Source organism: Danio aesculapii, chromosome 6 (genome assembly GCF_903798145.1).
Source record: "Danio aesculapii chromosome 6, fDanAes4.1, whole genome shotgun sequence".
NCBI lineage: Eukaryota > Metazoa > Chordata > Actinopteri > Cypriniformes > Danionidae > Danio > Danio aesculapii.
Genome location: NC_079440.1, coordinates 16,442,897 through 16,577,522, shown reverse-complemented (window position 1 = coordinate 16,577,522; position 134,626 = coordinate 16,442,897). Strand labels below are relative to the sequence as shown.

Sequence of the window (134,626 nt, the reverse complement as noted above, 5' to 3'; positions counted from 1 at the left end):
AGTTTGATAAAACTCCTTTTATTAAAGTCTTGTCTTTCTCCCAGGGCAAACTTGGGATGGATTAAGACACCATTTATGGCCAATGATGCTTTCTTGTTTTATCTTTTTCTTTTTTAAATTACGTAATATTTTAGTAACTGGCAGTCTTTGGAGTTCTCAATATACACAATATACAAAAAAAAAAAAAAAAAAAAAAAAAAAAAAAAAAAATATATATATATATATATATATATATATATATATATATATATATATATATATATATATATATATATATATATATATATATCTCAACTCTGATTGGCTGATAGCTGTGCAATATTCTGCGATAACAGCACTCATACAGCCTCCTCACTCTTCTGTATTACTAATAAACTCACTACAGTTTGACAAATTGCAGCTGTTGGACAACATAATGTACTTTTGAGGCTTGTAGTTGTTTAGATTGCAACTATGCAGTTTATTTAAGGATAGTGTCTATTTTAAATATTTATAATTTTGGAGATAAAGCACGTCGGTATCATACTGAGCAGAGTCTGCTGTTCTGACGCTCAGTTGCAGATGAATAGCGGAAGAAAGTAGTTCTTCATACAAAAGGGTTTTTAGACTCTCCGTGTTTGATTTTCTTTTTAATATATAAAAAGAAACCATTGTATTAATACAATATTACACTCGTGGCAGTAAGATATGGCTGTATATCGTCACTAGTGGAACACTAAGGCACTTGGCCTGTGGCCTTGTGTCAACACACGCCACCCACCTGTGCCGATATACAGCCATATCGCACTACTCATGTGATATTGCTCATATTTGAATATGTGTATATATATATATATATATATATATATATATATATATATATATATATATATATATATATATATATATATATATATATATATATATATATATATATATACACACATATATATACATATATACATATTCTTTATTTTTAAATATATTCTCTTTCTATTTTTGAAAATGTTGGGTGGATAAAATATTTTATTTTTATTTCTTTTCTCTCTCTCTTTCTCTCTCTAAATTGGAACCTCCCAGCATCTCAGACTGAAAACCTAATATGTCTGGGAATTTAAATTGAGTATAGCTGAATTATTCGACAACAAATGGGGCATAAAACAACATACGCACATTTACAATAATCTATTGTCAAATTGTAAACAAAATTACACCAGTAGAAGTTAGAGCATGTTAGACTATATGTTTTTAGTTTTAAAGATATTTGACTGACTGAATATGTTTACTGAATTAATTATAGACTAATTGTTGAGTCAATAGAACAAATAAACTTAGATTTCTAAACATAGAAATATTTTTGCATATTTTCAGTAATAACCAACTTTATTGTTCATGGCAAAATATAGTTGCTTGTCAATTGAATCAAATTAAATTTACAAATATTACTTGCATAACATTACACTTAGCTTAAAATCATGCTAAATCATGTATAACAAAAATGTTAAAACTTGTTTTACTTGTATATAAAAATACATAAAGCAGGCTAACCAAAAAACATAACATGCATTTATTAAAAATCCTTTAACCCAATTTAATTACAACCTGTAACCTTCGATATACATCAGTTTAAATGGACCCAGTTTGCTCTTGGTATCATGACAGAAGCCCATAATAAAAAGCTCAATGTCAGTCTGGCTTTTTAACAAATTTGGGTGTGTTGAAGAGGCAGAAGAAGCTTGTGTGATCATGTGATCTGGGCTTTCTGAGGGAGGCGGTGCATAGTAGCATTATTTAGTAAACTCTTGCCATACATTCCTTGCGTTTATCCCCGAGACAGTAAACAGCCTCAGTGTTCAGATGAAAACTGGGAGCTGTGAATGAACAATGCCTGGCTCTGGGCCCCGAACATGATGATGGCAAACTGTGAATAACACAACTGTTGGCCTGGACGGTCATTTCTGTCCACCCGGAAAGCTCTTTGACCTCCGAATCTACCCTTATTTTTTCCACTGTATGTTTTTTTGTTTGGTGAAATGAATAAAAGTATCCTTTATGTTATTGGTCTACAATTTTTGAGTAGGTTCACTGCACCCTTAAATGTAATCTGGTGTAATATTTCAAATGAGTGTGTACTTCAAAGACATTTCCAGTGTCACATTATTGGTTTAATACAATACTGCAAAATATAAACACACTGTAAAAAAAAATCCTGGGTTCCACACAATTCGTACATGTTGTCCAATGTACCTACACAAATCAATTGTTAACCTAATTCTTTTTACAAATGTAAGTGAACATAAAGAAATCATGTTGCTTCAACTAGTTTTAAATAAGTAGTTTGCAGCAAAATACATCTTTACAAGGCGTAACACTCAATTATTACATCAAATGTAATTTCTGGGGTCATTTGAGTGCATTCAGGAGAATGAATTACTGCCATCTAGCGGATGTACAAAACTAACACATACTTCCAAGAAAATTCGTACATGTAATATACTGGATAGGTCAATTTTTACAGTTTTTCCCAATTGCTAAAACAATAAATGTTTTCAGTTGCCTGGCCTCATTTAGCTAATTGTGAAGTCAATGTTGTCAATACCTTAAACCATTTCACATGGTAAAACACAAATTGCAGATCTTACCTAGACTTTTCAGCAAAACTACAAACCCATTCTCATTCTCAAAACACAAGTAGCAACAATCAAATACAAATAGAGAAAAGATGTCATTGATTAAACACAACCACTCAAAATTGATGTCACGTTTGTCAAATTATGTGACATAACTCATATAAGAAAATAGGCTGTTGAAGGTGGGAAGGAGAGTGTCTAAGCATGATTAGAAGAGGGAATGAGTGCAATGGGCAATTTATGAACTTGCACCTCCCTCCATACTCACCTTTCCTGAATCCGATTGTGTACAATACAATCGGCTGATACTGTACAATAGTCAAATTGTATGGCCCTGAACATTAGAAATGTACTTCTCCCTGAGAACAATAAGTTTTGAACAATGTGTTTTTTGTTTATTGTTTACTGACTGCTTGATAGTGTATGTTATTTTGATCACTTGATGTTTACTATTTGAAAGCTGTGCTTGATTTTGAACACAGGTAAAACGGTTTTGAGGCGAACGTTTCATTTTGCAAGAGAAGTCAGAGATTTTGTTAATAGTGCTTGAAGATGAGGTTTTGTAAATGGAGCAAGGAACAAATGGAGCAAGGGTAATTCAAATATAATGTTTTAGCAATTGAGAATTGTAACACTGTCATAAGACTTCATACTTAAACAACAAAAACAACAACAACAACAACAACAACAACATTATGGGACCTTATATCTGTTCCATAAAGTGATATTAAAAATGTAACTTTTTTAATCTAAAGGGTTTTATTGTCTATAAGTATCTTAAAAGGTGCAAAAAACAGGTAGTTAACTGCATATACATGTTCTGTTATTATAAAGATTTATTTTATAAATATATAATAAATAAATATTTATTTATTTATTTTGTAGTTTAGCCTTGCATTCCCCCACAGTCCAAAGACATGCACTATAGGTGAATTGAATAAACTAAATTGTCCGTAGTGTATGGATAAGTTGGTGGTTCATTGCACTGTGGCAACCCCTAATTAATAAAGGGACTGAGCCAAAAAGAAAATGAATGAATAAATAAGCCTTTCATGGAGACTACAGTTAGCCACTATGTTTGTAATTGTAATTTGTAAAACTGTGGTTATAACCTACATATGGTAATCATTATATGCCCAAAAATATGGCCTTTTACACTTTTACTATAATAAAAGCACGCTAATTTTGTAATTATCATTATTAGATTAAAGGTATTACTAAAAAGACAAAGTTATAGGTTCACACACAGAATTACTTAAATTATAATGCTTCCAAAGTTATCAGAGGCACTTCAAAAACAATTATTATATTCCCAAAATAATAATTAGCCATGGGAGAAGACTTGGTCTGCTTCATCTAAAAACATACAAACCTTCTTTCAGAAAATTCACTGTTTTAAACCACACACAAAGATATTTTCCTATTCTTCTGTAACAGCCGAAGGACAGAAAGTGTCCAGCACAGCTCCTCAGAGATCTCCTTCAGCTGGAGCTGCCCACAGGCGTGTGCTATACAAGGAACAGATGTGATGCTCCGGGGAGAACAGAATGACAGTAAAAGACACATTTGAGCTGTGCTTTTGAGTATATTGCACCATATATGCGCACACTTAAAGTCTGAGAGTAGTATAGTTATTAACCTGTGCATAGATGATTTATGGATACAACTGCTGCGCATATCGCATAATTGACTTTGTGTGTATGTGTAAATCAATGCTTCCATGAAAAACCTTTAACGTGTGTAACTTTTTTATTACACAAAATGTCCATGATAGTTGGAAAAACATTATTTTTAAATGAAAATTTTCTTGATTCTTTGAGAAAATAAAAGGTTCTTTCAGTATAGTGTTCTTTGGGTAGCAAATAACTGTTTAATAATTTCTAGCACTGTAAAATATTGTCCCATTGTCATTCAGAGTGACAGTAATATTTATGTAAATATGAAACAACTTATTCTTATCTGTGCTAATTAAAGTGATCATAAAATATTGTATAATATTTTGACTATTAAACTATTCTGCTGACAAATGAGTGAATCTGATGGTAAATAAGTAAATAAATAAAAATGAAATAAATAATATAATAATAAGAAAAATAATAATAAAGTTGCACGGTGGCGCAGTGGGTAGCATGTTCGCCTCACAGCAAGAAGGTCGCTGGTTCGAGCCTTGGCTGAATCAGTTGGCGTTTCTGTGTGGAGTTTGCATGTTCTCCCCATGTTCGTGTGGGTTTCCTCCAGGTGCTCCAGTTTCCCCCACAAGTCTAAAGACATGTGGTACAGGTGAATTGGGTAAGCTAAATTGTCCGTAGTGTATGTGTTTGAATGAGTGTGTATGGATGTTTCCCTTTGGTGGGTTGCAGCTGGAAAGGCATCCGTTGTGTAAAACATATGCTGGATAAGTTGGTGGTTCATTCCGCTGAGGCGACCCGGATTAATAAAGGGACTAAGCTGAAAAGAAAATGTATGAATGAATATATCTTAAAGATGCTAAAATTATATTGCAATAAAGATAATAAAATAACTGCAAATGCCAACGTTTTGCACAATGTTTGAAGTGACCCCCCCCCCCCTCCCACACACACACACACACGCACACACACACACACACACACGCACACACACGCACACACACACACATGTGTTATTTGTTATTCTCTATAGTTTTTTTTTTTACTTATAATGATTCTTTTTACTGTTTTCTTTTCGGTTTTAGAATAATCTCCTTTATAAAATGAAACATTTTGTAAAGTGTGTCATTATTTCTACTTATTTTATTTTTCTGCTTTTTCTTGTTTTATGCTCCCACACACTCAATAAATACTTTGCTGTTCATTCAAACCACTTTAAAATGAGTTGAAACAACGCAATTCTTAATTTTTTAGGGGGGACAACTTAATAGTTTTATGTTCAAACTACTTAAATGTGTAAAAACAATTGAGTTAACCTAATATGTGCTGGAACAATATGTGGGAGTTGTGTGAAATCCAGCATTTTTACAGCGCATGCATAAATTCATAGCCTGAACCAGTAAGATTATGATCGCCCTCTAGTGAGACCCAAAAAGATCCTAAACTTTCCATGTCTAAAAGCGGTTTCCTCGCAATATCCAAGGGCAAACGACCAAATTCGCTTTTACCCCTAAATTACAGCTGCTGCAGTTAATGACAGGTTTGCTGCGGTCTCGCAGATGGCGCCTCCTCCCTCCAGTGCTCCAGCGAATGGCAGTAATCAGCGCTTCGGGATTTGCATTGACTGACGTCTGGTTTAGAGGAGAGGCGGAGTCTGGAGCGATGACACGTCAGAAGGCAACAGACAGTCACGTCTCGCTTTATAGATGTGAAGCGACGCGGTTCTGCTAACAGCGTCTCCCCATTGTTTATTGCCGGAGACTGGAAGTATGAGGATTTCAATGCTAGTGTCCCTCATCCGGCCGAGCGGGCCTATTATCGTGGGCATCTCTCTGGGATTCACCCTGAGCCTCCTGAGCGTCACCTGGGTGGATGAATCCTGCGACTCTGACTGGATGGGAGCCGCCGACGAGATGCTCATAGGGCAGCCTGGGAGCTCGAAAGGGGCCCGAAAACCCAGTTCCATATCGAGCGGCACCACAGACAATGGGAACGACAAGGAGGATTTTGAGCCCCGAATAGTGCCGTATAACAAGCCTGCCCAAGATGGTCCTCCCAAAAAAGTTTTCAGGTGGGTGTAGCTTCACTAAGGATTCTATTCAGAGAGCATCCCGACTTACTGTTGGCTCTAGGCTATTTAAAGCAAGCAAGAATGGTTGAGATTAATTTTCAAGAACTTTTATGAATAAAAAAACATATTAAATATATAAAACATATATAAAACATATAAAAAACGTATTCTCTTAGCCTATGTAATTTAGCTACTGAAAAGGGATAGTTCACACAATATTGAAAATTCTGTCATCATGTACTCACCCTTTACTTGTTTGAAACCTTTATGATTTTGTTTTTCATTTTGAACACACACACAAAACAATTGTAAAGAAAGCTGGGAACCTGCAAGCATTGGCTTATTTAATGTTTCCTATTTGAAAGTCAATGGTTACAGATTTTCATATTTCTTCAAAATATTTTCTTTTGTGTTCTTCAGTAGAAAGAAACCCACAAAGCTTTGAAAGCACACGAAGGTAAGTAAATGATGAGAAAAGTAAAATCTGAACAATCGCTTTAAGATAACGGTTCCATGAAGAACATCAATTTAACACCCATGGGAACTTTTGATAAATCGTTCTATAAATAACGAAAGTAGTCGTCACACTGCAGAAAAAAGATCTGTGAAAAAATGCATGCAAAAAATCACAGGTTCGATACCAGCTCAGACTGGGTTGGGGGCTCGTCCGGGAAGGGAGAGAGCTTTGGGGGGTTGAGTGTAACGGAGGCCAGCTAGCGAAGTTCTATGGAGGTAAACTTCACTCCTCTGACCTAAAGGTGCTCGAGTGACAGATACTAGACGACATGGTCTTTAACCTTATCATGCAAAGAATCGCTGGTTCAATCCCAGTTCAGAACGGGTTGCATGCAGTAGGTCGGTGGGTTACAAACCCAAATAGTTTCTTTTATGATATTAGAGTGAGGTTCTCCGTTTGACCCTATTTTTAAGAGAGCGTAATTCAGTCAGATAGAAACACTAACCTTTTAAAATAATAATAATAATAACAAAAGCATGTTGATCACACATATTCTCTTTGTCATTCTAAAACTTTACATATTTGTAAGCGGGGAAACTGGTGAACACTGGAATAAGACGCTGGCTATTTAAAGTGCAAATGCTCCTGATCTTGCCCCTTGGCCTCTTGAAGCTCATGCGGCCTAATGATGTCATCAGGTCACCTAAAGCTGGTTGTCAGTCATGGATCAGAGGTTCAGTAATCTACATTGACAGCCTTAACAAGTCAACAACATGCTTAAAGGGATAGTTCATGAAAAATTGATAAAGGGAAAAACACCAAAATAAGAAAGCTTAGTTTTTTGTTTTCATTGTAACTGAATTGTGGCCAATAGAACATTTACAAGAACATCCTCATTAGCATACTGTAAACACACACAGCCTACCACGGAAAAGATGTCTAATAATACTTTTATGGAAGCTGCTAAATACTGTACTTTCAGAGTAAAACGGGACAAATATTAAAATCTATTGACTCCAAAAATGTGGCTATGTAGTTTAGCATTGATTAAGTTGCTTATGTTATTATTGGGTTGTACTTTCGCCTGATTTCCATTGTGTTGCTTCCACATTAAAATACAGAAAAATCTGATATTTTCCTCACAACACTGAGAATGGCTATGGCAAATTTAAGATACAGCTGAGGTTTATCATTCCAATGTGTTGAATAATATAAATGTAATATAATATTACAGTTTACATTCATATACTGTACATTCATTATTAGCCTCTATTACAAATTTGTGACCCAAAGTTTCTATGAAGTTACTATAAATTTATATACTAAACTAAACAGGTGGGTTTTGTGTTAATGGATTTTCCAGTGCAAACACAAATAATATTTGGTCTCGTGCACAATGTGAGAATATTTTTAATATACTTAAATATAATTTTATGTAGACTATATCAGATAAAATCTGCCACCATCCATCCATTTTCCAAAACACTTGGCCTATGTAGTGTAGGGTCGTGGGAATGTCGAATTGTATCTCAGGGTCTCAGGCAATAAAAATACCTTGGACGGATGGCCAGTCCATCACAGGCATACAACATCTGCAGACTGTGAAAAGAACAGATATAGAATGACATCTGCAGTTGGAAAAGTTAAAGTACTCTAAAGTGGAAAAATCTCAGATTCCTCTTAATTTGTTTCACTTTCAACTAGGAATGGGTGATATTGCACAAATTTGCAAAAAAATAAAAAATAAAAAAATCACAATTTATTTTTTATATCATTCTGTATCGATAATTATTGATTATTTTTTAACAATACATTTAGGAATATTATGATTTTTTGTTATTTAACCACTGTATTTAATTTACAAACATTACTAATGCAAATAGTATTAATAGTCAAAAACAAAAATATTTAAACAAAATATCTGATCTCTTTATAATAAAAAAGTGGTAAAGAGACTCAAACTTGATAAATAAAATATTACAAAATATGCGCAATAGTAAAGGGAGATCAACATCTGTAAGGTGTGCATAATAATGATAGTCACCCTCAAAGTCTGTAAACAAAACCAATTATGATAATCAAATCTGAGCTTTCAGGTAAAGGAACCAACCATCATTATTCATATACATACTGCAACATTACAAATTGTGAAGTTGAATAACTACATTACCCACTATGCTAAAAAAAATTTCAGATGGGGTGCTAGTGGCTGGGATGCACAAGAAAAGAAACCAAAAAGCCACTCTGGCGGCATCCTCACATGTTTTTTTATTTACAATCTCCTCACTGCTGCTATATGGCACTCATTTTCACATGTGTTGTAATTCTGACCTGGAGTGACAAGCGTGGCGCGTGGATTCCTTGACCATTTTCTATGGCGTCTCTCGTAAGTAGATGACCATCCACCATTTTCTCAGAGGATGAGAAACGGACTAACCATTACTGCAGCTCTGATAGAAGTTTATGAAGAAAAGTAAAAAGCACTGCGGTGTTTGGATGTGCTGTGTTTGAAGTAATTAGTCTACCATTATTACTGAAATGTGTATATAAGTGTGAAGCAGATTTGTTAGTTCTCCGCTCGCCGTTCGGAAACTATAGGTGTACCTGGAAAATGCACTCATGTCATGTGTGCACCGCTTGCACACCATGTGCAAGCCGTGTAAGTCACGCGCCTCCATTAGAAATGACAAACTTACACTCTAAGCTTATTGGCATTCCTTCCAAGGTGCGCGCTCAGCAGCCACATTTAAATAAAGCTATAGCGCTTCATACTGAACCAATGGTATTCGGTCATTAAATACCGATACTGATTTATCGCCCAGCCCTACTTTCAACTTTGTCAATAGTTTGCTATCATTTTTATCTTAAGAGAATGAGAAAAAATTTAAATATTACAATTCAAATATTAATTAATTAATTAATTTTCCTTCAACTTAGTTCCTTTATTCATTAGGGGTCGCCACAGTGGAATAAACCACCAAATTTAAATAAAAAATTTGACAATTTAAATTAGCAATTTCTATATGTAATAAAAACTATGCTCCACGCCAACATGGGGAGAACATGCAAACTCCATACAGAAATGCTAACTGATCCAGCCGGGGCTCGAACCAGTGACCTTTTTGCTGTGAGGCGAATGTGCTACCCACTGTGCAACTGTGATGCCATAAAAATAATAAAATAATAAATAAAAAATTTATTAAATCTTTAACGTAATTTTTTGTACGTTTTAGCTTTCATAAAGATTTGAGCTCTTTAATACGCAGTTCCTGTTGATAATGTATTTTGTGTGCCATATGATCACATCTCTTTTTATAAATATGAAATATTATTTTAATAAATTAAAAGTGAATCCATACAACAGACAAAGTATTTCCTGTTATTTTCTGTCATTTTTTTGTCATTTGTTTTTACATAATTGCTTTCTGTAAGAAACAAGGAAAACAAGTTGTTATTGACTTACAATCTTCCTCTCCACCAAAGTTCACTGACACTAAAACATCTTTACTTTCTCAAATGCATTATAGATGTACACAGCATTCTTCAAGACAGTGAGATTAGAGAGCAGTAGAGCATTCACTTTCAGAAATATTTTGCTATGAACATGTCCATGTAATTTGGAAGGAGCTTTCCAAATAATATTGAAAGAGCTGCATAAAGTCTTTTGTCTGTTATGGAAAAATGTCATCAGACAAGTTTATAAAGACACATTGGTGAGTAAATGATGACACAACTGTTCCCCATTTTGGCCTTCTGTGTGTGGTATGTTATAAATGGTTTGGTTGGTTTATTTGACCACCTGACACACAGCAAACCCAGCTGTACAGGACTTGCGATATCCTAATATACAGTTGTGTTAAGAACAACATCAGTAAACTCTTGAACCAGTATTATTAACAATAGAGATATTTGCTAGTATGTTTATAGAATGAATTAGCATGCTGCTAGTATGATTGGTATGTCGTTAGTATGTTTCTAGTATGCATTAGTATAATGCTAGTATGGATTAGTATGTTGTTAGTATGTCCAATGTAAAGGCAATGTAAGTTTTATTTATAATGAAAGTCTATAGGACAGTTGCTAGGGTGCCGAAGTCTGTATGACAGTCTGGCGCAAAGTTATGAGGTCACAAAGTTTGGTCCAATGCTAAGTCAATAGGTCTTTTCCGAATTTTCCAGGTCAGTTTTTGGAAAACCGTTAGTCGGATCAGTTGGAAAAGATATAGCAACTTAATTGAGTACAGTTTGGAGGTTTGGAGTTGGTTTGGTGGTTGTAGTATAAAGGTCTAGGAGGAGATGCGTTCTTAAAATAGTCTAAGAAGAAGAAGAAGACGGAAGTATAAGAATATGTTTATGTAGTATAACAGTATTGGCTTTCTCAACCCACCATAATAATAAAATAGAATTAGGGATGCAGAATAAATCCTACTTTATAACTACTAATGAACAGTTAATATCTTTTTAATAATAGGCAGGTTATAAGCCAGTAGTTATTATCATGAATTGTGACCTAAACTAAAGTGTTACCGAAAACAAAACTAATTTGAACTAAAGTCTCTTTAGTTTTAAATTAATATTCAGATTATTATTCCGTTTATTTCCCCCTATCAAAAAAACACACACAAAAATCATAACATTTTCTTGGTATTTTGATTTAAAATGTGTAATTTTCCACTATATTTGATATATAGAAAATAAAAGCAATTTAAATGTATGTATTTTTTAAAGCACTGCTATTTATTGAACACAACTGCAATTCTGTATCTTTTTCTCTTTAGAGCCAAGTACGCCAGCACAGAGCTTGGAATTCGTGAACGTCTCTTTGTTGCAGTATTTACTTCCAAAACCACCCTGAACACCTTAGCTGTGGCCATCAACCGGACCCTCAACCACCACCTGGATGGTCATCTCATCTTCTTTACAGGCACTCGCAATCGTAAAACCCCAAATGGGATGTTTGTGGTTGCTCATGGGGATGAGCGTCCAGTCCCAAACATGTTCCAATCGGTCCGATACCTCCTTGATCATTACATTACTGAGTTCGATTGGTTCTACTTTGTCCAGGATGACACTTACACCCAGCCGGAAAGACTGAAGCGCTTAGTAAGTCATCTGAGCATGAATCTTCAGCTTTACATGGGCCATTCAGGAGAGTTCATAGGAGCTGAAACGCAAGGGAGGTACTGCTACGGAGGTCCAGGATTTCTGCTGTCCCGTGCACTGCTTCTAAAGCTCCAACCATTCTTGGAGCATTGCAGGACAGACATCATAAGTGTCAGACCTGACGAGTGGCTCGGTCGCTGTATCATTGATTACGCTGGCGTAAATTGTGTGGAGGAATATGAGGTAAGTGGTAATGATTAACTGGCAGATTTGAGCAATATTTTTTGAGGATTCAGAATTTAAAATTTGGTTAATCAATTGCTTAACCTTATGTTTTTCCATTTTTGTGGACCACAAAAGCAGATATTTTGAGTAGTTTTTTGTTGTAAAGTAGGTAAAAATGACTTCATATCTCCCAAAACACACTATTAATGTATAGCTGAGAAGTAAAAAAAGATATATAATTTGTATGGGTAAAATGTATATTTTTACTATAATTGATCTTTTTTTATACATATTTGTTTTATTTATTATATATATTTTTATTGGTATTTAACAAGACCATACCCAGTAGTATATAATACAGTATAAAAAAAATTACAGACTGTAATTTTCTCATAAATTTCTGATTTTCTCACCATACCCAATAAAATAAAATAAAATAAAATAAAATAAAATAAAATAAAATAAAATAAAATAAAATAAAATAAAATAAAATAAAATAAAATAAAATAAAATAAAATAAAATATATTAGTTAAAAACAAACATATCCTTTGGAAATTTTTTTTTTAAAAAGTTCATATTGACCCAAACTGTACAATTAGTAAACAGGAAAAAAAGAGTTTGAGGCTTAAGCAGTTTTTCTTTACATTGTGAAAGTCAGCAGTGTCCATAATATTAATCTTTTATGAATTAAATTAATATTAATTTAAATATAAATTATCATATTTATATTTATATTTGTATTAATAAGAACAAGTTTAGATTTGTCCATCTGTCAGGTTTTGGAGACGTCTGCATAAGAACAGGACGTGTGTTTAGATATAACTCCAATAAACTGAAAGTTTTTTCACCACATTGCATTATAATTGTTCATTTATTCGTTTGGTGGAAATTAGAACTGAATTTAGAAATAGTTTTGCGAAAAACAAATCTTTGCGCTTAACAAACAAAATGAAATATGTAGGCTAATGGATGTCTTCATTGGCGTGCGTACAATACCGTTTTCTTATCCATGAAAGTAAAGAGTAAAAGTAAAGTAAAAAGAAAGTAAAGAGGCCAAATGGAGGAGACTAGTTCTTTATTCTCGCGCTGTAGATGGTCTGTTTAACTGTTTTGTCGCTATGAAGTTTTTACATTCACTTTTTCTACTCACAAAGTCTGTCACGTAAATAGCAAATGCACCATGGCGTGACACAACTGACTTATAAAGGGAATGTAAGATGAGACTCTGATCGGTTTAATGTGCATTATGCTCAAAACACACCCATAACTCATTAACAGAATAAGCACAACCCACCCTGTTAGACCATGCGCCTGGGCTCAGAGCGTATTTTTTTCAACCTTAAAATAGCAAAGGTGGATTCGGATCCCTTAATGCTTTTGCACCATATGCTTTAGACTTTGCTTCTAGACCGTTCAAATAGAGCCGAATGAGAGTAAATGATTGCCATTTTTAGATTACCATACTTTTTCTAAATAAAGCTTTGAAAACAAAAATGGTGTCCAGATCAAAACATATCAAAATGCATTCTCTTTACACTGTTTGTTTCAGTTATGTTAATTCCTTTTACTCATTTTAGCAAAATACACCCATTCCAGTTTTTTTGACAACATCAGCTTCTTCCCTGTAATCGCTGAGGCAGTTTCATCTCTCGCATCATGAGATTCCAATTAGTCATGAACTAAAATAGCATCTATCCCAGGGCAAATGTTTCCTGAGAGAGCTGTGTGCTGAAATGAGCTGAAGGAGGAGGGGGGATTGAAGGCCTCAAAGCCTGAATGTACAGATCATCCTGGCAAACTCTAAAAACAGGCCTGTGTTGATAAAGTACACTTTTTTCATGTTGCTGGTTTCCCTTAGTTGGCAATGTTTGTGCTGGTCACAAATGACTACATTTTTCGCCCGGGGTCTCCAGTTTCGACAGGAAACCACTTTACCCAAGGGTCTGTGCTTTATTGAGAGGGTGCGCTGTTATATTTTGAGAGACTCAATGCAACTGGGATGCCAAATAGTCAAATCAATAGTTCACAGTATTTTTCAAATCCTGAGGCTGGTACGTTGATTTATTCACACAAGCTGGTAGTCATCGGAAAAGGGGTTTTGTATATGCTCCAAGCATGTATTTCATATAATCTGCACCAAAAGCAGTATAGAAGAGTGTATGCACTTTATATAATGTGAAGTGTGATTGGAAATGGCTTGTTAAAAGTGCAGTATGTAAGTTTGACACCCAGTGGTTAAACTAGGCATTGCATGCCTGATTCAAAACACACGCAAGCGCAGGTTGCCAGATTGATGACACCAACAGGAGCGAGCCTGACTATCGAGCCTAAAGGCTGATTTAAGTCGTGTTCTAAATAAAAGAAATGGCATGCGACGATAGAAGGAATATTTTCCATATTAAAAGGTGTTTTTGTCCTAAACAACAGCTGAAATTTATATTTTAGAAACTGCTTCTGTTTCTTGCAGCTGAACTACAGAAAACTGAAAATGACCACCTCAGGTACACCTCATGTGCTTTATTCAGTGTTAAATGCTAATAATGCGAGTTTGAATTTCATTTTACATGACATTTATTGCCAAACTACTGAAAGCGGCAGCAGATAGTTTATCTCAGTTTAGTTTAAAAAAAAACAGTTTGAAATTTAACTTTACTGTGACTTAGTGCAAGCCAACACATATCAGAGTTTCAGCATGTACACTTAATAATGTTAAAGAGGTTTATTAGATTATAAACCTTATCATTTTGTTGGAGTGCAGTGAGTGCACTATTCTGTGCTTTTGAATGGCTGTATTTAAATTTCTGTTGTGTTTCGTCTGGTGCAAACAGCCAAATTTCTCATCACTGCGTATGTTGTCACATAGCGTGTTGTTATTTGCTTATTAATAACCACCTCATGTGGGACTCGGAGTCTGCGTCTCATTTCAGAGGCTGTTCACTGTCCACTGAAGGTCGCATTTCAGTCACTGACGTGTAGCGGAGGCCAGTTAATGAAGTGCTTTGCAGGTACACGCTGCTCCTCTGACCTCTAAAAGGTGCTCAGCAACAGTTGCTAGACGCCATGACCTTTAGCCTTCTTGTCAGAGCAACTGTCTCCCATGCGGAAGGTTGCCGGTTCAATCCCAGCTCAGAGCGGCTTGGGTGGTATAGGACCGGCGAGGTTACATTGGTGCTGTTACGTCAAAAGGTGCTCTGGGGACAGACGCATGAGTCCATGGTCTTTATCCTCCTTGTTAGAGCAACCGATGCCCATGCGGAAGGTTGCTGGTTTGATCCCAGCTCGGAACGGGTTGGGAGGTGTAGAACCGGCGGGGTTACAGATGCATACTTGGAGAGTTCAGAACCTGGGGTGCTGCAATATAGTTGGCTAAAATGGCATCGGGTGGGCTAAAGGGACCAAAACAAAGACAGGTGTTCCGGCATGTAACGAACATTTTCAAAGCAAAATATCTGACTTAAGCATTGTTTTTCATATAAGCAAGAACTTTCATTTAGCTTGTTTCTTAAATATCTGCAAACATATTATGGTATTTTTATGCTTCAGAAGAGTCAAAAACTTACATACAGCACCCTGAAATTAGCATTGGTGTGTTAAATTGCATTGTACATTGGTGAGAGCACATTGCTTTTTACACTAGCATAGTTAAATTCGGGCTTAGTGAGTAAATTATTTATTAAAAAAAGTAAATTTGTTTTTTACATTGTAATAAAATTTCAAAAAAAAAATATTATAGTATTTATGCTGTATTTTGATCATATAAATGCATTCATGTTGAGCACAAAAGAATTAAAAATACGTTACAAATGAAATCCTCCAAACATTTGAACTTTATTACTCTGAACCACATGTCTCATGCATCTTTAACTCACTGGAAGATGATTTATGTTCACTTTATGAACACAATCCAAGCATGTATTTAATATAATATGCATCAAAAACAGTATAGAAGTGTATGGACTTCGTAAAGTGGGAAGTGTGGTTGGTAATGGCCTGTTAAATTAGGTATGTGTACATTGGTGTGTTAAATGGGATTGTACATGAGTGGTAGTTCTTTTCTTTTTACACGACCATAGTTAAATTTGGGCTTAGTGAGTAATTAATTAATTAATTAATTAAAAAAGCACACTTGATTTTAAATTGTAATAATATTTGAAAAAATTATATTAGAATATTAGAATATTTATGCTGTATTTTGATCAAATAACTGCTTTCACATTGAGCAATAAAGATTTAAAGAAATTACAAATAAAACATTTGGACTTTCATTACTCTGAACCACATGTCTCATACACCTTTAACTCATTGGAAGATGATTTATGTACACTTTATGAACACACTCCAAGCATGTATTTCATATAATATGCAACAAAATAATAGAACCATAGAATTTTGTGGAGGGGACTTTGTAAATTAGTATGTGTGGTTGTTAATGGTCTGTTAAATTAGCATTGGTCTGTTAAATGGGACTGTACATGGGTGGGAGTTGTTTTCTTTTTGCACTACCATAGTTAAAATTGGGCTTAGTGATTAAATAAATTGATTTTACATTGTAAAAATATTTTTTAAAATTATATTAGAATATTAGAATATTTATGCTGTATTTTGATCAAATAAATGCATATGCGATGAGTATGAAAGACTTAAAAAAAAAAACATCATATAATCATCCAACCATTTGAACTTTTAGTACTCTGAACCACATCTCATACACCTTTACATCATTGGAAGATGATTTATATTACTACTTAGTAAGTATATACTGTAGTTATTTAAACCTTTTGGACAATGACGTAAAAGCAGTGACCTGGATATAAAGCATTAGTAATTCTCTCAGACCTGAACATGCCGGCTGGATCCAACATGAAACAAGTGAACGTCCAGACACAGGGATTACTTTAATGGAATGATGTACTACTTCTGCCGCTGAGCTGCAAAGTAAATGGCTTCCTGTTCTCCGCAGGCCAACTGCAGACCTGCTGTGATTTTCGCAGTTAATTAGCATGGTTACAACAAGACATTAAACAGCATTACTGCAAATCGCAAAGGTCTGCTGACTAGAACTGGCCAGAGTTAACCTAGAGGTGCTGTCTATGAAGCCCTGAATGCATTCTTGTTGTAGTGCCAAATGCTAAAAACATAATTCATGTACAGTTGAAGTCAGAATTGTTAGCCCTCCTGAATTATTAACCCCCCTGTATATATTTTTCCCCAATTTCTGTTAAACGGAAAGAAGATTTTACATAATTTTTTACTAGAAAAAAATCTAGTTACTAGTATTTAGCTTAAAGTTCAATTTAAATGCTTAACTAGGGTAATTAGGCAAGTCATTGAATAACGATGGTTTGTTCTGTAGCAAATCAAAAAAAAAAAAAAAAATTGCTAAAAGGGGCTAATAATATTGACCTTAAAATTATTTTTAATAAATTAAAAACTGCTTTTATTGGAGCCGAAATAAAACAAGTAAGACTTTCTCCAGAAAAAAAAAAAATATAGTTCTGTTAAAAATAATTTGGGGGAAAAACATTCACAGGAGGGCTAATAATTTTGACTTCACCAGTACATGTAGTGGTCTGTATAATCATAAGATCTCATTTCAATCTTTCTTTACACAGGGGCTGAATTATAATTATTTTAGAATGGAAAACAAGATGGACTTTCCCAGAATGGAGAACGACGTATTCCAGAAAGCTCTCACTGTTCATCCTGTGAGCAGTGCAGATCTTATGTATCGACTGCACAAACATTTCACAGAAATTGAACTGCAGAGGACGTATGAGGAGATCGAAAAACTACAGGTTAGATGCTGCATTTCACCAAAATTTCATTCAGACAATAATATTGTTAGATTCATGTATGCATGACATGTTTTTCCCCTATATTATTTATTTTTTAATGCATACCAAGTTACATTTAGCATGTCAAATGAGCCTCAAAAGTACACCTTTATACTTTGGATTCTTTGCTGGATTTACTCAAAATCTCTTTTAGATCTTGGAATAACCAGAGAAGTTGCATATATTCACAACTTTTCTAGTTATTCCAAGCTCTAAAAGTTGTTGTCAGGTCGAGATTGTGAGTAAATCCGATTGAATAATAAGCCCTTCTGTGAGTGCTGTTCAATAGTGAGATTTTTTTCAACACATTTTTAAAGATGCGTTTTAAAGAGCCCCTATTATGCATTAAAAAAGGCCGTACTTTGGTTATGGGGGTTTCCAACAACAGGCTGATATGCATGATATCTGATATCAAAAAACACTTATTGTCTTAAAATATGCATTCAATTTTAGCTAATTATCCCAAGGACTCCCAAATGATGTGTTGAGTGATTCATTATGCGCTAATCCCTCTTTAGAGCAATACTAATCTTCGCTCATTGGTTCAATAACCCAGTCTGTTGCAATTGGATGACTGAGTTCAGCGCGAGACAGAGAGAAACACTCACAATGGCTTATCAACATTGTTGAAGTAGTCAGAGTGCAGAGTGTATGTGTGAGACCAATGCAGGAGTGCATTAAAGCAATGCAGTTAACAATGTGCAATGCACACCAGCATATTGCTCTATTTTTTAACCAATTTTCAATGTGGCTTTAGACGCGATATGAGAATATAAAGAGTTAACCAGATACAGTACAAGTCGCATGGAGCGATTACAAATGACAAAGCACAATTAAATACATATTTTGCAAGCTAGAGAAAACAAGGAGGCAACCATTTTAATCGCACATACTTACACTTTCGAAATGGACGAAGAAACTGATCCATGAACGGTGTACGGATAAAGTTCCTGTCAAGCTATGACAAAGTCCCATACATCAATAGTCTTTTCTGAGCCTTCATTTAACAAATGGCCATCAAATCCCACGTTGTAGGGTAGATTACTGCATTAATCTCCAGAACATTCACTCATCTTTAGTCATAATTGGTCCCACACAAACCTGCACTCTGCTAGTGTTTGAAGGGAAAGGCGCGTTCACGTTTTACCAGATCCTGTACTTCATATTTGGTATTGTTTTGTGTCGATGTCGATAAGAACAGGCAAAAAATGCGAATCAATAACGAATCATTTAAACGACTTTGAGTCAAACCTTTTATTAAAAAATCTATGTTTTTAAACAAGGTGTATTTTCAGATTTAAACCTCTCAGATTTAAACATTTAAGCTGGATTTCTTCATTCATTTAGAGCTGTGTTGCACACTGCATGACAGGTCATTTTCAAAAATCCATAAAAGGGGCTATTTAATAACTATTTTCTAATGTCTAGTATCTTTTGTGTTTGTCATGATCACAGTATATAATATTTTTTCTAGTATTTTGCAGATACTAGTATTGAGCTTAAAGTGCAAGCTTAACTGAGTTTATTTGGTTAACTAGGCAAGTGAGGTTAATTAGGCAAAGTATTCCATAACAGTGGTTTGTTCAGTAGCCAATCAAAAAATTATAATATTATAATGTAAAAACGTTTTTTATTCCAGCCAAACAAAAAGAAATACAAATTTCTCTAGAAGAAAAAATATTATAGGAAGTACTGTGAAAATAAATAAATTGAAAATTTCTCCATTAAACACACGTAAACGATAAAGAGGGCTAACAATTTAACTTTTTTAATAGATATAAAAATTAGGTTTATATGTGTATATATATATATATATATATATATATATATATATATATATATATATATATATATATATATATATATATATATATATATATATATATATACATATATATATACATATATATATATATATATATTAATTTAATTGGGGGAAAAAATAAAAAGGTGGCTAATAATTCTGACTTCAACTGTATGTATGTATATATCATATGTCAGATGAAGTCAGAATTATTAGCCCCGTTAATTTTTTCCCCAATTTCTGTTTAACGGAGAGATTTTTTCAACACATTTCTAAACATAAAAGTTTGTAAAACGATTGTATAATGATGGTTTGTTCTGTAGACTATCAAAAAAATTTGCTTAAAGGGGATAAAAATTTTGACCTTAAAATGTTTTTTGAAAAATTAAAAACTGCTTTTATTCTAGCTGAAATAAAACAAATAAGACTTTCTCCAGAAGAAAAAAAATCAAACATACTGTGAAAATTTTCTTGCTCTGTTAAACATCATTTAAGAAATAATTCAAAATGAAATAAATATATATATATATATATATATATATATATATATATATATATATATATATATATATATATATATATATATATATATATATATATATATATATATATATACATTTTTTTTTCTCATCCGTTTCCAATTTCCTCATCCGTAACAATATTCAAAGACCTCTAAACTTTTCCGGAGATTTACTTGCATTTTTTTGTTAAATTACTTGGATTAAAATTTTTTTTATTAATTTAATTAAATTTTTCAAGGTTAAATATTACGCTTCCTCGTATATCAAGGTTTTCCAATACTGTTAGTTTATTTGATTCCTTTTTTACGTTTTAAGAGCGCTCAGGCCCAATAATTAAGAAACCCCTGCTTTAAAAACTGCATATAACCATTATTCCAATTGATAGTATGTGTGTTCAACATGTGCACTAGAAAGGTGGATTGTTGTTTGATTAATCTCTTCCAAAGTTCAGTGATTACAAAATGTCTTTGTACCCACTACTTCTTTAACGATGCAGAAATGTATTTTAAAAGTTTCACATCACTTTTGACAACTTAACAAGAATCTTACTTTTTACCCTTAGTCTGAGATAAAGAACGTCAGTGAAGTAGCAGCGGATGGAAACAAGAGTGCTCTGTGGCCCGTCGGCATCACCCCTCCCTTTGAACCCAAAAGCCGGTTCGAGGTGCTGCGCTGGGACTACTTTACAGAAGAGAACCTTTTCTCCTGCTTGGACGATGCCCCCAAATGCACAATCAATGGTGCTGATCGTGTGGACGTGATTGATGTAATCAAGGTTGCTGCAGAAGAGCTCAATAAAAAATACAATCCCTTTGTACAGCTGAGCGAACCACATCTGGTGAACGGTTACAGGCGCTTGGACCATACTCGGGGTATGGAGTACACCTTGGACTTGCAATTCCAGGCTACCACAGAGTCTGGCCACCAGAAATTAATTACACGCCGTGTACACCTCGTGCGACCCCTCAGCCAGGTAGAGATCATCCCTATGCCCTATGTCACTGAGGCCACACGTATCAATATCCTTCTACCCATCAACAGTTATGAGTCTCATGCAGCTCTGCGTTTCCTAGATCACTGCTCCACAAACTTGTTTGAAACCAGTGAGAATGCACTACTAAACTTCTTGTTCACCTACGAACCTGCGGAAGCCCAAAAAGTGAGTACAAATGACGTCTTTAAAGAGGTCAAAGCTAAGATTACTGCCATCGAGAGCAGATATCCCAACGTCAAGGTCTCTTGGATCAGCATAAAGACAGAAAGTCCTGGCGTCCTGCGAATCCTGGACATTGTTTCTAGGAAGCACCCAGTGGAAACACTCTTCCTTCTGGCCACAGCGGACACCTTGTTCAACTCGGAGTTCTTGAATCGCTGCCGTATGAATGCCATCAATGGCTGGCAGGTTTTCTTTCCCATTCATTTCCAAGAATTTGACCCCACCGTGGCGTATCCCGACCAGGCGCCCCCTTCCTCACCAGACCTCCTCAGGGAAGCAGGTCACTTCGACCGCTACACCTTCGAGGAGGCGTGCTTCTATAACTCGGACTACATGGCCGCACGGACTCGGATGCCTGGGGATTTGCAGGAGAACGAGGAGCTGCTGGAGAGCCTGGATCTTTATGACGTGTTTGTGCAGTACTCGGGACTGCATGTGTTTCGCGCTGTGGAGCCTGCTTTACGTCAGGCTTACCGCAACCGGACTTGCGACCCTCGGCTGAGTGAGGACGTTTTCCATCGCTGCCTTCAGAGCTCTCTGGAGAGCCATGGGTCACGTTCGCAGCTCGCCATGCTAATATTTGAACAAGAGCAAGGCAACAGCACCTGAGGAGCATTCAGGGAAGCAACAGACTGGCTAACCGCTAGCAGCAATGCTTCTTGTTTTGACATCTCTCAAGCAGCAAACAACAGCAAACCTCTTTGATTATTACCGAATTCTTAAAGAAATATTCTGAGAGGAACATTTGGAAACATTTAACAAGAAGACCCTTGAGCACTTGACTCTTGTTTTTTAATGCACTACGAGAAAATGATACTGTTCTTTCACTGTGCTTTTTAAAATATCTTTTTACATTTTGTATCGCGGTTATGATGTTTGTTTGTTATGATGACTTTCTTAATGTTGATTTCCTAATTCAGTATGTATATGCAATTTACCCTACAGGCTGGTAGAATTACGCCCAAAGTATACTTTGCTTTTGACGCAGATGCTAGCCTACAGTATGCAGCCAACCAAACTCATATCCTGTGGATGAATATACCCTCTTCAATACTAAACAGCTGTGATAGCTAGTTTAGATTAAGTTTTAGTACCAGTATTGACACCTCTGGCCAGTCAACCTCCTGAATCTTACACTATTCTATGGGGCTACGGATGAGCATTAGGAATTGAAGCAACACAACTAACAACATACAGTAGGTCACACAAATTTCATACATTCTACACCCAATCATTCCATATAGAACATACATTTTACATACATTCAACTGCAGTATGTGATTTCAGACTGCAATAGCCTTTTAAAGGATCGTTAATTTAATTACATGCATAAACAGATTTCTGTTTGTCATGATCAGATCTATCCATGATATTCCTTAACATGATACATCTTAATTTGCATGGGTGTATTTTCAGGAATAGGTAACAGAATGATTTAAAACTAGCAACTTTTTTGTTTATGATAAAACCATTAGTATTTTAAAGTAAAGATCATGTTCCATCAAAACCTTTTGCAAACATCTCACTGTAAATATATCAAAATGTAACTTTTGATTAGTATTTTGCATTTCGAAGGATTTAAAGTGGACAAATTTAAAGGTGATTTTCTTGATATACACTACCTGAAAAAAGTCTTGCCGCCTATCTAAGTTTTAGAAACAACAAATAACAACTTGACTTCTAGTTGATCATTTGGAATGAGAAGTTACTTATATGAAAGGCAAAGGCTTCTAGATTACACTTATTTTGCCAAAATAAAATATGATCAAGCCTTGATTTTTAGTTATTTAATCAAGACAGTAAGGTCTGACTTAGCTTAGACAAAAGTCTTGAACAGTATAGAATATAAAGTCATGGTGCAGTGGAAAAAGAATTCATATTGTGTATGACTACATTGAGCTTGGATGACTGTATCCATTTTGGATTTTTTGGATTCATCTTCAGTGCCTCCTTCTTCATTTACCCCAGACATGCTCAATAATGTTCATGTCTGGTGACTGGGCTGGCCAATCCTGCAGCACCTTGACCTTCTTTGCTTTCAGGAACTTTGATGTGGAGGCTGATGTATGAGATGGAGTACTATCCTGCTGAAGAATTTCTCCTCTCCTGTGGATTGTAATGTAATGGGCAGCACAAATGTCTTGATACCTCAGGCTGTTGATGTTGCCATCCACTCAGCAGATCTCTCGCACACCCCATACTGAATGTAACCCAAACCATGATTTTTACTTCACTAAACTTTACTGATTTCTGTAACAATTTTGGGTCCATGTGGGTTCAATAGGTCTTCTGCAGTATTTGTGATGATTGGAATGCAGTTCAACAGATGACTCATCAGAAAAATCTAACTTCTGCCACTTTTCCAAATGATCAACTAGAAGTCAAGTTATTATTTGTTGCTCTTATACATGGGACGATGACTAGACTTTTGTCAGGTAGTGTATATCAATTTATTTAAGTTTCCGATTCCAGCTTTTCAAATAGTTGTATCTCGTCCAAATATTTACATATTAAACCTTGCATAAGTGCAAAGCTTTTTTTTTTTTATTCAGATGTGTTAATCTCAATTTCCAAACATTTACTCATAATGGATTTTGTGGTCCATGGTTATGCATAGTAAAAAATAATGGGTAATTGGAAAAATCCAAACATGTATGCAAACAAATAATAAATGTACATTAAACATATAAATTAATGTCCACTGTTCAAAACAATGATAAAAAGTTCATGACAAGATATCTTTTTACGTAACTTTTAGTAATTTAATCAGGTTTCAACTTAGTTTTTTTAGTTTAAACAAAATTTTACTTCATGTTTAAATCAGATTAATTGATTTAAGTTGAAATGACTTGTACATTTAAATTGGTTCAACTTAAAATGTTTATTTAATTAAATTTTTGGTGTGCTGCATTTGACTGCATCTGAGGATTGTTTTGCTGTTTTGTTTAAAGTGCATTCGGAAAGTATTCATAGCGCTTCACTTTTTTCACATTTTTTTATGTTACAGCCTTATTCCAAAATTATTAAATTCATTTATTTCCTCATAATTCTACACACAATACCCCATAATGACAATGTGAAAAAATATATTTTTTTAATTATTTAAAAAACCTCAAAAATCACATGTACAGAAGTATTCACAACCTTTGCCGTGAAGCTCTAAATGGAGCTCAGGTACATTTTGTTTCCACTGATCATTCTTGAGATGTTTCAGCAGCTTAATTGGAGTTCATCTGTAAATTCAGTTCATTGGACATGATTTGAAAAGGCATACACCTGTCTATATAAGGTCCCAGGGTTGACAGTGCAAGTCAAAGCACAAACCAAGCATGGAGACAAATCTGAAGACCTCCGAGACAGGATTGTCTGGAGGCACAAGGCTGGGGAAGGTTACAGAAACATTTCTGCTGCTCTGAAAGTTCCAATGAGCACAGTGGCCTCCATCATCCATAATTGGAAGATGTTTGGAACCACTAGGAATCATTCTAGAGCTGGCCGGCCATCTAAGCTGAGTCATCGGGGAAGAAGGGCCTTAGTCAGGGAGGTGATCTGAAAATGGCTGTTCACCTTCACTTCCTATCCAACCTGACAGACAAAGACAGGTGTGCCAAGCTTGTGGCATCATATTTAAAAAGTCTTGAGGCTGTAATTTCTGCCAAAGTTGCATCAACAACGTATTGAGCAAAGGCTGGGAATACTTCTGTACATGTGATTTTTCAGGTTTTTTTATTTTAAATAAATTTCAAAAACATTGTCACATTTTTTTTACATTGTCATTATGGGGTATTGTGTGTAGAATTTGAAGAAATGAATTTAATCAATTTTGGAATAAGGCTGTAACAAAAAAAAAATGTGGAAAAAGTGAAGCGTCTTCTAGACGATCTAAACACTGTATAAATATATCCATCAAGTATGAACTTTTCTACACTGAAAAAAATATTCATTGGATTTACATTTTTTTTAAGGCAAGTGCTTGCAAACAATTTATATTGGCTGAATTTAAACAAACTAATTAAGTTGAACATTACTAAATGTAATTTGTTTGTTTAAATTCAATCCATATAAGTTGTTTGCAACCACTAACCCTAAAAAAATGTAGTAAATGAATCATTTTTTTCAGCGTACTTCAGTGATTGTCTGATAGAGATGACCAATGATAATGAAACTGGCTGGTTTATGAAGCATCGCAACCAGAAAGGCTATAGCGTGAAAGCAGAAGTATACTTTGGGCTACTTTCAGAGCTGGTAAAGAGAATGTGAATATAATTATAATTTTTCTACAGTGAAAGAATTTGTTTTGCACATATTATGGTGCATGGCTGCAGCTGAGGGAAGAGATGAAGAATGTTTACAACGATAAACTGGACAGTTCAGAAAGGACGATTATATAAAACATTTTCCACAATGTATTTTGAATTATTCCCATTTTTTTGGTTGTTGTATCCACCCAAGTCAGAAACGCATTCCTGTATTCCACCCACACTTCCTTTTCCCGTTAGCTGTGGCTGTCTGGAGCAACCAAGCTATATTGTCCGCGTGAAAATCTGTGCCTTGAAACAATACAACCAACATATAAACACATTTTTAGTTTTGCACATGAACCATATATTTAAGGACTTTCTGTCCACATTGTCTTTATCAGAAAGATGTTTGAGTGCAGATACCAGGTGGAATTGACATACTGTAATGAGATAACAGAGTTAGTGCAGATGTTTACTGCGTGCTCCTAACAGAAATAGTCACAGATGAAAAGCTTAAGAGCCTCTAATTCTATTCGCTGAAAGTGTGTCAATACAGGTGAGGGAAAATTTGGACCACTGTTATTGTTACTGCATTGAAATCATTGGAGGATCTGTGTGAAGTCCTGTTACAAAACAACTTTTATTCACCAAATACTTCCACAGTAATTCGCAGAACTGCATGATGTCCACCATGATGGAGCCGCCAGACTTGAGCTGGTGTTACAAAGTTCATACAAAGTGACGTTGATGAAACATGAAAGGCGTTGATGCTTTAAGCCCACTAGATGGCGGTAAAAGCAGATCTATTTCCCCTTGAAGTGTCGTCTTGCTCTGTGGAATTTCTGCATATTCCATCTGAAGACTGCTTTCTTTGAAACATCATTTAAAGGGATAGTTCACTCAAAAATACAATTCTTTCATTGTTTAATCGCCCTTCACTTGATCAAAATTCATTTGAGTTTCTTTAATTTGTTGAACACAAAAGGAGATATTTGAAGAATGCCAGGCCCGTAGCCAACCTGGTGAAAGGGGTGGTTCTTTTTTAGTTTTTGCAGTTATTGGCCTCATTTTCTATTCACTTATCAGATTTAAATAGGACAATTTAGTGACATTTTAAGAATTTTTTAGCTGGATTAGCTTGTTGGGTGGTCATCATAATCACACTTTTTGATGTACTAAAAATGTAAATATTTTATAAATTAATATGAATAAATACATATTTTTTAAAACTCTAATTTATCACATTGTATATCTGAAAAAAAATCGCAATCTGTTAAAGTTTAAAATTAAAATCTGTAGTCGTTTGTATTTTATTAGGAAAATAAACTGGCCAGCACACTCAAATTTCTTAAGTCAGAATTTGGCCATTTGAATACACAATAACCACAACAACAGCAATAATAATAATAATGCTCACGATTTTTCTACCCTGATTTTTTTGTTAAAAAAGTACATTTTAAAATTCATGGATAACAATAGCCAAATTAATTAATTCATTCATTTACTTTTCGGCTTAGTCCCTTTATTAATCTGGGGTCACCACAGCAGAATGAACCGCCTAGCCAAATTAATATTCTAATTAATTTTAATATGGGCTGTTTTTGGTGCTTTATACCTTTTTATTGGTCATTTTTTTGCTTCAAAAGTTACTTGTATAATGTTTTCTCTATTTAACAACAATACAGTATGTCAGTAGTGAAAGATGACTTCACTTACGTCAGATTGTATGTTTTCCTGCACAGCTGGATGTTGGACTCATGAAAATATTTGTTAGCATTGGCCAAAACTGATTAGCTGAAGTCACACCGAAGCGGCAGCCAACAGAGGATTCTGCTTGGTCTTAAAGCCTTTTTTGATGGGTTAATTTCGCAACTTATAATGGCGTAGTAGTCTAAATACGTCAAATGAGCTCATTTATGGGACAAACTCTGGACCTTTGTCAGTGAGGGTGCATGGGCCTTCTAAACCACCCGGACCTCCCCTGGCTATGGGTCCGGATTGCTGGTTGCTGGCACCTACAGTATTGGCTTACATTGACTTCCATAACAAACAAATTGAATGTAGTTGTAGTCAACTTAATTTGTATGTTTAAATTCAGCCTATACATTGTTTGCAACCACTTACCTTAAAAAAAAAAAGTGTAAATCCAATGAATCTTTTTTTTTCAGTGCCTTTTTTGTCTTAGCTATGGATGTCAATGGGTCCCAGCAACCAACATTCTTCAAAATATCTTATTTTGTGTTCAAAAGAAGAAAGAAACTCAAAAAGGTGTAAAACCATACATTGTAAAATCGATTAGATTTTAGATATTTTAGTTTAATTTTACTTAAAAACATGAGTAAACTCATTGCCTTAAAGGGCACCCATTTTACCCCTTTTTCAGGATTTAAAATAAAAAACATTTTTTTGTCTCCAGAATGTGTCTGTAAAGTTTCAGCTCAGAACACCCATCAGATTATTTATTAGACGTTTCAGAATATTGGTATTTTCTGCTCTGAGCACAATGTAGCTGTTTTTGTTGCCTGTGCCTTTAATGCTATAGTTCTCCCCATCCACCGTTCTCACGTGTCTGTCAGAGTGTGCCTCAATCTCCGGCTGCATCAGATAAACAGCACAGTGACAGACATGAAGGAAGCAGATCTCACGTAACCTTTGTGTGAAATACTACACGCAATGTCACACACAATGTCGTTACAAAGTACATCACACACACAGAGCACGCGAGTTTAACATTGTACACGTGTTTTTGCACGCTAACATGACGGGATACACGTGAATATCCACTGCTGTATGGATAACCGTTATGTTAATGTACAAAATGCCAGATTTAACGTCCACAAACCGGGATTGAAGCGTCTTCTTTTATAAATGGACTAACATGCAACTGTGGTGATAAAGACGGTAAAATTGCTGTAATTCATTACAAACATGCACTGTTTAAAAAACGTTCACATTTGATGATGATTGATGATCACAGAGAGCTGAACAGATCTTTTTATCCCAGTTGCTTTGCGCACGTCCTGTCTTGTTGAAATGATTATATGCGTTACTACGGAGACATGTTAATATGCGGCTGTCTGTCAATTCAGTGGGTGGAGAAACCGCAATCCTACGTCACGTTGCGGTGGGCCTCAAAATGGGAGAGATTTGGATCCTATATTAACATCAGGAAATATAAAAAAAGAGACTCGTTGTGTTTCTATCCCCCAAATTGACTGTGGAAACACTCTACCTACACACAGCTCTGCCCAAACAGCTTCCAAAAGATGATTTTCATCATAGGTGCCCTTTAAAACAAATAAGTAAATGCATTATGCGCATAAATATAGAAATTAAGCTGTCAACTTCAAGTTACAATGGATTTACTCACTTTTTAAAGTAATGTCAAGTGGGTAAAAGCAATGGGTTTACTCACTTTTTAAAGTAATGTCAAGTGGGTAAAAGCAATGGGTTTACTCACTTTTTGTAACCAATTAAAGAGTTCAGATGCAAAAACCTCTAAGTGCCATCTGATATTTCAATAGAAAATGGCCATTATTCTCAGCCTCAATTGTTTATGTTGAGTTATTTTCAGGGCTTGACATTAACTTTTTTGTAGTTGTCCAACATTACTAGCCACTCTGCATTTTCACTGGCCACAATTTTGTTGTTGAGAAAATGTATTTTTTATGCATAAATATGACTTTAAAATGCTAAAATTACTTGATTTAGATGTTGTGTTATGTATACATGCCTCCTCATTCATTTCACTTTTTGTATATCTTGTATGACCTTGCTCAATGAGCATGACTTTTCAGAGCTCAAAATTAAGGATTTACCAAATTTATCTCTGACCACACCAAACATAAATAATTATTTCTTAGCCACACATTTTAGATGTGCCAAAACAAGCTAAATATTGCTGTATACTATACTTTTGATTTAACAAAACATTTCTTTTTTAAAAACAACAACAACAACAACAACAACAACAAAACAATTGATATTTAAAAAAGAACTATTGTCATGTATCTAAATTATGCACAGTAATCTGTCCTGACTAAAGGTCACCAGTTAAATACATATATATGTTATTGTAAAAAATGGTAATTAAACCATATTAACAAAAATAACTAAGCAAAAGAAAGCAGGTGAAAAACACACCATGTGCGATAATGAAAGGATGATCATGCGCACATATGTTCAAAGAATGTTTAAAGCGAAAGCAACAAAATCTGGAAAAACAAATCTGGAGCTCTTGAAAGCAAAAGTGCATGAGCATAACTTGTCTATTTGAAAGAGAACCGATCACATTAGTTTCTAGGCACGGTTTCTAGGCACGGTTGCTTCACGCAAGGAAACAGGAGCACGCACGCTTTTTAAACAGTCGCGCGCATCACCTCAGCTGTTATGATCATAACAGTGATCATCCTCTCATTTGGTATTCACCTGCTTTAGTTTGCACAATTATTTTTTTTAGTTGTGCTGCTTCTCAATTCTAAGATTGCATTTGCGCACATATTGGGCCGTCCTTATTGCCGAACACTGCTTTTAAGAAAACTACAATTTAAAATGTATTTTCAACCAGCCAAAGTGGCTAGTGAGAGTGTCTGTCTAACCTGCCACAGCTGAAATCTACCCGCTTTTGGCGGGTGTTAATGTCAAGCCCTGGTTATTTCACTTTGAAGACCATGAAAAGAACGAATTATTTGCCACAAAAGTGAAATTATTGAACCCACACAGGAGCCTAATAAAAAATGATCATTTTTAAAGAAAAATTCAGATGGTATTTAGAGATTTTTGCATCTGAACTCTTCAATTGCTTGTTTTTACATTGTTTGAGGGAATATTTTCATTTTTGAGTGAACTGTCCCTTTAAGAAGCAAACTTATATAAACAAGTAGAACTTGTGGTTTAAATGCTTTGTTTTGTTTAAGTGTTCTAGTGCTTTGTTTATGATCATATGGAAAAAAACTGTTATACCTTTAAATCGATCTATCGTAATCGAATGTTCTTGTATTTGAAAATAAATCTCTATCATATTTACTTTTCTTTTTTAATACAAAGGATATTATTTAGTGGTGTTGTTTTTATTTCATTAATATTATAATCTTTTTATTACTACAGATGATTTCAGAAAACCGTACTCTAGTTTTGTGTTTCAAATCTAGAGACAGACTGCTTCATTATAAGGACTTTCGCACAATGCAAAAGTTGCGTAAGACTGAAAAAGAACATAACACCTACTCACAGAGAGAGACGAGTGGTATATTTGAGCTTTTTCTCCTACTGAGAAGACTCATTATGTTATTAAGAAATGTGAACAGGTGAAATGGTGCAAGCTCTGTACATTAACAAAAGCAGAACTGCAGAGAAACCAATGTTTTCTGCACTTAACTTCGGCTCTCATTTTTTTTTTGGCCCATTTAGTTCCTGTTTGTCCAGGGTGAATTATATGCCAAATTTAAGTGGCGCCGTGGTCATTTTCTTTTATGAAATCCATGATATGTCCACCCAGAGAGAAAAAAACCCCGACAAAAACACGTGGTGACTAGCTTGAACCGGTTTCACATGAGGTCCTGGATTATGCTTTGGCTGTAGCTTTTATAAGTGAAAAAAGGAGAAAAGAAAAGCTGTACGGGATCCATCCAGGACCCCAATGTCAAGTTCTGTGATATGAAAAAAATGAACAGACAGAAGTCGTCCTTTAACAAGCAAAGTCCTGCTGTACGGCTGGTTGTGCATTGTGATGATTTGGTAGTATCGAAGTTGGATGTGCGCTGTGTGGTTGAGCCACATCATTAGCTGCCTGTTGACAAACAAATCACATCATTAATTATTAGGTGCAGTGTGTGTGTGTGTGTGTGTGTGTGTGTGTGTGTGTGTGTGTGTGTGTGCGTGTGCGTGTGTGTGTGTGTGTGTGCGTAGAATACACTTTATTTCCCAGACTCACCTTGACTTTGACTTCTTCAAACCTGACAGTAGCTATAGCTCCGGCAGTTAGCTGAGCTTTCAGGTTCTGCTCCCGAAGGTTCTTGGTTCTCTGGATCTGCTCTTGGATCAAGTTCCGTTGGTTCGTTTGTTTCTGGCTCTTCTTTGGTTTTAGAAGTTGCTTGACTTTGTTTTTGACTACCTATTTAGGCAAAGATTAAAATGTTGTGTATTTGTTTGTTTATTTGAATGTCACATGACCGTCTTTTCTCAATGAAGTGAAGGTACCTCATAGATGTAGTCGAGTATTTCCAGTATGGTAAGAATACTGGCTCCAATGAAGAGCCCCATCTGTCCACCAATGTCTCCTGAAAATGGAAACCACACACTAAAATGCACTAAAACAACTAAAAAGTCTCAAATCAAGTTCATTCATTCATTTTCCTTCAGTTTAGTCCCTTATGTATCAGGGGTCCCCACAGCGGAATGACCCACCAACTATTACAGCATATGTATTATGCAGCGGATGCTCTTCCAGCCGCAACTCAGTACTGAAAACATTCATACACACTCACATTCACATACACTATTGCCAATTCAGTTCATCCAATTCCCTTATACCGCATATCTTTGGACTGTGGGGCCCGACCGGGACTTGAACCAATGACCTTCTTGCTGTGAGGCGACAGTCCTAACCACTGAGCCACCGTGCCACCTCTAATCAAGCTGATGTACTATAATACTAGCAAAGACTGTCACTCAACAAACACTACCTTTTATTTTATTCTTTTTAAAGTCAACCATTTTTCAGAACACAGTTCTTCTTGCAGTTTGGCACAGCATTTTATTTTACATAGTTTCATTTTCATAGTCTCCAATTAACTCATTATTACATGACTTAAAGTAGTGGTTGTCACCCAGCAAACCTGTACGATGCTTTGTCAATCCAAAAATGACCTGAAACAGGTATGAAGTGATTTCTTTTATACATTTTTTTAAGTGACAAATTTCCTTATGATGAAAAGATCCTTATGATGTTAAAAATAATGTAATATTAATATAAGAATTTATTAATATAACAATTTATATATATCTATATAAGTCATAATTATTAAATCCCCTGAATTATTAGCCCCCGCTTTTTATTTTTTCCCCAATTTCTGTTTTATTGAGTGAAGATTTTTTTCAACACATTTCTAAACATAATAGTTTTATTATTATTTCTCATTTCTAATAACTGATTTATTTTATCTTTGCCATGATGACAGTAAATAATATTTTACTTGATATTTTTAAGACACTTCTATACAGCTTAAAGTGACATTTAAAGGCTTAACTAGATTAAATAAGTTAACTAGGCAGGTTAGGGTAATTAGGCAAGTTATTGTATACTGATGGTTTGTTCTGTAAACTATTAAAAAAATAGCTTAAAGGGGCTAACAATTTTGACCTTAAAATGGCTTTTAAAATTTTTTAAACTGCTGTTATTCTAGCCTAAATAAAACAAAAAAAATATTATCAGACATACTGTGAAAATAAATGTCCTTGCTCTCTTAAACATAATTTGGGAAATATATATAAAAAAAGAAATAAATCAAAGGGGGGCTATTAATTCTGACTTCAACTATATATATATATATATATATATATATATATATATATATATATATATATATATATATATATATATATATATATATATATATATAGAATAAATATTTCACCCAAAACAATTTATCACATTTTTTCCCTCAGCAGAACAAGAATACTTTTAGCTGAACCCTTCGTCTATCTATGGTGTTTTATAAAATTCAGATTAGCCAGTAAGTCATTTTTTTAATAAAATAAAAATACAGGCAAAACTAAATTAATACTAATAATGCTCATCTGCATTTTAGATAGCTTGAGGGTTAGTGGATTAACAATTTTATAACAATTAAGTTTATGTAATCAAATGTTATTGACTAATGCAATAGTTCAGTGTTTCTCAACCATGTTCCTAGAGGACCACCAGCTCTGCACCTTTCCAGTCTCCTTAACCAAATATATCTGATTCAGATCGTCAGCTCTTTAGTAGATTCTGAAAGACCTGTAATGGGTGTGACAGATAAAGGAGATATTCGAAATGTACTGTGTTAGTGGTCCTCCAGGAATGTGGTTGAGAAACACAGCAATAGTTCACTGAAAAATAAATACTGTCAATTTAGCAAATAGTGTAAAAAGCATAAATGGGCCATCCAAAGCAGCAGATTTAACAGCAATTCTATTCGGCAAACTTTTGGATTAGTGTCAAGAACACATAGTAGTATGTTCTTTTTTGAGCATGAAAAGTCAATTCCAAAGCAAAGTTTTTCTCTAGATCTGTAAGAACCGCTTTTGAACACCTCCAAAAGACCTCCATTACAAACAATTTTAAGCCAAATCATGGTTTAATTGTCTGTGTAACACTTGTGTGTTTTAGTACTATTGTGTTTCCAGCGTAAATCCTGCTTCACAGATCTAATATGCTGATACACATGGATTTTCTTCTCCAATTGTTAAATTCACAGACATAACCAACATTATATGAACTTATAGGATTTTTTTGTGTGTATTTGACATAACTTTGTGTGTATTTGACATATCGCAAAACAACATAGTTTAAACATTTTCTGGCAATCACAATTTTGTGTGAACTCTTAAAGGAATACACTGTAAAAAAATCCTTAAATGAACGGTTTTTCATATTTTGTAACTCATGATTACAAAATATTTTGTTTTTCCCCATTTATTTATCCTTCTGAGTTGCATTATGGGACCCTGATATTTCTTCCAACAACTTTGAACATTGAAAAGTTAAAAACGTGACTTTAATCAACATTTTTAATAGTTTAAGTAAATATATTTTCTGGGTCGGTGTTGTATATGATGGTACAAAAACCTTCTAATAAACTGCCAGTATACAATGTACATTTTCTGTTATTGTACAGACTTATTTCACTATATAATATTTATTATACATTATAATATTTAAAACTAATAAAATGTCAATAAAAGTCACTTTGTTAAACTGTAGAGTTGAATTTTTAACATCAAATTTTGACAGAGCAGAGTTCAACGTCCCATTAAGCAATTCACAACGACAATACTGTTAATTAACATACATTTTTTTCAGTGTAGTCACTTAAAAACAATATCAGAATTGATGCAGAATCAATTTCTTGAACAATTTTTCACCATTGCTTTAGAGCCGGGGTGTCCAAACTTGGTCCTGTAGAGTTTAGCTGCAAACCCTAATTACTAGATATACTAGAAATCTCCTGGCAGGGTGTTGAAGCAAGTTAGAGCTAAACTCAGCAGGACACTAGCCCTCTAGGACCAAGTTTGGACACCCCTGCTCTAAGCCCACTAATCATTTTTGAAAGGGGGTCGGGGGCAGCTGCTTATTTGCATTTAAAAAGACACACACAAACAGTAATTTTGGATTTCTCCCAAAAGGGGGCATCAGAAGAACTATAAATGAACAATAAATGAGACGCTTTTTTGAACTGAATCTTCCCAAACACATTCTGTAGGACCTAGGATTTGTATTGCATTGTGTAAAAAGCGCATAATAGGAGTCCTTTATTCGTTTTCTTGACAAGGTGGACAAGCTGCATCCCAAATAACTGTAATGTTTGTAGCATAGATGTTCATGTTAAGTTTGCAAACCTACCCAACAGACCAGCGATGTCGTATGCTTTCTTCTGCTCTATCGTTTCATAGTTAAGGGCCTCAAAGAAAATATCCAAGATGAGAAAGTTGTCTCTGCACAATGAAAAGTTTATTCAAATGATTAATTCCCTGCAGGGAAACAGTATACAGTAAGTCCATTATTAGCTGTGTTAAGGAAAGAAAAGGATTAGCACCAAAACGGTTAAAAACATAATAATTAGTGGAAACCTCAGAATTTCATTTCGCAGCAGTCTATAAAAATATTTTTTTTTTCTATTATTGAGCCAGTGAATGGAGGACCACAATTACATTTTTCATCCTATTATATAACTGACACAAGCGAGCCTGCAGTTTGAACAATAGCAATCCTGCTTTAGTTATTAGCAAAGTCTGAGAGAATTTGAAAAACAAGCATATTTTGCATAAATAAATACATAAATAAAAATGCCTGCATGTATACTTGCAGAAGCATATTTAGTTTGTTTGATCTGTTTGAGGCTCTTAACGATAATGCTGAAATATGTAATAGGTAAATATGTGGAATATGTATGTCAAGCAGCAGAATGAAAACTGCCCCTCAGACTGTATACTGTGGCGCCAACCTGATTTCACCAAGTAGGACATGTTCATGGATTTACATCTATGTTGATCCTGGAACAACATTTCAATCAGCCAGTAAGAATTAAGGGATACATTTACAGTTTACTGTATGTTAAGTTTAGGTTTACGGCTAGGTTTATGAACTTTTACATGATTGTTATCCAACTAATATTCCCCTCTGATTTAGGGAGTAGTTTACAGTTATGGTTGGGTTTAGGCGTAGGAAATAAACACGGATTACATTTTAAACAAACAAGATGTTCTAGGATCAACATAGATCATACTTGGCAAAATCATGACGTGTGTGTGGTCATTAGTCTTATGTTGCAATGGAATATATATTTTGCCAATAGATAAAAACCCATTTTATACTGTAAGTCTAAATTAACGATTTTTATTTTATTCCAAAAATCATGAAAAAGTTTAGTAGAAATTCCAATGCAATCTCATGGCAATTCATAACCTCTTGATTTAGTGGCTAATTCGTATGAAATCGTACAATCTCAATCATAAAGTTTGGTATGATTTGTTCATCCCCCAATGACGGTTGGGTTTAGGGGTGGGGTTTGGCACCATGCCTCTTTTTAAAAATTGTACATTTTCGTACAAGTGAACTTGTACGAATTCGTACAGTTAGCTACTAAACTGACAAAACGTAAAATTGCTACGTTTACTCAAGAAACCTAACTAGTTTACAAATTCAGTTATGTGTAATAAAATAAAATGACACAGAAAAAAAAGTATTGAATACATGAAAAAAGGGAGGTGTAGAAAGGCAGTGAAAGCCCAGACAGCAGCTGAAATCTCTTAGTAGTTCTCCAGCAACCCTCTGCTCTTCGTCACTGTATTTAGATTTTTTTTAGCCTTCAGATTAAAGATAATACTTTTTTTTATCTTCGACAAATATTGTCCAATTTCAACAAACCATACATCAATGGGAAGCTTATTTATTCAGCTTTTGTGTGATATATAAATTAAAAAAAAGGCAATTATGCCTGCATTTGTGGTCTATTTATGCATCAGACTCACCTGATGTACTCCTCCGACTTCTGGTACTTGCGGGAAAGGTAGCGAGCAGAGCCTCTGCTGGGGATTTTAACCATAGAGAGCTCTTTCCCATACCGGGTCAAATTACAGGGTGTCTCACAGGGACATGAGTCACCCGTGCTCTTCTGGAGTGAAGCTGCGGAAATGGACAAAGAATTTTAATGAATTACACTTGGTCGGACAAGAACTGCAATGAATGGTGATGTGGCTATCGTCCACAATCAAGCTCTGAGTGTTGTTCAATGGTTTAAAATGCACTGGGGTGTTTTAAACCCTTAATTAAGTCAAATCAATGGAGTCAATGATCACTGTTTGGGAAAACTCATCATTATGTATTCATTATTCATCATTTATTAGGGGTGTGAAAAGTACAGAGAACTGTAATCAAAGTGAGTACAGGTATCGTCAAAAATTGTAAGAATCCACGTACCTACAATCAAAACAATTCTGCTGATTTACCGGTTTTTAATGAAATACTTTTCTTTTTATATTGACTTTAAAAGTTTTTTTCTTCCATTTTAATATTTTAATGTTTAAAATAACAATAATTTTAAAAGTCAAAATCTATATTTTCTCATTGTTCAGACTGTAAAATCACATGTTTTATATCTTTCTTCTGCAGAAGCTACAAAATCATACAGTGGAACTTTATCTTTTTAAACATGTCGTGATAATCAGTCAGCATTTTTAAAGTATTTCATAGTGTGTTTAATGTGGAATTTCAGCCATTATTTGGTTGCCTGAGACAAATTTTGGAAATCCTTAAAGATTCCTACAATCATGAGCTGTTCAAGTCATGTGGGATAAATACCATTTTTGTGAATTGACTACACATAAATGCCATCACAAAGTCGTTATAACGATTGAGAAACTCAAAATTTTTCTTTAACCTTTGAGTGTCTGAGTTGGGGAGGCACCATTTTTATCAGAAAACATATTTCTAAAGGTTCAATGGCTTGAAATGTTCACTGGATTTTGGTCACAACCAAAGAAATACATGAATGAAAGAAAACAAAACTAGTTTACATGTGATGCTATACGTAATAAAATGAATGACACAGGGAAAAAAAGTATTGAACACATAAAGAAAGGGAGGTGTAGAAAGGCAGTACAAATCCAGACAGCAGCTCAAATCTCTCAGTAGTTCTTTAGCAACCCTCTGCTCTTTGTCATAGTAAATTAATATTAGCTGCTTGCCTGTTTCAGTCCAACTTCATTAACAGGATGATGTAGATGAAATCAGGGTGGACATTTCAGCAAGACAATGATCCAAAACACAGCCAGTGAAACTCTCAAATGCTTTTAGAGAAAGAAAATTAAGCTGTAGAATGGCCCAGCCAATCACCTGACTTGAATCCAATATATAGAATACAAAATAAAGATCACACCTGAGCAATTCATGTGACTTCATTGTCTATATGAGAGGCGTCTTTAAGCTGCCATCATTAAACAAATCCTTTTATATAAAGTATTAAATACATTTCTGTTGTTCAGTTCTTTTTCCTTGTGTCATTCCATTGTTGTTACACATAACTAGTATTTCAGATTTTTTTGTTTTGTTTTATTTTTATGTTTGTATTGTTTGGGTTTTTACCAAAATCTGCTTAAATTTTATGTCATCAGCTCCTTTAGCAATATTTTTCCTAAGAAAAAACATGACATGTTCAGTACATATTTCTACAACTGTGTCTATCAGTGATTTATATAAACTGACGATAGCGAATTATAAATTGTCTTCCATTATATATCTTTCTATATATGGACTAGTGGGTGGAATTCATGGACACAAAATCAACTCTTGTGGTTGTCCGGGACAAAACACAACAGAATTCTTGGTTCTTTATTTTCTAATTTCTAAAGCTAATAAATCCTGCTGTATTTTCTTGTAGTTTATCAAATTTTCTTGTAATTTATCAAATTTCATCTTGCCGACGACAAAAGTATCTTGAATGCATCTGATGTCGTTATTAAAACTTGTCAACTCGTAAGTTGGGATGTCCTATCAGAACTTGAGTAAAGCATCAAATCTATGGTCTTTGACTGCTTGTTTGACATGTTGAGCAATAGCTGATTAAGGGCCGTTGTGATCAAACATTTCCTCTGATGAAATTCTGTCAGTTTATAAAGATTTTAAACAATTGTGACTTCTCTGAGTATTAAACACAATCACAAGAAACAAAAATACCAATATAAACCTGACCACTACAGATTATTATGCTGCTTTTGATAAAGCCAACATATTGTTATACTACTCTGTCCTCAAAACCAAACAAATCTCCTCCTAGGCCGTTCATGCTACAAGGCCCAAATTTGGTCAAAATGTGCCTTCTGCATTCAAGATTGTTGCTATATCTCCTCGTGCCAATCGCACATATCAAAAACAGCAATATCTCTACATCAGAACATTGTAGGGACCTGGTGATTGGCTCGTTTGACTCATGCTAGCAAATTGGACTTCCTGTGTACTATGCATCAAAGTGCAATAACAAATGCTAGAAATGCCTACTAAGTATTAGCATTTGATCAAACATGTACACGAGCGTTGCCATTTAGCAACTGCTTAGTAACCACCTAGCAATGCCATAAATATTTTAACAACTGCCTAGCAATCACTTAGCAACCGCTGTGCTTCCTGCCAACTGCCATTCCCAGTCCTAATGCAGTCCCATTGGCTTTCTCAAACCAACATCAAAGTTCTTCAACGAATGTAAGTTTATCATTGTATTCAATACAGAAGGTCTCATCCCTGTGAGAGACCCTCTGAAGGGATTAGGGCGGCCATGATTGTTTTCACTCTAAAGTGATAAATTCCACTTCAAATGCACTATAATTTTGATGTTTAGTAAAGGTAAGCTACTGAACATGTCATGGATTGATGACATCAAACTGTCTTATATGTCCATGTTTAGCATGTCTTGATTGTCTTTCAGTCTGACATTATGACAACTGGGATTTTACAGTGTGACATGGGGATCATGTTTATGCAGTCTGTAAAGCTACAATCGGAAAGGATTATTCAAAATTGTGGAGTGCGTGAGCCGCGTTTAAGATGTGTCTGTGATGATCTTACCCAAAGCCTTGTCAACACACTTGATTTTACTGGGTGCACAGATATCAGCGTCACCTGTGAAGAGATATTTAAAAAATATGTATTAAACCAGAAGGAGAGTTTATAGATTATTTACAGAAATCTCCTCCATAAAGGATTAAATCAGTGCATTCCAACACTATCTTCAACACTATATTCTAATTTAGTGGCTAATTCGTATTAATTTGCATGATGAATTTTGTACATTTTAATATGATCTGCTCATCTCCCAATGAGGTGTAGGGTTAGAGGTGGGGTTTGCTTGATGTAGTTCTTCAGGAGATTGGTCTGTGCATTCACACAGTGTATGTTTTTAAAAATTTTTTATAAACTCTGTTGTGACTTCTGTGTTAGTGTGTGTGTTCACAGCTGTGGTTTGGTTTGTTTGTTTCGGACAAAAAAAGTTGCACTTATTAACACAGCAAATACCTCAGTGCTAAACAAACACTGCTCAGGTTTGTGTTGGTCTGAATAAATTAAAGTAGGTTAAACATAGGAATCTTTCTAGTCCAGACCAACTGATTTAAGAAAGACCAGATAAAAAATGTAAGCACGCTTTTAGAATGCTCAGTTCCACCTTATTTTCTGACAGTGAAACATGCAATGTTGGGATGCATCATCCAATCTGTCAGCAGCAATAAGATCAATTGTGTGGTGGCCTGAAAATGGTAAAGTCTAGAGAGGATACAACTGCGGCTGGAAGTTAATGAGAGGTATTTATATTGATAGAATTACTGTAATAGAATAATGACTGTTTTACATTACTGTGAGGGGTAGGTTAAGGGGTGATGTAGGGTTAGTAATAAAATACATATTAATAGATAATTTAATAAATAATAGACATAATTCTCATAATTACTGTTTTTACACTACTGTAAGGGGTAGAATTAGAGTTAGGTTAGGGGTAGATGTTAATAAAATACAATTAATGGGTAATTTAATTCATAATTCTCAAAATTACTTTGAGGGGTCGGTTTAGGATTGGGGTGGGGGTAGATGTTAATAAAATACAATTAATGGGTATTTTAATGAATAATATACATACTTCTCATTTTAATTACTGTTTTTACATTACTGTAAATGGTAGAATTATGGTTAGTGTTGGTCTAGATGTTAAGAAAATACAATTAATGGGTATTTTAATCAATAATATACATAATTCTCATTTTAATTACTCTTTTTACTTTACTGTAAAGGGTAGAATTACGGTTAGTGTTGGTGTAGATGTTAATAAAATACAATTAATGGGTATTTTAATCAATAATATACATAATTCTTATTTTAATTACTGTTTTTACATTACTGTAAATGGTAGAATAACGGTTAGTGTTGGTCTAGATGTTAAGAAAATACAATTAATGGGTATTTTAATCAATAATATACATAATTCTTGTTATAATTACAGTTTTTACATTACTGTGAGGGGGAGAATTAGCATTAGGCTAGGGGTAAATGTTAATAAAACACAATTAATGAGAATTTAATTATTAATGTACATAATTCTCATTATAATTACTGTTTTTACATTACTGCGAGGGGTAGAATTAAGGTTAGTGTAGGGGTAAATGTTAATAAAAAACAATTAATGGGTATTTAAATAATAAAAGACATAATTCTCATTATAATTACTGTTTTTACATTACTGTGAGTGGTCGGTTTAGGGTTGGCGTGGGGGTAGATGTTAATAAAATACAATTAATGGGTATTTTAATTAATAATATATGTAATTCTCATTATAATTACTGTTTTTACAGTACTATGAGGTTCGGTTTAGGGTTGGGGTAGAGGTAGACACTAATAAAATACAATTTTATTTTATAAAAAATTTAATAAATAAATAAATTTTATAAATAATATTTTAATTAATAATATACATAATTCTCTTTATAATTACTGTTTTTACTTTATTGTGAGGGGTAGGATTAGGATTAGGATATGGGTAGAAATACAATTAATGGGTAATTTAATAATACTATAAATAATTTATATTAATTTCCGGCCTCGGCTGTATCCCCTCTAAAAACAGCTTCACATTTGTTCTTACTGATACAGACACTTATTTTATTATGACAGCTCTCCCGCTCACATACTACAGCTCGCACCTGGCATATGCACCATCCTGCAGTTGCACTCTCTCTGCACCTGTGTGCTCTCACAGTGCAGTCTGCAAGCACTGACGCTGTAGGTGTCGTATCCTGGGATCACAGGCTCGGATGAAGCCCGACAGTTTCCCCACGGCTGTGGCAGGTACGTTAGCTAGAAAAACAGCAGACATTTAGAGAGAGAAAAACTGGCGTCTCTCTGCTTCTTTGTCTGCCTGAGTGCACCCTATGGCTGTGAAATAGCACATGCAGTCTCAATTAGAAAATATTCCAGTCAGCCTTGAAATCTGTTTGACATTTTGTAAATTAGCTCCTAATTTTAAATTTCTGAAATTCGAGAGTTGAGAACAGCCCGTTGTTGAATTCAGACGTAACAGCTTTACCAAGCAAAAAACAAGCAGGTTTTACCCCCAGTTTAAACATACCCTCTGTTCCTGGCAGGAAACAAATGTCTGAAATCCTGGTGAGACTCCGAAGCCCAGCTGGTGGATGTACGGCGGTTCATTCTGACTGTGTATCTGAACCCGAATACCTGCCTCCAGCGTGGTCTCGTCTGAAGATGGACAGATCATACTGTATTAGTAAAACTAACAGCTTGTGCAACACATTCAATATTCTATGTATAATGTTAAACAAATATTAATTAAAAATTTTAAGTTATTATTTTATATTAGTTTTTATTCAAAAGCTTGTGGTATTATTGTTTTTTTTAAGAAATCAATTGTTTTTATTTAGCAAAGACATGGTAAGTCAAATGTTACAGTAAAATTAATTTGTAACATCTGAAAAGATTTCAATTTGAAATAAATGATGATTTACAATTTGTACGTTGCGTGCATTAAAACATCCTAAAAATGTAATTATGTTACTGTTTTAAAAAATTTTAAGCAGCCTAGTTAAACAATTGTTGAACTAATTATGTACACTCACCGGCCACTTTATTAGGCTCACCTGTTCAACTGCTCGTTAATGCAAATTTCTAATCAGCCAATCACATGGCTGCAACTCAATGTATTTAGGCATGTACACATGGTCAAAATGATCTGCTGCAGTTCAAACCGAGCATCAGAATGGGGAAGAAAGATGATTTAAGTTACTTTGAACATGGAATGATTGTTCGTGCCTGATGGGCTTGTCTGAGTATTTCAGAAATTGCTGATCTATCACGCACAACCATATAGAAAATATCCAGTGAGCGGCAGTTCTGTGGGCCAGATTGGTTCCAGCTGATAGAAAGGAAACAGTAACTAAAAAAAATGTTGCCTGGTCTGATGACTTTCAAATTCTGCTGCAACAGTCGGATGGTAGGGTCAGAATTTGGCATCAACAACATGAAAGCATGGATCCATCCTGCCTTGTATCAACGGTTCAGGCTGGTGGTGGTGGTGTAATGGTGTAGGGGATATTTTCTTGGCACGCTTTGGGCCCAGTAGTACCAATTGAGCATCGTGTCAATGCCACAGCCAACCTAGTATTGTTGCTGACCATGTTCATCACTTTATGATCACAGTCTACCCATCTTCTGATGGCTACTTCCAGCAGGATAATGCGCCAGTCTGAGTAAAATCATCTCAGACTGGTTCCTTGAACATGACAATGAGTTCACTGTACTCAAATGGCCTCCACAGTCACCAGATCTCAATCCAATAGAGCACCTTTGGGATGTGGTGCAACGAGAGATGCGTCAGCAATCTCAAATCTGCAGCAACTGTGTGATCATGTCAATATGGACCAAAATCTCTGAGGAATATTTTCAGTACCTTGTTGAATCTATGTCATGAAGGATTAAGGCAGTTCTGAAGGCAAAAATGGGTCCAACCCGGTACTAGTAAAGTGTACCTAATAAAGTGGCTGGTGAGTGTATATTTCATGTGTTTTAAATTTTTACAGCCAATTTTATTTGTTTCGTTCTCAAAACATATTTATGGTTTAAATGTTAATTTTCGATCTAATTAATAAAAAAAAAACATATTTTACACACATCAGATTTATATGCATTAATTAAACACATCAAAATTTTCAAGTTATTCTAACTGGACCAAATTAAGTAGTTTCAAAGTCATTTTATTTGGTTTAATTAATTTAAATTCATGTATTTTATTGTGATGTTGATAAGTTGATGTTGATATGTAACAAATAATTCTGCTTATGTTTAGACATAATTATTAAACTTTACATTAAGTGTTCATTTCAGTTAATAATAATAATAATAATAATAATAATAATATTTTTTTATTTATATAGTGCCTTTCCAGAGTTCAAGGACACTTTACAATGAATGTAACAAAAAGAGATAGTACAAACAAACATTGAAAGAAACAATAGGTAGAGACAACATTAGGTTCACAAACATACAAGAAGTCAGACATTATTAACTGAACAGAAGTGAGCTCGGTAGAGAGTTCCAAAGTTTGGGTGCAATGATACTAAATGATCTGCACCCCATTGAAGAGAGACGGTATCGAGGGACAGCTAGAAGAACAGAGTCAGAGGAATGTAGTGAGTGAGTTGGGATGTAGGGGACAAGCATGTTGTAAAGATAAGAGGGAGCTAGGCCATTTAAGGATCTAAATGCAAGCAGGACAATTTTGAATTTAATACGGTATGCAACTGGGAGCCAATGGAGGTCATATGAGCAGGACATTTGGTATGAGTAAGTATTCTAGCCACAGAGTTTTGAATAATTTTATAATAAGTTAATGTTTAGAATGACTAATGTTAACTGGACTGTACTGGAAAAAAGTCCAGATTAGGAACAGAAGTGGTCACACTTTACTTTGATTGTCCGTTTGATGATTTTAAGCTACATTACATCTATATGCCAACTAATTCTCATTAAATTATAAGTAGACTGTTAGGTTGGGGTTAGGGTTAGTGTAAATTGACATGTACTTGTAAAGTTTCTTATAGTCAGTTAAATGTCTGTTGAAAGAGCATATCAACAGATATTAAGCAGACAGTCTACTGGACCATCAAAATAAAGTGTTACCAAAACAGTACATTTTTTTAATAATATTTTGAAGACCTGAATTGTATGAACATAAAGCAAATTTTGTAGAACTAAATACTTAATAACAATAAGCTGCTTGATTTTTTTTACAGTGTATCAAACTGTTAACAAGCACATGTTAAATCTTCAAGTCAGTACTTGAAGTGAAGCCGAAAAAACTACAAATCTTACCCACCCAACACTTTGATCACTTTATATTTTGAAATTGACATTATACAAAACAATCAAGCATATGAAAGTAAAATAATAAAATATTTCAAGGTCATTTGCGTTAGAATCAATATCTGAGATAAAAAATGGTATCAGTTCTACAAGTCACTCACTGGTTTCTCTCCAGATGGGCAGATACTCGTCTTGCTGAATATCCAGCATCATCTCCAGGCCGTTTCCTGTACCGCCTTGCCTTACACGCTTGGGTGACGTCTTGTTTCCATTAAACGTGTAACATTTCCCATATCGTGTGTAAACCTGTAGACCACAATCACAAACATAAATTAGAGATATTTGCACTGCTGAAAACACCTGCACTCCTCAGCCTAGTCCTCACACACACACACACACACACACACACACACACACACACACACACACACACACACACACACACACACACACACACATAAGGATCTTCATACAAAGGTGTTAGCGAAACGCACTTCACTCCTCTCAGACTTCCTAACCACACCAGCACCTTATAATGTATCCATTATCGAAACTGCAGATCTTTTTCTTATTTTGATTCCCTGTCTTTCTTCCAACAGGTAAGACTTGCTTACACATTACATTGAATAAAAGAGGGTATATTACATCTAAAAGTGACATTTGTGTTCCATAAAACTCCCCCAGTTTAGTCATTTCAAAACTTTTTCATCCACATTGAAACTCTTAAAAAAAACAAATATTAAATATAATCATACTGAACCTAAAAAAATGTCTGAAAGCATACTGAGATGATGTGAGGTATCAGTTGCTATTTAAAAGTCCCATGAAAATAAAATAAATTTTTTTAGATGTTAGAACCATATTGTTAGTTTTTAGGATATCTATAAGCTAGTGCGCTCCAAAACACTGACAGAATTGGCGTTTAGAAGATATAAAACTGATATAACCTGTAAAGCTTGTAGTCTGTCACTTCCACCTAAATGGATCAACGGTTTTATTCATGTCACCTCATACTTCAGTTTCTCGTCAAATCTTGACCAATCAAATGCTCTCTAGTATCTGACATGCCCCGCCCCCTTCAAGACGCTTATCATTTGCTTTTTATTTGATGCTCATGTTTCGGTTGAGACTATGTCATAAAATTGTGTTAAAATGCATATTTCGAAGCACATCACGAGACTTTTTAAACCTGCTTTTCTGGTTCAGGGTCACTTTTAGGGATATTTTTTTGAAAATTGACCAATTTCCATTAAACATTTTCAATTTGCAGTTTCGGTTTGTGCAACTTGAAGAGTAATGGAAACACATAAAGCATGATCATCTACATTGATTTGGGAGCATTCATTAATTTTCCTTCAGCTTAGTCCCTTATTTTTTTAGGGGTCGCCACAGCAGAATGAAATGCCAACTTTTCCGGCATATATTTTACACAGCGGATGCCCTTTCAGCCCCAACCCAGTATTGGGAAAACACCCATACACACTCAAATTCACTCTCACAGATGCACTCATACACGATGATTCCACACAGAAATGCCAACTGGCCCAGCCAGGATTCAGACCAGCTAACCACTGGGCCACCCTGCTGCCACAAGATTGTGTTTAGTAAATCTCATAAACTTTAAATATGAAGTAACTCCGGAAATTCTCTCCGTAATTTGTGAAGTAACCCCGGCATAGCTCTCTTCAGTTCAGCATAACTAACAATCCCACAAAAACAGCTGTCATTATCACAAAACTATTAATTAGCTTATCATCTGATTAAATCAATTTCGATATTAGCTGTGATTTTCATTGCTTGTCAGTGTACTGAAACACTGTGTAGTAAATGCTGCTCTATCAGAAAGCATGTGCTGGAGGGTTTGGACACAAAACAAGGGGCAGGGGTTAGGGCACAGGTGTCAAACTCAGTTTCTAGAGAGTCGCAGCTCTGCACAGTTTAGTTACAACCCTAATTAAACACCTGATCAAACTAATTGAGTCCTTTAGGCTTGTTTAAAACCTACAGGTACAGGCGGCCCTGCAGGAACTCAGTTTGACAAGGGTTAAGGGGGTACAGTCTAGACCAGATATGCGGCCGGCCGGAAGTACGTTATGCATATCAATGTAGCAGCATTCTTTATGACACTGTATAACAATAATTATTATTTTTACAGCACTGTGACAGTTGGGTTTAGTGGGGGCAGGCATTAAAAAAATAATTTTATTGGGTAATTTAATAGATAGCATAAATAATATTTTGTACAACTACTGTTTTTACATTACTGTTATGGTTGGGTTTAGGGTTGGGGTAGACGTTAATGAAATACAATTAATGGGAAATGTAATAAATAATAAAAATAATTCTCGTTAACTTCCGGCTGCAACTATATCCGATCTAGCAACAACCGGCTAATTGAACTTGTAATTCATTCATTAATTTTCTTTTTGGCTTAGTCCCTTTATTAATCTGGGGTCGCCACAGCGGAATGAACCGCCAACTTATCCAGCATTTGTTTTATGCAGCAGATGCCCTTCCAGCTGCAACGCATAACTGGGAAACACATACACACTTATTCACACACACATACACTACGGACAATTTAGCCTACCCAATTCACCAGTACCGCATGTCTTTGGACTGTGGGGGAAACCCACGCGAACAAAGGGAGAGCATGCGAACTCCACACAGAAACGACAACTGACCCAGCGGAGGCTCGAACCAGTGACCTTCTTGCTGTAAGGCGACAGCAGTACCCACTGCACCACTGCGCGTCGCCTGAACTTGTAATTATCCGAAGAATTCACAATAAAATATTAAAATGTTTATCTGCCTCCTACGTCTTTGAAAAATCACCATTGATTTATAGCCCATCCTTAAAAAAAACTCAACTTTTGCATGAGAGAAGCATCTTACGAAGGGCCAAATGTCGAGAAAGGACATTGAAATGTATGTGGTAATTGGTGTAGATGTAGCTTGAGGTTCTCCGACAGGGAACTCCAGATGCCTCAGATTCAGATTTTTGCAGAAGAGCTTTGAAGCAAAGCCCAAAGGAAACTCTTAAGCACCTTTTACTCCCAGCTCAAGCCTCCACCTACGCCTTCCTCTCTCTCTCCTGATGACAAAAATAATATTATGAACTTCCAAGTACTCCCACATCACACTGCTGCTCTACTCCCTTCATAGCTGCTAGAATCAAGTTCAACACACTTTTTTGCAGTAAAACCTTGCAGTCAATGGCCAGTCCCCATCCATGCAGACCTACAACTTGACTTTTATCTTGAATTGTGTCCTGTTTTGTGTGTGTGTGTGTGTTTTTTATAAGAACTTCTCTTCCACCAGACAGATTTGCAAATTGCAAGCACGCCATCTGTTGATAACAATGGTCTCTTACAAGATGCTAAAGCAATTTCGTGAGTTGATCTGGATATAAGAGCGTCTGCTAAATGCCTTGAATGTAAATGTAAGCCAACACTTTTCCTTCTTCAAAAGACCAATTTAGCCTGTTGCGAACAGCTTTCGCATTTTGCAAAATACTGTGCACATCTGTCACTCAAACACAGATTTTCAGATAAACACAACACGCGAGACATCAATTATTTTATATCTCCCCAGTATAGCAGCAATTTTGCCAGTGTCAGGCCGATTATTTATTTATTTCAATGCGTGAATCCTTTCCCTCAGAGAAAATACAATGCTCGCGTGAAGAAGAAGCCTTCCCACAAATCATCCTGATAACAGAAATAGAGGAATAAAAGCCTAATGTGACCAGAGAATGATCAAGGAACAGATGTGGCGGATAGAAAAGCCTCCATTATGCAAATGTACACAAACCATGTATATTCACATGACTGGCAGTCTTTTTGTATAAGACCTATACAAGTCTTACAGTCTAATTGTATAAGACTGCATACATTTGGCGTATAATATATTTGTTTATATGATATGTATAATAAATTACAATAAACAACACAATTCTAATCAGAAGCCCTAGAAAAGGATTACACGCATTTAACCTTCGACCATTCACCAGATTCCGTCGTTGGACTGACAGAATGGAATCTTACAATCATGTTAGGTCGTATCATGATTTATATTTTTCATCCTTAAGACTTAAGATGATACAGCATTTTATTAAGATCTTAAGATCTTATATCTTTTTATTAATTAACAGTTTGCCCAAAGCTACAAGCAGAAGAACATTGCTTAAATGCCTGTGGCCACACATGATCACTTCACCAATGCAAATGTCACTAACAACATCAAACTCTCCCAGTAATGAAAAACAAACATGAAACTTGTTTTAAATAATGTCAAACATGTTTCGTAGCACTAACATTAGACATAACAAATTGTTTTCATTTCAGAAATGTACTGTATGCAATTTCTAATTACGGCTTTATTTATAACCTATAATAAGGGAAGAGTATTTGTTTGGGATTGCTTTGCCAACATTAAAATGGCTTTGTAAACTTTTTAAACTGCACAGCAAATGTTGATTTGGATTTTAATAAATGGTCACTTGCCCCTTTTCTTTGAAATGGTTTTAGGTTTAAATCAGATTGACTTCGCTAATATTACTTAGTAAACATTGTTTTTTCTGCTGCTCATATGTGAAACTGTAAATGTAAATCTACTAATATTTACAATAATTATAATAAGAAATTAACAATAATTAGATTTAGTTCAATTCAAATGCAAGTTACAGTGTAGCTTTAAATTTGACAGATGACATTTTAAGACATTTAAGGACCCGCGGGGACCCTGGGATATTATGAAAAATGGATTTTGTTCCTATCCACTGCCTTTGACGAGTAATCAGCCACATGACAAATGTTACCAGCAAGTAAGTGCCCACAAGCTAAGATGGCAGCATACAGGTCACATACCTCTAAGGGGCCTGCCATTGCTGGCCAGCTGCCATTAAGATGAATGGGAATGTTAATGGAAAACAGCATCTGCAGGCATTATAGACTTCCTAAGACAGAGCATGTGAAATTTGTACAATGATGTTTCATTATTTAAAGTACTGCATTCTTTATTTAACAATGTCTAGTGTAACTTGTGTTTGAGAGTGTACTGTAAGTGTGAATGGATGAACTAAATTGGCTGTAGTGTATGAGTGTGTGAATCTGTGCATCTACTGTATGTGCGGTGGGGTGTTTCCCAGCATGGAGTTGGGCTGTGGCTGGAAGTGCATCTGCTTCATAAAGCATATGCCAGAATAGTTGGCTCCAAGGATTTTACATAGATTTTCAACCAGGTTTAGATAAGGATTCTGGACTGGCCATTTTGTTATTTCAATGTTTTCTGTTTCAAGGAACCTGTTTTACTGTGTGGCAGGGCTCATTGTCTTGCATGAAAATTGCTGGCTGATTAAGTGAGGAATGTAGAGAAGGAACTTCTGATAATATTTGAATAAAATATTGAAGGAATTAATGTATTTATATAGCACTCTTAACTTGTACTGCTAGTCAGTTGACGAAAAGCCTTGGTATACATTAAACAAAGTTCTTTTCTTGTCCTTCATTTGAGAGCAACAAAAGTTTGAAACAACTAGGTGTTGGTATACTGTTTTCGATTGTTGTGTTCGCACATACAACGATGGTGGCTTTAAAAAAAAAAAGAACAGTTTCATGAGCATACGGAAAACTGCCTTCTCCATTAGAAGTGTCATCACAGTAAGTCACATCTTTTATCTTTGCATTGTTTTGTATTTGCCATGGTCAGACACCCAACAGCGCCACTGGTGTGCGTAAACTCATAGAAAAGATGTGGTGCAATAAGGTGTGCTTCTTGTTCAGGATGTGACCCCCTGATCGAGCAGGTGCTGATACATCTGTACCAGCTCTGCTAATCTACTCTCCAGTGTATTCATGTGGGTAGTGTTGTTGTTTTGGATGTTGTGCTTCTGTTTTATATCTGTGGGATGAGAATTTGGAGGTTCCAGAACACATCCACTGATTGCATAATCACTACAGACCAATGGTAGCCAAAACATAAAAGTTTGCTTCGGTGAGTTGTTTCGGATGGCTAAATCGAACTTAAAACCAATATAATTTGGGCAGGATTTTGTACATGATGCTGTATAATGTACAGTAATTTCAGTTTGTTCTTCAATTTTGTTTAACATATACCAGGGCCTTAACAGTTAAATTGGGTTTATTAGATTAAGACATTTACCACCAGGTGCCAGACTCTTACCTTGCATGTATGTCTTGTTATTACAATGATATTCAATCCATAACTAATAAGCGTTTTTTTGTACATTCTTTAAAAGCTTCCTTTCGAAAATCAACTAGCCGCAATCAATGCTTGAGGTTTGTAGCTTTAAACAGAGTCCCAGTGCCTCAATGTCCTGACGCTGGCTATATTAACAGTAACCTGGAGTATTTGTAAGTGTTCTGATTCTCTAATTTTGATAAGTTCTCATTCTCAGTCTCAATACTAAAATAATATAACACCTAAAGATGGTGTCACGAAGGAGGTAAACTGAGACTCTTCCAGTTAAAGAAGAACTGAAAAAACTCTTGGGAGAATATGAACTGCACAAATAATAGTAGTTTTGGATTTATTATTTTGGGCCAAGAAAATAAGACAAACAACATAAAAATAATAAGTCCTATTGGCTGACTTAAACTTGCTCAGCGAAAAGCTGTTGTTATCAAACATTGTTTACTTCACCAAGTCAGTTTAATGGTGAAAAGATTGATCGAATATGCCTATCGACAGAAGGTTTGCGAAGAAATCTTATCCTCCCATGTAAAAGTATTTTGTGGTATTTTCAAATTACAGTATTTTATTTTGATACTTGTGGCTGCTGTGTTTTGTAGTTTGTTCTGATACATGTAAAATTGAGGTATTTTATTTTAAAATACAATTCAATGTATTTTTGCCCACCCCTGCACCTCGCATTTTCAGAATGGAAAAAGCGTGTTCGCTGTAATTTTGATTTTATTCTGCTGTCCAGAGCTGAGTATGTGATAAAAGTTTCACCTTCTATCAGTTTCATCTGTCTATCAGTTTTCATATAAATGTTTCATATGTTTCAGCGGCTGATTTCTATTATGCAGAGGTTTTTTTTTCAGGGTTATTAAAAGGACAGGAAAGAGAGGCTTAACTAAAGGCTTTATCTAAAGGTCATCATACAAATGCTATCCTTGCTATGGCATTTTCAAATACTTGCCTTACCTCTAATAGCATGCTAAATAGAACACTAATTTAATGTAAACAAGCAAATATGGCAAAAATAACTTTGAGGAATGATGTACAGTATAAAGATAAAATCAGGTTATGCGCAGATCCAGAAGCGTCGGTATGAAAAACAACATGAATGATGTTTCATGTACAGTAAGTTACGCACTGATGAATGTGAAATGCATATTTCATGAGGAATCTGTTAAGTGGAGAGAGGTAACATGTGAATGTACTCCAGTGAGAAAAAACCTAGTTCAAAGAAAAAAGAGAGAAATAAACCAAGAAACAGACGCTCTTAGTATAATGGTTTAAAGAGAATTTGACAGAGCGTTTGTGTGTTTTTACATTAATGCTTTCTGACAGCAGACTTATGTGCGGTCTTTAATTGTGCCTGCGGCAATGCTTGTTATTGTTACTGAGCATGGGGTGTTTGTGAAGGTGCTGTGGACAATAAATATGAACCACAAACCCAAACATGTTCAGCGTCTGAGAAACAGATTAGCTTTTTAATTAAATTTTACTTAGGAATTAACTATTTAAAATAAAGGAATTATATTTAATTCAGTCGATAAACTAAATGACATGCATATTTGTCAGTCATATATAAATAAAACAGGTTAAATTTAATACTAAAATTATGTAGTATTAATAAAAGTAATTACCAGGTCAATATGTTATCAAACACCAATGTCATCAACAAATCCAAGCCCTTTTCTTTAAGTATATATCTTTTATGCATGACCAATACATTTAGAGATACAAAGCTCATACAATAGCTTAATTGGTATAAAATTATTTTTTTCTTTCTAATTGAGACTCCTGTCCTGTGTATGTTCATCAGCGATCGAGGACTGCAGAGATTGCTGGTGAACTACAATTCAGTCATGAACAAATCCCTTCATTCCGCTACACATACATAGGGTTTTACTTACACTGATCACACACGCAGCTGAATCCTGTCACTATAGATTGCATCTGCACCTGATTGTTACTGTGTCGCAGGCCTGGATTGGTTTATTGGGAGGACCGGGAGAATTCCCGTTTTTTTTTTTGCCCTCGAGGGCCGGTGTCCCTATTGCTGTTTGTACTCTCAGCAGTCGTACTTTTTTCATTTATTTATTTATTTGACCATAGCCTCACTCTTTTTATTCATTATTATGCCGCAGTTCCGCTCTGTTTATTTATTTCCTCGTAGCCCCGTGAACAAAATGCAGCCTGCAGGTTAACGATGACGTAACTATCATTCGACCCCAAACAGCGGCACCTTAGTGAATATAAGAATTCTAATAATTAATATTAATGAATATTACACCTGCTTAATGAAAATCGGATTATTCACTACATTAATAAATCTGACATCATTTGATCTGAAATCTAAAAAGGGGACAAAAAGATTAATCCATCAATAGAAAGTAATACTGTGGTTAAAAGAGTCTTGCAGATGACAGTGCAATATTTTTTCTTCCGCACGCACTGGCTTAACAGCACCATTGTGGTCCAGTGGTTAGCACGTTGCGTTATGATGCCGCAGGCCGGAATTCGAACTATTTATTTTTTGTTTTTTCTTCATTTTTAGTGTTAAGACATATATTCCTGTTTGGGTTACTTGTAGGTGTACATATTTTATTATTTTTTTGTATGACCGCCGTTACAAAGGACTGGATGTATATAAAGAATTTTGCACAGAATATATATTCAGATATTTCAGGAAAGGACATTGTGATGTTTTAAAGAATAGTGTTGGAGATTTAGCTACCCTTTAATGTTCTTATATTTATATTTATATATATATATATATATATATACCATTTAAAGTTCTAAAGCAGCTGTTTAGCTGATAGTGTCATTGGAAACTGAATTGGAAATGACCTTATTTTAATATAGTCAGTCGTGAACTGAGGTGGGCCGGTTTAAGGCTTAAAACTCTAGGACTGAAAAGGAGTCCCACTCCGGCCCTGCTGTGTCATTTGTCTTTGTATGGGACTGTATGCTGTTCATGTGTTGTGTTCCCGTTTCTTGCCTTAGTTTCTTGTTTTGTTTATTATTGTTCTTTTTATCCTTTGATTTTTGGATGTCCCACTATTTTTCTGTTATCTGCACAATAATTTCTTTATTAAATGCACTTGGATCCTACCTTTTTGAATCCGCCTCTTCAACGTACCGTGACGCCTGCGAATAAGGTTTTATGCAGCAACAGAAGAGCCATCTTTGTTTTTCCAAGAAACATTGATCAGTTCTTTAAAGAATCATTTGTTTTTCTTCATGTAAAGACCATTTTGGCATATGTTTAACGCAGCGGATGCCCTTTCAGGTGCAGCTCAGTACTGGGAACACACACTCCACCGTGCCACCCATCTAAAGAACAAGTTGGATGTTAAAGTTTTTTTACTGAACCATCAATGTCAATTAAATACCTTTGTGTTTAAGAGTAGAGAACACTGCTCCAAACTGGCCTAAAACACAATCCAAGTTTCAATTTCTTCAGCAAAGGTGGTCAGCAAACCACAATACCCTGGGGTCAGCTAGCAACTCAAAGCACTCTTGACTGTCTTCGAAGGAGATTTTTTTTCTTGAGATATATTTATGACATAATAATAATTACTGTAATTATGAGATATAATTCAGAGTCTGAAGACGTGAACAACATGGTAGAACAGAGGTTCTCAAACTTTTCAGTTCGTAACCCCCAAAGTAACAATGCCAGTGACTCGTAACCACCAATGTCCTCCGAGGTGGTTATAAATTTTAAAAACCTTGCACGTAACAGCTCACATGCACCAATAGGCTCAAGTCTATTCTTCATATTCAGTCGTGGCCTTTATTTTTAATGTGTGTGAGTCCTGTCAAGATTTTATTCTGTGTCAAAGTTTAACCTGAGGCCATAAAATCAATCTGCTGCATCTGATGCTTTTGCTGTGTCTTTAATGAAACGAAATCACCCCAGAGGTGTGTGGAAAATAAAACAATCGAAAAGTTGGCTTTTTATTTGCATGTTGTTGTTTCTTTATCTTCTGTAGGTTTAGTATTAAATATGTTAATTCTAATACTTTAGTAAAATGAATAAGATTAACATTAGAAACAATAAGGAACAATTTTAGTTAAATCTGTGGTTAAAAAATGCAAAAAATATGCATGTCAAGACTTACTGACAAATATTAGTTTAAAACTGTTTTGCTATCTTGTTTTTCTCAATTTAAATACACAAATCTTTAGAGCTTATTTATTTATGTATTTGTTTGTGAATGATTCTTCACCTAATACAATTTTAATCCAACCAAAGCACAACATCTAACCCAGCAGGCACACAACATCATAAGACGTTGATATTAGGTTAGATTTAGGTCATGATGTCGGGTGACCAAAATTCAATGTCGAGCCAACATTTTAAACCAGGGTCATATTGATATTAAAATACTGACATTTATTCATCAGGTATGGCAAACAAAATGCAATGTCTGATAGATGTCATTATGGTAATGTCCACACAATGTCTAGCTGTCCCATATTTAGACGTTTATATGTGGTTGTTTTTAGGTTGTGTTGGAAAGTGACCAAAATCCAAAGCCTGTCTGACATTGGATTCTGACGCCAACTCGATTTTCATATCCACCCAAAATCCAACATCCACCGGGCCCCGACATTGGGGTCATGTTGACATCCTGTGCCTGGTGGGAAAGTACAAAATCACAACCTTCTTTTGTTACTGTTTGAATATCTTATGATCACCAGCAGTGATGTCCTTGCAGGCTGCTGGAGAACACTCACTGTCATTCTACTGAACTACAAACCCCATTATGCCCTACAGTCACACACCTGTTTCAGTTCACCTCCTGATTACACACAGTTGATGCTGATCACGGCTGATTACATGGACTATATACAGTACACACTCCTCACATACACATCTTGGCTGAGTCTTGTTTCCCTGTAGTGAGCATTTCATAGTGGTTCCTGGACTGTCTAGCCGTGTTTTGACCCTTGTTTGTTTGTTTGTTTTTCCACCTGTTACACTGACAATGCTTTTGTATTATCTGCATGCTACAGTCTGTCCCATTTTTTTTAACCTTGCCTGTCTGATCATTCCTAATAAAAGCAACTATTTGGATCTGACCCTAGTTGTCAACAACAATAATTACAGAAAACATTGCTTAGTACATACAGAAAATAGATTTCTTTTGGCCAACTGATCAAATGTAATTTCTAAAAACAGGAGACATCTGGACTCTTTCTCTGTCTTTGTGTGTGTAAGAGTGAGTGCGTGCATGTGTGTGTGCGTGTTACTAACAGGCACCACTACTGCCGCTAGGTCTGCCTCAGGCGGTCTCTTTCATTTGTGAATTCCCATTTTTAATTAACTCCTCAAGTTTGTTAACACAGCATCACATCACATCCCTGAGATTTTTTTAATCACAAGCTGTTGTTTATTTCTTTCAATTCTGTGCAGTTCATCAAAACAGTTTTTTTTAAGAAAATTATGATTGTTTTTCACATCTCTAAAATACGCACATAAATTATATTGCTTTTAAAAGGTTAATAGAGAATCAGGATTGTATTAATACATGACTAAAGTATTCAAAAAGACAATTTAAAACTAAACTAATTAAAACATGCTATTCTTTAGAAAATAAATAAATTAAAATGTTTTAAGGGAGATCTGTGACATAACGCCAGCCTGACTTAAAAGGTTAGTTAATCCAAAAATGAATATTCTCAGTAATTATTTACTCATCCTCATGTCACTCAAAATGGATAAGGCTTTTGTTCATCTCCAAAACACAAATGAATAAAGCCTGAGAGATTTCTATCCTTTTTTGAAAGTTCCTTTGTTGAAACTTTGATGCATAATAGTTTACTAAAAATGTATTCATATAATAATCAGTTTTATTTAAGCAGATATGGTTGACTTTATATATCATATTTAAGAAGAAAAAAGCCTAAATCGGTTAATTGTTAAAGCATTTTTTGTTCTTCTTAGAAAATGTAGATTGAAACCAGTTAATTCACAGGATTACTTTTATGAACATTTTGAAACATCAACATATTGCTCAAATAAACTTTTAAAAGAGGGACAGAAATCTCTCAGGTTTAATTAAAACGATCTTCATATGTGTTTCGAAGACGAGAAACAAATTGAATGGGTTTGGAAGCAGATGCCTCATTAGTGCAGATTTCTGTTTATTCATCGTTATAGGAATGTTTGAATATTTGTGTTATTGACAGACTTCAGCAGATGGTTTCAGTAAATTAATATAACACAATAAGACAAAGGCTTTAGCTAAAAGAGTTTATACTGTACTTAAATCAACACATTCTTACCTCTAAATAGTTATAAAAAGAACTCTAAAAAGTTGTCCTAATTCTTCATAAATTTAAATCTCAGTTCAGTATAGCAAAACGTATATGTTTGGGTGAGTAATTGATGAAAAAAAATACTTTTTTGTCTTAATTACCCCTTTAAAAATGTGTTAGATGACGTTTTAAAAATGTTAAAGGAACGCTTCACTTTTTTACAACTCCTCTACAGTTAAAAAGGTGAGTTTTACCATTTTTGATCCATTCAGACAATCTCCAGGTCTGGCTTGAGCCGTTTAAGCTTGGCTTAGCTTAACAAAAATCATTGAATTAGATTAGACCACAAGCATCTCGCTCAAAAAAAAAAAAAAAAAAGAGTTTGGATAATTTCCTATTTAAAGCTTGACTATTGTGTACTTACATTGTGTACTAAGATGCTGCAGCCATGTTATGGCAACAGAATTCCTTGATTATTACGCCAGAATGAGAACATAGTTCCTAGCCATAGCGGCCTAGAAAATAACAATTTTTCATTTTCTGTCAGCCTTTAACTTTAAATTAAAAAAAATTATTTAAACTTTTTTTTTTAAATGAGCAAGATGCTAATGGTCTAATCCGATTCAATGATTTATGCTAAGCTAAGCTAAAAGTGCTCCCGCCATTCCCAGAGATGGACTGAATGGGTTAAAAATGGTATAAGGCAACTGTTTAACTCTAGGGTACTTGTAAAATGAGACAAAAAAGGAAGAGCTCTATTAAATCTCAGTTGTATTGAGTAGTAACCCAACATACTTTTACATTTTGCTCCACTTTTATAAATTTCCCCTATAGTTAAAATGGTGAGTTTTACCATTTTTAATCCATCTTCATGTGTGGCTTGAGCATTTTATCTTAGCTTAGCGTAAATCATTGAATTGGATTAGACCATTAGCATCTTGCTAAAAAAAAAAAGAGTTTGGATAATTTTTGACTAATTTTAGTTACATTGCTAAGTTAGTGCAGCCATGTTACGGCCTAGAAAATAATAACTTTTCATTTTCCGTCACTCTTATTACAGCCTAGAATTGTAATAATTATTTAAAAAAAAAATTTTTATTATTTTTTTGTAATTGAGCAAGATGCTAATGGTCTAATCTGATGATTCAATGATTTATGCTTAGCTAAGCTAAAAGTGCTTCTGCTAAAAAACAGCTGAATGGGTTAAAATTTGTATAAGGAAACTGTTTAACTCCAGGGTACTTATAAAATGGGACAAAAAAATGAAGCGTTCCTTCCTAAATTGTATCGTACATTTTATTGTACAAACTTCTTACAGTTTGGTGTCAGAATAAGGTAAAGCAATTTGTTATTTCTTTATATAACTACCCCAAAATAAACTCTTGTTAGTTCAAAAGAATTATACCTTCATTTATTCTTCACATAAAAATAACAAGGAAATGTCAATATTATATAGCACTGGTCCACACAACAGATACTGTAAACCCATAAAACAGATAAACAAACCCACACAGTAACGTACACATATCCACAGCCAATGCAGTCCTGCCTCAAGTTTTCTGCTCCAGTGATCTGAACAACCGTAATGAAATGGTAGTTCCGTTCCATGTTCTCTGAAACCCTCAACAGACAGAGATATGTTCGATGACTGCTTGACTGCACACAAATTTGTGGAGAGAAACACGTTATTGAGCTCTGTGACTCTCAAAGAACTTCTATCTTTCTCTTTTTTCGCTGCCTATAATGTATACGAGTCACAGGGAGGCCAGGAACACCCAAACAAAAGCATTCATCACCATTCACAGCCTCAATTGGATGCACAGAGCCAATTTACTGTGATGAGAATGAATGTGGATATGCAATTCAAGTTTAAATTTGTGAACTGTCACGGCCATGCAGTAGTTTTGTAGTGTAAGTGGAGATGGGTTTGTATATTTACATAAATTTGGTTACAATTGAGAATGATAGAGGACATGGGTGAGGCAATTGTCTATGTATCTAACTAGATTAATTAGTCTGACTGTTTTAATTAATGAAGACCATTAGGCTAAAAGCTTGATTGAAAAGCCTGGTCTCATTGTTTATGTGCAGGCTTTAGTATGTAACTTTTACAGGAACAAAATGTAAACATAAAGCTACATTTGCAGCTAAAAAAGTTTTATATTTTATTATAAATTTTATAAATCTTTATTTTTCATAATAGAGATAATTGTCTAGCTGCAATTTAACAATATATTTTAGATCCCTTAAAATTAACCCTCAAACCTAAACCTGTTGAAACTTTAAAAAGAAAATAGAGATAATTGACAAAAATACTGCTCGTTAACGCAAGTTTTTAATCAGCCAATCACATGGCAGCAACTCAATGCATTTAGGTTTTAAAGGTTTTAAAGGCTAGTCTTAATAACACTGATCTTGTTAACTGAATTCTCTGAAATTAGTTGGCACTGATTTGGTCTGTCAGACAGAAGAAAATGTTACAATTGGCTGTCATATAATGAAAATCTGCATATAAATAAGTATAACGGAATAATATGATTTCAGATAGCAATGGCACACCATGAGCCTCAAACATGATTGTTTCCTCGTTTTCATGTAAATCCCATGAGTGTAAATTCAGAGGGAAAAACAGGCCAACTGGAACAAAACACAAAGTGTGATGATCCACACAGGATTATTAATGAACACACCCCAGGCTGCTTGTGATTGGCCACAAAGTTTCTTATTGAGATTACAACATTGTTTTTTTTTTTGTTTTTTTGTTTTTTTGCTTATTTTTATGTTTATCTAAGCTTGCATTAAACATGTTATGAACATGGGACAGGGCAGCACGGTAACAAAGTGGTTAACATAATTGTCTCACAGCAAAAGGTTCACTGGTTCGAGTCTCGGCTGGACAAGGAGGCCTTTCTGTGTGGAGTTTGCATGTTCTCCCTTTGTCTGCGTGGGTTTCTTCTAGGTGCTCTGGTTTCCCAAGACAAGTGAGAATAGGTAACCTAAACTGGCCATAGTGTGTGAATGGGAGAATGCAAGTCGAAGGGCATCCACTGTGTAAAACAATTGTCAGAGTAATTGGTGGTTCATTCCACTGTGGCAACCCTTGATAAAGTAGAGAATAAGCTAAAGGAAAGTGAGTGAGTGTATGTGGGAGTGTATGGTAATTTGCTGTTAAAACCGGAGAGATAGCAAGACTGAAAAGGAATAGTTCATGGGTCTCATCTGTTTACAGCTCGTCCTATTGCAAAATGCAGGATATACGGATTAAAAATGAATTCAGGGTAGCATAAAGAGGTTTTAAATGTATAAATGTACCTTTGTTAGTGTAACGTGTATATTATGAATAATTTAACATTGAGTCAATCCACTTTCATAATAGTGAGGATAAATGTTAACACAGGAGGATAAATGTTAACACAGGCTCATATAAAAACATACCCCATATAGATTTCTGGAGATCGTGAATTATATAGCCAGTGGTACTTATGGCTGCATTTCGTCTTTTAAACGAATGCTATGGGGGTGGTATGACGCCACTAATGGCTTCTGTTTGTTTCCACGCTACCAACTGAACGCTTATCTCCATGTAAACGGCTTTTCTGCTGTTACCAGTTTGCCCAGTAGCTCGCCACGTACGTTGGCGGAATTGAGATGTAGAAAGGTGTACGACGATGACAGTGTTCACGTCCGGCGAAGAACGATTGCAGAAAGCAGGTAAGACAAAAACAAAAGGCAAAAAAATAAAATAAACAAGTAAATAACAGGGTGAAAACATGGTAAGATTTGAAAACGTGGTAAAAATCATTGCTTTTCTTTTCCTGGATTGCTTTTGAAAACACTGTCGGTTGGGTTTAGGGAAGTGGGTTGGTCAGGGGATTGGTCGGTCCGTCAGTCAGTCAGTCAGTCAGTCAGTCAGTCAGTCAACAGCAGTCTCTGGTGGATTTACACGAGAACAGCAAGCACGAATGTCACTGGCGAGAGAAATTTGAGATCTGAGAAAGCGTATACAGCAGCCTTCTGGTGTATTCACGAAAACAAAAAAACTGCTAAAACGTACCTCCTGGGATGTATTTTGTGCTTTCCAGAAATGCATATAGGGGTACATATCAATAATGAGCCTGGGTTGATATATGTAGAATTCAGAATCTCTTGTTATTGGCAACACTTGTGGCCATTAGGTGAACTGCAGCCAGCAACTTATTGCTCAAACAGCATTTGTGTGCATGTAACATACAAGAAACTTGGTTCAGTGCTCAGATATTCTCTTTGTGTAGACATACTTCCTTCTTTTGTACAATTAATGAAAAAAATATATTTACAGCTAATTCTTCAAAGCAAACCAGTAATCAACTGCAGCACAAGCCTTCTGTCTCCATGCTGCTTGAGTGGGCTAGCTGTCAATCATATCTGTCCATCACACACACCATCTGCAAAGTATGTATGCGCCTGAGAAATCGCATGAATGTGTGCCGTTGCATTGCTTCAGGTTAGCTAACATTGACCTGTTTCATTTTCCAGCAGTGTGTGTGTTTAAAGCTGAAGGTTATATGGAATCTGTTCCATCACTCTCTCGACCTCATGCTGGGGTTAATCAATGCGCAACATCACACTTAATGATCACTTGATTGATCCCCTGCTGAGGTTAGAACCTCTCCGTCTCTTCGTCATCCTGACTCACACATCACGCTGGGCTTAGCACAGCATCTGCTTGCCTTACATACAGCATTCGCCTTACATATAACAACTACAGAAAATATTTTGGTAGTAATTTTAATCATATGTTTCTCATATTTGAATACATACATTTATTTAATTATTTAATCTATTTATTTAACAGTTAGAGGTTTTGGGGTCAGTCAGATTTACTGTTGCTGAAAGACAAAATATAACAAAGAAAAGAAATTTATAGTTGTTCTCACACTATTCGTTTGGTGCCATTATTTTATTGTCTAAATATTTCAGCATCTACTGGTTCATTCGGTTGCATGTTTATCTAAAGTGCAAGTCCTTCATGTTTTACTGCAGGACAGCCAATTCAAATACATTTTCTGTCATGTTTAAAGGAACGTATTTGCTATAACTGACAAAATGAAATACTTTAAATCTACAAAGAGAAACGTGTTTGTCAAGACAGCATAATACAATGCAGGTCACTAAGAACTTTGATGAATGACTGTGGAAACAACAGATACAATGATAGCCAAGTTCCTGTTTTTACGGGTGGGAAATGTCAAGCTGGGGGGGATGTAGAGGTCTGAGGTGACACCACAGATCTGAAGGTCCAACGTGGAATCGACAGCTCCTGGATCTGAGGTAAAAGGTCCAAGGTGGAATCAACAGCTCATGGGACTGCGGTGGAGGTAAGGGTTGATAAGACAAGTTTGATAAAGAAGGAGCCTGGTGAAGCTGAATACAAGATTAATAAATCACTCAGATCATTAGGATCAAGTAAATGAGTAAATTCCAAATAAATTCCAAGAGTGCCGCTCCTGTAGCCAGCTTCCAGAAATGTTCAGAGGTGCTCCGTTGTAGGAGCATTAAAATCAAGACTAAAAAGCAACCCAGGGACATTGTGAAAATGTACCGCTAAACATTTCTTGAGATCCTGAAATACATGCCAGGAGCTATGTTTTTTTAATGCAATTTTTGTTTCGCGAATCCACCAGAGGCCGCTGTGTACGCTTTTTCAGATCTCAAATTTCTCTCATGAGTGCCATTCACGCCTGCTGTTCTCATGTAAATCCACCAGAGGCTGCTGTTGACTGACTACTGACTGACCGACTGACAAATCGACTGACCCACCCTCCTCCTTCGCTAAACCCAACTGATAGTTTTAAATAGCAGTTTAGAAAAAGAAAAGCCCTCGCCTGATTTTTGCCACGTTTTCAGGTTTTACCACATCCTCACCCTGTTATTTAGTTGTTATTTAGCTTCTGTTTTTGTCTTACCCTCTTTCTGGAACCGTTTGTTCACTAGACTCGAACCCCATGGTCGTGGTCAATTCGTCTCTGCATCTCAAGTCCATTGACATACATGTTGAGCTAACTGAACAAACTGGCAACAGCAGGAAAGCCATCCATTTGAAGGAAAGGGGTAAGCTGGTAAGCGTTAAAAGGAACAGCGTCATACCGCCTCATAGCAAAATGCACCCATACGTACTTCTGGCTACATAAATCGTGATCTCCAGAAATGTATATAGGGCTACGTTTTCAGAATGAGTCTATATTGCTAAAAACACATCTGTTTAGCATTTACTCAATGAGGACTGTGCTACGTCCGACAGACTACACTATTTGTGTCTTTCTTTTCTTATTATTCCTTTTAAACCTGTTTTAAAGGGGTGGTCCATGATGATTTTCATTCATTCATGCATTTTCTTTTCGGCTTAGTCCCTTTATTAATCTAGGGTTGCCACAGCGGAACTTATCCACTTATCCTTAGCCAACTTATCCAGCTCGTTTTACGCAGCAGATGCCCTTCCACCCGCAACCCATCTCTGGGAAACATCCACACACACTCATTCACACACATACACTATGGACAATTTAGCCTACCCAATTCACCTGTACCGCATGTCTTTTGACTGTGGGGGAAATCGGAGCACCCAGAGGAAACCCACGCGAACTCAGGGAGAACATTCAAACTCCATACAGAAACGCCAACTGACCCAACCGAGGCTCGAACCAGCGACCATCTTGCTGTAAGGCGACATCAAGGCGACTACTGCGCCACTGCGTCACCCCCCTATGATATCATATTTTAAACTTAAGTTGATGTGTAATGTAGCTGTGTGAAAATAAATAACATCTCTGAATGTAATATGCTCAAAGTTCAATGCAAAGGGAGACATTGGCATCTACAGAGTTAGTTTAGCAAAGCCTACAGCGAACGAAATTTGGGGACTACAAAAAAAATACATTCGGGCTAGTGAGATGACAAGGACTTCTGGTTACGTGCATTTACCTCGTGCACACACTCTGTGCAGCAAAGGGGCGTGGCCAGAGGCGCTGTAATATTATAGAAGAGAAAGCTAAAATCCCGTCCAAACGCTGCTATTTCCACGGAGCATGTTCTGTTTCTGTATTTGGGCTTTCAAAGGACACGACACAAAGAGAAACGTACTTACAATTTAATTTTAATTATGTTCCAGAGAATTATAATATATATATATATATATATATATATATATATATATATATATATATATATATATATATATATATATATATAGCTCTAGCATTTGACAAAGGAGAACTTCCAGAATCTCTCCCAGTTCAGTGCTGGATTCATTAAAACTCCTTAAACCGACGAAGCTGTGGATTGTGAGCCACAACCTGTAAGTATTTTTATTTGTTAAAATTGATCTACTACAGGCACAGTTTCTAGCGTTAACGGTATATCGTAGCGAGGATGTAAACAAGCATGTAAACAATGGGAAATGCTGTATGGCACCACTAACAATTTAGCTAGAAATTCATATTTATCTGTCAAACCGCTGTAAACAGCCACAATCTTTAGCAGCGTGCACAGTGTCTCTCTATGCGTATCTCTCTATGTGTGTCTCTCTATGCGGCTGCTTTGCGGGCATTCTACATCTCAAAAAACAAATTCACAAAATATATGTGAACGTTTCATATTTCTTACACATGCTTATTCCGAATATGTGTAAGACACTTGTCAGATTTTATCTTAGGGAGCAGGTGTGAGCTGTGTACTCTTCATTTCTGTCTGATTCTGCTCTGACTGGACTGGACTGTTTTCCTACGCTTGTAGGGAGTGATGTGGAGCCGATTCGCAAATCACAGCACATTATGTTAACAAACCAATCCGAGCCTCTTGAGGGCAGGTCTTTCAGAAGAACTAGAAAATATGACAGTCGTTTTCATGTTAGTTGAGTAGCTGTATATAATCGAAGTAAGATTTATGAAAAAAATCACATGATTTTTTACAAGTGAAGAATGAGCACACATTGCTTTGCATCTTATAAACACAACCAAGCCTTAAAAATACACGGTGGACCATCCCTTTAACTTTTAATTTGTTTTTAATTAAATTTTTTCTAACGGTTCTTTTATTCTTGTTTGTGTATCGCACTTTTAATTATCATTGTGTAAGAAATGTGCTATATAAATAAACTTGCCTTGCCTTACTATGAAGCCAGAGGGGTGAAGCGCTCAGGCATAAATGGAGGCCTGGAAAGCTTACTAAAACCAGCATTACATCTGACCAGTGTAGAGCAGGAGTCAGTCCATGAAAGAAAGATGATAGTCCATGGTGGAGCTGATGTGTTGGAAGTCTGAAGTTTATTTCTTGAAGGACTAAGGTGGAGGTAAGGGATTGACAAACAAGACAAGCACCAACCAGAAGGGTTAAGGGAGCCCGTGGAGAAGAACGTAATGAAAAAGACTGTGATTGGCTGAGAGGTAAGAAATAAAAAAGGATATAAGGAGACTTGGCACTTGTGAGCTGTCTTGGACCAGCAGTGGTATGAAGCTTTGAGATCTGGCCAGAACTACTGGTGAACAAGGAACTCAGGCCTGGGGGAAACCAGTGGTGATGAAAGAGACAGGAGGTTAAAACCAGGGCAATGAAGAAGACAGGGGGTAACTGTAGGAGGGATTAGCAGGAAGTGGCCAATGAATTCAATAGTCCAACCATGATGAAATCAATGGATGAGGGTGGAGGATTGATGAAAAACCTTTACATTTCAAACAGATTAACTAAATGTCCAACAGAGACTGACATGGGTCCTTATTCTTCCACCTGGTCAAGACATGACAGCTCTGGCTCATGAGAGAAGTACCAGGAGATGAATTGGAAACTGAATCCTGAATCCCCCATTTCAGCAAACATCCCAATATGACATACTTTTAAATCATGAAAGAGAGGTTTTAAAATAAATGGACCACATGGATGAAGATGCAAACAGACCAATAAAGCAGCCATCATGAGCCGACTGATACAGATTTCAGACCTGTCAACGCTCCCGTTTTTCCCGGGATTCTCCCATATTTTGCAGCAGTTCTATCCCGCTGTCACAGTGTTTCCCCTACCATTATGTTAGGGGGCGGGTATTGATCACCTTCCTGACTAAGTCCCTTCTCCCCCAATCACTGAGCTTATATGGCTGACCAGGTCTAGGAAGAGTCTTGGTGGTTCCAAACATCTTCCATTTACGGATGATGGAGGCCACTGTGCTCACTGTGGAACTTTTTCTGTAACTTTCCCCAGCCTTGTGCCTCGAGACAATCCTGTCTCGGAGGTCTACAGACAATTCTTTTGTCTCCATGCTTGGTTTGTGCTTTGACATGCACTATCAACCCTGGGACCTTATATAGACAGTTGTATACCTGCCTATCATGTCCAATCAACTAAATTTACCACAGGTGAACTCCACTTAAGCTGCTGAAACATCTCAAGAATGATCAGTGGAAACAGAATGTACCTGAGCTCAATTTAGAGCTTCACGGCAAAGGCTGTGAATACTTATGTACATGTGATTAGCAACAATTTAAAAAAAAAAATTCACATTGTCATTATGGGGGATCGTGTGTAGAATTTTAGGGAAATAAATGAATTTAATCCATTTTGGAATAAGGCTGTAACAAAAAAAGATGTGGAAGAAGTGAAGCGCAATGAATACTTTCCAGATGCACTGTATCTACATTAAGGTAAAAAATTTGAGTTTGTCATGTGGACAACAGAGTACACAAAAACAGCACGCGCAATTATGTTTATTGACAATCATGGACTCCTGTAGAAAAATCACAACGAGACTATGCAAAACACTAATGCGCTATTATGACTTAATAACAATAAATGTTTCAAACTGAGTATAAACAGCTCATAATCAACATGTGATTATACCTGTCTGATTGTTAATGAGTGTGTCAAGCATGCGTGTGTGCGCATGCATTTGTTCTACAGTTTGTGTGTGCGTGTGTGTGGTTTATTCATCTCATGGTGAGTTGCAATCTCTCAGCGTGTTTCTGTCCTAGAGCTGAATGTTTTGAAAAGATGCTCTCATTTTGCCTTGGGCAGTGTAAGACATCCTGGAACTCATAGGCAGATGTTGCATCAGAGCTGGAGGGCTTGTCTTTGCCTTGTTCTTTCTACTCAAAAACCCGCCAGGTGTTGACAGGAGCTCTGCTTAGTCTAACACTCAAGTGTTTGGAGACACTGACCTGTTCCGTTTAATTTACAGCAAGCTTTATTTAGATTTTCTTCCTGAAACGAGGTTTGTTAATCTGAAATTGCAATAAAAACATATAAAAAACCCCAGTGTCTGTTTTTGAAACCTCCTGGATCTCATTTTATTTCTACTGTCTCTGGCTATCTCTCTCTCACACACTTTCTGTCCTTATAATGACCTCTCACTGGGACAGCCTGCCATTACACATTTCTCCGTCTCCATTTTTGTGTGTTTTCACTCCTTTTCAGTCATGTTTTCCTTTCCACAAAGATCAGCAATCATCTCATCTGTCAATCTCAAACCTTTCATTAAAGAGATAATGTCCCATCGATTGACATAAAGGTTAGACCTAACATTGTGTCAGTTACATCTCAATGTTTACGACACGTCTTGAATGCATTAATGCAGACCAGAAGCAGCCAAAAATAAAATTCTTCACTCGCATTGTCCTCTCCTTTGGGAGCAGCCGTTCGGGACACTGCACTGACATCACAGAGAATCAGCCCTGGAGTCAAAAGAAATGTCAGCACTTCTGTCTTGTCAGTGAGAGGATGGGGGAATGGGATATGGACTGAGCGCATGAATCACATCACTGACTTTTACATATAAGCTCATAAAATTCACAGCTGTAACAAAAAGAGAGGTTTATACAGTTCCTTCAAGTTAAAGGAACACTCCACTTGTTTTTGAAAATATGCTTATTTTAACAGTCACCTAGAGTTAAACTGTTGAGTTTTACCATTTTTTTAATCCATTCAGTCAATCACCTGGTATTGTGGGAGCAGTTTTAGCTTAGCTTAGCATAAATCATTGAATCTGATTAGACCGTTAGCATCTCATTCAAAAAAATGTAAAATGGGTTTTGATCATTTTTGGTAATGATATTACGCAGCTGTTACCAGTTACTTATGGGGACTATTTTCAGGTGCTGTGGAACATCATTGTGCCTGCTGCAGCCATAGTAGGGCAGCAAAGTTTCTCGATTATTATGTCACAATGAGAATATACTGTACACTCACCGGCCACTTTATTAGGTGCACCTGACCAACTACTCGTTAACGCAAATTTCTAATCAGCCATTCACATGGTAACAACTTAATGCATTTAGGCATGTAGACATGCTCAAGACAATCTACTGCAGTTGACTTAAGTGACTTTGAACGTGACATGGTTGTTGGTGAAAGACGAGCAGGATTGAGTATTTCAGAAACTGCTGATCTACTGGGATTTTCACACACAACCATCTCTAGGGTTTACAGAGAATGGTTCTGTGCAGTTCTGTTGGCGCTAATGCCTTGTTGATGACAGAGGTCAGATGAAAATGGCCAGACTGGTTGGAGCTGATAGAAAGGCAACAGTAACTCAAATAAGGACTCATTACAATCAAGGTATGCAAAAGAGCATTAAGAAACTAAGCACAACACCTTAAATCTTGAGGCGGGTGGGCTACAGCAGCAGAAGACCACACCGGGTGCCATTTCTGTCAGCTAAGAACTGGAAACTGAGGCTACAATTCGCACAGATTCACCAAAATAGCACAATAGAAGATTGGAAAAACGTTCCCTGCTCTGATGAGTCTTAATTTCTGCTGCAATATTAATATGGTCGGGTCAGAATTTGGCATCAACAACATGAAAGCATGGATCCATCCTGTCTTGTATCAATGGTTTAGGCTGGTGATAAAGGTGTGGGGGATATTTTCTTGGCAAACTTTGGGCCCATTAGTACCAATTGAGCATTGTGTCAATGCCACAGCCTACCTGATTATTGTTGCTGACCATGTTCATCCCTTTATGACCACAGTGTACCCATCTTCTGATAGCTAGTTCCAGCAGGATAACACGCCATGTCATAAAGTGTGAATCATCTCAGGCTAGTTTCTTGAACATGACAATGAGTTCACTGTATTCAAATGGCCTCCACAGTCACCAAAACTTAATACAGTAGAGCACATTTGGGATGTGGTGGAACGGAAAATTCGCATCATGGATGTGCAGCCAACAAATCTGTAGTGAGTGCATGATGCTATTATGTCAATATGGACCAAAATCTCTGTGGAATATTTCCAGTACCCTGTTGAATCTATGCCATGAAGGATTAAGGCAGTTCTGAAGGCAAAACAGAGTACAACCCGGGACTAGTAATGTGTACCTAATAAAGTGGCCGGTGAGTGTAGTTCCTAACCTTTTCATTTTTCTTTGTTCTTAGCACACAATGTGATTACGAAAGAGTCAAGCTTAAAATAGAAAATGTATCAAAAGTTTTTTCAATCATTTCAGCAAGATGCTATTGGTCTAAGGGCCTACTCACACTATGCTATCCGAACCGTGCCCAACCCGTTTCCCGGATCGTTTGAGTGCGCTGAATCGGGCTCAGGCATGGTTCACTTGGACAGCCCTGGCCCGGTTGGAAGAGGTGTGCCAGAGCGCGGTTCACTTGGGCTTTGGCGCGGTACGCTTGTGTGTGAGTGCAAAACGCGCCGAAGCCCGAAACTGAAAGCAAGACGTGACTTTTAAGGGACTGTTTAATATGGATTTATTAATCATTCTTACCGTTCAATGAACGTAAACTGTCATAGTTTATCAAAAACGCAAACCTCTCACTGCACCACAGCTGCGCCTTCAGCAAACCTCCTAATTCCTGCAGCACAAGGACTTTATGACTGTTTATGAGCGTCAAACGTGGCGGATCTGTTCTGTGAAATATTTGACTGCATGTCCCCGCATTCCAAACGACTTAAACAATATAACTAGAGAAATCTCCACTGTGCTGAGCGAGAGCACTTCTGTACTGAACAGCGCATCATCGATGACGTAAGCGTGTCCAGGCCCGAATGTAATGTGAGTGCGGGCCATCGGCGGAGACGGGAGGGGGGACAAGCGTGCGTTGGCCCGGTTCAAAGAAGCTGTACATAGTGTGAGTACGCCCTTATTCGATTCAATGATTTATGCTAAGCTAAGCTAAAAGTGCTCCCATCAGACCCCAAGATTGTCGGAATGGATTCAAAAGTGGTTAAACTCAACTGTTTTATTCTAGGTAATTTGTAGCCTTTAAAAAAAGTGAAGTGTTCCTTTAAAAGTTCCTGAATTTGTATGTTTTTTTTTAGCAATTTTAAACCTGTCTGAACAAGAGTGTTTTTCCAGCACAAAAGGAAACAGATCAAAGCACCCGATGACAATGTGGAATCTTTGTGTTTGCATCGTGCATAATGCATCTGCTTGGTGACAGGTCATTTCTGTGTAATTATGACAGCTGTGGTTGGTTACAGCCATTTGGGTGACAGAGGGCGTCAGCAAACCGCAGCACCCGAACTGCCATATCTGTGATATAATGGGTTATTTACACTGATATCTTGAGTGGGGGAGATCATAAAAAAGATGATGAAACCGAGCAAAAAGAAAACAGATAAAAGGAAGTAAATGAAAAAAGAAAGAGCAAACTTCAATGCTGGTAAAAGATGAAACGCTCAAGGAATTTCACTTATAACAGTTGTTTTTTTTTAAGTTAAATAAATACATTATTGTTATTTTAATTACACTTTACAATAACAGTGCATGGGTTATGATGTACTAATATGTAAACTAAACATAATTTCATTAAGAACTAATGAATGTGTTATCATGAACTAACTTTCACTACAATATGAGTCAAATCAACACAATCTCATGACAATTCGTAACTTTTTGATTTAGTGGTTAATTCGTATGAATTCGTACAATCTAATTTGTACAATTTAGTTGGGTTTAGGGGCAGGGTTGGGTTTAGACCAGGGGTCACCAAACTTGTTCCTGGAGGGCCGGTGTCCTGCAGATTTTAGCTCCAACTCCAATCAAACACACCTGAACAAGCTAATCAAGGTCGTACTAGGTATACTTGAAACACCCAGGCAGGTGTTTTGAGGCAAGTTGGAGCTAAACCCTGGAGGGACACCAACCCTCCAGGACCGAGATTGGTGACCCCTGGTTTAGACGGTTGGGTTTGGGAGCGGGGATGGGTGCCACGCCTCCTTTTCAAAATCGTACATTTTCATATGACTGAAGTCATATAAATTTGTACGAATTAGCCACTAAACTGACAAAACGTAAAATACTTACGTTTTCTCGTGAAATCAGACTGGTCAAATAAAACATGAATTCATGTGTGAATAATGGCTACCTTAATTACTTGTTAGTACATGTTTATTACATGTTAATTTGCTTGGAGGGGAACATTATTATTAATTTATTCTTAACTACTCATGAACTCCTTTGTTTAAAGTAACAGTTTGTGGTGGGGAGAGTGTCTTCTTCCCTCACAACGAACCTTACTACACAGTTATGCATATTAATAAATTGCATTCACTGCATTTTGAACACTTGTGGTCAGTATTTAAAAATATAACCATATATATGTTAGTTGATAAATATTTTGAAGTGTTTCATTTGAAGTCTGATGTTTGAGTAAATATAATGTAAAGAGTCACTAACTTCATCAGTTCTTTCATTTTTTTACTATTAACTAATACTATGAATAATTTAATAGTCCTTGCAATATGCTGATTTGGTACTCAGTTATTTGTATTATTAATGTTGGAAAAGGTTTTGCTGAGCATTTTTTTGAAAACTGATGTTGTTTTTTACTGTAATGAAAAGTCGTTTAAAGTATCAATTTTTATTTAAAGCAGAAAGAAAGTCACATTTGTAATGTGTCCTTACTAAAAAAGTTTTAATTAATATAAAAAACATATTTTACTTATCAAAAAATAAATAAATAAATAAATAAATAACCTGTATGTCTTACACTACTGTGTTTTTCATATAAACTATTGGTTTATTGGATTAAGTGAATTATAACTTGGTTTATTTGTTTCTGATTATAATCTATATTATTCAATTTGCCTTAAAGCAAAACAGTTACTCTCTATGCAAAATTAAAAGCATTTGTTTGTCTCAAAGTAGTATTTTTACATTAAACCAGCAGTTGTTGGGTCATGTGACCAGATAGTGTTTTGCCATCTGCCATTACTTGATTCAAAAGTGAGGACAGTCTGTGACCAAAGTAAATCTTGTTTAGACAAGGTAAGCATTCAAAGTCTTTTCATGTAATATTAAATGAGTAAGCATTCATGATGGCAACATTCATTCATTCATTTTCTTTTCGGCTTAGTCCCTTTATTAATCTGGGGTCGCCACGAGGAATGAACCACCAACTTTTCCAGCATATGTTTTACGCAGCGGATGCCCTTCATCTTACATCCATACACCCTCATTCACACACATACACTACGGACAATTTAGCTTACCCAATTCATCTGTACCACATGTCTTTGGACTTGAGGGGGAAACCGGAGCACCCGGAGAAAACCCACGCAAACACGGGGGAACATGTAAACTCCACACAGAAAGGCCAACTGACCCAGTTAAGGCTCGAACCAGTGACCTTCTTGCTGTGAGGCGATCGTGCCACCCACTTATGTTGCATGAATAATAGTAGTAATATTTAGTTTGGCATAAAATCTTAGTACTAAAAACTTAGTTTCTTAATAAATACTAATGATAACTCCTTACATGTATATAGCGCTATTGAGGACACTCAAATCGCTTCACACAATGGAGGGAATCTCCTCTTCCACCACCAGTGTGTAACATCCACCTGGATGATGCGATGGCAGCCATATTACACCAGACCGCACACCACACACCAGCTGATTGGTGGAGAGGAGATAGAGTGATGAAGCCAATTGTGATATGGAGATGGTTAGGAGGCCAGTGAGCAAATTTGGCCAGGATTCCTGGGATTTTTAACGACCACAGAGTCAGGATCTCAGTTTAACATCTCATCTAAAAAAGACAGTGCTCACTGAGCAGTATAGACTCCGCATCAATATACTGGGGCATTAGGACTCACAGTATAGAGTCCCCATCAATATACTGGGGCATTAGGACTCACATAGACCACAGGTTGAGCCTCCACTGCTGGTCTCACTAACACCACTTCAGGCAGCAAACTAGTTTTCCCTTGCGGTCTCGCATCCAGGTACTGACCAGGCAACGCCTTGCTTACCTTCAGTGCATGACCATGTGAAAGTTGGAGAGAGTTAGCTAATTATTCTAAAACTCAAACCCACTGTAAATCTCTTAAAACATACATCAAGAAAGCAAACAGAATAAAATGCTTTGTTAGAATGTGGTTTTCATGAAGGGAATGAATGTTATTATTCCAAGTCAATACACCTACATGTTCTTTAACAATCAAATTAATATTTAAGCCAATTATCTTTAGCAATCCTTGGTGGTTACATATCGCCTCAGATATCTATTCTGATGACAGCTCTTCTACACAAACAGATGAGTGTGATTGTGTGATATTTATCTGAGGAGTCTGATATATCGCCGTCATTCCAGTTTATTTTTTCGAGTATGTGCTTTAAATGCTCATGCATGCTTCATCAAACAAGCAATCAGAATTGAGGAGCAGAAAATTTGTTCAGGCAGTTAGTTTGCGCATTCAGACTGTTTACACAGAGAATGTCAATAAACCACTTTAGATGACACAAAAACAACTCTCAATGCATTGATGAGTCTTGAGGAAGAAAAAAAAAGTTAAAAGTCGCATGTTTTGTTGATGTTTCAAGCGCAAAACCATTTTAAAAAGAGACCTTGTTCGTTAAAAATACATTTCTGGACACCTCACATAATGGAGGACATTAATTTGATGTCTTTTGAAAGTGATTGTATTAATGGAAGCCAAGTGATCCGCTTTTATCTTCCGCAGTCTTTGATGGAGATGTGATTAGTGTTTTAACTCATCTAAAGGCAGTGGTAGAGTTCATCTGATCTCTCTCACACACTTGCTTAGTATCTATCTATCCATCTTTTTCTCCTTCTCTCTCATCCTCTTGATGCCCTGTGATTTGCATGTTGCTGAGTAATGGGAAACGTTACATTCATACTAAAGCGACTTCAAACACGCAATTGATTTTAGTGCAAGCCTGGAATGTAATCTCTAAATCCTGTTGCTGTTCCGAGTTTGCCTTTGAAGTTGTCATGAACGGAGCAGAAATCATCATAATTCCTAAGTCGAAGACAGGCGGATGGGATGGGATGGGGTTGGGGATTCACTGCTGCCCTTTTATTTAATTTTTTTCTGCAACCAAAACTCAAGTAGCAATAAAATAACAAACAAAAGACGTTTAGTGAATTCAGCCCTAGAGCTAAATGCATTATATATATCTTGCTATGTGCTTTTGCCATGATATATCTCCTGATTATGCTCGCATATATGAAATGAGATGACAATGGGATCTTAATTATGTTATTGAAGTCTTACAGAATTAAATGTGCAAAACTGACCTCGAGGATTTGCGATTTACTGCTCATTATTGCTCAAGTTCATATTTATCATCTCCATCTCAGATTCCAAACACTTTTTTTTCTGAAGAGCCAACTTAAGGGTTAGAGAAAAGCTAAATGAAATTATTCTGAAATGTTACTTTTCTATACACAGCAGCTGAGAATAATACGAACAGCCCTGGTGAGCTTATAAACTCTTAAGTGATTTGTGAAATTATTCTTTCAGTATTTTATTTATTTCAATACAGTTAAATATTTATTAAGATAAAACAATTGCTAAAATATACTGGTATTGCTATACTTGTGGGGGCATTTGGGAGGTAAGGTGCCCATTGTTCATGGCGCAAGAAATAACAGGTAAAGTCAACATTTGTTGTCACACCTTTTTTTCTTTCTTTCTTTCTTTCTTTCTTTCTTTCTTTCTTTCTTTCTTTCTTTCTTTCTTTCTTTCTTTCTTTCTTTCTTTCTTTCTTTCTTTCTTTCTTTCTTTCTTTCTTTCTTTCTTTCTTTCTTTCTTTCTTTCTTTCTTTCTTTCTTTCTTTCTTTCTTTCTTTCTTTCTTTCTTTCTTAAACTACCTGACAAAAGTCTTGTCGTCAGTCCCAGTTGTAAGACTTCTAGTTGATCATTTGGAAAAGTGGCACAAGGTAAATTTTTCCCAATCGACGCAAAACTACATCCCAATCATCACAAATACTGCAGAAGACCTATCGGAACTCGCATAGACCCAAGATTCTCACACAAATCAGAAGAAAAAAAAATCATGATTTAGGGTTACATTCAGTATGGGGGCGTGCGAGAGATCTTCAGAGTGGATTGCAACATCAACAGCCTGAGATATCAAGACATTTGTGCTGCCCGTTACATGACAAACCACAGGAGAGGGCAAATTCTTCAGCAGGATGGCACTCCTTCTCATACTTCAGCCTCCACATCAAAGTTCCTGAAAGCAAAAAAGGTCAAGGTGCTCCAGGATTGGCCAGCCCAGTCACCAGACATGAACATTATTGAGCATATCTGGGGTAAGATGGAGGAGGCATTGAAGATGAAGTCCAATAATCTAGATGAACTCTGGGAGTCCTGCAAGAACTTTTTCTTTGTCATTCCAGATGACTTTATTAATAAGTTATTTGAGTCATTGCAGAGATGTTTGGATGCAGTCCTCCAAGCTCATGGGAGTCAAACACAATAGAAATTATTTTTCCGCTGCACCATGACTTTATATTCTATACTGTACATTATTTCTGTGTGATAAAAGTAATAAGACTTTTGTCTCAGCAAAGTCAGACCTTACTGCCCTAATTAAATAATTAAAAATCAAGGCATGATCATATTTTACTTTGGTAAAATACGCGTAATCTAGAAGCCTTTGCCGTTCATATTAGCCACTTCTGATAACAAATGATCAACTAGAAGTCAAGTTAATATTTGTTTCTAAAACTTGGATAGGCGACAAGAATTTTGTCTGGTAGTGTAGATACACACATTGTAAAAGATGTCTGTAAATTGAGAGTTTTCCATGATTTACGTTTTTTTTCCACTTATTTAGGCTTTTGAATTACATTATGGAACCTTGATCTTTCCTTTTAAACCTTTTTATGTTGAAATTGTGACTTTTATTGACATTTTTAATAGTTTGAAGTGATATATTGTCCGAGTTGGTGTTGTATGTTAAGGTACAAAAAATATATAATAAGATACCAGAACATTTTTTGTTATTTTACAAACTTAGTTCTCTATATATGATTTCTTAAACAGTATCTTGTTTCAAACTACTAAAATGTCAATAAAAGTCACTCTGCTAAACTGTAGAGTTGAATTTTCAACATCAATACTGGAGAGAACAGAGAGAAAAGTTCCAAAATGCAATTCACAACAGTAAATAAAGAGAAAACAACAGTGAATCACAAAATACTAATCTGTTAATTAATTTTCCTGATTTAACTAATCTGTTAATTTTCACTGCACATACACCAGCAAAAACAAGCTAACAAACCTCTGAACAATTCAAAAGCAATATTTTTTTATTGTTTTATACATTCACAACAAAGATTTTAGACTAATTATTGTAACTGTAACAACCCAATTTAACAAATTCATAAACTGGATCATTTCATCAGACAGACAACAATCCCAAAGACACCTTTAATATGTGGACATGCAAACAAATGCAAAAATGCCCTCTGTGAAGCAAGTTTATAATATAAACAAAACACAATGGATCTTCTGAAGGTGGTTTAGTTCAAATTGCTGAACAAACCTTTTGCTGTAACATAGTGTTAAACATCCTAATTCAATGAAAACACCATAATTAAAAGGATAGTTCATCCAAAACTGAAAATTCTGTCATCATTTACTCATCCTTCACTTGTCCACTAACCTGTTTGCGTTTCTTTTATTCCGCTGAACACAAAATAAATTATTCTGAAAATTGTTGGAAACTGATTTTTCCTACTATGGAAATCAACATTCTTCAAAATATATTAATATGTGTTCATAAGCAACTCCGAAGTTTGGTACCACTTAAAGGTGAGTAAATACTCATCTTTTTTATGGTCCCTTTAACAACAACCTTTCCTTTCAACTCCTTTAACATAAAATATTTATTATCTGTTCAATAATGTATAATTTTTATAGAATTATGATTAAAAGATGCAAAAAACCTTTGTCTAGCTCTAGAGAATAAGATGTTGGTTTGAAAAACAGGAGATTTAAGTTTCTCTCTCACAGGTATAATACAAAAATAACTCAGTAATGCACTCACAGACTTACCCCCTATTACAGATCCTGCTGAGCCAAAATGGATGAAAACACCAGTCATCTGCAGCAGTACATCAGTAATTCAATCAGTGTTGGGGCTAACACATTGCAAGTAACCGAGTTACACAATCAGTTTACTTTTTCAAGTAAATAGTAAAGTAACACATTACTTTTTCAGCAAGCCCAGACCTAATACCACATTTAGGGTACATTTTAAAATAAGTAATGCAAGATTGTAATATATTACTTCTAAAAGTTACATTTCTACATTGTATTTAATTCTGCTTTGCCTGATATTCAAAATGATAATATTCAAAGTTTTTTGGGGTCAACTAAATTGTTTTATGTTCAATCGACTTAGATTTCATTTATTTATTTTCCTTTGACTTAGTCTTCATTTCAGGGGTCACACAATGGAATGAAATGCCAACTATTCCAGCATTGTTTTATGCAGCGGATGCCCTTCCAGCCACATCCCAGTACTGGGAAACACCCAAACACAGTCATTCACACACTTATACACTATGGACAATTTAATTTATTTAATTACCAGCTTTGAATGACATCACTCGATTGAATGGGCATTATCAGTGGTTATCAACTGATAGATATGGGCTAGAAGGGGCTTTGGGGCTACTGATAGGTGCGAAAGGCTGTTATCATCTATCCACTTGGTTAATCAGCTATACTAAAAGAGAAGACTCCAGATCTTTAACATTACTGTTACGGTTGGGTTTAGCATTGAGTTTGGGGTAGACGTTAAAAAAATACAATAAATGGAAAATTTTATAAATAATATTAATAATTCTTGTTAACGTCCGGCCGCAGCCGTATGTGATCTATAGCTGATGGATGATAACAGCCTTCTGAGCTTACTAGTAGGAGCAGAAGGCCCCTACTGGCTCATATCTATTAGCTGATAACCACTGATAACATTCGAATCGGCTAATTTAATTCACCTATAGTGTGTGTCTTTGTACTGTGGAGGAAACCGGAGCACCCAGAAGAAACCCACGCAAACACGAGGAGAACATGCAAACTCCACAAAGAAAAGCCTCCTGGCCCAGAAGTGTTAACCACTAAGCCTCCGTGCCACCCCAACTTAAATTGGTAAAAACTATCAAGTTAACTTAACTCTTTCATGTTGTCCAAAAAGAAATCTATTGTATGGAACGCAGCACTTTTATACAGAGCGAATATATAGAATGCTCACTGTCAAAACAATACAGTGCTTAGCATAGTTGAGAACACCCCGTTTTGAAAATGAATATTTGTATCCCTTTCTCAGTGAATATAGGAATATATGTACTGTATTTTGGTGCATTTGAGCAAAACAGATTTATTAAACAGATATATTTATTAAAACAATATATTAGTCACCAAACCTATTTAGAAATTGAAATATAATACAATTAAATTCAAGCAAAATATTGCAAAAAAAACATAACAATATAAAATATATAAAAAAAATACAACCTACAACATTTCAGTTTCTCTTGATTGTTCCTTATTTTAAATTAGTATTTAATATTTTTCTATAACATCTAAATGTGGGTGTACTAGTTTTTGGACCATTATTGTAAGTTATTTTCTTAGATAAGCTCTAGATTTGGCTTCAGTATTGACTAATCTAATGTACAGTACATGCACAAATATAATATTGTATAGCTTCCTATTAAAATATGAATTTAAAAGATAGATTTGTGAGGGGTGTACATATATATATAGGCTGAGCACTGTATGTGGATTATATACCATGCGTCGTGTCAGGAAATAAGCACCTGAAAGCTTGCTGTTTCAACTTACTTTCTGTCTTAAATTATGCACACACACACACAAACACACACTCTACTCTAAACAAATGTGTTTATCTGTAAAATATAACATAAAAATTTCATGAGGTATGCCTCTTTCAAATGCAGTCTCTTGTAAATTTATGCACAAAGGTACATTTATAAAGTACAATAAAAGTAGACCAAGCACATTACTAAGCTGAATTATTAATGCAAAACAAGAGACTTTTTATGTAAAAACAAGCCCTAAAAATATGAAGAAAACATCTTCAGTCGAAGAAGTTTGTGTTATGGCATCAAACAGCAAACAAAACTGCATTTAGCAGTCTAAAAACATCAGAGATTCACAGGCATTGTAACTTAAATACAAAAGCTGAAAAGGCAAAATTGATTTCAAGAAACACAAACACTTTTTTTGTTTTTGTTGGATACCACACTTGATCAGTGGATCAGCGAAGATCAGAACTACTAACAGACCTTATTGTCGGTTGACATTGTGAACTAAGTTTGCTGCATCATACTGTTATCTATACATAATTTTGCAGGGGTTGGCAATTCTGAGAAAAGGCCAAAGTGAGTTCAGTAATACAAATCCCAAAACGACCCCTTAATCTCTTCATTTAGAACACATTCAATGTCAACAAAGAGTTCTTTTTACAAAAGCAAAGTACAACCGAAGTACAAAGTACAATCAAATAAAAAGGTGCAAATTAATTCAACAATTTAGCCTATTAAGAATAACACCCTTGCATGCAAAATGAATTCTATTAATTAAATCTTATAACACATTTTATTCTGTGTACAAAATAAATATACATCAAGGCTACTGCTAGTGTTCAGAAAAAGAGCAGTGAATGAAATTCTCATTTTCTTGTTATGCTTTTATTTGTCATTTGATTTAACATTAAAACCTTAAGTGTCATCCCAATATTTATAGTATTGGGTATATAAATATTATATAGTAAATATAAATATAGGGTAGTATCATGGTGGTGCAGTGGGCAGCGCGATCGCCTCACAGGAAGAAGGTCGCTGGTTTGAGCCCCGGCTGGGTCAGTTGGTATTTCTGTGTGGAGTTTGCATTTTCTCCCCATGTTTGCGTGGGTTTCCTCCGGGTGCTCCGGTTTCCCCCACAGTCCAAAGACATGCGCTATAGGTGAATTGGGTAGGCTAAATTGTCTGTAGTGTATGTGTGGGAATGAGAGTGTATGGTGTTTCCCAGTGATGGGTTGCAGCTGGAAGGGCATCTGCTGCGTAAAACATATGTTGGATAAGTTGGCGGTTCATTCCGCTGTGGCGACCCCAGATTAATAAAGAGACTAAGCTGAAAATAAAATAAATAAATGAATAAGTATAGGGTGTCACGGTGGCACAGTGGGTAGCATGATTGCCTCACAGCAAGAAGGTTGCTGGTTTGAGCCCCGGCTGGGTCAGTTGGCATATCTGAGTGGAGTTTGCATGTTGTCCGTGTATTCGTGTGGGTTTCGTCTGGGTGCTCCGGTTTCCCCCACAGTCCAAAGACATGCGTTATAGATTAACTGAATAAGCTAAATTTTCCATAGTGTATGTGTGTGAATGCTAGAGTGTATGGGTGTTTCCCAGTGTTGGGACTGTTCCCCTGTGGCGACCCATGATTTGTAAAGGGACTAAGCCAAAAAGAGAATGAATGAATGAATGAATGATATATAAATATTATAGCTATGTAGTAAATATAAATATATGCTGTATAATAAATATAAATATTATAGCTTGTCAAGTTGAGGTATAGAATGTATGTACAAGTCATAATACCTATACATATATATATATATATATATATATATATATATATATATATATATATATATATATATATATATATATATATATATACATACATACATGTACAGTTGGGAAAATAATTTTTCAACACGTCACCATTTTTCTTAGAAAACAAATTTTCAAAGGTGCTGTTGATTATTTTTTACCGGATGTTGGTAACAACCAAAGAAATCCATATATGCACAAAATTCTACAAATATTATTTATTTTACGAGTAAAGTTATGTTAAGTAAAATGAAATGAAACAGGAAAAAAGTATTGAGCAAATGAAGAAAGGCAGGAAGAGGTGTAGAAAGGCAGGGAAAACCCAGACAGCAGCTGAAATCTCTCAGTAGTTCTTCAGCAACCGTTTGCCTTTCGCCATTGTAAATTAATATCAGCTGCTTCAACACAACATCTACATCAGCTGGATGATGAATATGAAATCAGGGTGGACATTTCAGCAAGAGAATGATCCAAAACACAGCCAAGAAAACTCTTGAATGCTTTCAGAAAAATAAATCAAGCTGTAGAAAGGCTAGAAAATTACCTGACTAAAATCCAATAGAGAATACAAATTAAAGATCAGATTTGATAGACAAGATCCACAGAGCCATCAAGATTTTTACACTCTGTTGAAGTCTGTGAAAAACTCACACCTGAGTTCACACCAAAATTCATGTGACTTCATTCTCCATATGAGAGGCATCTTTAAGCTGCCATCATTAAACAAATCCTTTTATATAAAGTATTAAATACATTTCAGTAGTTCAGTAGTTTCAGTAGTTTTGTTTTGTTTTGTTTTGTTTTGTTTTGTTTGTTTGTTTTGTTTTGTTTTGTTTTGTTTTGTTTTGTTTTGTTTTGTTTTGTTTTGTTTTGTTTTGTTTTGGTTCTTACCAAAATCTGGTTCAATTCCATGTCAATGGCTCCTTTAGAATATTTCTTCCCAGAAAAAAAGTATCAAATTCTTGAATACAATCCCCCACTGTATATTACATCACAAAACATAAATTTTGTCAAAATTTTATTTCAAGAGTTCCTACTTAAATATGCTTGGCGTTTAAAGCAGGTTTGGCATGCTGTCCCGGGAGAGAACCCTGAGCTCGGAGATATTTGAGCCCAGGGCTCCCGCCCAGTCAATAAGCATATCAGGAGATCCAAGATCAGGTAGGTCTCGAGAGCTCCCCCTTAAAAAAGGGAGGAAAAGGAGGAGATGGGGTGGAAGGGGGGATTCTTCCAAATGAAGATCCATTTATAGTAAACTAGGATCACTCTGATTGTATTATTACTGATTACAGATGAACGGCCAGTCGCGCTCAATCATATCACGTGCTACTCTCAAAATTAGTTTATGAAACTTCACTTTTTGTTGCTTTTTTTGACCCTCATCAGAACACTGTTTAAATGGGCATCGGAGACTGTAGACTCAGAAGTAAACGCCCACTGCTTTGATTGGCTAACAGTTATGAATATTACCAGGGCTGAACACTTGAAGTGAAAATACATGCTGATCTTCTGTGAAGGCGGGGCTTATCCACCCTATTACATCATAGAGTAGAATATTCAATTTCCTGTAATTTTAGCAGTCTAAATAAAAGTTGTTTTTAGAGTAACAAAGGTTTGAGCTATGAAACTTACAGTATATTTTAATAGTGTGACCTCTATTATTTCAAAAGATCAAGGAAATTTTGGTTTCACAATTCCATTTTTTGGTTTTGGTTTCAAAACTTTCCATCACTATGATGATGATGACTGGTTAAAAACATGTGTATTTTGTTTATACTCGACATAATTAACTGTGCTCAATTATAAAAACATAATAAAAGATTAAACATGATGAGATGGACATATTGAAATTTCCATGGGCCTCCCTGAATTTTGGACTTGGCTTTGATCCAAAGCACACAGCATCCCCATATTTCTCCCAAAAAAATACCTGAAATACTGATTCATCTGACCACAGTACACGTTTACAGTGTGTGATGGTCCATCGCAGATGCCTCAGAGTCTAGAGAAGCTTCTGGACACTGTTAACATAGGGCTTCCTTTTGGCACAGTACAGTTTTAAGTACGTATTGTGGTACTTGACAATGGTTTGCCAAAGTAGTCCTGAGCCCTTGTGGTGATATCGCTTATTAATGAATGACAATTCTTGATGCATTGCCACCTGAGGGATCAGAGGTCACGTTTGTTCAGCTTGCACCCTTTCCTTTATGCACTGAAATTCCTCCAGATTCCGTGAATCTTTTAATTATGTTATGCACTGTTGGAGGTGAAATATCCAAATATCGTATATTTCTTAGAGAAACATAGTTTTTCAACATTTCTGTAAGTTTCTCATGTATTTGTTGGCAAACTGACAATTCTCAGCCCATCTTTGCTTCTAAAGGACTACACCTTTCGTGGATGCTGCTTTTGCACCAAAACCTAATTACCTGACATCACCTCTATCAAATCTTTTTTTACATTTTTTTGCTTCTGTCCCAACTTTCTTTGGAATGTGTTGCAGGTTTGAATGACAGGAAAGAATAAACATTGACAAATGAAATAAAACATGAAATATTTGTGACATTTCATTGCCTGCAATAAAATACAAAAAAAAAAAAAATGGAAATCAATAATTTCTTTTTGTTTTCCTTCAATTTCTTCTTTTGTTTTTTGTTATTTGTGTTTTCCATTATGTCCCAACTTTTTCTGATTTGGGGATGTAAGATACAACCCAAAAAAACAACTTATTTCTTATGCTATATTAAGAATCTGCTGTTGCTTATTAATTGTGACAAAGTTTAAAATGCCACATTTGAGCTTCCAGCATCTGTGGTCACTAAAGCTCTGTGAAGTTATTAGAGTACAAGCAACAAGATTACGTGAATATTGCTTAAATGAGCAAGATGTTAATGCTTTGTAACATTTTTATTTCTGTGCCATCTAAAATAGGTCCAAACAAAGGCATAGCAGAACAGCTACACACAGCAGTGGTGTGTCTGAATGAATCAGTGTTTTGAACAAATTGTTTGAGTAAATAATTAAACGACTCCTGAATTATTGTGAGGCTGTGTCCTTGTCAGGCCTCCTTCTGAGGTTTCTAGGCTAAATGCATCCTACGCATCAAACGCTAGAATGAGATGCTTTATTAAGTCAGAATTCAATTTCAGCCTCAAGGCGAGAGCTTTAAAAGATTATTAATATCTAAAATGCCTAGTAAATGTAGAATTAGTAACATTATATGACTTTCTAATGTAATACATACATGACAAGCAGTGGTAGCTTTGCACTTTTCATTTATTTTACAACACAAAACATGCTTTGTACTCGATGAGCTCATGTTATATTTAAGTTACATTAATGTAAAGTCATAATTAATTTGGAGTTGCATAAGCAAATAGAAAATGTATTAATGTGACACTTTGTGATGATTAAATGACTTTATTTTGATGACTGTAATAAATGAACACAATAAAGTCAAATGCCTATAATCTAACACTGTATTAAAAAAAAATTCAGCTTTTGTGGCCCTAGACTTTGACCAGAAGCCCTCAATTACTTCATGTACATAAAACCTGTTTCTGAGATTTAAAAAAGGAAAGAAAACTAAGTAATTTAGGTGAAATCTGTTTCTTGTGTGGGAAAATGAAGAAGATGCAATATTATCTCAGTTTGATGTCTAATGTTTGAACTAACTGAACTGTAAAAACTCTGGGAAAGCTGAAGAGTTTGTTAACATCACCCACCGCGCACACATTAGTCATCCACAGTCTGAGACTATACAGCTGACATCTCTGCTGCTGGGAGATTTTGATGTTTTCCTGTTTTTATTAAAACTGTATTAGATATAGAGTAATATATTTATGGAGAAAAAGAAACAAATAGAGAAAGACAGACAAAAAGAGCGGCGACTGTCTGGTGTGAAGTAACCAAAGTGAAAAAAATACTCATGTAAAATAATAGTGAAGTGAAAGTTCACAGATACTGAGTGAACATTTTACTCAATTAAAAGTACACTTGTCTAGTTGAATAGAAATGTGGGTAAAATAAAAAAAAAAATCATGTTTGATTGTCATTTAATGTGCATGAGATGGAAAACATTTAATGTAAAGATTTTGTAAGGTATAAAAAGTACACTGTTAATGATTTTAGTAAAATACACACAATTTAACTGTAATCTGAACTGTGTTTGACTATAGGACAGTTATGCAGGATGTTATATTGTAAAGTTACATTGTGAAAATCACTGTATGTTTTACAGTAAATATATACAGTACTGTAAATACATATACAGCAAGATAAAAGGTGCAATAAATATGAATACAGTATTTTAGCTGTAATTGATTTACAGTAAGACCGCGTCTCTTGTCTCAGTTGTTGAATATCAGTTTTAATAATCAATAATGGCCATTATAAAAGTATAACATACAATAAGTTTATATAATATAGGAAATAAAGCCAAGCAATCAGTTAAATGTGAAGAATCAGTGTACATGGTAACATAAATTAATATATTAAATTATCTTTGCTCTCAGCCAAATCCTGTTACCTGAGAACATGTAATAGATTCAAAAGACCAAAGAGTTGTTAGATAGAGACAAGATTATTTAAATATCACATTTAACAACTATAGTGAAATGTGGTCCAGCTTGGGCTGGGCAATAAAATCAATATCGGTATTTATTGACCGAACACCATTGTCAATATCGATAAAAAAAGATTCTGTATAAAGTTTCGGTATGAAGCAGAAATGTGGCTGCTGAACACACACCTTGGAAGGAATGCCAATAAGCTTAGTAATAATAATAAGTTTTTTGCAATGGAGGCATGCAACTTGCACGACGTGCACATAGTATGCAAGCGGCGCACATGTGACTCGCGCACATTTTGCAGGTACACCTAGTTGAAAAACATCTGAACTTTTCCGAATGCCACAAGTGCACTGCGATTCATATAAGTAGGACTAACCAATCTGCTTCACACTTTGTATGCAATATAAACATTTCAGTAATAACAGTAGACTAATTACCTCAGACAAACACAGTGGATGCAAACACTGCAGTGCTTTTTATTTTTTTTCCATAAATGTGCATCAGAGCTGCAGCAATGGTTTTGAGTGAGGGGATTGTTAAATAAATAGAATGTAAGGATCCCCAGATTGGCTTTTTGGTTTCTTTTCTTGTGCATCCTAGCCACTAGCACCCCATCTGAAAGATTTTTTTTTAGCATAGGGTATAATATAGTCATTCAACTTCACAATTTGTTATGTTGCAATATGTATTTGAATAACGATGTTTGGTTCCTTTACTTGAAAGCTCAGATTTGATTACCATTATTTGTTTTGTTTACAGAGTTTGAGGTTTATTGTATCATTATTATTCACACCTTACAAATGTTGATCTACCTTTACCATTGCACACACTTTATAAAACTTTATTTATCAAGTTTAAGAGTCTCTTTAACACTTATGTTTATTTTATTATAAAGAGATCAGATATTTCGTTTAAATATTTTTGTTTTTGACTATTTTTGTTTTTGACTTTAAAATTATTTGCCTTTGTAATGTTGGTAAATTAAAATAAGGTAGTTATAAAAATCCTAATATTCCTAAATGTATTGTTAAAAAATATTCAATAATTACTGATACCAAATGATATGAAACATGATATCATGATAATTTTTTTTTGCAATATTGCCCAGCCCTAGTCCAGCTGTAGACTCTTGATGAACTGTCCGACGTGCACTGCTCTAATCTGGGGAGGTGTCCTCAAAGCACGTTTTGACTGCCTGGAGCTCAGACGTCCGCATACACTGCAGCGCATGCCAGAGTGTGTGTGTAGTCATGTGATGTGCGTTTTCAGTGGTGTAGTTTGGATGGACATCTTTTCAAATGCACTAGGTGAAACACCAGTGTGGACATGGATCATTTTCATTCTAAAATACCATTTTGAAACTAAAACTAAAACATATCAGTGTAAATGGAGCATAAGTTACTGGCAAACTGCTGCCAGTAAGTTACTGTCGATTTCTACAAGTGTACAGTTTCTTCTTCAGAAATGTGCTCAAGAACAAGTAGTCCTTTAGAACTTTAAATGAGCAAAGTAAAATCTCCAACATAATATTTAAATACAGTAATTAGGCAAAATTATGTTTTAGTATTTTACCCTGTAAGTTGTTTATATTTTTTTTTGTGTAAAAAAATTAAAACATGGCTTAAAGAAAACCCAAACAAGGCACAGGTGAACATAATAAATTAACCAACGATTAACTGGTCTAATTGATAACTACTAAGTATATCAAGATTAAATTTAATTATGGCAAATCCCACGTCATAAAATACATTGATTTGTAAAAAAAAGAGATTAAATAGGTAGCACAGTGGCTCAGTGGTTAGCAGTTGGCATTTCTGTGTGGAGTTTGCATTTTCTCCCCGAGTTGGCATGGGTTTCCTCCAGGTGCTCCAGTTTCTCAAGTTTTCTCACATCCAAAGACATGCGGTATAGTTGAATTGGGTGAGCTAAATTGTCCGTAGTGTATGTGTGTGAATGAGAATGTATGGGTGTTTTCCAGTGATGGGCTGCAGCTGGAAGGGCATCCGCTGCATAAAACATATGCTGGATAAGTTTGCGGTTCATTCTGCTGTGGCGACCCCTGATGAATAAAGACACTAAGCCGAAAAGAAAATGAATGAATGAATGAATGAATGAATGAATGAAATACTTCAAACTTTCAGACTAGTCTTTCTCAAGCAACCATAATGTTTGTCTATGAACTTTGCTTTTCAAGTTGTACAAAACAGTATACAGTTCCTTCTTCAGAAATGTACTTAAGAACAAGTAATCCATTCTGTAAATGAGCAAAGTAAAATCCCCCAATTTAATATTTAAATACTGTAACTAAGCAAAATGACTTAAGTATTTTACACCCCTGAAATAAATCCTTTATTTTTGTTTGATGATTTTGCTTGGGAATATTGCTTTAAATCTGTGTTTCAGGTGTGTATCTACAGTATGTAAGTGGCAGAAAGGACCCATCAATTGGCAACTCAGAAACAGGGAGCTCTGATGAATGTTTCATGTGAGCTTCACTAATCTATGCCACTCTATCGTGGAAAATCAAGCATGCAAAATCATTATGGAGCTAAAGGATGGAGGGAAAGGAAGAACTGATCCATTGACCTTCACTGAGCTTGTTTATTCTTCTTCCCCCAAGGTCGTAGCGTGGTCATTATTTACAGAAATGATTACTGCTGACTTTCTTGTATGCCAAAAATAGTAATTGCATTTATCTCTGACAACCGGTATGGTGCAACCTTCGCACCTGAACCACTACCCGCTTAAAACACTTCAACCAGTCTGATTTGAATGGAGATGGAATGGAAATGCAAATGGCAATTGTTTCCCGAGTGACACGGTATAGGCAAACTGGTTCACATCTAATGCATTTTCACCACTGGATGAATAATGTCATATCATTATTGGGCATCTAATTATTGTTGAGCGCGTCAGAATGAAATCTGTATACAAATGGGGAAATTATGAATTTTCTTCTCTCTCGTTGTGATGAAAACAAAATAGAGGTGCACCATATAACAAATTTTCTATTTTATTAATATTCTATGAAGAATGGCTAATCAAATGTCATATTTATTGAGCAATCAACAATTTTGGGATCAAAATGACAAGTTCACCTGATTACAGAAGCCAAATTGAAAGGGAGTATCAATGATTTTAAAGAGATGGGAAAGTCACAGACTGGTCGGTACTGGAAAACAAATATTATATTAAGTCTTTGTTGCATTTCATGTCAATGATGACAGTTCAAAATCGGAAAACATTGAATACAGTTCATCCTTTTTTTTTCTCAGGGTTTGTAAATTGTAAGTACATTTTCATTTTCGATGCACTATCTCTTTATTCAGTCATTTTCCTTCGGCTTATTCTCTATCTCAAAGGTCGCCACAGCGGAATGAACTGGCAATTATTCCGGAATTTCATTTAATAATCCGTAATGCCCTTCCAGACTCCCACCCATACACACTCATTCACACACTCATACACTACGAACAATTTTGTTCAATTCACCTAGAGTCTTTGGAATGTGTGGGAAACTGGAGCACCTAGATGAAACCCACACAACACAAGGAAAACATGCAAACTTCACACAGAAATGCCAACTGGCCCAGCCGGAACTCAAACCAGCGACCTTCTCACTGAGCCACCATGCCGCCCTTACTATCCCTTTAATATAAAGTAAAACACTTTGTACACTGTGGATAGTAATTGTACTTGTAAAACATTGCATGAAGAACAAATAAGGAAATTCAATCAAACCAATTGCACAGAACATACCACTCTCAGTGTGATATTGGTTTTTGACCATTCAAGTTATGTTTAATAAAACGTTTCAAGAGTTCACACTTAGCTGATGACTGATAATAACGCGTGTTTGGCTCATAAGATCCTCGAGCCCGGGGCTCCCTCCCATTTGCAGGGCGAGAGGGAAGTTTGAGCTCAGCTAGATCTCCATGAACTCCCCTGCTGTTTATAGCTAATGACAAATTAAGAATTGCTATGAAAAGATATACTGCAGACTAGGAGCACATCTCCAATTTGGATTAGTCAGTTAACTTAAGTCACGTGTGATGTTGGGAGGAAATCGGAAGAAACCCACGAGAGCACAAGGAGAACATGTAAACTCCACACAGAAACTTTGACTGGCCTAGTAAGGACTTGAACCAGTGACATTCTTGCTGTGAGGCAACAGTACCAACCACTGGGCTGCTGTGCCAACCTATCTAGGAAAGGAGGAGGAGTAGGTGTGGAATGGGGTATTCTTCAAGGTGAAGATAACTGTGGTGTGGAATTTTGGTTATTTATGGTGACTTCTGAAGGAATCATCTCATTGGTGAATCATGTATTGGTGAATGCAGGACCAGCCATGATCAATCATAAGCATGTGATGCTGTCAAAATTAGTTTATAAATAAACTTCACTTGTTTAAAAGAAACTTAAAGGGAAATAGGCATGTGTGTAATGCTTACTGAATTACTTGTACTTGTCCCCAAATTTTTTCCCAATAATTGGCTACTACTTTTGTTCATCTTCCTTCAGAAAAAAGTCTAAACCAATAATAAAATACTGTGTCTAAAATACTAGCAATTTCTAATCAGGTAAATTAAATGCACAATTTTTAACTATACTTTGAAATAATATTTCCCAATAAAATGTACTGCAGCAATCTTTTAAAATATTTTTCACAGAATAATATTAATAAGATTACTTCAACCTAAATACAATGCTATTTTTGTACACAATCAAGTAAAACATTAAATAAGAAATTTATAATAATAATAATAATAATAATAATAATAAATTAATGTTATTGAATGTCATTTAATTATTAAGTCCAATACAGTTATTGTTAACAGTTACCATTTATTGATTCTAACAATCAGGGGGTGTGCTTTACAGCATGTTGACTGCAGAAGGATTGATTACATTCATTTATCGCTTGGTGAGGGTCTCGACCAAAAGTACACACAGCTTGTAGTCCTTAAGCTTGAGTAGCAGTCTATGTTTAGGGCTGAAACAGAATAAGGATTTTAAAGGCTCTCGTTCTATGAGATGGACAACAAGACAGGCACAGTTGTTGTGTAATAGCCTAAAAAAGGGCCATAATGATCTCTGAAAAAAGAATGGATATAGAGTAACTCAGAATTACATAGTGTTTGGCTTTTTGTGTGAGTCCCTCTGACATACTTTCTAAATTTTGATGTTAAAATGGTTTGGATTGGCACAGTTTTTTTCAGCACCAGGTCATCCTGTAAATTACTGTTGTAAGAGAACTAAAATATTAGTACAAAATTGTGACGAACTAAATGTGCACATTATAAATGCAGGAATGCTTAACCTTGTGTTGGATCAAATATAGACAAAATCAACAGTTTCTTTTAGATTTAAAGTTTAAAATCATGTCAATTTAACCCAATGGTTGGGTTTGTCCATATTTGACCCAATGCTGGGTTACAACAACCCAGTTTTTTTAGAGTGTATGCACACTGTCAGGTGTATTATGAATACTGCCTTAATCCTCCATGGCATAGATTCAACAAGGTACTGGAAATATTCCTTAGAGATTTTGGTCCACATTGACATGATAGCATCACGCAGTTGCTGTAGATTTGTTGGCTGTACATCCGCGATGTGAGTTTCCCGTTCCACCCCTTTCCAAAGGTGCTCTATTGAATTGAGGTCTGGTGACTGTGGAGGCCATTTGACTCCAGTGAACTCATTGTCATATGCAAGAAACCAGTCTGAGATGATTCATTGCTTTATGACATGATGCATTATCCTGCTGGAAGTAGCCATCAGAAGATGGGTACACTGTGGTCATAAAGGGATGGGCATGGTCAGCAACAATAGTAGGCTGTGGCATTGACATGATGCTCAATTGGTATTAATGGGCCCAAAGTTTGCCATGAAAATATCCCCCACACCATTACACCACCACCACCAGCCTGAACCCTTGATACAAGGCAGGATGGATCCATGCAACAGATCGTCTTGACCATGTCTACATGCTTAAATGCATTGAGTTTCTGCCATGTGATTGGCTGATTAGAAATTTGTGTTAACGAGCAGTTGGACAGGTCTACCTAGTAAAGTTTCTGGTGAGTGTATGGCTGCGTCTGAAACCATCTACTACTCAGTAGGTACTGCAGTTGAATTTAAACATACTACTCAGCCGATAGAAAAGTATGTTCTATACAGTATGAATGTAAGCAGTGTGAATGGAATTCAGACGTACTACATCTGCCATTTAGTCAGGTTATATGACCTACCTGCATCAGTTCATGAATTCTCTTGCGGGGCATCATGGAATAGCGCAGCATGCATGGGATGCGCACTGCAGAATCTCACCGGAAGTAGTAAGTCATCCGGCTACTTCTCGCATACTGTTTTTCAAATTCTATGAATTCGGACATACTACTCAGCTTGCATACTGATTTTAGCTCACTGTATAGTATGGAAGTATCGGATGCAGCCTATGTGTACAATAACAAGGAACAGACCTTTACAAAAGGTATTATACTTTACAAGAAGTGTTCACTTTGACAGCAAAAGGCTGATCCGCTACGATAATATCAAATTATGCATTGAGTTATATTCTAAAAAGAAAATCTGGTATAGCTCATTTCAATAATGGCACAACAATTTAAGCAAATGGTTGCTAGTGACTTTTTAGATCAAAGAGCATAAACATTAGACTAAATGGAACATCAGCAGAACAAACACATACTACAAAACTAAATACAAATGTCTTTCTTGTGGTTCATTTAAAGCATCCATTGAAAAAAAAAACATATTTTGACAAACACATTGTAATTTTTAAATGGGATAAAATCAAGAGCACTGCTTTAGCTCTGTGCTGAGATGTCTGCAGTTGCATTACTGTATCAGACAACCTCAAAATCCAACTTCCTGCTGCAGTGTCAGAACATAACAAGAGCTTTATGTCAAAACAATGATGTGATAACCTCACAGGTACTGTATTAAATGTGGTTCGGTACAGCTACACGACCTGTTGACAAAACAGGAAATCACAACTGCAACAAAGAAGGCTAATAAGGATGATTCAAGAGTTAGCACCTACTGATAGTAACTTCATAGCTTAAAAAAAGAAACATTAAACCAAATAGAATGTTGGCAGAAAAACAATTGCAAAATATTGGAAACATAACAGCTTTAACAACTACAGCATAATAAAAGTGTTTAATCTTAATGTCCAATTGCAAATCTGTCAACCATTGGATTTTTCCAGTTGCAATATGAACAAATCAATCCAAATAAATACAAATGGGACATAAGATTACAAAACCAGTCATTTTATCGTAATTGTGATTTCTGCATGATCTGAAAACTCAATAAATATTAATCAAAATACTGTAGGTTTTAATAGATTTAACATTTAAATGTACAAAATGTCTTCATGGAAGATGATCTTTACGTAAAATACTGTACTAATTAATTATAAATTGATTATTTTGACTCATACAGTGTAATTTGGGCTATTCCTACATTGGATTTTTCTGGAAGCAATATGAACAAATCAATCCAAATAAATACAAATGGGACATGAGACAACAAAACCAGTCATTTTTTTCATAATCGTGATTTATACATGAACTGAAATCTCAATGAATATTCATCAAATTACTGTAGGTTTTGATTTAAGATTTAAATGTACAAAATGTCTTCATGGAAGATGATCTTTACTTTAAAAATAAAAATAAAAATCTAGTATTTTTGACTCGATTATTTTTGACCCATCATTTGGTTTATTTTGACTATTGCTACAAAATAAATAAAAAAAACGTTACAAAATAGATGCATTAGTATGCTTTAATGTATGTTTAAGTCATGAGTTAACGTATGATGAAATGATAAAAAAACGAAACCGCTGAATATTGATTAATGAATCAGCAAATTATAGCCTGATTAACAGATAAATAATCATAAAATAATCTATAAATTGCTGTTAGCTATAAGTGTCAATATGTACAGTACTATATGTATATAATATTAAGGGTTGCACTTTATTTTACAGTACTTAACAGGTACATAAAAACTGCACTTGATAAAAGTAGTTAGGTTAAGAAGTAGGCAAATAAAGTGCTAGCATAGTGTAAATTAATGTGTTATTTATCAAAACAGGTCACAAGTTAGGGTTATACTTTATTTTAAGGTGACAGTTAAAGTGTATCTATTCCTTTAACTACTAAGTATTATTAATTATATTAATTATGGGGTTAGAATGTGGGTTAGTTACATGTTATTATGCATAAATCATTGCAATTACTACAGTAAGCGCATGGAACATGTGAAACTACATGTCATTTTAAATTAAAGTGTTAGAATTCAGGATTCGGAGTTAGTTTCATCTAACTATGCATAATTAATTGTAATTACTAAAGTACATCTGCAAAAAATGTTTTACTTACTCAAATTTTTCGTCTTGTTTCTAGTCCAAATATCTACAAATTCTGAAATCAAGAAGCATTTTCTTTGTCTTGTTTTAAGAAATAATTTGCCAAAATAAAGTGAGTTTTTCCTTAAAACTAGAAAAATAATCTGCGGTAAAAAAATTATAATATTATGCCAAAAGGAAACCATGAAACATGATTTTGCTTACCTGATTGGCAGTTTATTTTGCTTGTTTTAAGGAAAAACTCACTTAAAATTGGCATATTAATTCTGAAAACAAGACAATATTATTTGCTTGTCTAGAAAATGCTTCTTGATTTAAGAATTTTTAAATATTTGGACTAGAAACAAGACAAAAAATCTAAGTAAGAAAGACATTTTTGCAGTGTAAGTGTTACCGTAATCTGCCATAATATTATCAAGTTATGACTTTCTTACCCAGAATGATTTTTTTAACATTGTTCCTCAGATAATATTTTACAAATAGGAGTATTCACTTTTAGATAACTGTTTCTGAGGGTTTCTCCAATGGTGGTCTAATTCAAAATTCTGCAGATCTGTAGAGTTGATCTTGACTGTAGCTCTTTAAAGAGCACATGGGAAATTACTTTCATAAGGGCGAGTTATGATGTCAATCACCGATAAATAGACTGTCAGCAATATGCTCAAAACTGCAGCAATTTGAATGCACATTACTATATGCTAAAAGAGACCATTGGGAATTCTGGTAATTCTCAGGTTATGAGGGCACTGATAAAATTTATACACGCTTGGCAAACAAATCAGTGAGCAGGATAATACAGTAAATCACCTGCCTAAGCCTTCACTGCATGCTGAATGCCATAAAATAATTATATTTCAAAACTCTGCATTAGAAACCAAAAGTAAAAAGAGAGGAGTTACACGAAGAGGGTTTGAACTATAGAGAGAGCTGATATCCTTGAAAAAAAGTCTATATCCTGGAAGATCTCTCTTATCTATTCCTGTTTAGACTGATAGCTCTAAGAGGAAATTACTTACTGAAAAACAACAGCAAAAACTACATAGAGTTACACTATAGTGACAGGCAAAGACAATGTCAATGTAAGGACGGGAACTTTCTTTGGAGAGTTGAATGCGTCTCCTCAAGGCTGATTGGGCTAATGCAGGAATCATGTCGCTTGTCCCTCTCCTGAATTTTTCATCCATTCACTGGCCAAAATAACTCAGCATCAGATGGGACAGGGTATGATGTAAGAGAGAGGGGGGAAAAAAAGAAATCTCGAACTGAGCAAATAACTGCTCTGTTTTACTGTCTGTTGCCCCAGCATGGAGGTTAGACACAGATGGATGGGGCTTAATTTCCTTTTTCTACACACATTATTTAGCTGTTATCTGTCCCTAATAAAGAAAACGGCTGAGGGAGGCATTGTACAATACTTTGCTCACAGTCACCAAACAAAAAAGAGCCCCTAACAATCATATCTTTCTTGCGCCTGGAAGCCAATCATAGCCTGCGCTACTCACCACGCTGAAGTCTTCGCTTGAACAGTTCTGCCCGCTGAAGTTGCAGCTCTTTAGCATGTCTTCCAGCTGGTGGCCAGTCCTCTGGAAAATGTCTAGCATGTTTGGGGGTGGGTACTGGAGCTCGCTTGGCCGATGTCCTTTACGGCTCTTGGGCGGAAGGCCGGTGAGGTTAGCCAAGTGGTAGATGTCCGCATCTGTGAGGGCAGAGAAGCGGAATCGGTTGACGTTACAGAGCGTGATGGCCGGGAAGGTGAGCTCTCGGCGGGTTTCTTCTCTTAGAGCTGAGAGGTGGGGACGCTCCAGATAAGTCGCCGCACTCCATGTCGCCTGGTACAGGAAGAGACCAAGAGAGACGAGCAGTGCCAGTCCCCAAAGAGTCTGTCTGAAACCCAAGCGCTCCGAGGTCCCCAATGCCCGAGCCAAACCGTGAAGTGAAGAGGAGCTTGCAAAGGATGCCAAGTCAGCCATGCCTTCTTTTTGCCGCCGAAGGCCTTCATCTAGCATGCCGGTTCCTCCTCCTTCTGTCGAGGCCCCCTTGGCTTCTTCGCCCTCAGCGAACTTGATTTTACAAACAAATTCGATGGGCATGTGGTTGCCTGGGGCTTCGTGTGAAGAGCCCTTTGCAAATGTACTCTGATCCTTCCTTCTGGTGAGCTTTTTTCTCTTTTCCAAAATCGTCTTTCTCAAATCTTGTTAATCTTTAACAAATATTGCTCAACTTTTCTCACTTTTTTTGCTCTCTCCATCTACTCCCATTAAGTCTCTCCTACCTTCAGACTTTTCTTTTACATTCTCATCTCTATCTTCTTCTCATCCATCCATTGTTTTCTCCTTGGTTTGTTGCTGCCGTTTGAGGAGCGCAGATGGAGGTGCTTCGTTCGCTGTGTCAGTGCCCTAGGATGTGCCACAGCCACAGTAGACTCCGGAGAGAGTAGCGGCATGAGCTGGAGACTCTGAGACACACACACACACATACACACACACACACATGAGTTCCTCTGCTCTCCTCAGCTGCTCGCTGACGGCTGACGTCGCTGCTGCACGAACACTCAGAGAAAGAGAGCGAGGGAGCGATGTGGAGAGAGAGAGCTGATATGAAAGACAGGGAGTATGAATGCTGCCCTCTCTACATGCCCTACAAGAAAGAGGAGGGGAACAGAGAGAGGTGGAAGGAGAGATATTTAATATTACATGAGCGGAGAAGGCTGGGGTTATTTCCCCTTCAGTGGAGAAGAGGCGTCCCAACCCACACCAGAGCTTTTATTTCTCTTACAGCAGCAGGTTGTAACATCCACTTAAAGCAGTCACTCACTGTCTCCATCACCAACACTCTCTTTGCTTTATCTTTAGCTTTCTTTTATTCAGGAGGTGTGAATGTGGCCACTGTATATTGTAGGCAAAGTGGGATAAGAAAGTCCAAGAGACAATGCCTTGCATATGGAATGTCCTTCATGCTTTAAAGGCACCACAGTTTTAACACAGATTGTAAAAAAGCTCAATAGAAATAAATTTGACTTCATTCATGCTATCTGTGTTAAGAAGAGTATACTGTGCTTTAGTAGTTGTTCAACTCATCAATATCATACATTTAATTATTTGATTAGCAATAAAAGAATTCATAACTATTCATACACACACTACCTGACAAAAGTCTTGTATCAAAGTTCCTGAAAGCAAAGAAGGTCAAGGTGCTCCAGGATTAGCCAGCCCAGTCACCAGACATGAACATTATGGAGCGTGTCTGGAGTAAGATAAAGGAGGAAGCATTGAAGATGAATCCAAAGAATCTTGATGAACTCTGGGAGTCCTGCAAGAATGCTTTTTTTTGCCATTCCCAGATGACTTCATTAATAAGTTATTTGAGTCATTGCAGAGACGTATGGATGCAGTCGTCCAAGCTCATGAGAGTAATACACAATATTAATTCTTTTCCACGGCACCATGACTTTATATTCTATAGAGTACATTATTTCTGCGACAAGACTTTTGTCTAAGCAAAGTCAGACCTTAAATAATTAAAAATCAAGGCATGATCATATTTTATTTTGCTAAAATAAGTGTAAACTAGAGGCCTTTGTTTGCCTTCATTATGGTAAACTTCTTTCTGCGTCTTAAGTTGGCAGACGTACGGGGTAAGCTACTGGGCAAACTGGTAACAGCAAAAAAAGCCGTTCTCACGAAGGTAAGCGGTCAGCTGGTAGCACGAGAAAAAACAGAAGCCATCGGCGACGTCACACCGCCCTGTATTGTTAGTTTAAAAAAGACGAAATGCAGCCATATGTACCTCTGGCTATAAAATTTGTGATCTCCAGAAATGTTTTTATGGCTACGTATTCACAATGACCACTGCATTTTTATTTGTCTATCCACAGTATTTATTATTATTATTATTTATACATTACAGTATTGTTTGAGGTTTCGACTCACAAAAGTGAACTTTTAAACCTTGTACAAAAGGTTTGCATGTCTGGCCTCTTTAAGACCTGTTGACCCTTTAAGATTAGTCGTCGTTATAATGCTGCACAGCAAACTTTGTGAGAAGTAAGACGAGCCGTTCCAGTCTAGCTTTTTAATATGTGTGCGTGCATCTTATAAAGTGAGTTTTGCTCTGTTATTGTCATGGATTGGCCAGGCTCTTCCACCAGTATCACGCAACGAGCATCATCACCTGAGTACTAATCACACACAGCTGCACCCAATCACTCCTACTCACTATAAAAGCACACACCTCACTTCACTCATTGTCCGGTCTCGTTCCCACAAAGCGGACTCATAGCGAGTACCTCATGGTAGTCACTATCACCTTATCTCACCTCTTGAACTTATATGATTTCTGTTTCCTTCCAGTCTGTCCAGTGTTCCCGGTGTCCAGTCAGAGTTGTGTGTGTCTTCAGTATGTCTTCCCCGCAAGTCCTCTGGTGTGTGCATTCGGTCATCCTCAGTGTCTGTCATCCATCCTGCCCCGAAGAAGGATTATCAGATCAACCAAACTTCATTCACATCCACATTGTTATCCTTTTGTGCTCCGCTGTTGCAATAAACATCTTTCATCACATACTCACCTTGTTTGTCCGTCTGCTTCCCTAACAGTTATATTATTCTCTTTATTAACATTAACCTGTAATCTTTTGAAGTTTGTAGTGAAAGTGATTATTCTATTGTAGTGGGCACTTATAATCCGATGTGATTGTTACCAAAACAAGATCACTATCTATACAGCGGCCGTGAGATTTATTATTATATTGGTTATAACTTTTGTTCTATGTTGCCTATAAGGTTGTTGTTTTTCTTTGTATTGTAAACTGCTAGCAAGTGTGTAGATAAATATAATTTTGTTAAATGGCTAACATGGTGTAGAAGTCTAATGACAAAACTAACAGCATAGTCGAAGATTAAATGCATGTAAGCTTTTTCTAGTGCTTCTGAAAAGAATTTTGTTAATTATTACAATTTATTTATATTTGTTTTTCATTTACGAATTTAATCTGACTCCAATTTTAAGTCAAATTTAGACTATTTCTAATTGTAAGAACGGATCACATTCATTATTTATGACTCAATCTAGAGTTTTGATCTATATCTGATCCCATAGTCTTCACTTATACGTGCAGAGACTCAATGCCGCAAAGAGTTGTCACACCCTGGGATTTGCATACATTGTCACGGACAGGATCTCGATACTCTGAAGTTAGTCAGAGGATGTAGGGTTAGCTAATACTTAAATAGTCTGGTTGCAAACTGCTCTCTCATCCTAAAAAGTAGTTGATTTAGCCACTTCCATACAACTTGCAAATATCAGAAATAACCAGAAATCAAAGAGTCTCCACACAGATGTGCCAACTGCTCCATACAGTGTCATGCGCTTTGTTTGGATATCATGTACATAGATCAAGGTAGCACCAGCCTCCACATAATCTACTAGATATAAAGATTTCCGGAGAATTCAGAACAAATCAAAACTTAACATTTTATTTGTCAGGTAAAATTGTATTATGTCAATTACATAATAAAACAACCAGAAAGCCAATTCAGAGATGATACTGTAAAAATACAACATCCAGTACTCAAAGATAAATCAAAGAGTTAGAGATGCATACCTGACCCGAGAAGTAGCTACGTTGCAGCATAGAAATCTCAGAGACTCACGTGTTGCAACGGGGTGTCTTGGCTACAAAATCCCAATAACCCATAACAGATATTTCCTTATATACTCAACTCAGAACAAACAGCCATAAATTCAAGACAACAGAAGCGTCACAGAGAATCTTGCCTGGTGAATTTGAGGAGTTAACCGTCAAAGCCAAAAAACCAAATCAACATATACAAGTGAAATATTTCAGTGAAATTAAGACAATTTAACCAATCACACAGAGGCATTTAAAATAATACCAAACATGAATATTGGACTACAAGACTACAAGGACTACAAGACTACAAGGTTTTAAAACTACCATATTAAAACCTATGTGAAATGTGCTCTAAACTTAAAGGGCAAGAGGAGGGCTTGAGGTAAAAGGAGATGAGTGAACTAACTGGTGAGGTGTAGCTCTGTGTTTCCAGCCAATTGTCAACTGTCTCAGGATGATTTAAATAGAACAGTTGAACAGCTGGTTTCCTGGACTTCCTCTCAGATCAGAAAGTTTATTGTTTTATTGCATAGCAATTCTTGTGGTCTTGTCTCATGAAATTGCATAACAGTTCTCAGGGTCTGATATTCTGGAGAGATTTAGCCATCCTTACAATGGTAACTCATTGAGCTATAGTGTTTCACTTATGCTCAGTGATACTGATGATAATGCTTGTTATTGTGCTGACAAATATCATGTTTGACATTTGAATATTCATTATTTGTATTTATCTTTGTACAGACCACACCTATTACATACTACAGTAAAGCCTTGAAAAAAGGAACAGTTGTTGACTGAATTCCTGGGCTCTGATCAGACCACCAGAGCGAGTGATCCGTTCCATAGTCCTTACAGTCACCATTCACAAACTTCCAATTCCAAATTTTATAAACCTAGATCTGTTAAATTCTAATAATGAATTCTTCTATATTTCCTTAATGTTTGGATAAAAGCACCTTCTAAATGTATATAGCTAAATGTAAAAGCATCAAATGAAACAACGTGCTGCCTGTGTTTTATCCACATCTGAATTTCTTTGTTTGTGTATGCATTTGTGAGTCAGCCAAAGTCACCATTCGCAATGCTGCCGAAGTGTTGTTTGTGTTGTTGTGTTGAAGAGTAACTATGTGAGACTAATGGTGGTGTTAATGAAGACGGAGAACATTGTAACGAGTGTGGGGCGACTCCTGAAGATCAATCTCCCTCCCTGCCGGAAAAGAGACTGACAGACCATTGATTAGATAGATGTGAGAACAAGTGATTAAGCAGTAGTGCGACCACACACAAACAAACACATGCGCACACACAAAGCTAATGTTCAGCTGTACACACTTAGTCCTTTTGGTAAGTTCAAGCAGTTAGTCTAATATATTCCTCATCGCGTTTTGAATGTAATGCTCACATTCATGAGAAAACTGACATGAGTCACATGTGAGCCAAAGAAATTCACAATTATACCTACCTGAAAACACCAGTGAGTGTTTTAAATGCTCATATTAATGAACATACAGACACAGCATAATGAACACAGTGCATAAAGCATGACAAATTAGGCATTGAACAAGCAGTTGATAGTCAAGTTTCGGTAATCTGCTAATAGCACAGGCACACAATGGGTAAATACATCATGTTGTACAGTATGTTAAATAATGGCGCACATACCAGTAAACTGACTACTGCAAACCACAGTAAATTACCTTGAATTAATTATTTAAATATTCCTGCCCACTAAAAATTGTGTATCTGAAAAAAGAGATTCTTTCAAGCACCTACAGTATGCAGTAGCCTCAAAACGGTCCAATTTCATCACAAGTTTTTCCACTGTCTTCAGTAATTCCTGACGATAGTTTTTTGAATGGCAGAGATTGCATTGATGCAAGCTGTTAGCAAATTATATCATGGACTTTATTTTATGATTTCCAAATATTCTATTAGAATATACATTCATTCATTTTCCTTTGGCTTAGTCGCTTTTTTTATCAGGGGTCACCACAGTGGAATGAACCACCAACTATTCTGGCATATGTTTTGTGCAGCGAATGCCCTTTCAGCCACAACCCAGTACTGGGAAACACCCATACACTCTCACATTCATACACTCATGCCACTACGGCCAATTTAGTTCACAAACCAACAATCTTCTTGCTGTGAGGCAATCGTACTAACTACTGAGCCACCATCCAGAGTATACAGTTCATCCGGAAAGTATTCATAGCGCTTAAAAATTTTCCAATTTTTTTATGTTACAGCCTTATTCAAAATGGATTAAATTCATTTATCTACACACAATACCCCATAATGACAATGTGAAAACCTGAAAAATCACATGTGCATAAGTATTCACAGCCTTTGCCGTGAAGCTCTAAATTGAGCTCAGGTACATTCTGTTTCCACTGATCATTCTTGAGATGTTTTAGCAGCTTAACTGAAGTTCACCTGTGGTAAATTCAGTTGATTGGACATGATTTGAAAAGGCATACACCTGTCTATATAAGGTCCCAGGGTTGACAGTGAATGTCAAAGCACAAAACAAGCATGAAGTCAATAGGAATTGTCTCAAGGCACAAGGCTGGGGAAGGTTACAGAACATTTTCTGCTGCTTTGAAAGTTCCAATGAGCACAGTGGCCTCCATCATCCGTTAGTGGAAGATGTTTGGAAGCACCAGCACTCTTCCTAGAGCTGGCCGGCCATCTAAGCTGTGTGATTGGGGGAGAAGGCCCTTATGGGTCAATAACCCGATGGTCACTCTGTCTCAGCTCCAGCGTTCTTCTGTGGAGAGAGGAGAACCTTACAGAAGGACAACCATCTGTGCAGCAATCCAACCAATCAGGCCTGTATAGTAGAGTGGCCAGACAGAATACACTCCCTGCCTGGAATTTGCCAAAGGGCATCTGAAGGACTCTCAGACCACAAGAAAAAAATTCTCTGGTCTGATGACACAAAACTTTAACTCTTTGGAGTGAATGCAGGCTTACCATTTGAAGACAACCAGGCACCGCTTATCACCAGATTAATAACAGTTCTACAGTGAAGCATGGTGGTGGCAGCATCATGCTGTGGGAATTTTTTTTCTGTAGCAGGAACTGTAAGACTAGTCAGGATAGAGGGAAAGATGAATGCAGCAATGTACAGAGACATCCTGAATGAAAACCTGCTTCAGAGTGCTCTTGACCTCAGCCTGTGGAGACCGTTCATCTTTCAGCAGGACAATGACCCAAAACACGCTGCCAAAATATCAATGGAGTGGCTTCACAACAACTCGGTGAATGTCCTTGAGTGGCCCAGCCAGAGCCCAGACCTAAATCCTATTGAATATCTCAGGAGAGATCTGAAAATGGCTGTACCCCATCGCTTCCCATTCACCTGATAGAGCTTGAGAGTACTGCAAAGAAGAATGGGCAAAAATTCCCAAAGACAGGTGTGCCAAGCTTGTAGCATCATATTCAAAAAGACTTGAGGCTATAATTGCTGCCAAAGGTGCAACAACAAAGTATTGAGCAAAGGCTGTGAATACTTCTGTAGATGTGATTTTTCAGGTTTTTTATTTTAATGAATTAGCATAATTAAAAAAAAATCTTTTTTCACATTGTCATTATGGGGTATTTGTGTTAGAATTTTGAGGAAATAAATGAATTTAATCAATTTTGGAATAAGGCTGTAACATAAAAGATGTGGAAAAAGGTGAAGCGCTATGAAAACTTTCCGGATGCACTGTTTAGATTTTTTTTTAAATAATTTTAAATGGGCTATTTGAAAAACAAATACTGATGAACATCAGATTACTTTACATTGTGAGGCTTAATGCTAAACTCGTGAGGCTTGATTTTTGCCCAAATCCCTGCCACCCACTTGCCCATTCAGATACCATTTAATTAAAAAATTATAATAAATAATATAAATTCTATTTAAAATAAAATTCCCAATATTAATTGTCTTCCTATAGTGAAAATAAAGCTAAAATTATGTTTTAGCTAAGGACAGTTTGTTAGGCAATGGCAAATTTTAAGCTCGCTCCTCACCCCACTGCAAAAGTGGTTTCAACGAAAAGACGATTGCAGCTCTACTGAGGTAATTTAGTTTTTTCTCATTTTTAGAAATGAAGAGTTTAGATGCAAAAACCTCTAAATGCCGTTTGGTATTTTCTTCTAAAATTAGCCTTCTTCTCAGACTTCTGTGTGTAGGCTAGGTAATTTTACTTTTATAGTGATGATTAAGTTCTTTTTATTGCCTTTAAAGTGAAATAACTGAACATAAACATAAGAGACTGAGAAAAACGCTCATTGTAGGAGAAGATTTCAGTTGGCATTTAGAGGTTTTTGCATCTGAACTCTTCAAATGTTTTAATGGTTAGTTGCAGTTGTCAGGTGGTTAACTTCAACATGTTGAAGTTAAGTAGACATAATTACTTTTGGTTGGGTTGGTGTGGTAATGTGCTGCTACCCAGATGATCCACTTCTGATGATCTAAGACCTCTTTAAAAGCCTTTCATTTAGAGTTTTCTAATATGGTATATGAGTTTTTTTTTTATCTGAATGGTGCATAATAGATACAATGTATGTTGTTATAGCAGCAAGATGTTTGTTTGTTTTATGGTGTTAAAAGTTACGGAATCTACCATATTTTAACTTGGAGTATGCATTCATGTTATCGCACCCTCTCGGTTATTGACCTTATTATTAAATGCGGAAGTAAACTCTTTCCCACTATTTTTTTAAAGAAAATTTTCTCCTAAGGGGAAATGACTATAGTAATAATAAATGGCATTAAATGGTCAAACTACTTGCCTAAAAAACAATTGTGTTTATGACAATACATAAAAATAAAGTGATTTTATTAGAAAATGCAGGTTTGCAACATCAAGAATCATAACAAGCTGTTTATTTACGGTAGTGAATGACACCAGAAGTCTCAAGGCAAAGTGGTAACTATTGTTGTGTCCGCTTACACATGAAAGAATAGAGTAAATATCAGAATATCAGTCAGCACAGGCCATTGTGGAAAAGCAGATTTGAATTTAGCAGCTGATCATTACACACTGAACAATCAAAACACTACAGCACTTGTGACAGCACTCAACAAACGGTTAACAAGCAGTAGTTGAGAAGGAAGAAGATCTTTGTATTACATGCCAATGCAGAATAGTGTTGATCGAAACTTATGTAAAGTCACATATTGACATAATTGTTAAATCCATAATTAATAGCATGTTAAAGTGACAGAAATCAGAATGGAAAATATCATATTCCATGTGGGCTGTACTGTTCATACTGTCATAGGAAATATTCACGAGTGACATGGGCAAAAAAAGGGTTATTGCTGTTAATTTTGCACATGGTAATTTCCTTAACTGTCTAAAAAAACTCTATGACAGCATTCCATTTTTGACACACTTTCTAAGAGAGTGAGCCATTTTAAAGTGACAGGCTGTCATCTGTCAACACCAGGTTGCTGACATGAAGGCTAAAAAGGGTGACCCTTTTGGCCATAGGAAGAAAACTTGGTCGTTTCAAATCTGTGACCAATATTGCATCCTTACAATGCCACTAACTCATTCAAGTCCCACGAAAGATGAATGCAAAAGAGGAAAGAATAATGTGGAGAATTCCAATAGCCAAATGGTTCAAACTGCAGCTAGAATTGCGCACCAATTCAGTGCTCAAGATGGTAGGGATTGGTCAGTATGGTTATCAGCATTTAAAATAATTTGGTCTAAAAAGGTCTGCGGTGACCAAAACTTTCATCAGCAGGAAGATCCAAAAGGCTAGACTAACCTTTGTCGAGTAGCATGTTGTGTGAACAGAGGAATGGTCCAAATTTCACATTAGTGATGAAAGTGAATATTTATTTGAAAAGTATACCAGAATTACAACTTGTCTCTTTTAGCATAAAGTAATGTGCATTCAACTGCTACAGTTTTGAGCATATTTCTGACAGTATATTTGTCAGAGAATGGCAACATAGCTTGCTCTTTTGAAAGCAATTTCCCATGTGCACTTTGGAGAGCTACAGTGAAGATCAAGAAAACAGTCAACTCTATATATGTCATGTTCATCTTCAAACAGGAGAAAGGCTGAACCCAAAGTGGTAAAGAAGTTAAATGTGGAGAAAGAAGTGTCATGGTTTTGGGGCATTTTTTCTGCAGCAGGATTTAATAAATATCCCCCAATATTTAAATTTTCAACAATTTTAATGCAGGACAGTCACATGGGCACCGTCAAACAACAACAAGCAGTTCAATGAATCTGAAACACTGAAATAATGAAATGGAAGTCCAGAGTCCTGACCTACACCTGATTGAAAATCTCTGGGAAAGTCATAGGTGTCAACAAAGTTATGGTGAGGACGCACTCACACTATGCTATCCGAACCTTGCATAGTTACGCTTATTGCGTTTGAGAAGTGTGAGTGCTCTGAATCGGGGTCAGTCGCAGTTCAGTTGGCCAGCCCTGGCTGATTGGAAGAGGTGTGCCAGAGCGTGGTTCAGTTGGGCTTGTAGTGTGAGTGCAAAGCGCACCTAGCCCGAAACTGAACACAAGACGTGACTTTTAACTCTTTCGTATGGATTTCTTGATCATTCTTAATTTTCAATGAACACAACTGTCGTTTATTAAGATGCAAACCCCCTGCTGCACGTCAGTTGCACCTTAGCAAACCTTCTAATATGTGCAGCATGAGGACTTTTATAATAATTTATGAGTGTTAAAACTGGTGGATCTGTTCGGCAAAATATTCAACTGCATGTCACTGCATCCCAAACAACTAAAAACGATATAACTAAAGCAATCTCCACTGTGCTGAGCGAGAGCATTCTCTTTCTGTTAAACTGAGCGATGAACTCATCGATGACATACGTAAACGTGCTCAGGTACGGTAGATAAAAAATGCAAAGTGAGTGCAGGCTGAGGGGCAGAGGAGAGGGGGGACAATCGCGCTTCAGCACAGTTCAAGGCAACTGTATCTAATGTGAGTACGCCCTAAGAAACTGGTCAGTAAAAAAGGGTGTCCTGTACATCACATTGGGAAAATGTACTGCATTTTCATCAGACTATTGTTTACTTATTATTGTTATTTTATAAAACAATGTAATCCTTTTTAAGAAAGCCTGTTATTTTTCTTTTTATGGCATAGTTACACCTACATTTAACAGTGTTGAAAAGAAAAGAGCAAAAAGGGGGCACTAACACAGAAGATAGTAATTCTTAATACTTAGTAAGTCTCACATTTGGTTTGTTAGGAAGCGTACAACCTATCACATGTGGAAACACACTGGAAGAACAGTGGATCAAAATCACAGTAGAGCAGTATGAGAGTGTTGGGTAAGTTGCTTAATTTTCATTCAGTCATCTTATTTTCGGCTTTGTCTCTTTATTAATCTGGGGTCGCCACAGCGGAATGAACCAGCGGAATATCCAACACATGTTTTACACAGCGAATGCCCTTCCAGCTGCAACCCATCACTGGGAAACACCCATACACACTCATTCACACACATACACTGCGGACAATTTTTTAACCTACCCAATTCACCTGTACCTCATGTCTTGGACTTGTGGGGGAAACCAGAGCACCCGGACAAAACCTACGCAAATGTTGGGAGAACATGCAAACTCCACACAGAAATGCCCCAGCCGAGGCTCCAACCAGCGACCTTATTGCTGTGAGGCGACAGCACTATCTACTGCGCCCCCGCATCGCCTTGCTTAATTATTAATTACTAATTATGTACAACATGAAAATTGTATTTAAATTAAATAAAAATTAAATACTTAATACTACTTAAATCCCTGAAAACAGCAATCTACATAAACACTTTTAATTCACTAATTTGAGTCCAACAGGCCTTTAGTTCTTATTAAAAAATTAATACTTATAATTTTAATAACAAACATAACATTCTTTACTAACAAATATAATAATCACTTTTGCAAAAAAAAGTGATGTCCTGTAAGAGATTATTAGTGTGCTGTACTAATATTTGGCTGCTGTAACCATAAAAAAATTGAGTTGTAATTTTTCTTCATGCTACGGTCAATGCTTTTCTTTTATTCTGATCACTGTTTTGTCCACAAAATAAAGGATTTTGTTAATGTAGTTTGTTGTTGCACAACAAAAATCCTTAAAATTTCAAATGCCAACTATCACTACATTGTTTCTCAAAAAATTAAGCACTCATAAACGTGTTCTCTAACTGATCTCCATTATGTAGTGCAAAATGATACTAAACTTAGATGAGTGTGTTCAAACAAGATTGACTCATCTTCTGTTACCTCAATACTGTAAAAATACACACATGTCTTATCTGCAATTCTGTACTAAATCAAAACTGCCTGCCTGAATTTTAGGTCCAAAAAACATCATCCATCTCCACAGAGAAAAGCATTATAAAATCAGAGGATGTCGGGGTCTGCTTTCTGATTACTGGCCTTTCAACAGAAGGTCTGCGTTTTGAATGGAATTGTTCCTGTGATCATGAAGTAATTTAGTCTAACAGTATTTGATTCAAAGAAAAACACCGAGGAGGGCTTCTGAGGTGAGTTTTAAGGAACATTTTGACCTTGTCTGACTGTTGATTCATTTGAACATAAAACTACTTTTGTCAACTTTTCTTTGACAAAGGTTGAGCAGTTGTCAGTCCACTCTGGGCTACAACACTAGACGTTCCCAAGCTTCAGTAGTGACAGACCTGAAAGATAAAGTCCATCTCATATTAAGGAGCACATCTGAGAGCAAAAGAGAAGTGGGTCTGTCGTTTATTTCTCACTGTGAGGGGAATGTTACGTGTTACACTGCGGCATTGAAACACATGTACAAAGTCTTGACAACACCAGGCGAATCTTTGAGTCTCACCAAACGCCTCATGAATTATTAACTCGCCCCAGGTATCACGCTGACAGTGATCCATGCCTCCTCCCCAACAAACGCAATCATACACACTCGGTTTGAGAAAGATTTAAGGCGAAAGTAAGTGCTGCTTCACTTCTCCGTCGAGTTGCTCTGATAGCGGGCCGCTTCTGACTCCTTTCCACGCATCAGCCACTCTAAGCCACTCCGAGTGACAGAGGAGAAGTTTTAAATGCCTCTCACACATGATTTACTCTGCGATGAAAGCTCCCTGAACGGCGTGTTCTCAAGTATATTTGGTAAACATGGAGTGAGAACATCACTTTTGCAGTGTGGTCTGGTCTTTGTCCTTGTACTTAAAATTGAAAATTCCTCATCATTTACTCTCCCTTGTGTGGTTGTAAAACCTTTATATGCTCTATTTTAACAATCTAGGCGAATTATGTAGTGAATTATGTTAACAACTAGCGAATTATGTACCCAGAAGAAGATATGGCTGCATTTCGTCTTTAAAACAAACGCTAATGAGCGGGATGACAATGTTCCTTTTCACGCTACTTGCTGACCGCTTACCTCAATATGGACGGCTTTCCCGCTGTTATGCTGTGTTTACACCAGATGTGAAACGCAAATAAATCATGATATTCGCGCGTAAATAGACACATGAACATTTTGAGTTTACTCACTACATTCGCACACCAAAATTTGCTTCATTTTGAGCCCAGTTTGATGAACTGTTGTCTGGTGTCAGCAAGAGGATTTTCTCCGAGACACTAACAACAGGCTATACATCTAGTCCACACCCTACAAGAGAAAGCTCCCGATTAGTTAACGTGGTGCGAATGTCCGCCTAAGTTCAAATTTTCCAACTCAAGTGATTGGCATGATATGCGCATTGAGCGCATTAATCAGTGCTTTTAAAAACACTATTGGTTGGTGGGTCAGTCAATCGATCAGACAGTCATTCAGTCAGTCAGTAGACAGCGCCTCTGGTGGATTTACGCAAGGACAGCAGGTGCGAATGGCACTCGCTAAATTTTAGTTTTCAGCGGCCTCTGGTGGATCTATGAAAACAAAAACAGAAAAAAATGCCTCCTGGGACATATTTGGTGCTCTCCAGAAATGTATATAACGGTAATGTTTTCAGAAGGAGCCTGGTTGTCTAAAGCCCAGGTGCACTTAAGGCATGTCTGAATCCACTTGTTGCTATTTTAAGGGTGAGAATAAATAGTTGGCCACATGATCTTAAAGAGTTGAACTCACTCTCTTAATGATTATGGGTTTGTTTTCAAATATATTTATTTATTACTTGGCTGCTGTGCATCGCAGTTTGTGTAAGTAATCTATATATTTTTTCAACCCTCCCTCACAGAAGGGGAAAGAGAGCAGAGCTGTGGAGTAAAATTTCATTTTTATTTCTCAAAACTTAATTTTCCTCTTTGCAGTTTATTTTGTTAGCAAATTAATTTATATTTTCTCAAAATTTATTTTCGCTTTGCGATTTTTGGATATTTGCCATTTATTTATTTAATTTTTTTTGCTAAATACCTTATTTTTGTTTGCAAATCATTCTTTCATTTTGCAAGTATATATAGCCCTAGATTGACTCCATACTGTATGTGTCATTGCTTATAATGAAAATTTGGTGTAATTCAGCATGAGAGAGAAAGTAAACTTCAATTGTATGATTGACTATTGTATATCAAAACCTAGAAATACAGAAACAATCTTTTGGATTTAATAGAAGTTTACCAAGGAAGTTGAGTTCTGAAATGTACTGTAGGTACTATATGTTATTGTTTAATGGTTTTATTATTTTATAGGGTACAACGTTTATTATTGACTTTATCAGTTACAAATACCCAAATCAGCCAATCACATGGCAGTAATTCAATTGATTTAGGGATGCAGACATATACATAGACAAGGCGATCTGCAGAAGTTCAAACTGACCATAATAATTGGTTGATGAAAATGAAAACTTAGATATCTCTCACTACTCTCAAGTGGTGGTGCAAAGTAGTAACCATTAGCTTCCATGTTGGAAGAACTTTTTAAAACTTCTTTTGTGAAAATGTTTTATTTTGTGTTCAACAAAAGACACACAGGCTTGGAACAAGTCAAGGGTGAGTAAATGATAACAGAATTTAATTTTATAATGCCTTAAGTGCCTTGAATGTGGCATGGTTGTTGGAGTCAGACAGGCTGGTCTCAGTATTTCAGAACTGTACTATCTCTACAAGTGGTAACACTTTATTTTGATGGTCCATTTGAGTATTAGTAGACTGTCTGCTTAATATCTGTTGATACTGCTCCTTCAACAGACATTTAACTGACTATAAGAAACTTTGCAAGTACCTGTCAACTTACACTAACCATTACCAGTATTGTTGCTATCATATCAGTCCCTTTATGGATGCAGTGTAACCCATCGTGTAATAGCTACCTCCAGAAGAATAATAACTGTATCACCCAGTTTCTTTAACATGACAATGCATTCACTACTCACATCGCAGTCATCAGATATCAAATAGAGCAGTGTTTCTCAACCACGCTCCTGGAGGACCACCAGAACTGCATGTTTTGGATGTCTCCTTTGTCTGTCACACCTATTACAAGTCTTTCAGTCTCTGCTAATGAGCTGATGATCTGAATCAGGTGTGTTTCGTTAAGGAGACATGGAAAATGTGCAGAGCTGGTGGTCCTCCAGGAACGTGGTTAAGAAACACTTAAATAGAGCACCTTGACAAGGTGCAGCGAACAAATCTGCAGCAACTGTGTTATGGTATCATGTCAAAATAGAGCAACATCTTTGAGAAATGTTTCCAGCACCTTGTTGAATCTATGTTGCAAGTTCTAAAGGCAATAGAAAGTGTCCAACTCAAAACTAGCAAGGTGATCCTATTAACATGGCCAGTGAGTGTGTGTTAAAAAAGGGGAAAAATGGATTTCTCAGTTGATGACCTCTTCAAATGTCTATATTCTTTTCTTACATTCTTACTTTCCCTGCAATTTCTTCTTGAAATAATGGAGATGCTCTTGTCATTTTTATGCTGCACTTTAGTAATTGTGGACTGCAATTTAACTAGCTCATTAATTCTCATTCATGTCTTAAACAATAAGCAAGAGTGTGATAAATTGCAAAATGTAGGTTATGAAACTCGTTCATTGAACAGCATGACTTTTCACAGTAGACTGTATGTATCACCTACATATGTACATGTGAGACGTTTGTACATTTGAAGTCAGAATTATTAGCCCCCCTTTGAATTTTATTTTCTTTTTTTATAAATATTTCCTAAATTATGTTTAACAGAGCAAGGAAATTTTCACAGAATGTCTGATAATATTTTTTCTTCTGGAGAAAGTCTTATTGTTTTATTATGTGTTATGTATATATATAATGTTCAGTTTAACATAAGTGATGGTCATTTAATTGTGTGGCGTGTGACCCACTTTAGTTTAAAAAATAATAATATTAAAAGGTTTATTTAAATCATTTGTGCTGAAAGTATGAATACTATTTTGGCTTTAATTGAAACTGTGCAGGCATGTTTAAGCTTAAGCATGCTTTCCATGAAACATTATTACATTTAACCTATCTTTCCTTTCATGCTGCCTCTAAATCATAGGGCATATGTCTATAATAGTGAAAAGCTGAGGTCACACTTTATTTTGATGGTCCGTTTGTTAAATTTAAGTTACATTGCATTTACATGCCAATTAATTCTCATTAGATTATAAGTAGACTGTTAGATTGGGGTTAGGGTAAGTTGACATGTACTTGTAAAGTTTCTTATAGTCAGTTAAATGTCTGTTGAAGGAGCAGTATCAACAGATATTAAGCAGACAGTCTACTAATACTCAAATGGACTATAAAAAATAAGTGTTACCAAAGCGGTATGTTACCATTCAATATAGTCTAAGTAGTGATGCGCTGAAATAAAATTCCTTGCCAAAATGAACATTCTAAGCACACTTTTTCCCTGCACTCACTTTATTATGCACACCTTGCTAGAGCTGGGTTGGAGTCCCTTTTGCCTTCAGAACTGCCTTAATTATTGATGGCACAATTTCAAGGTTTTGGAGACATTCCTCAGAGATTATGGTGCCTGTTGGCATGATAGCATCACAAAGTTGTTTTGGTAGCTGCACATGATGAAAATCTCCCATTCCGCATATCCCAAAGATGCTCTGCTGGTCTGAGATCTGGTGAATGTAGAGTGTAGGTGAGTAAGTGAAATCATTGTCATGTTTAAGTATCCAGTATGTAAGCATATTGAGCTTTATGACTTGGCCCGTTATTCTGCTGAAAGTAACCATCTCAAGATGGGTTTACACTCACCCATATAGAACATGGTTTAAGGTACCACCCATCAGCCTAATGATGGAATCCAACGGCATGGTTGAAGGTTACATTTTTGTTAGATATTTCTTAGTTTCACAAGATTTTGATGGTCCCTTTTATGGTGGCCCAGTAGTGCACAATGCAGCAAAATTTGAAAAAGCAAACACAGGCTCAACACAACAGCATGGGCTCACAACAGTGACATAAGCTTGCAACACACTAACATTACAAAAGCAACTAAACTCACAGCACAATGACATTAAGCTCACAAGTTATTGTGTTGTGAGTCACAACCAAGCGGCAATCTCCCGCTTGCAGTTCATCGAAATTCCGCTAGCCCTGGCTCCATAACAGAGCAGATTTCTATTGAGCCCACTTTTAAAATGGCCAACTTTACAGCAGAAAAATGGTACTCACAGCCTAGTACAAAGCAAGATTTTGGTTCATATAGCTAATATTACCCTTCATAATAACTGTGAGGGGGTGAATTTTTTTATAACTCATCCGTTTCATTTTATTAAGTTATATTAAGTCTGCATAATTAAGGGCGGGGCCACTTGAGTGACAGCTATGTCTCGCTGGTCCCCATCACTTCACCTCAGCTGATTCCGGCTGATTATCCACTGGACTCGGCATATACATCATATTTTTGTTTCGTTTATGGGCTTTACTCAATCAGTTGCTTTTTGGAATTATTTCTTACAATTATCTGATGATATAGCGTGCTGTGTGCACTTACTGTAATTGTGCTCACAAACCATTAGCGTGGCCTCCATTTTCCAGGTGAGTGAAATTATATACTTATACCTTCTCTATAAATGTACAAGATCATTTATCATTCAAATTTTTCTTTAGAACTTGAATGCACTCCAGAATCTATAGGAGTATTCACTTTTAGATAACTGTTTCTGAGGGTTTCTCCAATGGTGGTCTAATTCAAAATTCTGCAGATCTGTAGAGTTGATCTTGACTGTAGCTCTTTAAAGAGCACATGGGAAATTACTTTCATAAGGGCGAGTTATGATGTCAATCACCGATAAATAGACTGTCAGCAATATGCTCAAAACTGCAGCAATTTGAATGCACATTACTATATGCTAAAAGAGACCATTGGGAATTCTGGTAATTCTCAGGTTATGAGGGCACTGATAAAATTTATACACGCTTGGCAAACAAATCAGTGAGCAGGATAATACAGTAAATCACCTGCCTAAGCCTTCACTGCATGCTGAATGCCATAAAATAATTATATTCAAAACTCTGCATTAGAAACCAAAAGTAAAAAGAGAGGAGTTACACGAAGAGGGTTTGAACTATAGAGAGAGCTGATATCCTTGAAAAAAAGTCTATATCCTGGAAGATCTCTCTTATCTATTCCTGTTTAGACTGATAGCTCTAAGAGGAAATTACTTACTGAAAAACACAGCAAAAACTACATAGAGTTACACTATAGTGACAGGCAAAGACAATGTCAATGTAAGGACGGGAACTTTCTTTGGAGAGTTGAATGCGTCTCCTCAAGGCTAATTGGGCTAATGCAGGAATCATGTCGCTTGTCCCTCTCCTGAATTTTTCATCCATTCACTGGCCAAAATAACTCAGCATCAGATGGGACAGGGTATGATGTAAGAGAGGGGGGGAAAAAAAGAAATCTCGAACTGAGCAAATAACTGCTCTGTTTTACTGTCTGTTGCCCCAGCATGGAGGTTAGACACAGATGGATGGGGCTTAATTTCCTTTTTCTACACACATTATTTAGCTGTTATCTGTCCCTAATAAAGAAAACGGCTGAGGGAGGCATTGTACAATACTTTGCTCACAGTCACCAAACAAAAAAGAGCCCCTAACAATCATATCTTTCTTGCGCCTGGAAGCCAATCATAGCCTGCGCTACTCACCACGCTGAAGTCTTCGCTTGAACAGTTCTGCCCGCTGAAGTTGCAGCTCTTTAGCATGTCTTCCAGCTGGTGGCCAGTCCTCTGGAAAATGTCTAGCATGTTTGGGGGTGGGTACTGGAGCTCGCTTGGCCGATGTCCTTTACGGCTCTTGGGCGGAAGGCCGGTGAGGTTAGCCAAGTGGTAGATGTCCGCATCTGTGAGGGCAGAGAAGCGGAATCGGTTGACGTTACAGAGCGTGATGGCCGGGAAGGTGAGCTCTCGGCGGGTTTCTTCTCTTAGAGCTGAGAGGTGGGGACGCTCCAGATAAGTCGCCGCACTCCATGTCGCCTGGTACAGGAAGAGACCAAGAGAGACGAGCAGTGCCAGTCCCCAAAGAGTCTGTCTGAAACCAAGCGCTCCGAGGTCCCCAATGCCCGAGCCAAACCGTGAAGTGAAGAGGAGCTTGCACAGGATGCCAAGTCAGCCATGCCTTCTTTTTGCCGCCGAAGGCCTTCATCTAGCATGCGGTTCCTCCTCCTTCTGTCGAGGCCCCCTTGGCTTCTTCGCCCTCAGCGAACTTGATTTTACAAACAAATTCGATGGCATGTGGTTGCCTGGGGCTTCGTGTGAAGAGCCCTTTGCAAATGTACTCTGATCCTTCCTTCTGGTGAGCTTTTTTCTCTTTTCCAAAATCGTCTTTCTCAATCTTGTTAATCTTTAACAAATATTGCTCACTTTTCTCACTTTTTTTGCTCTCTCCATCACTCCCATTAAGTCTCTCTACCTTCAGACTTTTCTTTTACATTCTCATCTCTATCTTCTTCTCATCCATCCATTGTTTTCTCCTTGGTTTGTTGCTGCCGTTTGAGGAGCGCAGATGGAGGTGCTTCGTTCGCTGTGTCAGTGCCCTAGGATGTGCCACAGCCACAGTAGACTCCGGAGAGAGTAGCGGCATGAGCTGGAGACTCTGAGACACACACACACACATACACACACACACACATGAGTTCCTCTGCTCTCCTCAGCTGCTCGCTGACGGCTGACGTCGCTGCTGCACGAACACTCAGAGAAAGAGAGCGAGGGAGCGATGTGGAGAGAGAGAGCTGATATGAAAGACAGGGAGTATGAATGCTGCCCTCTCTACATGCCCTACAAGAAAGAGGAGGGGAACAGAGAGAGGTGGAAGGAGAGATATTTAATATTACATGAGCGGAGAAGGCTGGGGTTATTTCCCCTTCAGTGGAGAAGAGGCGTCCCAACCCACACCAGAGCTTTTATTTCTCTTACAGCAGCAGGTTGTAACATCCACTTAAAGCAGTCACTCACTGTCTCCATCACCAACACTCTCTTTGCTTTATCTTTAGCTTTCTTTTATTCAGGAGGTGTGAATGTGGCCACTGTATATTGTAGGCAAAGTGGGATAAGGGAGTCCAAGAGACAATGCCTTGCATATGGAATGTCCTTCATGCTTTAAAGGCACCACAGTTTTAACACAGATTGTAAAAAAGCTCAATAGAAATAAATTTGACTTCATTCATGCTATCTGTGTTAAGAAGAGTATACTGTGCTTTAGTAGTTGTTCAACTCATCAATATCATACATTTAATTATTTGATTAGCAATAAAAGAATTCATAACTATTCATACACACACTACCTGACAAAAGTCTTGTATCAAAGTTCCTGAAAGCAAAGAAGGTCAAGGTGCTCCAGGATTAGCCAGCCCAGTCACCAGACATGAACATTATGGAGCGTGTCTGGAGTAAGATAAAGGAGGAAGCATTGAAGATGAATCCAAAGAATCTTGATGAACTCTGGGAGTCCTGCAAGAATGCTTTTTTTTTGCCATTCCCAGATGACTTCATTAATAAGTTATTTGAGTCATTGCAGAGACGTATGGATGCAGTCGTCCAAGCTCATGAGAGTAATACACAATATTAATTCTTTTCCACGGCACCATGACTTTATATTCTATAGAGTACATTATTTCTGCGACAAGACTTTTGTCTAAGCAAAGTCAGACCTTAAATAATTAAAAATCAAGGCATGATCATATTTTATTTTGCTAAAATAAGTGTAAACTAGAGGCCTTTGTTTGCCTTCATTATGGTAAACTTCTTTCTGCGTCTTAAGTTGGCAGACGTACGGGGTAAGCTACTGGGCAAACTGGTAACAGCAAAAAAAGCCGTTCTCACGAAGGTAAGCGGTCAGCTGGTAGCACGAGAAAAAACAGAAGCCATCGGCGACGTCACACCGCCCTGTATTGTTAGTTTAAAAAAGACGAAATGCAGCCATATGTACCTCTGGCTATAAAATTTGTGATCTCCAGAAATGTTTTTATGGCTACGTATTCACAATGACCACTGCATTTTTATTTGTCTATCCACAGTATTTATTATTATTATTATTTATACATTACAGTATTGTTTGAGGTTCGACTCACAAAAGTGAACTTTTAAACCTTGTACAAAAGGTTTGCATGTCTGGCCTCTTTAAGACCTGTTGACCCTTTAAGATTAGTCGTCGTTATAATGCTGCACAGCAAACTTGTGAGAAGTAAGACGAGCCGTTCCAGTCTAGCTTTTTAATATGTGTGCGTGCATCTTATAAAGTGAGTTTTGCTCTGTTATTGTCATGGATTGGCCAGGCTCTTCCACCAGTATCACGCAACGAGCATCATCACCTGAGTACTAATCACACACAGCTGCACCCAATCACTCCTACTCACTATAAAAGCACACACCTCACTTCACTCATTGTCCGGTCTCGTTCCCACAAAGCGGACTCATAGCGAGTACCTCATGGTAGTCACTATCACCTTATCTCACCTCTTGAACTTATATGATTTCTGTTTCCTTCCAGTCTGTCCAGTGTTCCCGGTGTCCAGTCAGAGTTGTGTGTGTCTTCAGTATGTCTTCCCCGCAAGTCCTCTGGTGTGTGCATTCGGTCATCCTCAGTGTCTGTCATCCATCCTGCCCCGAAGAAGGATTATCAGATCAACCAAACTTCATTCACATCCACATTGTTATCCTTTTGTGCTCCGCTGTTGCAATAAACATCTTTCATCACATACTCACCTTGTTTGTCCGTCTGCTTCCCTAACAGTTATATTATTCTCTTTATTAACATTAACCTGTAATCTTTTGAAGTTTGTAGTGAAAGTGATTATTCTATTGTAGTGGGCACTTATAATCCGATGTGATTGTTACCAAAACAAGATCACTATCTATACAGCGGCCGTGAGATTTATTATTATATTGGTTATAACTTTTGTTCTATGTTGCCTATAAGGTTGTTGTTTTTCTTTGTATTGTAAACTGCTAGCAAGTGTGTAGATAAATATAATTTTGTTAAATGGCTAACATGGTGTAGAAGTCTAATGACAAAACTAACAGCATAGTCGAAGATTAAATGCATGTAAGCTTTTTCTAGTGCTTCTGAAAAGAATTTTGTTAATTATTACAATTTATTTATATTTGTTTTTCATTTACGAATTTAATCTGACTCCAATTTTAAGTCAAATTTAGACTATTTCTAATTGTAAGAACGGATCACATTCATTATTTATGACTCAATCTAGAGTTTTGATCTATATCTGATCCCATAGTCTTCACTTATACGTGCAGAGACTCAATGCCGCAAAGAGTTGTCACACCCTGGATTTGCATACATTGTCACGGACAGGATCTCGATACTCTGAAGTTAGTCAGAGGATGTAGGGTTAGCTAATACTTAAATAGTCTGGTTGCAAACTGCTCTCTCATCCTAAAAAGTAGTTGATTTAGCCACTTCCATACAACTTGCAAATATCAGAAATAACCAGAAATCAAAGAGTCTCCACACAGATGTGCCAACTGCTCCATACAGTGTCATGCGCTTTGTTTGGATATCATGTACATAGATCAAGGTAGCACCAGCCTCCACATAATCTACTAGATATAAAGATTTCCGGAGAATTCAGAACAAATCAAAACTTAACATTTTATTTGTCAGGTAAAATTGTATTATGTCAATTACATAATAAAACAACCAGAAAGCCAATTCAGAGATGATACTGTAAAAATACAACATCCAGTACTCAAAGATAAATCAAGAGTTAGAGATGCATACCTGACCCGAGAAGTAGCTACGTTGCAGCATAGAAATCTCAGAGACTCACGTGTTGCAACGGGGTGTCTTGGCTACAAAATCCCAATAACCCATAACAGATATTTCCTTATATACTCAACTCAGAACAAACAGCCATAAATTCAAGACAACAGAAGCGTCACAGAGAATCTTGCCTGGTGAATTTGAGGAGTTAACCGTCAAAGCCAAAAACCAAATCAACATATACAAGTGAAATATTTCAGTGAAATTAAGACAATTTAACCAATCACACAGAGGCATTTAAAATAATACCAAACATGAATATTGGACTACAAGACTACAAGGACTACAAGACTACAAGGTTTTAAAACTACCATATTAAAACCTATGTGAAATGTGCTCTAAACTTAAAGGGCAAGAGGAGGGCTTGAGGTAAAAGGAGATGAGTGAACTAACTGGTGAGGTGTAGCTCTGTGTTTCCAGCCAATTGTCAACTGTCTCAGGATGATTTAAATAGAACAGTTGAACAGCTGGTTTCCTGGACTTCCTCTCAGATCAGAAAGTTTATTGTTTTATTGCATAGCAATTCTTGTGGTCTTGTCTCATGAAATTGCATAACAGTTCTCAGGGTCTGATATTCTGGAGAGATTTAGCCATCCTTACAATGGTAACTCATTGAGCTATAGTGTTTCACTTATGCTCAGTGATACTGATGATAATGCTTGTTATTGTGCTGACAAATATCATGTTTGACATTTGAATATTCATTATTTGTATTTATCTTTGTACAGACCACACCTATTACATACTACAGTAAAGCCTTGAAAAAAGGAACAGTTGTTGACTGAATTCCTGGGCTCTGATCAGACCACCAGAGCGAGTGATCCGTTCCATAGTCCTTACAGTCACCATTCACAAACTTCCAATTCCAAATTTTATAAACCTAGATCTGTTAAATTCTAATAATGAATTCTTCTATATTTCCTTAATGTTTGGATAAAAGCACCTTCTAAATGTATATAGCTAAATGTAAAAGCATCAAATGAAACAACGTGCTGCCTGTGTTTTATCCACATCTGAATTTCTTTGTTTGTGTATGCATTTGTGAGTCAGCCAAAGTCACCATTCGCAATGCTGCCGAAGTGTTGTTTGTGTTGTTGTGTTGAAGAGTAACTATGTGAGACTAATGGTGGTGTTAATGAAGACGGAGAACATTGTAACGAGTGTGGGGCGACTCCTGAAGATCAATCTCCCTCCCTGCCGGAAAAGAGACTGACAGACCATTGATTAGATAGATGTGAGAACAAGTGATTAAGCAGTAGTGCGACCACACACAAACAAACACATGCGCACACACAAAGCTAATGTTCAGCTGTACACACTTAGTCCTTTTGGTAAGTTCAAGCAGTTAGTCTAATATATTCCTCATCGCGTTTGAATGTAATGCTCACATTCATGAGAAAACTGACATGAGTCACATGTGAGCCAAAGAAATTCACAATTATACCTACCTGAAAACACCAGTGAGTGTTTAAATGCTCATATTAATGAACATACAGACACAGCATAATGAACACAGTGCATAAAGCATGACAAATTAGGCATTGAACAAGCAGTTGATAGTCAAGTTTCGGTAATCTGCTAATAGCACAGGCACACAATGGGTAAATACATCATGTTGTACAGTATGTTAAATAATGGCGCACATACCAGTAAACTGACTACTGCAAACCACAGTAAATTACCTTGAATTAATTATTTAAATATTCCTGCCCACTAAAATTGTGTATCTGAAAAAGAGATTCTTTCAAGCACCTACAGTATGCAGTAGCCTCAAAACGGTCCAATTTCATCACAAGTTTTCCACTGTCTTCAGTAATTCCTGACGATAGTTTTTTGAATGGCAGAGATTGCATTGATGCAAGCTGTTAGCAAATTATATCATGGACTTATTTTATGATTTCCAAATATTCTATTAGAATATACATTCATTCATTTTCCTTTGGCTTAGTCGCTTTTTTTATCAGGGGTCACCACAGTGGAATGAACCACCAACTATTCTGGCATATGTTTTGTGCAGCGAATGCCCTTTCAGCCACAACCCAGTACTGGGAAACACCCATACACTCTCACATTCATACACTCATGCACTACGGCCAATTTAGTTCACAAACCAACAATCTTCTTGCTGTGAGGCAATCGTACTAACTACTGAGCCACCATCCAGAGTATACAGTTCATCCGGAAAGTATTCATAGCGCTTAAAATTTTCCAATTTTTTTATGTTACAGCCTTATTCAAAATGGATTAAATTCATTTATCTACACACAATACCCCATAATGACAATGTGAAAAACCTGAAAAATCACATGTGCATAAGTATTCACAGCCTTTGCCGTGAAGCTCTAAATTGAGCTCAGGTACATTCTGTTTCCACTGATCATTCTTGAGATGTTTTAGCAGCTTAACTGAAGTTCACCTGTGGTAAATTCAGTTGATTGGACATGATTTGAAAAGGCATACACCTGTCTATATAAGGTCCCAGGGTTGACAGTGAATGTCAAAGCACAAAACAAGCATGAAGTCAATAGGAATTGTCTCAAGGCACAAGGCTGGGGAAGGTTACAGAACATTTTCTGCTGCTTTGAAAGTTCCAATGAGCACAGTGGCCTCCATCATCCGTTAGTGGAAGATGTTTGGAAGCACCAGCACTCTTCCTAGAGCTGGCCGGCCATCTAAGCTGTGTGATTGGGGGAGAAGGCCCTTATGGGTCAATAACCCGATGGTCACTCTGTCTCAGCTCCAGCGTTCTTCTGTGGAGAGAGGAGAACCTTACAGAAGGACAACCATCTGTGCAGCAATCCACCAATCAGGCCTGTATAGTAGAGTGGCCAGACAGAATACACTCCCTGCCTGGAATTTGCCAAAGGGCATCTGAAGGACTCTCAGACCACAAGAAAAAAATTCTCTGGTCTGATGACACAAAACTTTAACTCTTTGGAGTGAATGCCAGGCTTACCATTTGAAGACAACCAGGCACCGCTTATCACCAGATTAATAACAGTTCTACAGTGAAGCATGGTGGTGGCAGCATCATGCTGTGGGAATTTTTTTTTCTGTAGCAGGAACTGTAAGACTAGTCAGGATAGAGGGAAAGATGAATGCAGCAATGTACAGAGACATCCTGAATGAAAACCTGCTTCAGAGTGCTCTTGACCTCAGCCTGTGGAGACCGTTCATCTTTCAGCAGGACAATGACCCAAAACACGCTGCCAAAATATCAATGGAGTGGCTTCACAACAACTCGGTGAATGTCCTTGAGTGGCCCAGCCAGAGCCCAGACCTAAATCCTATTGAATATCTCAGGAGAGATCTGAAAATGGCTGTACCCCATCGCTTCCCATTCAACCTGATAGAGCTTGAGAGGTACTGCAAAGAAGAATGGGCAAAAATTCCCAAAGACAGGTGTGCCAAGCTTGTAGCATCATATTCAAAAAGACTTGAGGCTATAATTGCTGCCAAAGGTGCAACAACAAAGTATTGAGCAAAGGCTGTGAATACTTCTGTAGATGTGATTTTTCAGGTTTTTTATTTTTAATGAATTAGCAATAATTAAAAAAAATCTTTTTTCACATTGTCATTATGGGGTATTGTGTGTAGAATTTTGAGGAAATAAATGAATTTAATCAATTTTGGAATAAGGCTGTAACATAAAAAGATGTGGAAAAAGTGAAGCGCTATGAAAACTTTCCGGATGCACTGTTTAGATTTTTTTTTTAAATAATTTTAAATGGGCTATTTGAAAAACAAATACTGATGAACATCAGATTACTTTACATTGTGAGGCTTAATGCTAAACTCGTGAGGCTTGATTTTTGCCCAAATCCCTGCCACCCACTTGCCCATTCAGATACCATTTAATTAAAAAATTATAATAAATAATATAAATTCTATTTAAAAATAAAATTCCCAATATTAATTGTCTTCCTATAGTGAAAATAAAGCTAAAATTATGTTTTAGCTAAGGACAGTTTGTTAGGCAATGGCAAATTTTAAGCTCGCTCCTCACCCCACTGCAAAAGTGGTTTCAACGAAAAGACGATTGCAGCTCTACTGAGGTAATTTAGTTTTTTCTCATTTTTAGAAATGAAGAGTTTAGATGCAAAAACCTCTAAATGCCGTTTGGTATTTTCTTCTAAAATTAGCCTTCTTCTCAGACTTCTGTGTGTAGGCTAGGTAATTTTACTTTTATAGTGATGATTAAGTTCTTTTTATTGCCTTTAAAGTGAAATAACTGAACATAAACATAAGAGACTGAGAAAAACGCTCATTGTAGGAGAAGATTTCAGTTGGCATTTAGAGGTTTTTGCATCTGAACTCTTCAAATGTTTTAATGGTTAGTTGCAGTTGTCAGGTGGTTAACTTCAACATGTTGAAGTTAAGTAGACATAATTACTTTTGGTTGGGTTGGTGTGGTAATGTGCTGCTACCCAGATGATCCACTTCTGATGATCTAAGACCTCTTTAAAAGCCTTTCATTTAGAGTTTTCTAATATGGTATATGAGTTTTTTTTTTATCTGAATGGTGCATAATAGATACAATGTATGTTGTTATAGCAGCAAGATGTTTGTTTGTTTTATGGTGTTAAAAGTTACGGAATCTACCATATTTTAACTTGGAGTATGCATTCATGTTATCGCACCCTCTCGGTTATTGACCTTATTATTAAATGCGGAAGTAAACTCTTTCCCACTATTTTTTTAAAGAAAATTTTCTCCTAAGGGGAAATGACTATAGTAATAATAAATGGCATTAAATGGTCAAACTACTTGCCTAAAAAACAATTGTGTTTATGACAATACATAAAAATAAAGTGATTTTATTAGAAAATGCAGGTTTGCAACATCAAGAATCATAACAAGCTGTTTATTTACGGTAGTGAATGACACCAGAAGTCTCAAGGCAAAGTGGTAACTATTGTTGTGTCCGCTTACACATGAAAGAATAGAGTAAATATCAGAATATCAGTCAGCACAGGCCATTGTGGAAAAGCAGATTTGAATTTAGCAGCTGATCATTACACACTGAACAATCAAAACACTACAGCACTTGTGACAGCACTCAACAAACGGTTAACAAGCAGTAGTTGAGAAGGAAGAAGATCTTTGTATTACATGCCAATGCAGAATAGTGTTGATCGAAACTTATGTAAAAGTCACATATTGACATAATTGTTAAATCCATAATTAATAGCATGTTAAAGTGACAGAAATCAGAATGGAAAATATCATATTCCATGTGGGCTGTACTGTTCATACTGTCATAGGAAATATTCACGAGTGACATGGGCAAAAAAAGGGTTATTGCTGTTAATTTTGCACATGGTAATTTCCTTAACTGTCTAAAAAAACTCTATGACAGCATTCCATTTTTGACACACTTTCTAAGAGAGTGAGCCATTTTAAAGTGACAGGCTGTCATCTGTCAACACCAGGTTGCTGACATGAAGGCTAAAAAGGGTGACCCTTTTGGCCATAGGAAGAAAACTTGGTCGTTTCAAATCTGTGACCAATATTGCATCCTTACAATGCCACTAACTCATTCAAGTCCCACGAAAGATGAATGCAAAAGAGGAAAGAATAATGTGGAGAATTCCAATAGCCAAATGGTTCAAACTGCAGCTAGAATTGCGCACCAATTCAGTGCTCAAGATGGTAGGGATTGGTCAGTATGGTTATCAGCATTTAAAATAATTTGGTCTAAAAAGGTCTGCGGTGACCAAAACTTTCATCAGCAGGAAGATCCAAAAGGCTAGACTAACCTTTGTCGAGTAGCATGTTGTGTGAACAGAGGAATGGTCCAAATTTCACATTAGTGATGAAAGTGAATATTTATTTGAAAAGTATACCAGAATTACAACTTGTCTCTTTTAGCATAAAGTAATGTGCATTCAAACTGCTACAGTTTTGAGCATATTTCTGACAGTATATTTGTCAGAGAATGGCAACATAGCTTGCTCTTTTGAAAGCAATTTCCCATGTGCACTTTGGAGAGCTACAGTGAAGATCAAGAAAACAGTCAACTCTATATATGTCATGTTCATCTTCAAACAGGAGAAAGGCTGAACCCAAAGTGTGTAAAGAAGTTAAATGTGGAGAAAGAAGTGTCATGGTTTTGGGGCATTTTTTCTGCAGCAGGATTTAATAAATATCCCCCAATATTTAAATTTTCAACAATTTTAATGCAGGACAGTCACATGGGCACCGTCAAACAACAACAAGCAGTTCAATGAATCTGAAACACTGAAATAATGAAATGGAAGTCCAGAGTCCTGACCTACACCTGATTGAAAATCTCTGGGAAAGTCATAGGTGTCAACAAAGTTATGGGTGAGGACGCACTCACACTATGCTATCCGAACCTTGCATAGTTACGCTTATTGCGTTTGAGAAGTGTGAGTGCTCTGAATCGGGGTCAGTCGCAGTTCAGTTGGCCAGCCCTGGCTGATTGGAAGAGGTGTGCCAGAGCGTGGTTCAGTTGGGCTTGTAGTGTGAGTGCAAAGCGCACCTAGCCCGAAACTGAACACAAGACGTGACTTTTAACTCTTTCGTATGGATTTCTTGATCATTCTTAATTTTCAATGAACACAAACTGTCGTTTATTAAAGATGCAAACCCCCTGCTGCACGTCAGTTGCACCTTAGCAAACCTTCTAATATGTGCAGCATGAGGACTTTTATAATAATTTATGAGTGTTAAAACTGGTGGATCTGTTCGGCAAAATATTCAACTGCATGTCACTGCATCCCAAACAACTAAAACGATATAACTAAAGCAATCTCCACTGTGCTGAGCGAGAGCATTCTCTTTCTGTTAAACTGAGCGATGAACTCATCGATGACATACGTAAACGTGCTCAGGTACGGTAGATAAAAAATGCAAAGTGAGTGCAGGCTGAGGGGCAGAGGAGAGGGGGGACAATCGCGCTTCAGCACAGTTCAAGGCAACTGTATCTAATGTGAGTACGCCCTAAGAAACTGGTCAGTAAAAAAGGGTGTCCTGTACATCACATTGGGAAAATGTACTGCATTTTCATCAGACTATTGTTTACTTATTATTGTTATTTTAATAAAACAATGTAATCCTTTTTAAGAAAGCCTGTTATTTTTCTTTTTATGGCATAGTTACACCTACATTTAACAGTGTTGAAAAGAAAAGAGCAAAAAGGGGCACTAACACAGAAGATAGTAATTCTTAATACTTAGTAAGTCTCACATTTGGTTTGTTAGGAAGCGTACAACCTATCACATGTGGAACACACTGGAAGAACAGTGGATCAAAATCACAGTAGAGCAGTATGAGAGTGTTGGGTAAGTTGCTTAATTTTCATTCATTCATCTTTTTTTCGGCTTAGTCCCTTTATTAATCTGGGGTCGCCACAGCGGAATGAAAAGCCAACTTATCCAGCACATGTTTTACACAGCGAATGCCCTTCCAGCTGCAACCCATCACTGGGAAACACATATACACTCTCATTCACACACATACACTACGGACAATTTTTTAACCTACCCAATTCACCTGTACCTCATGTCTTTGGACTTGTGGGGGAAACCAGAGCACCCGGACAAAACCTACGCAAATGTTGGGAGAACATGCAAACTCCACACAGAAATGCCCCAGCCGAGGCTCCAACCAGCGACCTTATTGCTGTGAGGCGACAGCACTATCTACTGCGCCCCCGCATCGCCTTGCTTAATTATTAATTACTAATTATGTACAACATGAAAATTGTATTTAAATTAAATAAAAAATTAAATACTTAATACTACTTAAAATCCCTGAAAACAGCAATCTACATTAAACACTTTTAATTCACTAAATTTGAGTCCAACATGGCCTTTTAGTTCTTATTAAAAAATTAATACTTAATAATTTTAATAACAAACATAACATTCTTTACTAACAAATATAATAATCACTTTTGCAAAAAAAGTGATGTCCTGTAAGAGATTATTAGTGTGCTGTACTAATATTTGGCTGCTGTAACCATAAAAAAATTGAGTTGTAATTTTTCTTCATGCTACGGTCAATGCTTTTCTTTTATTCTGATCACTGTTTTGTCCACAAAATAAAGGATTTTTGTTAATGTAGTTTGTTGTTGCACAACAAAAAATCCTTAAAATTTCAAATGCCAACTATCACTACATTGTTTCTCAAAAAAATTAAGCACTCATAAACTGTTCTCTAACTGATCTCCATTATGTAGTGCAAAATGATACTAAACTTAGATGAGTGTGTTCAAACAAGATTGACTCATCTTCTGTTACCTCAATACTGTAAAAATACACACATGTCTTATCTGCAATTCTGTACTAAATCAAAACTGCCTGCCTGAATTTTAGTCCAAAAAACATCATCCATCTCCACAGAGAAAGCATTATAAAATCAGAGGATGTCGGGGTCTGCTTTCTGATTACTGGCCTTTCAACAGAAGGTCTGCGTTTTGAATGGAATTGTTCCTGTGAATCATGAAGTAATTTAGTCTAACAGTATTTGATTCAAAGAAAAACACCGAGGAGGGCTTCTGAGGTGAGTTTTTAAGAACATTTTGACCTTGTCTGACTGTTGATTCATTTGAACATAAAACTACTTTTGTCAACTTTTTCTTTGACAAAAGGTTGAGCAGTTGTCAGTCCACTCTGGGCTACAACACTAGACGTTCCCAAGCTTCAGTAGTGACAGACCTGAAAAGATAAAGTCCATCTCATATTAATGAGCACATCTGAGAGCAAAAGAGAAGTGGTCTGTCGTTTATTCTCACTGTGAGGGGAATGTTACGTGTTACACTGCGGCATTGAAACACATGTAACAAAGTCTTGACACACCAGGCGAATCTTTGAGTCTCACCAAACGCCTCATGAATTATTAATCTCGCCCCAGGTATCAACGCTGACAGTGATCCATGCCTCCTCCCCCAACAAACGCAATCATACACACTCGGTTTGAGAAAGATTTAAGGCGAAAGTAAGTGCTGCTTCACTTCTCCGTCGAGTTGCTCTGATAGCGGGCCGCTTCTGACTCCTTTCCACGCATCAGCCACTCTAAGCCACTCCGAGTGACAGAGGAGAAGTTTTAAATGCCTCTCACACATGATTTACTCTGCGATGAATCTCCCTGAACGGCTGTTCTCAAGTATATTTGGTAAACATGGAGTGAGAACATCACTTTTGCAGTGTGGTCTGGTCTTTGTCCTTGTACTTAAAATTGAAAATTCCTCATCATTTACTCTCCCTTGTGTGGTTGTAAAACCTTTATATGCTCTATTTTAACAATCTAGCGAATTATGTAGTGAATTATGTTAACAACTAGCGAATTATGTACCCAGAAGAAGATATGGCTGCATTTCGTCTTTAAAACAAACGCTATGAGCGGGATGACAATGTTCCTTTTCACGCTACTTGCTGACCGCTTACCTCAATATGGACGGCTTTCCCGCTGTTATGCTGTGTTTACACCAGATGTGAAACGCAAATAAATCATGATATTCGCGCGTAAATAGACACATGAACATTTTGAGTTTACTCACTACATTCGCACACCAAAATTTGCTTCATTTTGAGCCCAGTTTGATGAACTGTTGTCTGGTGTCAGCAAGAGGATTTTCTCCGAGACACTAACAACAGGCTATACATCATAGTCACACCCCTACAAGAGAAAGCTCCCGATTAGTTAACGTGGTGCGAATGTCCGCCTAAGTTCAAATTTTCCAACTCAAGTGATTGGCATGATATGCGCATTGAGCGCATTAATCAGTGCTTTTAAAAACACTATTGGTTGGTGGGTCAGTCAATCGATCAGACAGTCATTCAGTCAGTCAGTAGACAGCGGCCTCTGGTGGATTTACGCAAGGACAGCAGGTGCGAATGGCACTCGCTAAATTTTAGTTTTCAGCGGCCTCTGGTGGATCTATGAAAACAAAAACAGAAAAAATGCCTCCTGGGACATATTTGGTGCTCTCCAGAAATGTATATAACGGTATGTTTTCAGAAGGAGCCTGGGTTGTCTAAAGCCCAGGTGCACTTAAGGCATGTCTGAATCCACTTGTGCTATTTTAAGGGTGAGAATAAATAGTTGGCACATGATCTTAAAGAGTTGAACTCACTCTCTTAATGAGTTATGGGTTTGTTTTCAAATATATTTATTTATTTACTTGCTGCTGTGCATCGCAGTTTGTGTAAGTAATCTATATATTTTTTCACCCTCCCTCACAGAAGGGGGAAGAGAGCAGAGCTGTGAGTAAAATTTCATTTTTATTTCTCAAAACTTAATTTTCTCTTTGCAGTTTATTTTTGTTAGCAAAATTAATTTATATTTCTCAAAAATTTATTTTCGCTTTGCGATTTTTGGATATTTGCATTTATTTATTTAATTTTTTTTGCTAAATACCTTATTTTTTGTTTGCAAATCATTCTTTCATTTTGCAAGTATATATAGCCCTAGATTGACTCCATACTGTATGTGTCATTGCTTATAATGAAAATTTGGTGTAAATTCAGCATGAGAGAGAAAGTAAACTTCAATTGTATGATTGACTATTGTATATCAAAAACCTAGAAATACAGAAAACAATCTTTTGGATTTAATAGAAGTTTACCAAGGAAGTTGAGTTCTGAAATGTACTGTAGGTACTATATGTTATTGTTTAATGGTTTTATTATTTTATTAGGTACACGTTTATTATTGACTTTATCAGTTACAAATACCCAAATCAGCCAATCACATGGCAGTAATTCAATTGATTTAGGGATGCAGACATATACATAGACAAGGCGATCTGCAGAAGTTCAAACTGACCATAATAATTGGTTGATGAAAATGAAAACTTAATATACTCTCACTACTCTCAAGTGGTGGTGCAAATTAGTAACCATTAGCTTCCATGTTGGAAGAACTTTTTAAAACTTTCTTTTGTGAAAATGTTTTATTTTGTGTTCAACAAAAGACACACAGGCTTGGAACAAGTCAAGGGTGAGTAAATGATAACAGAATTTAATTTTATAATTCCTTTAAGTGCCTTTGAATGTGGCATGGTTGTTGGAGTCAGACAGGCTGGTCTCAGTATTTCAGAAACTGTACTATCTCTACAAGTGGTAACACTTTATTTTGATGGTCCATTTGAGTATTAGTAGACTGTCTGCTTAATATCTGTTGATACTGCTCCTTCAACAGACATTTAACTGACTATAAGAAACTTTGCAAGTACCTGTCAACTTACACTAACCATTACCAGTATTGTTGCTATCATATCAGTCCCTTTATGGATGCAGTGTACCCATCGTGTAATAGCTACCTCCAGAAGAATAATAACTGTATCACCCAGTTTCTTTAACATGACAATGCATTCACTACTCACATCGCAGTCATCAGATATCAAATAGAGCAGTGTTTCTCAACCACGCTCCTGGAGGACCACCAGAACTGCATGTTTTGGATGTCTCCTTTGTCTGTCACACCTATTACAAGTCTTTCAGTCTCTGCTAATGAGCTGATGATCTGAATCAGGTGTGTTTCGTTAAGGAGACATGGAAAATGTGCAGAGCTGGTGGTCCTCCAGGAACGTGGTTAAGAAACACTTAAATAGAGCACCTTGACAAGGTGCAGCGAACAAATCTGCAGCAACTGTGTTATGGTATCATGTCAAAATAGAGCAACATCTTTGAGAAATGTTTCCAGCACCTTGTTGAATCTATGTTGCAAGTTCTAAAGGCAATAGAAAGTGTCCAACTCAAAACTAGCAAGGTGATCCTATTAACATGGCCAGTGAGTGTGTGTTAAAAAAGGGGAAAAATGGATTTCTCAGTTGATGACCTCTTCAAATGTCTATATTCTTTTCTTACATTCTTACTTTCCCTGCAATTTTCTTCTTGAAATAATGGAGATGCTCTTGTCATTTATTATGCTGCACTTTAGTAATTGTGGACTGCAATTTAACTAGCTCATTAATTCTCATTCATGTCTTAAACAATAAGCAAGAGTGTGATAAATTGCAAAATGTAGGTTATGAAACTCGTTCATTGAACAGCATGACTTTTCACAGTAGACTGTATGTATCACCTACATATGTACATGTGAGACGTTTGTACATTTGAAGTCAGAATTATTAGCCCCCCTTTGAATTTTATTTTCTTTTTTTATAAATATTTCCTAAATTATGTTTAACAGAGCAAGGAAATTTTCACAGAATGTCTGATAATATTTTTTCTTCTGGAGAAAGTCTTATTTGTTTTATTATGTGTTATGTATATATATAATGTTCAGTTTAACATAAGTGATGGTCATTTAATTGTGTGGCGTGTGACCCACTTTAGTTTAAAAAATAATAATATTAAAAGGTTTATTTAAATCATTTGTGCTGAAAGTATGAATACTATTTTGGCTTTAATTGAAACTGTGCAGGCATGTTTAAGCTTAAGCATGCTTTCCATGAAACATTATTACATTTAACCTATCTTTCCTTTCATGCTGCCTCTAAATCATAGGGCATATGTCTATAATAGTGAAAAGCTGAGGTCACACTTTATTTTGATGGTCCGTTTGTTAAATTTAAGTTACATTGCATTTACATGCCAATTAATTCTCATTAGATTATAAGTAGACTGTTAGATTGGGGTTAGGGTAAGTTGACATGTACTTGTAAAGTTTCTTATAGTCAGTTAAATGTCTGTTGAAGGAGCAGTATCAACAGATATTAAGCAGACAGTCTACTAATACTCAAATGGACTATAAAAAATAAGTGTTACCAAAGCGGTATGTTACCATTCAATATAGTCTAAGTAGTGATGCGCTGAAATAAAATTCCTTGCCAAAATGAACATTCTAAGCACACTTTTTCCCTGCACTCACTTTATTATGCACACCTTGCTAGAGCTGGGTTGGAGTCCCTTTTGCCTTCAGAACTGCCTTAATTATTGATGGCACAATTTCAACAAGGTTTTGGAGACATTCCTCAGAGATTATGGTGCCTGTTGGCATGATAGCATCACAAAGTTGTTTTGGTAGCTGCACATGATGAAAATCTCCCATTCCGCATATCCCAAAGATGCTCTGCTGGTCTGAGATCTGGTGAATGTAGAGTGTAGTGTGAGTAAGTGAAATCATTGTCATGTTTAAGTATCCAGTATGTAAGCATATTGAGCTTTATGACTTGGCCCGTTATTCTGCTGAAAGTAACCATCTCAAGATGGGTTTACACTCACCCATATAGAACATGGTTTAAGGTACCACCCATCAGCCTAATGATGGAATCCAACGGCATGGTTGAAGGTTACATTTTTGTTAGATATTTCTTAGTTTCACAAGATTTTGATGGTCCCTTTTATGGTGGCCCAGTAGTGCACAATGCAGCAAAATTTGAAAAAGCAAACACAGGCTCAACACAACAGCATGGGCTCACAACACAGTGACATAAGCTTGCAACACACTAACATTACAAAAGCAACTAAACTCACAGCACAATGACATTAAGCTCACAAGTTATTGTGTTGTGAGTCACAACCAAGCGGCAATCTCCCGCTTGCAGTTCATCGAAATTCCGCTAGCCCTGGCTCCATAACAGAGCAGATTTCTATTGAGCCCACTTTTAAAATGGCCAACTTTACAGCAGAAAAATGGTACTCACAGCCTAGTACAAAGCAAGATTTTGGTTCATATAGCTAATATTACCCTTCATAATAACTGTGAGGGGGTGAATTTTTTTATAACTCATCCGTTTCATTTTTATTAAGTTATATTAAGTCTGCATAATTAAGGGCGGGGCCACTTGAGTGACAGCTATGTCTCGCTGGTCCCCATCACTTCACCTCAGCTGATTCCGGCTGATTATCCACTGGACTCGGCATATACATCATATTTTTGTTTCGTTTATGTGGCTTTACTCAATCAGTTGCTTTTTGGAATTATTTCTTACAATTATCTGATGATATAGCGTGCTGTGTGCACTTACTGTAATTGTGCTCACAAACCATTAGCGTGGCCTCCATTTTCCAGGTGAGTGAAATTATATACTTATACCTTCTCTATAAATGTACAAGATCATTTATCATTCAAATTTTTCTTTAGAACTTGAATGCACTCCAGAATCTGACCGATTGATCAGCTGTCGGCTATAGAACAGTCATCTGAAAGGTTGTCATACAGTGTTATGCCTGGATTTCATAAATAGCCTTGCATTTACTAACACAGACTCTATTTTAAGTGTTTGGAAGTAATTCGCATTTTCCTTATGTAGAAAAACGTCATAAGAACAATGGTTATTGGTTCAATGTATTACAACAGTGTTTTTAAAAGACTAAACACTTTATTGATATAGTGTACAACCAAGCACATGTGGTCAGAACACAAACAAGTAGTAAATTATTAAGCATTTCTCCCAAAGTAAAGCCTCTCTAAGCAAAATGCTAGTAGGCGTCTGTAGCTCCACTCACGCTCTGCCTCTTTGCCCTTGTTTGGTACCCCCCGGTCGGTGTGATGACGCATGAACAAAATGGCCACGGTTGGCCGTCTTCAAAAACCTATGGGTGACGTCATGGACACTACGTCCATATCCATAGTCTATAGTCACAACACAGTAGGATTCTAATACAAATGCTCCCAACCACTAGGGGGCAGTGTTGAAAATGAAACGCCAATTACCTTGATGCACCACAAGAATTTGATTGATCTCAACCTAACAGGGCTGTTCTGACTACAGAATCTCAAAGAGATGTTTGTGGCTTTCTCTTAAATATCCAAATCAGAACAAATAACAATAAAGTCAAGACAATAAAAGTTTCACAGAATCTTCACTGGGACCCTGGAGTATAACCAGCATCTGGCAAAGATACTATTAGGCACAACCCAGATCAACAGAACAGAATTCTTATAATACCAGTAACTACTGTGTAATTGAGGCCATTTTATCAATCACGCTGAGACATTTAAAATGATATCAAACATGAAGAGGAAAAGCCTATAAATCCACAAGATACCCCATGAAATACATAGACATTCTGCATGGACTTTCAGTGACCTGAGTTTTGCTGCAGGAGGTGAAGGAGATGAGAGCGGGGGTGTTAAGGATGGGTGATGGAGACAGCTGAACAACTTTCTCACACATTTTTCTCAAATTCTAAACTTTATTGATTTGTTTTATTAAATGTTTTGTGAATTG

At 36.4% G+C, this 134,626-nt stretch overlaps 2 protein-coding genes across 2 annotated transcripts; one reads left to right on the top strand and one right to left on the bottom strand.

The window, feature by feature from the left end:
- The first annotated feature begins 5,950 nt into the window (after positions 1 to 5,950).
- Positions 5,951 to 22,906, top strand: chpfb (chondroitin polymerizing factor b). Its single transcript, XM_056458997.1, has 4 exons — positions 5,951 to 6,308; positions 11,543 to 12,110; positions 17,706 to 17,888; positions 20,815 to 22,906. Exons 1-4 carry the CDS (start codon positions 6,007 to 6,009, stop codon positions 22,075 to 22,077), a joined length of 2,316 nt encoding a protein of 771 aa, XP_056314972.1. The 5' UTR covers positions 5,951 to 6,006; the 3' UTR covers positions 22,078 to 22,906.
- Positions 22,907 to 30,780: 7,874 nt separating this feature from the next.
- On the bottom strand, positions 30,781 to 96,722 carry asic4b (acid-sensing (proton-gated) ion channel family member 4b). The gene is made up of 10 exons (XM_056458996.1): positions 96,135 to 96,722; positions 45,483 to 45,627; positions 42,575 to 42,702; positions 42,150 to 42,303; positions 40,030 to 40,083; positions 36,942 to 37,095; positions 35,314 to 35,405; positions 31,908 to 31,987; positions 31,642 to 31,821; positions 30,781 to 31,497 (listed from the first exon to the last, which is right to left on the bottom strand). Exons 1-10 carry the CDS (start codon positions 96,720 to 96,722, stop codon positions 31,396 to 31,398), a joined length of 1,677 nt encoding a protein of 558 aa, XP_056314971.1. The 3' UTR covers positions 30,781 to 31,395.
- Positions 96,723 to 134,626: the final 37,904 nt, after the last annotated feature.

Bases quoted from the DNA above. Each gene is read 5' to 3' on its own strand.
- chpfb (XM_056458997.1), top strand. From the start codon at position 6,007: ATGAGGATTTCAATGCTAGTGTCCCTCATCCGGCCGAGCGGGCCTATT. The intron at 12,111-17,705 runs GTAAGTGGTAAT...TTCTTTACACAG, and splicing joins ATTGTGTGGAGGAATATGAG to GGGCTGAATTATAATTATTT. The intron at 17,889-20,814 runs GTTAGATGCTGC...TTTTACCCTTAG, and splicing joins AGGAGATCGAAAAACTACAG to TCTGAGATAAAGAACGTCAG.
- asic4b (XM_056458996.1), bottom strand. From the start codon at position 96,722: ATGCCCATCGAATTTGTTTGTAAAATCAAGTTCGCTGAGGGCGAAGAA. The intron at 42,703-45,482 runs GTGAGTGACTTG...GTCCATCTTCAG, and splicing joins GCCCATCTGGAGAGAAACCA to ACGAGACCACGCTGGAGGCA. The intron at 31,988-35,313 runs GTAGGTTTGCAA...TTCCATTTTCAG, and splicing joins CGACATCGCTGGTCTGTTGG to GAGACATTGGTGGACAGATG.